At 38.5% G+C, this 144,179-nt stretch overlaps 1 protein-coding gene across 1 annotated transcript; it reads right to left on the bottom strand.

The window, feature by feature from the left end:
- Window positions 1-28,733: 28,733 nt before the first annotated feature.
- TXLNB (taxilin beta) lies at window positions 28,734-93,807 on the bottom strand. The gene is made up of 10 exons (XM_044236641.1): window positions 93,741-93,807; window positions 91,058-91,501; window positions 82,843-82,934; window positions 76,504-76,674; window positions 60,161-60,355; window positions 58,235-58,354; window positions 54,213-54,287; window positions 47,611-47,703; window positions 30,899-30,994; window positions 28,734-29,592 (listed from the first exon to the last, which is right to left on the bottom strand). Exons 2-10 carry the CDS (start codon window positions 91,485-91,487, stop codon window positions 28,756-28,758), a joined length of 2,109 nt encoding a protein of 702 aa, XP_044092576.1. The 5' UTR covers window positions 91,488-91,501; window positions 93,741-93,807; the 3' UTR covers window positions 28,734-28,755.
- Between the last annotated feature and the right edge of the window lie 50,372 nt (window positions 93,808-144,179).

The raw sequence follows: 144,179 nt of genomic DNA, 5'->3' as shown, positions 1-144,179 counted from the left end.
ATCTAAGCCTCTTGAGGGAACAGGGGTTTTTTTTCCTTTTTTTTTTTAAAAAAAATTTTTTTTTTTTAAAGGAGGGAGAAATGGGGAGGAGGGCAAGTGTCTGTTTCACTGGTATATATGAGATATCTAGAACAATGCTTATCACATAGTAGATGCTCAAGAAATAGTTACTGAAAAATGAATATAAGCCCAAGGAGTGATGTTTCCATTTGATCCTTCCATTACAACTATCGAGAAGTTCACACTGACTTCCATCTGTTAAAACCAGTGGTCCTCTCTCAATTCTCATCATACTTAAATTGTGAATAGCATTTAATATAGTGATCACTCCCTCTTCCAGGACACTGCATTACTGCCCATTTTAGTTTTTCCTCCTACCTTACTGGCTAGCTTCTTCTCAATCCCTCCTTAGCAGGTTCTTCTTTATCTCCCTGGTCTCTTAACAACCAGTGCCTCAGTGTGCAGGCTTCTTTGTTCCATCTATGCTCATTGCCTTGGTGATCTCATCCTGTCTCATGGCTTTATAGATATATTAGCTAAGACTTCTCCCCTAAACTCTAGACTGCATTAGTTTAAAAGAGCATAACCCCCAAATTTCAGTGGCTTATACTGACAAACATTTATTTCTTGTTCATGGATTCGCAGTTCAGCTGCATCTCAGCTCCATGCTATGGGTTGGGTTCAGATTTTCTTTGTTCCATAGATGGCTCATCACTCCTTGTCTTCTCATTCTCAGATCCCTCAGACCAGCTTAAGGTATCACCTCTATCTGGTCTGAACTAGTCTCATAGCAGAGAGGGAGCAAGAGGGCAGGTGGAAATTTTTGATGCCTCTAAATGTGGTATATATCACATCTCCTCACATTCTATTGACCAAAGTCATGTGGCCAAGACTGAAGTCAGTGTGACAAGGAAGTGTATTCCATCAACTGGAGAAGTGAATTATTTTGAACAATAACATAACCCAGCAGAATGTGTATTATACATTTTAAGTTTAACATGTCCAGTACAGGGGTGCCTGGGTGCAGTGGCTTAAAGCCTCTGCCTTCAGCTCGGGTCATGATCCCAGGGTCCTGGGATCGAGCCCAGCAACAGGCTCTCTGATCCACAGGGAGCCTGCCTCCTCCTCTCTCTCTCTCTGCTGCTGCTCGGCCTACTTGTGATCTCTGTCTGTCAAGTAAATAAATAAAATCTTAAAAAAAAAAAAAAAGAAAGAAAAAACGTGTCCAATAGAGTTCCTGATCTTCCCTCCACAACATTCCCTTCTTGCATTCCTGCCCATTTCAATTACTGGCAACTCCAGTTGCTTAGACCAGAATGCTTGGAATGATGCCAGACTCTTTCCTTCCCCCCCATATTCAATATTCAGTGTTTTTGAAAATCTTGTCAACTCAGCCATCAAAATATGTCTAGAATCTAATCACTTCACACAGCCCAGTGCTACCGTGTGGTACAAGTCCTTCCTCACAGTTGTCTTGCTCAGCTTACTGGGATAGCTTTCTAGCCCATCTTACTGTGCCTGTCTTGCTTTCTCAGTGTATTTTCAACATGACAGCTCTGCTGGAAACTGTGTAATGTTTCCTTTTTCGTCCTCAGAGTAAAAGTCAACATCTTTAAAATGGCCAATGAGAAATGACATGATCTGGCTCCCAATTATTTCTCTAAAGGCCAAGTATTCCACTCCTTCCCTTATCCACTCTGTTTCAGTGATGTCTCTCCTTGCTATTCTTCTAACATACTGATGTGTTCCCATGTATATTAGTTTCTTGCTATTCCTTTAACATACTGATGTGTTTCCATGTATATTAGTTTTCTCTGCTATAACACATAACTACGAACAGTGGCTTTAAACAACGCAAATTTAGTATCTTAGAATTCTGTAGGTCTGAAGTCTGACACAGGTCTTGTTGAGCTAAACTCAAGGTGCTGGCTGAGCTGCATCCCTTTCTGGGGGTTCTGGAGGAGACTCTGTTCCCTTGCCCTTCCAGCTTCTGGAGGCTGTCTATTTTCCTCAACTCGTGGCCCTCTTCCTCCATTTTCAAAGTCAGCAATGGTGGGCTGAGTCTTCCTCACATTGTATCCCTCTGATATCATTTTATACCTCCCTCTTCTATTTTAAGGACCTTTGTGAGTACATTAGGCTCTCCCAAGAATCCAGACCACTCTCCCTATTTTAAAGTCAGCTAAGTAGCAAATTTGCCATATAACATTATCACAGGTTCTGGGGATTAGGACTTGGATATCTTTGGGGGAACTATTATTTTAGCCACAATACCCCTTCACCCCCTCATGGAGCTGCTGCTGCTGCTTCTCCTTTTTAAATGATTTAATTATTTATTTGAGAGAGCAGGGGTCGTGGGGAGAGAAAGAGAGAGAGAGAGAAAACAGCAGGAGGGAGAGGCAGAGGGAGAGGGAGATGCAGACTCCACACTGAGCAGGGAGCCCAATGCGGGACCTGATCCCAGGACTGTGTGACCACAGCCTCAACCTGAAGGCAGAAGCTTAACTGACTGAGCCACTCAGGCACCCCGGGAACTACTTGTACCTGTTGCTATTCTCTGCCTGAGCTACTCTCCTTTCATGTACTTGCAAATCATGCCCTCTCCTATGGTTGTCTTCATGTACTCCTCTGTTGTCTTCTCAGGTCTTTTCTGATCGCAGAAAATTGCAACTCCTATCTAACATTCCTTTCCCTTTCCAGCTTTATTTTCCTTCAGGGCACTTAGAACTAACTAACATGCATTTATGTATCATACTGAATGTCTGTTTTCCCCACTAACATGTAAGCTCCATGAAGACAGAGATTTTTTTTCTCTTTTGTTCTCTGCTGTATGTCAGCATCTGGAATGGTACCTGGCACATAGTAAGCAGACAATAGATGTTTATTGAGAGAATGAATGAAGAGTTTTCATTTTCATCAGCTGGAAGTATGATTCATTACAATCAACTAAAGAAATCAGTCAAACACTAACTGACAAATATTCCTTGAGAATTATGTCAGTAAGAAGATGTAAAGCAAATGGTCTCTGTGGTTTAGGAAGATTATGAATCACAGGAAACTGTGGAAACCTAAATAGATATTAGGTGGTAAAGTTATATGAGGCAAAAAAGTTTTTCTTCTGGAAATTCATACTGTCTCTCAGTAAGTCCATCTCTGGCAGTTTCTTCAATCATTGTTCCAAGAAGGGCCTACTTAATATTCAGCCTACCCTTTCTTTACTAAAAGCCCATGATTTTCTTGAGGGAGCCAGAGTATTGGTTACCTTTTTTTCAGGCTCCCTTGCATCTGTGGGTAGCTAATGAGTCATCTGTGGCAGTCTCGGGTTGGCTACTAGCGAACTCCTTCAGGGAGGCCCTGCTCAACTGGAAGGTCCCTTTGGGCCTTCTCCCTTTTCTCCTTCTTCCTTCCTGGAATAAGAATGTTTATCAGAAGCACCAGAAACCATCTTTACCATGATGTGAATGTAAGGAAAGAAGCCAACTGTTAAAGACGATGAATCAGAAAGTTAGAAGGAGCCTGGGTGCCTGAAGACCATGGAGCTGGCATCTGAGTCCTGGGGTACCTACATCATGATCTGCTCTAATGTGAGATTAATAAGCTGCTCTGCTGGTTATTTTTCCTTTGCAGCCCTCTCCCCCACATCCATTCTCCACTCTGTCTTCCATGATCTGTACTCTAGGAGGCTCCCTTGCCCTTTGACTTCTGGTTGGGTTTGGCCCACTGAGGCCCTTGGCAGATCAATGGGGAAAAGAGAATGATCATTTTTTTTCTGTTCCCACCCTGCTTACATTGTTTCTGTTCTAGTGGAGGCTCTGTTCCTCTGTGGCCTGAGGTCCTGCCCAGTGCTCTCTTTCCCTGGCTTCAGCTTTGATGGGCTCCAGTAACACAATTTCTCCATTGTCCCTTTGGTCTAGAGATGGCAATGGCCTTCTGCTCTCGCTAACCCCATGGAACTTCCCCACCCATTCACCTAATCCTTATTGATTTCCTTAATCCGGCCATACCTCTGTAATGATGTCTTCCTTAAATTTTGTTCTGGTTAAACCCCTTTGAATGTGCCATCTGTTTTATGCTAGGATCCCTGATGTGTAGAACTTCATGTTTCATGCCTCCTGCTATCCACAGCTGACTGAGCCTTCAGTGCCATGTTGTTTGATAAATATCTATTGTTAGCCTAGATTCACACTCAATTCATCAAAAATGGTCACATTGTTGGTCTGATCTTTGCCTTAACTTTTCTTTACAAAATATACCATTTTACTTAACTTTCTATTCTAATCCTCCTGCTTTATGTTGCTCACTAAATTTTTTTCCTAAACCTCAACCTTAGCTGGCACTCTAGGACTGTGATTACCCTGATGTCTTGCGGGCAGCCATCTTCTACCTGATTTCCTTTTACTGGGCAGGAAGTCAAGATGGTTTGTTGCATCTCTTGAGCACTGGCCATGTGTTGGGCCCCGGGGTCTAGTGGTGAATGAGACAGATGGTTCCACCTGTCATGCAGCTACTTCAACTGGCCACAAAGCCAAATTCTAGACAGATGCTTACTTATCTGACCTAGTCTATATAGGAGAATTGACCGTCACGGGAGCACATCATGGGGCACGTAATCCAGTCTGAGGGATATGGGCAGGGGAGTTGAGGAGATGATGTTTAAGGGAAGACAAGAGTAAAGGCTGAGTAAGTAAGATAGCTAAGCCAAGGTGGGGGTGGGATCAGGATGAGCTTTCTCCGTAGCAGATGCAGAACATACAGAGGCTTGATAAAGAGTAGCATGGTATGTTCTGGACTTGAGAGAAGTCTGATATAGTTGGAGCAATGTTGGGTAAGGGTGGTGGTGTGGGTGAAGGTCAGAATTTATAACACCTGTGATACTTTATTAAGGATTTGAGACTAGCTCAAGGTGGTCCTAAGAATGTGCTTCACAGACCTCCAGTGACCAGGAGAGAAACCAAGAGTCCAGCTACCACGAGTTGAAATTCCTCACCGTGTTGGCTCTGAGCCATGCTTGCACTGGTGGCTCCCAGGCAGTGGCTGAGCACAGCGCGGTGATCAAGGCGGGGCCTTTCCTGGGAGACTCAGCGTGACTGAAAGGCCATCTTTAGCTCCCAGACTCCCGTGGAGCCTGCCCTACCTTCCTGAGACTGCATGGAAGGCCAGGTGCCCCCCATACCGGGCTCCCCTCTGTCATTCCCTGGGAGTCTGACTGCATTCTGCCCCACCGCCTCCAGCTCCAACAGCCTCCTCTGCCTCCGTAATTTTCTCTCACAGGCATTTCTGCTTATAACATCCTTGCACGTTCAATCCCATCTCATCTAGGATCTGGGCAGCCCCTCTGAGAGGGACATTTACTAACTGGGCCATGTCAGATGAGAGGGTATATAGGAGAAATAGAAAACCATCTCGTTTGCTGTGTGGCTGAAGTACCTTGATCTTCAGCTAGGATCCTTCTCACAACACCATGGAGGGACTCTGAGCAGGAAAAAGCAAGGTAAGTGTAGGGTTTTGTTTCTGTTTTAGTTTGAACAGTTCAGAGTTTTGTTCATTTTGTTTTGAACACGCATTATGCCCTGAATTTATAGTGAATGGGTTCCTTTCTATTGGTTCTCGTAAAGTGTGGTTTTCTGGGTGGAGTAGGCTGCCAATGAACCCAAGTAGCTTTCCTTTTGGCTTCTTTCTTTTTCTGATCATTTCTCATCATACATGTCTTGAAGCTACCTTGGCTCTTAGAGTGCTCTGTGTGCCCGCCATGTACATTAACTCTCTTGGCCAGAGTTTTACCCTTAACTTGCTGTTTACAACGATGCCAACAACATGCTGGGTAACACTGTAGACTTTCGTTTTGCCATGCTAACAGCTGTGGGGCCTTGCGTTTTGAACAGTACCCATTCCCTTGATGTCCGCCATATCCCCTTTCTTGTAGATTCACATGTATGTGGCCAAAGGAACAACTTCATGTTTTCTATAAGGGCCAGAGAAAAATCAGTGGGGCCTCTGCTCTTCCCCTTTGAGTTGGTCATTTGGTCTTTTCCTGGAAGATAGTGGGTTGAGAAGGCACGTTTAAGTGTTTAAGAAAAGTTCTCATTGCTGTGAGTAATGATGGATGTGGGAAATGCGGGGATGCTGGTGACCCCATGATGAGATCCTAGAAGTGGAGAGAGTGGAGAAGAGTATTTACAACATAAAGTCAGTAGGGTGTGGTGATTATTATGTTTGGTGGGAGGAAGGATAACTATTGGGTTTCCAGTTTTCTCCTTTCTCTGTTAACAAGTATTTACTGAGTGACAGGTCCTCCAGTCCAACCTGGACCTCATGGCCCAGTGCTTCACTTCCTGTCTTGCTAACATTATCCTGCTTACTCCTTGTATCCTGGCTGGCATTTGTATCCTGGAGCACCTCCTTGGGGCCTCACACAGCCTGGGAAGCTACCGGAGGGGCCCCCAAACCCATGGATTTGGGGGATACTTCATCTTCCTGGTCTTTGTCCAGGTCTCAAAGGCTCTACCATTTTGTTCTTTTTTCTTTCTTTTTTTTTTTTTTAAAGATTTTATTTATTTATTTGAGAGAGAGAGACAGTGAGAGAGAGCATGAGCGAGGAGAAGGTCAGAGAGAGAAGCAGAATCCCCATGGAGCTGGGAGCCTGATGTGGGACTCGATCCCGGGACTCCAGGATCACGCCCTGAGCCGAAGGCAGTCGTCCAACCAACTGAGCCACCCAGGCGTCCCGTTGTTCTTTTTTCATTAGTCTCCAAGGCATGTACTTCGTGGCAGGTTTTATTTATTTATTTAAAAGCCCTTTATTCCTGGGGCGCCTGCGTGGCTCAGTGGGTTAAGCCGCTGTCTTCGGCTCAGGTCATGATCTCAGGGTCCTGGGATCGAGTCCCGCATCGGGCTCTCTGCTCAGCAGGGGGCCTGCTTCCCTTCCTCTCTCTCTGCCTGCCTCTCTGCCTGCCTCTCTGCCTACTTGTGATCTCTCTCTGTCAAATAAATAAATAAAATCTTTAAAAAACAAACAAACAAACAAACAAAACCTCTTTATTCTCTTTAACCACCTCCCATCACTGCTTTTGCTTCCTGTTCACAGGGACGACCTTGCCTTTGACTCCACATTGAAATTCAAGGCAACAAATGAAAAATCCTTCAACTTCTTGCTGCCAAGTTCCCAAACTACACAGCATCTGTAACTTTATTCCTTCTTTCTTATCTTTAAATGATTGGCTCTTTTCCTTTCTAATGTTAGTATCTGTTCCCCGTTTTCTTCCTCTGCCTCAGAGATTCTCCACCCTGATTCTTCCACATCTCCCTGTCTGTTGACTCCTCAAGATTTGGTTGAGTTATTTGTTTGGCCCTGTGAAAGAAGGACTCACACCCGGAAAGCATGACCCTCTTCTCAAACTGGCTGAATGAAACGTTTTAGGACAAACACTGGACAGCCAGCCTGGAGAGGGGCCAGAGACCAGCCTCAAAGCTTAAAGCACCAGAGAAAATCAAATGCTTCCTACTTAGTGAGAATTAACCTTTCATGTGTGCTCTGGCCCCTCACCTCCCACAGGAACCACACCATAACACACTGCTTCCTCTCCCAACAGTGATATGTATTCCTTTATTTTTTTTTTCTGTTTTATTTTTAAGTCATCTCTACATCTAATGTGGGGCTTGAACTCACAACCCCGAGATCAAGAGATGCACACTCACAGACAGAGCCAGCTAGGTGCCCCCCAGTGATATGTATTTTTAATTTTGTCGTTTTCTTTGGATTGAAATGACAGTATAGAAGATTTCCATCTGAAAGTTTCTCAGTCCTATCTAGTTATACAGGTCAGTTGAGAAACCTGAAACTGACTTTATGAATAACCTAATTGGCAATGATCATATCCACGTGTATGTGGTCGCACATTTTATCTTTTTTTTTTTAAAGATTTTATTTATTCATTTAATCGGACAGAGATCACAAGTAGGCAGAGAGGTGGGTAGAAGGAGAGGAAGGGAAGCAGGCTCCCTGCTGAGCAGAGATTCCGATGTGGGGCTCCATCCCAGGACCCTGGGATCATGACCTGAGCCGAAGGCAGAGGCTTTAACCCACTGAGCCACCCAGCGCCCCTGCACATTTTATCTTATTGGGCTCACCTGGGGCTGTTTCACAGGTGCAAACTGTGCCTCTGGTTTAGCTGAAACCATCCCCAGCTTCTCAGAAACCTTGATAAAGTCTTCCACAGTTGCATAAATTGGACATTTCAGGAATTTCAAACTTTGTATGATCCTCTGATTCTTCTACTTTTTTGTTTTTATTTTCATTAATGCAACAGGACTTAAATGAACTTTGATCTTTCTTTTAAAGATTATTAAATTTTTCAGGTGGCTCAGTCAGTTAAGCAGCTGCTTTCAGCTCAGGCTATGATCCCAAGGTCCTGAGATGGAGTTCTGCATTGGGCTTCCTGCTCAGTGGGGGTGGGCCTGCTTCTCCCTCTCCCTCTGCCTTCGCCCCCTGTTCATGCTTGCTTTCTCTCTCTCTCTCAAATACATAAATAAAGTCTTAAAAGAAAAAAGCCATTTAGGTGTGTATACATACAGATCTCTTCAAGGCTCATCCCCTTCCCTACACCACAGGATGGGATCTCCTGGAATGCATGTGAAATTGCAGGTTGACTTATCTGGAAGACTTTATACTGATCATTGAAAATCTTAAACATTCTTCCCTGGAATTTACATTTACCTTCACTGACCAGTCTTTCTCTCCCCTTTCACAGCCTAATTTAAAGAATTGTCTGGATTTTCTGTCGTTAGCACTTGACTTACTACGATCTCACTTCCACTCTTACTGCTTGGAGGAAATTGCTCTGATCAAGGAAGCCAGTGTGCCATTGTAGTTAAATACAAGCTATGCCTTTGCTCCTTAGCCTAACCTCTCAGTGCCTCTCAGTAGCTGCTGCACTCCCTTTCTCCTTGAAACAGGTCCTTCCCTTGGTTTCCATAACAACGCACTCTCCAGATTTTCTTTCTACTTCTTTGGCCTCACAGACATTCTCTACCCACCTCTACCGTCTTCTAATACCATCTGTGGTAGAGAGAAGAAAGAGATGGCAGAGCAGTCTGATAACTCTGCCAAGACATCATCACCCACCAACTGTCCTTTCTTTATCATTCTAATTTTCTCATCTAAGGACTGCAGATAGCTGACCGCTGAAGGGGGTTTGAGGCCACCTCTTAAGAATGTTCTGCAAAGATGGTCCAGATTCAAGACTGGGGGATGCTTTGTCATTTGTACTCCTATCTTGGGGTTTTAGTTGAAATTGGGGCAACAGGCAAAAAAAAAATCTTGGGGCACCTGGGTGACTCAGTGGGTTAAAGTCTCTGCCTTCAGCTCAGGTCATGATCCCAGGGTCCTGGGATCAAGCCCCGCACTGGGCTCTCTCCTGACGGACAGCCTGCTTCCCTTCCTCTCTCTCTGCCTGCCTCTCTGCCTACTTGTGATCTCTGTCTGTCAAATAAATAAATAAATAAATAAATCTTAAAAGAAAATCTCATTTAATGTCCTATTAGACATGTGATTATTTAAAAAATGTTCTCTTTGGGGGCACCTGAGTGGCTCAGTCCGCTGAGTGTCCTACTCTTGATTTTGGCTCAGGTCATGATCTCAAGATCCTGAGTTTGAGCCCCATGTCGGGTTCGGTGCTCAGTGGGAAGTCTGCTTGAGGATTCTCTTTCTCCCTCTCCCCCACCTCAAAAAAATGAATAAATCTTACAAAAAAAATGCTCTCCTTTAAGTCTTGCTTTTCAATCCAAACTGTTCTTTTCTATAAACTTTAAATGCATCTCTACTGCTGTTTGACAAGCTAGACAGTTTGCTGAAGCAAAATTTTCATTAGTCTCTCAGTTTTTGAATTATTCTTGATGGACAGGGGAATGTGTCCTTGAATGAGTGAATCACTAAGTGAGAAATGAGCATTAGTTAGTTCTTAGAGTCAGGATGAGTTCAAGAAAAAAATAGGGTAGGTTGATCTCATATTTCTTAATAGGTTGTTAGGTAGTTCGGGGCAGCATTTACAAATATTGTGAATACATGCTTCTACAAGAGATTTGACAAGAATTCTCACAGAATTCTTGTGAACGTGATAAAAACATAGTCTTGGAAGCAAGGACAATTGTGATTGAGTGACAGTGTGTAGCATGTAGATTCATAACTGACATCTCTGTGGAAGAGGTTTTCTAGTGTTGTTCTGTGTGTGTGTGCGTGCGTGCCCACGTATATGAATGTGTTTCCTTGTTACGGAAGGCAGTCTAGTCAGGTGAGTGTGGGCGGTGGATCAAGTCATTCCTGGGTATGGATGAGGATCTGTAGATAGACTGCTGGAGGGCACAGCACAGCTCTTGGCATGAGAAAGCCCTCAGTAAACGTTAGCTACATGTGTTACTCACACGTCATTAGCTGTGTTTTGTAAAGATGTAGCCAGTATGTTTAGCCAACTTGCAGGTGACATGGAGCACGAGAGATGCTAAATACTCTGAATGACAAAATCAGATTGGGAATGATTTTAAAAACTGGAATGATCATGAAGTGACATCTGTCAAAGATAAATATAAAATATACTTGGAGGCCTCAAAAGCCAACTGAGATAGGATGGGGATAGCATACCCCCGCCCCATTTTAAAAAAATACTTATTTACTTGAGAGACAGAGTGAGAGAAAGAGAGAGAGCATAGGGGGCGGGAGAGAATCTTAAACAGACCCCATGCTGAGATGGAGCCTGACACTGGGCTTGATCCCACAACCCTGTGATCATGACCTGAGTCAAAACCAAGAGTCCAATGCTTAACCAACTGAGTCACCTGGGTGCCCCAGGGATGGCAAATTTATTGAGAACCTTCAGGTCAGCATGGGTCAGGATGTGATTTAGAAATACAGAATCTCAAACTACATTCTCTACTATGTACCCACTAGAAATAATATTAGTTAAATGAAATAAAATAAAAATTTAGTTCCTCAGTTTTAATAACCGCAATCCAAACACTAAACAGCCAAGAGAGGCTAGTGGCTCCTGAGTAGGACAGGGCAACTATACAACATTTCTGTCATCACAGAGAGTTGTGTTGGACAGCGCTGGTCTAGAATGCTGGCTGTGGTCATGCTTTCAACATGGCACTGGTCAAACCACATCAAGGATATGGTAATGTTAGGATGTGGGGAACACATTCAGAGGGGCATAGACCAAATGGGGCATGTCAAAATAGAGGGCCCGGGGAAGGAGAGGGATAAGAACCATGTTGTATGAGATGTGTTGAAAGGCCTGGCTGATTAGCTGGGAGAAGAGCCAGCACCTCCTTTAGGCTAAGCACCAAAGCCGTCACGTGGAAGAGAAATCAGATGCTCCTGTGGCCTAAGGGGGTGGACCGAGGACCATGAGCAGAAGTTAGAGGAGGTGGGAATCATTGCCCTATGCAGAACCCGTAATTCAGAGAGCTTCTGTTGTCAGACCACCTGTGTTCAAATCGTGAGTCATCTCCTGCTTGTTGGATGACCCCGGGCAGCCTCTGAACTTCCCTAAGCCTCGGTTCCTCATGTGCAGAGCAGGGTAATATCTGTATCTTCCTTAGCAGCGTGATTGAGGAGAATAAGCTATTATATATACGAAACAGTGTCTAACAAATGTAGGCTGTTACTACATCATATTCTGGCTGATATAGGGAAGAATCATCCAAATAACAAGCGAGCTGCTTTGAAGGAAGTTCCCATCACTAAAGTGTTTTAAAGTGTTGATGACCTTTTGGCAGGGAGTCTAGAGGGCCCTGGAGCTCAGAGTGAGGTCAGAGATTGAACAGACGTTTTGAGATTCCTGCCCATATTGGCATCTGTGATTATTTTATTTTATTAATCCCAGAGTCTCTCAGTGGGGGAGGGCCCCCTCGGGGTGTTCAGTTTGGCTGCCCAGCTGTGCATGTGTGAACGAGTCACCAGATTGGGTTCTGGACTTCCTAGAGTGTTTACTTACTAACTTACGTAAATATGTACGCATGTATTTCAAGTAAGATTTTTCTGATGTCATTAGACGTTAAAAATATCGACAAACGTATTTCATCGGTCAGAAATGTGCTATTAACACATGGAGAAGAGTTTGGGAATCCAGGGCAAGGATTTAGCCTCTGAGAGTTGTCATGGCAAGATTTTATGAGAGCCGACCCAGAGGATGCTTACAGCGCCGGCAACGCAGCTATTTTGAGAACAACATTCCAAATATATCATGTGTTAATTGGTGACTCAAAAAGCCCAATAATAAAGAAGTCATCATGACTTCTTCCTCTAAGCTTTGTGACTGTGTCCCTCAAATTGCAAACTTAGAATCAGTCCTGGCTGGGTTTCTTGAGTGCGTGCTGTCAGTCGTGGAATTCAAACATGGGTTCCTCATCCTTCCATTGTTTGTCGACGCGAGGCCATTCATCCTTCTGTCCTGTGCCTCCCTGGGGTCCAGCACCCGGTTAAGGACCTAATGACTGTTTTGTGTTAAACTCTGCATTTGCTGGCTCGCCCACTTCTCACTTAAGTGGAATGCAGCCTGGATCCCAACTGCAGTTTGGTTTCGTTTGTTCAGAGCAGAATAAACTTCCTTGAGACTTTTTCAGCCTAGCTGTGGTCAGCAGTCACTGAAGTTGGCAGAAGATGAGGCCTACTTAATCGCTGTACAAAGGTGGTTTTCAGCGCCGTTGCTGGGTGACAAGCAGGCCTGGGCTGGCCGCGTGGCTGGCTATACCCCCAGTGCTCCAGTAGGTGGCGCTCCCGTCCTCTCTGTGCCGAAGCTGGTGGGAACGGAGGCTGCGGATTTGGGCGGGCGGGAATGCAAATCATCAACTCAAAGCAGCTCTGGTGGGCAGGCAGCTGTTCGAGCCCATATCAGTGCGCGGAGAGTTGCTGCCGTCTGTCCCTGTTCCCAGGGACAGTTTCAGAGTAAAGGCCTTTGGAAGCTGACTGGGAGACTGGAGACCAGGGGCAAAGCCGCTGGCTAAAATAAGCGGGTTAGGATTCAGTTATCTGCTTCCCGGCAGATAGTTGGTTCAGGGAGCAGCTTGGAAGCTGAGGCCACCCGCTCCAACCCCCCTCTCCCTCCACCCCGGCTCTTCCCTCCCGGCAGGGCTCTGGAAAATCTCATCAAAATGGGCAACTCTCTAAAGCCTCATCTTGGAACTCAGATAGTGAAAATTAAGAATATCTTGAACCACTGACAGAATTGTACATTTCATCCCTTTGTGCTGGCTTCTCCCAGTCAGTCTTGATTTCCAACGTTCTGTCTTATTGCCGGTAGAGAAGAATATTGGCCTTTGTCATAAAGTGCTTCTACTTGGGTTTAGAAAATATTGCCACCATAATTAACCTCTGTTTTCTGACAGCTGAGTTTCAACCAAGTTATGGACTGCCTTCCTGGAAAATTCATGTGTGTGAGTCTAACCCTCAGTGAGCTGGCATTAGGAGGTGGGGCCTTTGGGAGGTGATTAGGTCATGGGGTGGAGCCCACATGACTAAATTCTTGCTGTTATAAAAGATGCTCAGGAGAGCTTTCTTGCCCCTTCTGCCACATGAAGACACAGTGAGAAGATGGCCACCTATGCACCAGGAAGCAGGCTTTCACCAGACACAATCCGTCAGCACCTGGATCGTAGACTTCCCACCCTCCTTTTATATGATTAATAAATTTCTGTTGTTTACAAGCCACTTAGTCTATGACAATTTTTATAGCAGCCTGAATGGACTAAGATTACCAACAATGCGCTCCCCACCCCCTTCTCTCTAATTCAAACCTGTTAAATTCTTATACAAATTGATGGGAACCCACCAGTCAGTAGGGTTTGGTTGTGTCTAGTCTTTTAGTTTATGGGAGGAGTATCTTTCCCGTTAGCAAATCCTTACCCACTGTAAGAGAGAGGCACTAGCTGAATCGCTTGAAAATTTAAGTGGATACAAAGCAACTTCTCAGAGGATGGATGCACAGGTTGGGATTATCTGACAATTGCCTAGCACATACACTGCTACCACCAATGGGGGAGGGGGGTATCTTTAGTTTCTTCAGGCACACTTTCCTGCTGCATCAGCTGTGGCCTCCGACTCTTTGGCACATGGACTAAAACTTATTTCTCTCCCTTCAAACCTTGGTTGATATTTAATATTTTTATTATATAATAATAAAGGTCAAAATATTAGCTAAAACAACAATAAAGACCCCTCATGGTTGCTTCTTATAAGAAACAGAAACTCGAAGGAGACAAAGTCATTGGAATCATTTAATTTTAGAGCTCACAGGAAATACAATGAATCTCCAGAATCTCAAGAAAATAAAATTGTTGTTCATAAGACAAGCTGGGTGGGAATTCTACTTTTGGTAAAGGTGGAATCACTTGTTGCAGGGCAAACTTCCCTCCAAGAACAACTAGAAACGCTGGAGAAAATACATACAACATCTGTTTGAAGGCATTGGAAAACTACCCGGGGAGCAAAATTTTGAGGTGACAGGTTCTCAAGAAAAGGAAAACAAGAAGAAGAACTACAATAACCACCGAACAAAACCAGTGATGATGAGACTTGTTTTCCCCTCAGGCACGTGCAAATATCCAAACTGTGGCTGAGAGGCTCAGAAGCTAAGTAAAGCTTCCTGCAGTTTTATGAAGTATCAGAAACAAAAATTAGAGTTTAGCGTGAGCCAATGATTTAGGGTCCTGGCAAACACTCCAGGCTTTTGGTTGGGACCCTTAAATGACTATACCATAAGCCATAAGAAACGGATGACTCTTTAAAAAGGCAGAAGTCCAACTTCAAATCACTTCAATTTATGGCTGGATGAGGTAATCTGCTCCACCGTAACTGCCTCTTAGAAGCAAAAATAAGCTCCCTTCAGGAAGATGACCCTATCCAGAACTTTAGTTTTTAAAAAATTTTTAATAAAGAATGTCCTGTATCCAAATAGAAATCATCCAGTATAAACCAAAGGGAGGAAACCCTGAAGTGATCCAGATATTGCAATGATCAGGCAAGGACATTAAAATAATTATGATTAGTATGTTCAAGAACTTAAATGATGAGATAGAGAATTGCACAGGAAACTATAAAAAAATCCAATGCAATTTCTGAATTTGAACATTCGTATCTTTTATCTGTGATTAAGAATAGCTTAACATGGCTTAGATATAGTTGAAAAGAGAGATCATAAACTGGAAGGTCAATCAAAGGACATAGAAAGGGACTGGATGGAGTTAAATGTACTAAGGTTTTGCTTTGGGCAGGAAATGGTGAATGTAATACTATTTATTAGACTTGACTAAGTTAAAGGTAAATGTTGAAATCTCCATGGTAACCACTAAAAGCATAATGAAAGATTGTATAATTAAAAACAATTAATCAAGGGGGGAAATGGGGTAATAAAAATAATAAACATTCATAGTCCAAAAGAAGATATGAAAAGAAAGTGTGTGTGTGTGGGAGAAACACAAAGCAGATGGAATAAATTTAAAACAAATAGCAAGACAGTGAGTTTACATTTATATATAACAGTTAAAACATTATATGTAAAGGTATAAAAAATTCTCTTTAAAAGGCAAATCATCAGATTGGACAAAATACAATAAATAAACTAAAAACCAAAACAAAACAAAACTCAAATCAGTGTTGTATACACGTGCATGGTGCAAATTATAAGATTTTAGGAAAGTTGAAAATAAAAGGATGGAAAAAGATATAGCATGTATATATTAACCAAGTGAAAGCTCAGTTACTTATATATCAGACAAAGTACTCTTAAAAGTAGCAAACATTTTAAAGATAAAAACAAATTTTATAATAAGGAAATGTTCATTCCAATGTAAGGGTATCATAATCATACACCTAGTAAGATACAAGGCAATACTTGAAGAACAAACTGGAGAAATATAAAAATACATAGTTATATTAAATAAAAACTTAAAAAATAACATGCAATTATAGTAGGATATTTTAACACACTTCTCTCAGTAACTAATAGAACTAGTGACCTAAAAATCAATAAGTTAATCAATCAAACAGGATGAAGATTTGAACATGACCTATAAAACTGACCTATTTGGTCTAGATAGAACATTGCCCTCAACAACTGCACATAGAACCCTTACCAAAATTGACCATCTGCTGGGCTATGAAGTTCCAACATATTTTCAAATAAATCACATAGAATATGGATTATGATCATAGCAGAATTAAGCTGCTAATTCAAAAATAAAGATACATAGAAAATTTTCTGTTTAGAAAGGAATAAATACACTTTTAAACATATGTCAGAGAGTGGGTACCTGGGTGGCTCAGCTGGTTAAGTGACTGCCTTCGGCTCAAGTCATGATCCAGGAGTCCTAGGATCAAGTCCCTCATTGGGCTCCCAGCTCCACAGGCTGTCTGCTTCTCCCTCTGACCTTCTCCCCTCTCATTCTCTCTCTCTCTCTCAAGTAAATAAATAAAATCTTAAAGAAAATATGTCAGAGAAAAAATAACATTAGAAAATATGTTGAATGGTAACAAATAAAGTAGATCAAAACTTGTGGGATGTAGGGAAAAGCCATTTGTAGGTAGTTTTAAATACATATGTTAGAAAACAGGAAAGGAAGGAAATTGGTGATCTAAACATCTATCACAAGGGGTTAGAGAAAGAACAGCAAATTAAACATCTAGAAATTGACACAAATTAATAAAACAGAAAACAAAATGTACAACAGAGAAAATAAAATAGATAAAACCAAAAGCCAATAGTTGGTTTTGTGAACACTATACTATAATTAAGAACACTTGGGTAAGACTAATAAAAGACACAGAGAGAAGGCATAAATTCTCACTATCAGGAGTAATAAATATTATAGATACTGAAGAATTTTTAAAAAATTTAAAAAGATATCATGAACAATTTGTGCCAATAAAATTGATAACTTAGATGCAAAGGATTAATATCTTGAAAAATATAGTCCCCAATAACTGATTTTAAAAAAATGGGCAATCTATGAAAGAAAATTAAATCTCTAACTTAAATCCCAGATAGCTTAACTGAAGAATTCTTTTAAATGTTTAAGGAAAGAACATTTACCATATTCAGTAAGAATATTTCCTCAAAGAAGAGGAAAGCAAGGAAACTTCCCAACTCAAAATGACAAGGATATTATAAGAGAATTAAGATTAATTAAAATTAATCTCTTTCATGAACATAGATGCAAAAATCCTAAACAAAATATAAGCAAACCAAATTAATAATGTGAAAAGGATGTTACTTCACGACCACATTGAGTTTATTCCAAAGTTAATGCAACACTTTAAATAAATGTATTTTAAATGTCCTCACAAAACACCAAATTAAATTTAATGAAAAATGAGCAAACACACCAGAAAATGATAAAATATTGAAAAATAATCAAAGAGACATAAATAAGTGGAGATCTTTACCACGTTAATGGATTGGAAAACTCAATATCATAAAAATATAAATTCTTCCCAAATGGATTTATCAATTTAATCCAATCCTCATGAAAATCCCAGCATGTGTAGGTGTATATGTATGTAGATTGATAAATTGGTTCTAATTTACACATGGAAATAAAATTTAAGAATAGCCAACACTATCTTGAAGAACAACAAAGTAGAAGACCTGGATTATTGCCTATAAAGACTTATTATAAAGTTACAGTACTTACCTCTGAAACTAATAATACACTATATGTTAATTAACTGAACTTAAATTAAAAAAGAGCTACAGTCATTATAACAATGTATTGGTGCAAGGAGAAATAAATCAGGGGAACAGAAGGGGAAGTCTAGAAAAAGACCTACCCACTAATGGATGTTCAGTTTACAACTAAGATCATTAAAAATGCAGTGGAGGAAAATGTTTTGCTTAAGTAAGTGATGCTTGATGAATGGAGTATTCATGCAGAAAAAAATTAATCTGAGTCTCTACATCACTTTCTCTTAAAAATTCATTTTGGGTAGGTTGTGGATCTAAATGTAAAAGGTAAAAGAATAAAGCTTCTAGAGGATAACATGAAAGAACAGCTTCTTAATTTTGAGGTTGACAAAGATTTCTTAAACAGCAAACACATGTATTTGTCAAAGAGATAAAGATTGATAAATTAGACATCATTAAATTGACAAATTCTGCTTATCAAAATGTATCATTATGAGAATTAAAGCCACAGAGCCACAGAGGAGAAGAATTTATTATTACATTAATTAGTAAAGTCTTTCTAGAAGTACAAAGAACTCTATGAATGAACAAGAAAAAAACCCAGATGACTTAATATGAAAAAAAGTGGGGGGAAATCACAAATGTGCTTTTCACAAAAGAGGATCTCCCCACTTGGCCAATGACTATAAGAAAAGATGGTTCAACCTCAGTTATCCAGGAGAGGCAAATTAAAGCTACAGTGAGATACACCCAACTAGCCAAGGTTAAAATGGCTGATGATCCCAGGAGGAGGACAAGGAGGAACTGGAACTCTCATGCCCTGGTAGTTGAAACAATTGGTACAATCTCTTTGGAAAACTATTTGGTATATGTCATACAGCCTCACAATTTCTGGAAGTATACACCTAGGAAATCACACAGCAACATTATTTGTAGTAGCCAATCATTGGGAACAATCTGAATGTCAGTCAACATTAGAATGGATAGATAAGTTGTGGTGGAGTCCTACAATTGATTACTATAGGACAATGAAAATAAATGAATTGCTCTTACAAGTGTAACAACGCTTGGACACATGGACACAGTTGCAGCAAAAAACAAGGCAGACACAAAATAACACTTAACAAAGTAAAAAACAAGACAAAACAAGACATACACGCATACACACACAGAGGCAGAAACAAATCCATGTTGTTATTCATCAGGGCAATGGTTTCCTCTGGAGAACAGGGTGGGGGGTAGTGATTGAGAAGGGAAGGGGGATCTTCTAAAATGCTGGGTGGTGTTTTATTTCTTGACCTGGGTGGTGGGTTACATGGAAAAATTTATGTTGTACTAGTTCATCATTTTTGTGATAAGAGGTTTCTAAAGAGAAGCTGAAAAATTAAAGTGAGAAATGAGATTTTTAAAACATTTTGATATACATTCAGTTATTACAATTTTAACCTCTTTTCTTGGTGTGCCACACTTCACCTAGTTGAACTTCTCCTCGTCTTTGTGACTCAGAGCTCTTTGATTGTGAATGACAGCAACCTGACTCACATCCTCTTCACAAAAAGGGAAACTATTTGATCTGAAAAGACCAAACTGGATCCAGGGCCCAAATAGGGTTACCAGGTTTCTGTTTCTCCTCATTTTTCAACTCCACTCATTCCCCCTGGACTTTATCCTGCCCCCACAGGCCATCTCCATGTGGGCAGCAGAAAGAATCAACCGCTCAGTTAGACTGGACCCGTCGTGGTGAATTTAGGCACATTGGGTTGGTGGGGTTTCTGTGCCTACAAACCCCGAGATAACATAGGAGCCAAAACAGTGTGGCTGCCATGCAGCCACTCCAGCTTCAGGACAAGTCAAATAACCTCCTGCCCCTCTTTAAAGCGGATTGTTTATTGTTCCCGAAGCTCCTCTGTGGAAATCCTGGAGCTACCACTGGCTGAACCAAATCCTGCAGCAAGTGCTCTCTAGCTCTAGGCCCAGCCCTGAGGCCAGACCTGGCCTGGAGGACTAGGACTCTGTGATTGTTGGCCCCATCCTGGAGGACTAGGACTCTGTGATTGTTGGCCCCATCCAGATTATATGTATCTGGAACAAAGTGCTTCCTCCAGGGAAAAGATGCAGGTAGGCAAGAGCCATATGTCTGTTCTTGGCCAAATAATGTTTGTTTTTGCACATTAGAAAAACTGAGTATGAGCTGCCAAATTGCCCTTCCAAAGAACTCCTACAAATGGACAAGAAAAAGATGGTCCCATATTGTACCAACAATTCTTTTTAAAGAATTTATTTATATTTGAGAGATAGAGAGAGAGAGCATGAGCAGGGAGACGGGGGAGGGAGAAAGAGATTCCCCACTGAGAGGGGAGCCCAACTTGGGGCTCAGTCGCAGGACCCTGGGTCATGACATGAGCCAAAGTCAGATGCTTAACCGAATGAGCCAACCAGGCGTCCCTGTACCAACAGTTTTTGAGTGTATCCATTTGCTCTTATCCTTGCTAAAATAGAATATTATGAATATTTACATTTTTGTCAGTCTAATGGGCAAAAGTGATAGAATATCTCCCTTCTCTTACTGGCCTCTTGTGTTTTGGTCATTTACATTTCTTCTTCTATGAACTGCCCATCATATTTCATGCCAGTGGTATGCAAATGTGGGCTATATAGTGGGAGTGATCGTCCCTGGAAGTGAGGACAACTTTCCACTGGTGTTATTCAGGATTGCATGGTGGTGGGAAAAAGAAGACTGACTAGTGGTTGGTTTCATTACTGTTTTTACGTTCTCCATAGACACTAACCCTGTCTCCCATCACCTGTATCTGGCAGGCTGCTCCCTCAACCTCTTCCACCTCCTTCCGGGTTGTTTTGTCTTTTCCTATTGCTTTCTGTGATTTCTACTTGTATCCTGAATATTAATGCTTTGTTCTATTTGTTGTGACTATTTTTCCCCATTCTGTTCTTGTCTCAAATTTTGTTTATGTTTAGTTGTTTTGTTTCCTTTAACTCTTGAAGATCATCAGTTAACTCGTATGGCAGGCAATTAATTTGTTATAAAAAAGCTCTCACTCTCATTCCTTTGAGTATTGCTTTAAATTTCTCCCAGACTGATTTGGAGGATTTCTGAATCTGTTTTCTAATAACAGGCAAGGGAGAAGCCAGATGGTCCAGCTATGACAACACCACTAGTCAATACTAGATATTTTGGGAGGTGAATTGTATCATAGCAAAAAATCTCTCTGCACAAAGGATGAGTCATGGGCATGACTGGCTGATTGGCTGGTAGCATCTGCAATCATGTCTGGTTTGCTACCTTCATTTATGATTAAAACATAAATGGATTGTTGAGGGTTTTGAAGGGGCGAGGTGTGGGAGGTTGGGGTACCAGGTGGTGGGTATTATAGAGGGCACGGATTGCATGGAGCACTGGGTGTGGTGCAAAAATAATGAATACTCTTATGCTGAAAATAAATTAAAAAAAATTAAAATAAAATAAAATATAAAAAAAAAAACCATAAATGGATTGGATATTTTCCCTTTGGTTTTTAATTCAGAGAAGCAGTCTTAATATTCAGCAGCTTAGTTTCAGCTGGCTGATAGTTTAGTGAAGACATATATATATAATATATGTCTGCCATATATATATATATATATATATGTTTTCTACTGCCTCCTGTGTTCCCTGCTCAAGCTGTGGCTAGTCTATGAGAATATCTCCAGACATACCCAGAGCCTTGGCTGAGGCTGAGAGTTGTACATCAATGGGGGTATCACCCAGGGCTGATAGTGTGTGCAATTATTTCAAAAGCACCTGCCCCCACACCTGAAGCTTCACCCACCTGCCTGTTTGCTTAGAAGGCAGACTGTCAGCCAAAAAAGAACAAGCCCTTTGCCACTGTAAACAAAAGTGGACTGGTCATGTGAAGAAATGCCTGCAACAAGCCATGATCCTGTGAAAACCAAGCTAGCCCCATGCCTCAAATCACATCTGTGGCTTTGAGATTCTAGTTCTCAGTCTTCTCATGCACACATCATAAACTTGCACACAACAACACACACGTATATTGGCTCATGTTGATTTTTTTAATGGGTAAATACTGTCACAAGTACTTGTGAACCTTCACATAGAACTATGTGCACATGGCACACACAAAAAACTATACACATATTCCGGCACATATTACATACATTGGCTTATACGTACCCTCACCTACAAGTATGCACTCAAATACATTCACATAAATAACTATACACACCTTCCATAAAACCCTCCTTCTCGACCAGGAACATAACTTTTCCACTTGGAGGTCTGGGTACCATTTGTGGTAAAAATGCTGCTGAAGGTCACTGTCCTGCTTTTTGGTTGCAGAAGGTTTAGTGGGGTGTGGGGCCTCTCAGCATCTCTTGAAGACTCTTCCCTTGGTACTGAGTGCCCAGGAATCCTCAGACTCAACCAGGCCTTCTGGTCCTGAGCCAATAGAGTCAAGTTATACGGGTATAGACCCTTATACATAGACGGTCTTTAGGATTTGTTGAAGAACTCCAAGAATTTGTGATTTCTTCCTTAATACTTCTTCTAATTTTTAAAATTAAAAGAATTTCTTTTATTTGGGTAATATCTTGTCTCTTTCCCCTTGCCTGATTTCGAATAGAAGTGCCCAAGGTGATGTGCAGATCTCTTAGAATACAGCTCTCCCTGGGCTGTGGAAAGCCCTATAGAAGTTCTTAAGTCTCTTGAGGATTTAATCAGAGATGCCAAAACCCTCAGGCATCATCCAGTCTAAGGCTCTCATTTTATAAGGTGAATGAACTGAAGCCCAGAGATGTTATTTTTTCAAAGTCACCCAGTCATCTAGGGACTCTATGGCCTGATTCCTGGACTTGTGTTATCCCTTTCCACCTTGCTTACACTTAAGCTTAGACTTAACTTTTTGATAAGGATTTAAGAAAACAAGTGATTGAACATGAATTCCTTTACACTAAGTATTAAAATAGTCTGTGAGGGATTATACTGGGTTGGGCAGAATTTGGCTATCTTCTAATAAATCTGGCCTATGATATCACATCTGACATATGTTTAGCCTCATGACTTTGGGTGCGATGAAAGGCATCCTTGTTGTGCTATTCCTATAAATTTGAACCCTGACTTTCAAGTCTTCTTAGTATATGGGTTCTCTGATTACTCCATGGCTGCTTGCATCTGCCTGGTCGATGTCAGATCAATCTCAAGTTCACATTGGTTTTTAGCCTGGCTCTATTTTATGGATATGCTATAGCTAATGCTGGTGACCATCATTTCATTAGAGCAACAAAAGCACTAACTGTCTTGTTAATGTCAAAGAGTGTAAATTTATTTTAGAACATTGACCTTTATTTAGCCAAGTCTATGATTTGTGGTGTTATATGCTTCTTGTCACTTCATAAACCTGAGTTTGACCCTTTCTCTTATTTTCTCAGTTACCGCATTTGTTTGTCTCTAGAGTTGGTTATTTCTTTCTTTTTTGAGCTGTGTCAAATTCACTCTAGCTATGTCCAGATTTACTTGGAAATGTTTATACATGTGGTGGAACATCCAAGTGCAAGGCATAGCACGACTTTTCCAAACAACGTTTGAGAATGCTGTGTATTTGTATTTGCATAGTCTTGTTTATTCTATAAATAGCATAATATACTTCCGTGTGTATATATGGTAAAGTGTGTAAGAGTTGAGTACATAGTGTAAACACTCAAATCTGGCAGCCGTTAATAGCTGTTACTCTCAATTGAACTACTGTCCCCTTCCCCAAAGACAAACTAAATCATGTTAAATAAAAAAGAGAGAGGATATAAAATATACGATGATAGAGAGAATGCTGACCCTGGTTAAGTTAGGGTGATGGAATTAGAGATAATTGTCTCTTCTCTCTGTTTTCTACACATCCCATGATATAATTTTATTATTATTATTATTATTTTTTTACAGAAAAAGAATGCATTTATTATTTTAGAAGAAAGGCAAATAAGAAGAAAAACACTAAAGCAACCACACTGAGAAACATGTCTGTAAGAATCCCCTGGGAGGAAGCTGTGTTAATGCTGTCATGGCTCTTGCTCCCGGGGGGGTCTTGCTTTCACAAAAGGGCCCATCCACCCATGTGTCTCTTCCTTTTATTGCTCTTAAAGTTTTATCCTTTTTATTTTTCATTTTTGTATGAGCTCTCAGATTGAAAGTCTCTTTTTCTCGCTTCTTTCCCTCTCTTACCCTAATGTCTTCTTACTTGGCTTCTGTGATGGTTTTGTGTTATTTGACATAAAATGTCATACTGACTGTCAGCCCCGAAATAACGAGTTTTATACCTCGGTATGTTTTAATTTTGACATGAGGTAATTGAACGTTAGGATATATCACTTTGTAAAACATTGATCTTGTTTCTTATCTCCTGGTAGAGTGAATCAGCTTCTGTGGATAATTTTTGTGCCATGAATCAATGAACTTGTGGGTTTATTTTGCTAATTAAGTGTTTCTATCAAATATCCTTATCTATACAGGAAATGATTTCTTCTCATAGTTTGTCCTTGTCAGGAAAGGAATAGTAATATCTTTTGAAAAAACGGGTATAAATTCACCAACAGGAACAGCATCAGATCTAGGACAAATTTTATACTCATGTGTTTATGTGTGCATGTGCATCCACGTGTGTTTGTGGGAACACTCACACACAGTAGCAACTGGTATTTTTTTTTTAAAGATTTTATTTATTTATTTGACAGACAGAGATCACAAGTAGGCAGAGAGGCAGGCAGAGAGAGAGGAAGGGACGCGGGCTTCCTGCTGAGCAGAGAGCCCGATGCAGGGCTCCCTCCCAGGATCCTGAGATCATGAGCTGAGCTGGAGTTGAAGGCAGAGGCTTTAACCCACTGAGTCACCCAGGTGCCCCAACAACTGGTATTTGTAGAACTTCTCTTGGGCTACTATCAAGGAGACTTCCCTTCAAGTATGGAAGATACAGTTTCACAGGACTGAGAAAAATCTTTAGTAACATCATTTATGAATGCTTCTATTCAAGTGGAATGCCCTTATGGTTGATCTAATGATAACTTTAACTTTTAGGTTGTTAAGTTCAGAAATATAAACGGTTTAAACCTTGTGAAAATTTACCCATATACCCTACTTGCCTAGTCTAAATCTTTCTTGCCAGTTTATGAAGGCAACACATTTTAGAGACCAGAGTCATCATTTTTATTTCCTATCTTCTCTTAGGGAATTCTTTCCATATTACATAAGCTCTGTAAGCAAGGTGGGGCTTGAACTCATGATCCCGAGGTCATGAGTCTCATGCTCTTCTGACTTAGCCAGTGAGGCACCCTAATTCTTTATATTTTAAGTTACTTTTATTTTTCCAAATTGCTGGATAAAACTGCCAATTAGAGGAGAAGGAGCTGAGAACATTTTCCTGAAATGATTTCTCCCCTAATGATATCTTAGTCTTATTGAAAAGCAGCTTCTGTTTTAGAGCAAATACATAATACTTCATTATCTCAAAAAGAGAGAGAGGGAGAGAGAGAGAGAGAGAGAGAATGAAAGAGCTATTTTAAAAGTAGCTCTAGATATATCTAGATAGTTACACATTTTAAAAATTTATATCTATCCCAGGCAAAAAAAGGAGCTTTAATCTTTTTTTTTTTTTTCATTTTAGCTAAATATTTCTCTTCTCTGAGCGTACTAGGAAATGTTTTGTTCAAGAAACCCCTCCTGGATCAGTATAGATTGGGAAGAGAGAAAAGCAAAAGGCAGAATAATCAGGCCTCTTGGGTCTTACTAGGGAAACTCTTGGAGCAGTTAGAAAGACTGGGTAGAGGGTGCCTGGGTGGTTCAGTTGGTTAAGCCGCTGCCTTAGGCTCAGGTCATGATCCTGCAGTCCCGGGATCAAGTCTCACATTGGGCTCCCGGCTTTGCAGGGAATCTTCTCCCGCAGACCTCTCTCTTCTCATGCTCTCTCTCTCTCTCTCAAATAATAAATAAAACCTTAAAAAAAAAAAAAGACCAGGTAGAAGTAAAATGAGCTGACACTTTCCACACCTGTTCCCTTACTCCTCAGAGTGTTTCTGAGAGCTCACATGGCAGGGAAACCCCTGGAAACAGTCTCACTGGAGACGGGCACTGAAGAGGAACACAGGCCACGTGATCACTGCTGGCAGCTGAGGGCCAGGCAGAGGAGTTGGGGTTTTGCTCTCTCATTAGTTCTGGGCAGTCATGTTCTCTCTCTCTCTTCTTTCCCTCCTTCTCTTTCTTTCACTGTGCATGCATGTGCGCGCGCGCACACACACACACACACACACACACTCCACAAGATGATCAAAGTGTTCATTATATGTATGTTCTACTCAGAGGCCAAAAATGTCATCACCAACAAAATAAAGCCAGACTCTTTCTTAGGTATTATTGACCCATGGAAGTAACAAAAGTAGGCATTTGGGAAGAGAAGTAACTTTAATAGGTACATAAATTACATTTTTTTAATTTAGAAAACACAAACAATACTGGTGTTTCTGGAAAGTAGACTTGGCATCTCTAGAAGTAGTTACATGAACTTGATAAAGAATAGAAGTTCCTTATTCTTTCAGATCTTATGAGTTATTGTTATAATTCATAAGGCCGAATTTTAATACAAAGGACTATAATAAAACAGTCTTTGAATATTAAAATAATCCTTCCAGAGCCTATATTAAGCTTTGCAAATTTTAGGCAAGGTATTGCATTGAAACTCAACCCAAGATATACACAGTATTAAGTAATGTGTTGCTGTAAAAGATTTTTGGATGGAAAAAAAAAAGAACTTCAGGTATTAGAATATTTGATTTACTGGATTTTGGCTCCTGTTTCTTGTGCAAAGCATTCAGACTGAGACTTTACTATGATTATCTAATCTGACTCTGTTCTTGGAAGTTTAGCTTCTGTAAATAGTGGGAAAGGAGACCCTCCTGGATTGTTATGGTGAGCATTTGGCTGTGAAAGAAATGAATGTTTAAATCTCTAAGATTTCCAGTAATGTTGAATTTGGCTGGATCATCTGTGGTTATAGTATTTCAAGCCTTTAAAAGTCCATGGAAAAAAAATAAATAAAAATATGTGGTTTCTCAAACAGTGATATACTTTTTTTTTCTTGATTAGCATTTTGTTTTACCCTCAATGTCTCCTTCAAACAAGTATATGCAGTTTACAATATTTGGAGCATCTGGTTGCTGCCTACAAGTGCTTTGTGTCCCCTGGCAGAAAGCCCCCTGTGACACTGAAGAATGGATTTCCAGAGGAAGAGTAGAGAATCTTGCCTTCATCCATTTTTCTATTTGAATTCAACTTTTAAGGTAGGGCTGGGTTAGACTTTTTTTTTTTTTTTTCATTTTCTCCCTCCTCTTCCCCTTTTTCTCTTCTTTGCCCTCCTGTTCTCCCTTGCTTCCAGTTTCACTGTTCCAGTCTCCCTCTACCCTAGGTTGAGTAACTTATGCCATCAGTGGTATTAGAGGTTCTTGTCCAGCAAGGGTAATGTAATACTCATGTAGACAACCCCAGGGTCTCTAGCTTTTGCCTTCTTCTGAGTCCTTACATATTTTTCAAACCATTTTGAGTAGGGACCCATTTGTTCTTTGTAGAGAATTCCAAAAAGCAGATAATGTGTTGGTTTGTATGCCTCATCACTCATATTGAGATCCTGTGTGGACTTCTGTTTTGGAAAAATAATAGCTTTTAGTTAGCAATAATTGAGATGAAGGCTGGGTAAAATTTCCTGTCAAGTCTGGGGTGGGAAGAAGTTGGAAAAAATGTGCAGGTGCTTTGAGAATATACATGAAAGCCATGATGGCAAGAAGTGGTGGGAAACCCTCTGGAAAGAGAGCAGTAGATGACAGTGAGGGAGCTAGGGACCTGGTAGGGGCAGGTGAACATTCTTTCTCAAGACTCCTATAGCACAGGAGGCAGGAGTAAAAGCATAGCCTTCTGTCAGTCTGAGGACCCTCAGTCCCGCCATGCCCTGGCTCACAACCCACTTCCAGTCCTTTCCATGCAGGTAGCCATGAGTCCCTGCCTCACTATATGGGATGGCAAGGCAATATGCTGAGTTGTGTCTGAGAGGCATCTGGAAGAGGTGAGTAGTCTATAGCTGTGACTGTTCCCCTTTTCTGCTTACAACCTCTTGTGACAACTTTGTGTCTATGTGTTCTGCACACTCACAATGTGTGCAGAGTGCTGTTTGGACATTTGATCAATTGGCCAATTGGTTGGATTTATTGATCTACCATTCGGTTACTTGCTTTTGCCCAACATTATGTGGCCTAAATACTTGCATTCTCAACCTACTTCTGATTCACAGAGCACTAGTCTACTCTCACCCCAAGCAAATAGATGGTTTTTTTGATTACCATCTAAATATTTTACCTGACAGAACTCCAAAAAGGGATGAAATGTATGTGTAATACATATATATGTGTGTATGTGTATATATGTATATGTGTATATATTTGTATGTATATATATAAAAATATATGTGTATATATAAAATACACACATGTATATATAGGCACATAAACTCATATATGTATATATTCACACACATATGTATACACTCTGAAACATACATATATATGTATATACATTCAGACACAGCCATATGTATGCATATATTAGGTAGATACTTAAATGGAACCTGGACATCCATTACTTGCTATGCAGCCTATCAATAAAATGAAACATCACATTTTTCTATATTTACATATTGTAGTGGAAGTGTTGAAACACCAAATCTAATTGTTGATTAAGAAACTGAAATAAATACCATCTCAGTGAAGAACTAATATGAATTTTCTATTTGTATGTTTTGTTGCCATTTGGGCAAATTATACTATCAACCCGTGTTAAACGGAAAAGCTGCAAATGGGTTATAAATTGAGAACAAATAGCCCAGGCTAAGAGTGCTCTGCACAACCTTTGAAAATGTCTTGATTCTAATTAAGTCTCTTCCCTTAGACAATCCTAGCCCTTAATGCCTTTTCAGAAGACAATCTATTATGACGAAGATGTACCGGCAGGAAGAAGAGCTTCGGAAGCACAGCGACACAGCGAAGCTTAGTCTACTCCTTCCAGGTTGGTGTCGGCCCCTTCGGGCAGCCCCTTTGCCGCTGCTTCCGGTGGGGGTAGGGGCAGCCCCTCTGCCGCCCCCGCTTCCGGTGGGGGTGGGGGCAGCCCCTCTGCCGCTGCTTCCGGTGGGGGTGGGGGCGGCGGCCTTCTGGGCCCACATGCGGGCACCCCAGCTGGAGTTTGCTCAGCTGGCCTGGCTGGTGGAGCCCGACCCTTTGTCTCCATTGCTGGGAGGGGAGCCTCGGCGGGGGACTGCCGGGCCTGACTGGAAGCTTCTGCCTCCGGCTTCTGGGGCGGCTGGTCAGCCTGGGCTGCTGCAGGGAGACCCGGGTTTTGGGCCTGTGCTCCCGACCCCGCGGGGGGATTCCCGGGCCTGGAGGGCAGTTCTGCCTCAGGGCTTCCTTCGGCTTCCGCAGGAGGAGTTGGGGGAGGCCGGGAAGGGCATAAAGGGCTCCAAGGGGACTGTTCCGGCTCCTGCAGGGCCGAGTCAGCACCCCCTTGAGGACTGCCGAATTCCGGTTGGCTTTCTCTGGCCAGGTCAGGGGTTGACTCTGGGTGATGAATGACCAGGAAGGCTGTGGCCAGGTTTTTCACAGCGTTGTGAACGCTCTCGGCTTCCTTTGTATCAACCCCCACGACCCCAGACACGGTGGACTCGGGCTCTTCGTCGGAGGTGTGCTGACCTCGGTCATCCGTTTCAGGCATTTTTGCGTCTCTAATTTTCTTGTACAGTTCATTTCTCTCTTCTTGTAAAGCTCGACAGAGGTTCTCCAGCCTCCCGATTTTCATGACGAAGCACTCATATTCTTTAGCTCTCAGTGCTTTCTGTGATTTGAAAATAGTAGAAAGCGCGGGGGGAGGGAGGGGGGCGAGGGGAGGGAGGGTGGGGGGGGGGAGAAGCATAAAACAACAAAGCAAAATTGTCAGGATGCTCTCTGGAGACGAGCAAAACCATTTGCCCAGGAATCTGTCTACCAGACTCTGGGGCCTGACCGCTAGAGGTGGCTGGACAGACACCTGGTTGGGGCATCACAGCTGTTTCTCCATTGTGTGTGAGACTCTGGTAGAGTTTGAATCACCATATCCTTTCCTTTGGGAGAGGAAGAGGGCAAAGCTTCTCTTTGCTCCAGTCCAGGGCCTCCAAAATCTCAAAGTACATGCATTTTTCTGCCTGCAAGACTGAGACGTCTTCCAGTGGCACAATGAGATGGAGGGGGACGTGGCTGTCAGCACTACCTCATCTAGTCTAGAGATAAACTGCTGTATGCGATTCCAGCAACTGTTTGATTTATGTTGGTGAATAATAAGCTCATCTCTTTGGAATTGGTTGCAATTTCGGACGAATTGTTAGAAGAGTAATTATAACGACAGAAACTCCCCACACACTAATTCATGATGCTGCCTGCTCAAACTGTTCAGTTCTTCTCTTTTTCTGTACAAAATGTTGGTGTGTTTGTGCATGAAATCATTCCTAATCCTCTTACTCTTCGCCCCCACCTTTGTGCTACTTGGTACCCTTTAAGACTTTTTTTTCTTTTTTCTTTCTTTCTTTCTTTCTTTTTTTTTTTTTGCTTCTTGATACGGAGAGACCTTTCCCTGTAAGCTCTGCTTCTTAGATCCAGGACCATGTATCTTTGCCTCAACATCTACAGAGCTTGACATACTATCTGTAATTAAGTGGCTATTGGAAGAATTAAACAATACATCCCCACATGTGTCTATAAAGTAGTACATACCCTGAGTACTCAGGCTGCTGTCTTCCCTCATAGGTTCAAATCAACTCACTAATATATTCTGCACCTGCTATGTGCCAGGCACTGGGGAAATTCAAAGACAAGTAAGATGCTTGTCCTGTCTTTAAGGAATGCAGCTGGGCAGGCATGGAGCTGATTTGAGGACAGCTTTGGACTCGGCAAGTAGGCAGGTGACTTAGGGTCACAAAGCTCTTTGTGAATCTGGACCCGATTCAATTTTGCTCTAAATATTTTTATTATAATTTCATAGGTCACATCTCAGAAAAAAATCAGCTCTTTTTCAAAGATTATAATTTGTACTATTCAATCATAATAATCTTCTTAGTATGAGTATTTGGACTGAACAGAGGAAAAAAAGTTGGGGGAAGTCTTCTTACCTCTTCAATCATGTCCAGCAGAGCTTTGTTGCAGTTCTCAAACCGGGCTTTCCACATGGCTGTGTCCTTCTCTAACTTCTTCATTTTCTTAGTTGTCTACAGAAATTGGAATATTTTAATGTTAATCCAAAAGACTTAATATATCAAAAAAGACTATTAGTTCCATATGTGATGCTAAGAAAAGTCCTTTTGTTTCTAGCTGCTGAAGCAAACAGGTCTGATGTTGCAGAATGAAGATTGAGTGGGGAGAGTCATATATATTTATGAATCATCTAGGTCAGTGTTGAACGAACTCATTTGGACCAGAGCCCATTCAGGAAGAAGGAAGCTCCTTAAGTCTGCCCTTCTTTTGTCACTGTATTTTCCTTAGTTTAAAGTAAAAGTAGTTTTATTTAGTCACAGGAATAAGCTTGCAATTTAGATTTCTTTCTTTTTTCTTTTTCTTTCTTTCTTTTTTTTTTTTTTTTACATTATTGAGTAAGAAACTACCAGTGGGAAAGCTAAACAGGCTCTTTACCATTAAAATGTTGATACTATCTGGGCACATCTGAAAAGTTGCTATGCAAAGACAGTTCTTTATTTTCTCAGTCTTTACATTTAAAAAAATTTCTTAGTTGAATACTAGTAAGTTATCATACAGTGTAATGTTAGTTTTAGGTGTACAGTATAGTATAGTGGTTCCACACTTCCATCCATTACCCCGTGCTCCTGACAACAAGTGCCCTCCTGCATTCCCATCACATATTTCACCCATCGCCCGATGCATCTCCCTTCTGGTAACTATCAGTTTGTTCTCTTTAGTTAAGAGTCTGTTTTGCCTCCCCCCCACCCCGGCCTTTTCCCCCTTTGCTCCTTTGTTTTATTTCTTAAATTCCATGTGTGAGTGAAATCACATGGTGTTTGTCTGTGACTGACTTACCTCACTTAGCATAATACTCTTTAGCTCCATCCATGTTGTTGCAAATGTCATGAGTTCATTCTTTTTCCTATCTGAGTAATATTCCATTGCATGTATAAATATACCTCATCTTCTTTATCCATTCATCAGTCAATAGACACTTGGGCTGTTTCCATAATTTGGCTATTGTAGATAATGCTGCCATAAACATTAAGGTGTTTGTTTTCCTTTGAATTAGATTTTTCTGTTCTTTGGGTAAATACCTGGTACTGCAATTGCTGGATTATAAGGCAGTTCTATTTTTAACTCTCCGAGGAATCTTCATACTGTTTCCCACAGTGTCTGCACCAGTTTGCATTCCCACCCACTGTGCAGAGGGTTCTCCTTTCTCCACATCCTTGCCAACACCTGTTGTTTCCTGAGTTGTTAATTTTAGCCATGCTGACTGGTGTGAGATGATATTTCTTTGTAGTTTTGATTTGCATTACCTTGATGAGTGATGTTGCGCATGTTTTCATGTGTCTGTTGGCCATCTGGATGTCTTCTTTGTGAAAATGTCTGTTCACATCATCTGCCCATTTTTAATCAGGTTATTCATTTTTGGGCTGTTGAGTTTTAAAAGTTCTTAATCTATTTTGGAAACAAACCCTTAATCAGGTATGTCATTTGCAAATATCTTCTCCCATTCCATGGTTATCTTTTAGTTTTGTTGACCATTTCCTTCACTGTGCAGAAGCTTTTTATTTTGATGTATTGATGTATTCCCTATAGTTTATTTTTGCTTTTATTGCCCTTGCCTTAGGAAATGTATCTAAGAAGCTGCTCCAGCCAATGTCAAAAAAGTTACTGCCTGTGTTCTCTTCTAGGATTGTTATGGTTTCAGGTCTCCTATTTAGGTCTTTAATTCATTTTGAGTTTATTTTTGTGTATGGTATAAGAAAATGGTCCAGTTTCATTCTTTTGCATGTTGCTGTCCAGTTTTACCAAAATCATTTGTTGAAGAGACATTCTTTCCCCCATTAGATTTTCTTTCCTGCTTTGTCAAAGATTAATTGACCAAAAATTGTGTGTGTATTTCTGGATTTTCTATTCTATTCTATTGATCTATGTGTCTGTTTTTGTGCCAGTACCATATCCTTTTGATTACTACAGCTTTGTAATATAACTTAAAATCTGGAATTGTTATGCCTCCAGCTTTGTTTTTCTTTTTCAAGATTGCTTTGACTATCTCAGGTCTTTTGTTGTTCCATATAAATTTTAGGATTGTTCTAGCTCTGTGAAAAATGCTGTAGGTGTTTTGATGCATTAAATGTGTAGATTTGCTTTGGGTATATAGAAATTTTAACAATATTTGTTCTTCTGATCCATGAGCATGGTAGGTCTTTCAATTTCTTTGTGTCATCTTCAGATTCTTTTTTTTTTTAAAGAATTTATTTATTTATTTGTGAGAGAGAGAGGGAGAGAGCACAAGAGAACACAAACAGGGAGAGCAGCAGAGGGAGAGGGAGAAGCAGACTCCCCATTGAGCAGGGAGCTGGCTGTGGGGCTTGATCTTAGGACCCTGGAATCATGCCCCTGTCATCTTCTGTTTCTTCCATCAGTGTTTTATAGTTTCGGAGTACAGGTCTTTTACCTCTTCAGTTAGATTTATTCCTAGGTATTGCATAGTTTTTGGTGCTTGTAAGTGGAATTGTTTCCTCCCTCCCTCCCTCCCTTCCTTCCTTCCTTTCATTAACATATAATGTATTATTTGCTTCAGGGGGACAGGTCTGTGAATCATCAGTCTTATACATTTCACAGCACTTACCATAGCACATACCCTCCCCAATGCCCATAACCCAGCCACCCCATCCCTACCCTCCCACCCTCAGCAACCCTCAGTTTGTTTTGTGAGATTAAGAGTCTCTTATGGTTTGTCTCCCTCCCAGTCCCATCTTGTTCATTTTTTCCCTCCCTACCCCCCATGACCCCCCACCCTGCCTCTCAAATTCCTCATATCAGAGAGATCATATGATAATTGTCTTTCTCTGATTGACTTATTTTGCTTAGCATACTACCCTCTAGTTACATCCACGTCATTGCAAACAGCAAAATTTTTTGATGGCTGCATAGTATTCCATTATATACATACCACATCTTCTTTATCCATTCATCTGTTGAATGGACATCTAGGTTCTTTCCATAGTTTGGCTATTTGGACATTGCTGCTATAAGCATTCAGGTGCATGTGCCCCTTCAGATCACTACATTTGTATCTTTAGGGTAAATACCCAGCAGTGTGATTGCTGGGTCATAAGGTAGCCCTATTTTCAACTTTTTGAGGAACTTCTATACTGTTTTCCAGACTGGCAGCATCAGCTTGCATTCCCACCAACAGTGTAGGAGGGTTCCCCTTTCTTCACATCCTTGCCAACATCTGTCCTTTCCTGGCTTGTTGATTTTAGCCATTCTGACTAGTGTGAGGTGGTATCTCGCTCTGGTTTTGATTTGTATTTCCCTGATGCTGAGTGATATTGAACACTTTTTCATGTCTATTGGCCATTTGGATATCTTCTTTGCAGAAATGTCTGTTCATGTATTTTGCCCATTTCTTGATTGGATTATTTGTTCTTTGGATGTTGAGTTTGATAAGTTCTTTATAGATTTGGGGTACTAGTCCTTTATCTGGTATGTCATTTGCAAATATCTTCTCCCATTCTGTCAGTCATCTTTTGGTTTTGTTGACTGTTCCCTTTGCTGTGCAAAAGCTTTTGATCTTGATGAAGTCCCAATAGTTCATTTTTGCCCTAGCTTCCTTTGCCTGTGGTGATGTTTTTAGGAAGAAGTTGCTGTGGCTGAGGTTGAAGAAGTTATTGCTTGTGTTCTCCTGAAGGATTTTGATGGATTCCTGTCTCATTTATTTGAGTCTATTTTTGTGTGTGGTGTAAGGAAATGGTCCAGTTTTATTTTTCTGCATATGTCTGTCCAATTTTCCCAATATCATTTGTTAAAGAGACTATCTTTTCTCCATTGGACATTCTTTCCTGCTTGTCTAAGATTAGGTGACCATAGAGTTCAGAGTCCATTTCTGGGCTTTCTATTCTGTTCCATTGATTTATGTGTCTGTTTTTGTGCCAGTACCATACTGTCTTGATGATAACAGCTTTGTAATAGAGCTTGAAGTCTGGATTTGTGATGCTACCAACTTTGGTTTTCTTTTTCAACATTTGTCTGGCTCTTTGGGGTCTTTTTTGGTTTCATGCAAATTTTAGGGTTATTTGTTCCATTTCTTTGAAAAAAAATGATGGTATTTTGCTGGGGATTGCATTAAATGTGTAGATTGCTTTAGGTAGCATAGACATTTTCACAGTATTTTTTCTTCTAATCCATGAGCATGGAACATTTTTCCTTTTCTTTGTGCCTTCCTCAATTTGTCATGAGTACTTTATAGTTTTCTGAGTCCAAATTCTTTGTCTCTTTGGTTAGGTTTATTCCTAGGTATCTGTGGTTTTGGATGCAATTGTAAATGGAATTGACTCCTTAATTTCTCTTTCTTCTGTCTTGCTGTTGGTGTATAGAAATGCAAATGATTTCTGTGCATTAATTTTATATCCTGACACTTTACTGAATTCCTGTATGAGTTGTATGAGTTTGGAGTGGAGTCTTTTGGGTTTTCCACATAAAGTATCATATCATCTGCAAAGAGCGAGAGTTTGACTTCTTTGCCGATTTGGATAACTTTTGTTTCTTTTTTGTTGTCTGATAACTGTGGCTAGGACTTCTAGTACTATGTTAAATAGCATTGGTGATAGTGGACAGCCCTGCCATGTTCCTGACCTTAGGTGAAAAGCTCTTAGTTTTTTCCCTATCGGGAATGATATTTGCTGTGGGTTTTCCTCATCGAGAATGATATTCTCCGTGGTTTTTCATAGATGGCTTTTATGATATTTTCATAGATGGTTTTTATGATATGATATTGAGGTATGTATCCTCTATGCCTACACTGTGAAGAGTTTTGATCAAGAAAGAATGCTATACTTTGTCAAATGTTCTTTTAGCATCTATTGAGAGTATCATATAGTTCTTGTTCTTTCTTTCATTAATGTATTGTATCACATTGATTTGCAGATGTTGAACCAACCTTGTAGCTCAGGAATAAATCCCGCTTGGTCATGGTGAATAATCCTTTTAATGTAATTTTGGATCCTATTGGCTACTATTTTGGTGAGAATTTTTGTATCCATTTTCATCAAAGATATTGTTCTGTAATTCTCCTTTTGGATGGGGTCTTTGGTTTTGGGATAAAGGTAATGCTTCCTCATAAAATGAGTTTGGGAGTTTTCTTTCCATTTCTATTTTTTGGAATAATTTCAGGAAAATAGGTATTAATTCTTCTTTAAGTGTTTGGTAGAATTCGCCTGGGAAGCTCTCTGGTACTGGGCTCTTGCTTGTTGAAAATTTTTGATTACTGCTTCAGTCTCTTTACTGGTTATCAGTCTATTCAGGTTTTCTATTTTTCCTGGTTCAGTTTTGGTAGTTTACATGTTTCTAGGAATGCATCCATTTCTTCCAGATTGTCAAATTTCCTTGTGTATAGTTGCTCATTATATGTTCTTATAATTATATTTCTTTGTTGCAGGTTGTGATCTCTCCTCTTTCATTCATGATTTTATTAATTTTGGTCCTTTTTCTTTTCTTTTTGATAAGTCTGGCCAGGTGTTTATCAATCTGATTAATTCATATAAAGAACCAACAAAAGTTTTGTTGATTTGTTCTACTGTTCTGTTTGTTTCATTGATTTCTACTATGATCTTTATTATTTGTCTTCTCCTGCTGGGTTTAGGCTTTTCTTGCTGTTCTTTCTCTAGCTCCTTTTGGTGTAGGGTTAGGTTGTATACTTGAGACCTTTTCATTTCTTGAGAAAGACTTGTATCACTATATACTTTCCTCTCAGGACTGCTTTTGCTGTGTTCCAAAGATTTTGAACAGTTGTGCTTTCATTTTCATTTGTTTCCACGAATTTTTTCAATTCTTCTTTAATTTTCTGCTTCACCCATTCATTCTTTAGTAGGATGCTCTTCAGCCTCCATGTATTTGAGTTCTTTCCAACTTTACTCTTGTGGTTGAGTTCTAGTTTCAAAGCATTGTAGCTCAAAAATATACAGGGAATGATCCTAGTCTTTTGGTACCGGTTGAGACCTGATTTGTGATCTAGGATGTGATCTATTCTGGAGAATGTTCTGTATGCACTAGAGAAGAATATGTATTCTCTTGCTTTGGGATTGAATATTCTGAATATATCTCTAATATCCATTGGGTCCAGTGTATCATTTAAAGCCTTGATTTCCTTGTTGATCTTTTGCTTAGATGATCTATTTCAGTGAAGGGGGTGTTAAAGTCACCTACTATTATTGTATTATTGTCTCTGTGTTTCTTTGATTTTGTTATTAATTGGTTTATATAATTGGTTGCTCTCTTGTTAGGGGCATAGATATTTAAAATTGTTAGATCTTCTTGTTAGACCGTTTAAGTATGATATAGTGTACTTCTCATCTCTTATTATCGTCTTTGGCTTAAAATCTAACTTATCTGATATAAGGATTGCCACCCCAGCTTTTTTTTGACATCCATTAGCATGGTAAATCATTTTCCACCCCCTCACTTTAAATCTGGAAGTGTCTTTGCATCTAAAAAGTTTCTTGAATTTCTTTGAGTCTAAAATGAGTTTCTTGCAGACAACATATCGATAGGTTTTGTTTTGTTTTATCACCCATTCTGATACCTGTGTCTTTTGATTGGGGCATTTAGCCCATTTACATTCAGGATAACAATTGAGAGATATGAATTTAGTGCCATTGTATTTCCTGTAAGGTGATAGTTATTGTATATTATCTCTGTTCCTTTCTGGTCTGTTACTTTTATGCTCTCTCTTTCTTATTGAAATATTGAAAGGACTTTTTTCAATATTTCCTGTAGGGCTGATTTGGTGTTTGCAAATTCTTTTAGTTGTTGTTTGTCCTGGAAGCTTTTAATCTCTCATTCTATTTTCAATGACAGCCAACCTGGATATAGTATTCTTGGCTGTATATTTTTCTCGTTTAGTGCTCTGAATATATCATGCCAGTCCTTTCTGGCCTGCCAGGTCTCTGTGGATAGGTCTGCTGCCAATCTAATAGTTCTACCATTGTATATTACAGTCCTCTTGTCCCGAGCTTCTTTCAGGACTTTTCTTTTTGTGACTGAGACTTGTTAGTTTTACTATTAGGTAATGTGGTGTTGACCTATTTTTTGTTTATTTTGGGAGGTTCTCTGTGCCTCCTGGAGTTTGATGCTTGTTCCCTTCACCAAATTAGGGAAATTCTCTATTATAATTTGCTCCAATATTTCTTCTGCCCCTGCCCCCCTTTTTCTTCTTCTTCTGGGATCCCAATTATTCTAATATTGTTTCGTTTTATGGTATCACTTATCTCTCAGATTCTCCCCTCGTGGTCCAATAGTTGTTTATCTTTCTTTTTCTCAGCTTCTTTATTTTCCATCACTTGTTCTTTTATATCACTAATTATTTCTTCTGCTTCATTTATCCTAGCAGTAAGAGCCTTCATTTTTTATTGTCTGTCATTAAGAGTTTTTTATTTCAACTTGGTTAGATTTTAGTTCTTATATTTCTCCAGAAAGGGATTTTTTAGTATCTTCCAAGCTTATTTCGAGACCAGCTATCACCTTGATATTCATCATCTGACATCTTACTAATGTCATTGATTAGGTCATTAGCTGTTGGTACTGCCTCTTGTTCTTTTTTCTAAGGTGAATTTTTCTGCCTTGTCATTTTATCCAGGTAAGAATAGATGAGTGAGAGAACAAAATACTAAAAGGGTAGGAATGACTCCAGAAAAATATACATTAAACAAATTGAAAGAGACCTAAAACCGAGGGGTGAAGAAAGGAGGAGAAAAATTATATATATATATATATATATATACACACACACACACACACATATATATTATATATACTATATATATTTATATATAGTATATATACATTATATATGTATATATTATATAATATAGTATACATATAGTATATTATATATATTATATGTATGAGTATATATATACACATACATACATACATACATATTAGAATGGTGAATAGAACAGGGCCATACACTTGATTTTGGGTGTATTTTGCTCTGTTAGAAGAAACTGTATCCCAAAATTTTAAAGAAAGAAAAACTTATATACAAAAATAAGTTTAAATACAATGAAAGGATAGAATATGACTATAAGAATGAAAATTTAAGAAGATTATTGAAAAGGTAATGATAAGATAAAATGGTTTAAAAACGTTAAAATAGGGGTCCCTGGATGGCTCAGTGGATTAAAACCTCTGCCTTCGGCTCAGGTCATGATCCCAGGATTCTGGGATCGAGCCCTGCATCGGGTTCTCTGCCCAGCAGGGAACCTGCTTCCTCCTGTCTCTCTGCCTGCTTCTCTGCCTACTTGTGATCTCTGTCTGTCAAATAAATAAATAAAATCTTAAAAAAAATTAAAAACGTTAAAATATGGAAGAGGAAAAATAAAAAAATATAGAATAAGAAAAAAATAAAAAATTGTAACTTTGAAAGACTAAAGAATCATGGGAAAGAAGCCACGAATTCTATGTGCTGTATTCCCGTAGCTCTGAAGTTTTGCAGGTCTTATTGATTGGAGAACTTGGTCTTAGCTGGATGTTCTTGCTGATCTTCTGGGGGAGGGGCCTGTTGCCATGATTCTCAAATGTCTTTGCCCAAGGCAGAATTGCTGCCCTTGCCAGGGGCCAGGCTAAGCAATCTGTTTGGTTTTGCTCTTGGGAGTTTTTGTTCCCTGAATGCTTTCTGTACTGCTTTGGAGGACAAGAATGAAAATGGTGCCCTCCCAATCTCCAGCCCCTTATGAACTTAGAGCTCTGGGCCCCACTCCTTAATGCACCCTCAGAGAAAAGCAGTCAATCCCTCCCACCTCCCTCGTCTCCAGCCACACTCTGAGCTCACCTGGCCTGTGACTGAGTGTTTCTTTATTTCTTTTTTATTTTTTTTAAAGATTTTATGTATTTATTTATTTGACAGAGAGAGAGAGAGAGAGATCACAAGTAGGCAAAGAGGCAGGCAGAGTGAGAGAGGGGTCAGCAGGCTCTCCACTGAGCAGAGAGCCCGATGTGGGGCTCTATCCCAGGACCCTGAGATCATGACCTGAGCCAAAGTCAGAGGCCTAACCCCTGAGCCACCCAGGCACCCTGACCAAGTGTTTCTATCTCTGGTGCACAGCCCCATTCAGAGTTTCTAAAACCAGCAGATTCCTGCCACTTGTTCCCGTGCCACTCCTCCCAGAGGACAAAGGAAAGGATCTCTCCAGATTTGCCACTTTTGGGGTCACTGCTTAAAGAGCAGTAGCTTGACTGTGCCTCAGATCACAGTTTAAGGTAACCCCAAGCTGAAAGCATCTCCGCCCCCGGCTCCTTCTCTGTAGCCAGCTTCCCCGCTCTGATTCCTGGGTGCTCTGCTGCTCTCAGACAGCACTGGTCTTTTTGTGATCCCGTGGGTCCTGAGGCCACACTGTCCCTAGGAGGGCTCCACCCCTGCTTAGCCTCTGGAATGACATTTCTCAGTGGAGTAGATTCCTAAAAGTTCCAATTTTGTGTACTGCTTCTCTACTGCTTGCTGGGAGCTGGCTCCCCGCCCCCCCGCAGTTTCTCTTCCCTATGTTGTCTCGGATTCACTTCTCTACACATCCTACCTTCCAGAAAGTGGTCAATTTTCTGTTCCTAGCATTGCTGCTCTTCTTTTCAATCTCTTGTTGAATTTGTAGCTGTTCAGGATGGTTTGGTAACCATCTAGCTGAACTCCTGGGACCTGATGATATATATGTCTCCTCCTCTGCCATCTTGCTCCAATACTGATTGGGATTGTTTTCTTAATATCTCTTTCTGTTGATTCATTATTGGTGTAGAGAAATGCAACATATTCTGTGTGTTGATTTTATATTCTCTGACTTTACTGAATTCATTGATCATTTCTAGCGGTTTTTTGGTGGAGTCTTTTGGGTTTTCTATACGTAGTGTCATGTCATCTGCAAATAGTGGAAGTCTGACTTCTCCCTTTCTGATTTGGATGCATTTTATACCCTTTTGCTGTCTGATGCCTGTGGCTAGAACTTCCAGTACTATGTTGAATGAAAGTGGTGAGAGTGGACATCTTTGTCTTGTTGCTGACTGTAGAGCAAAAGCTTTCAGTTATTCCTCACTTAGGGTAATATTAGCTGTGGGTTTTCATATATGGCCTTTATTATGTTGAGGTATGTTCCTTCTGAACCTGCTTTGTTGAGGATTTTTAGCATGAGTGGATGTTATACTTTGTCAAGTGCTTTTTCTGCATCTATTGAAATGATCATACATGTTTCTTGTCCTTTCTTTTGTTAATGTGATGTATCACATTGATTGCTTTGGAAGTATTGAACCACCCTTACAACACAAGAATAAATCCCACTTGATCATGGTGAATGATTTTTTAAATGTATTGTTGGGTTTGGTATGCTAATATTTTATTGAGAATTTTTTATCTGTGTTCATTTGAAAGTTGGCCTGTCGGTTTTTTTTTTTTTTTTTTTTTAGTGATGTCTTTATCTGATATTGGTATTGGGATAATGCTGGCTTTGTTGAATGAGTTTGGAAGTTTTTCTTCCTCTTCTATTTTTTGGAATAGTTTGAGAAGAATAGGTATTAACTTTTCTCTAAATGTTTGTTAGAATTTGGCTGTGAAACCATCTGGTTCAGACTTTTGTTTATTGGGAGTATTTTAGTTACTAATTCAATTTCTTTGGTGGTTATGTCTGCTTCTTCCTGTTTCAGTTTTGATAATTTATATGTTTCGAGGAATTTCTCCATTTCTTAGTTGTCCAATTTGTTGGCATATAGTTTTTCAGTGTTTTCTTATAATTGTTTATATTTCTGTGGTGTTGGTTGTTATTTCTCCTCTTTCATCCTTGATTTTACTTATTTGGGTCCTTTCCTCTTGTTTTTGGTAAGTCTCGTTAGAGGTATATCAATTTTATTAATTTTTTCAAAGAACCAACTCCTGCTTTCATTGGTCTATTCTATTGTTTTTTTTAAGTTTCTATATCATTTATTTGTGCTCTAATCTTTATTCTTCTTATTAATTATGTTAATTATTATTTTAAAAGAAAAGCAGACTACCACATACAGCACCTCATTTGGATGTGTCTGGAGTCTTGGAAGCTTGACTACCCCACCTTTGCCTACAAATGGACCTTGAGAGCTTATCTGGGTTCTAGCAGGGGAGTGCAACTGCTGGTATGTCCCTGACTAAAGAATGTCCCTCTTCTATTGCGACACCCACCTACCCGCCACATCCACTGAATCAACCCTCGTGATCAATGGGGTGATAGATGTTGCAGCCAGATCACCCTCACATCCTCTGCTCTAATCTTTATTATTTTCTTCCTTCTGCAGGTGTTAGGCCTTTTTGTTCTTTTTATAGCTCCTTTAGGTGTAAGATGAGGTTGATTATCTGCTATTTTCCTCGCTTCTTGAGATAGGCTTGTACTGTTGTATACTTCCCTGTTAGGACCACTTTTACCACATCCCAAAGGTTTTGGTTTCATTTTCATTTGTTTCCATGTATTTTGAAATTTCTTCTTTGATTTCCGGTTGACCCTTTCATTGTTTAGTAGACTGCTGTTTAATGTCTATGTACTTATGGTCTTTCCAAAATTTTTCTTGTCTTTGATTTCATAACATTGTGGTCAGAAAAGGTACATGGAATGACTTCAATATTTTTGTATTTATTGAGGCCTATTTTATGATCTAATATGTGCTCTATTCTGGAGAATGTTCCATGTGCACTTGGAAAGAGTATATATTCTGCTGTTTTAGGATGGAATATTCTGAATATATCTATTAAGTCCATCTGGTGTAGTGTTTCATTCATAGCCACTGTTTCCTTGTATGTTTTCTGTTTAGATGATCTGTGCCTTGATGTAACTTAAAGTCCCCTACTTTTTTTGTATTATTATTGATTAGTTCCTTTTTTTTTTGTTATGCGTTGTTTTATATATTTGTGTGATTCTATGTTGGGTGTATAAATATTTACCATTATTATATCTTCTTGTTGGATTGTCCCACTTATTATTTATATAGAGCCCCCCCTTTTTTTTCTTTCTTGTTACAGTCTTTGTTTTAAAGTCTAGTTGGTCTAATACAACTTTTGTTACTCCAGCTTTCTTCTGACATCCATTTGCATGATAAATATTTCTCCACCCCCTCACTTTCAATATGCAGGTGTTTTAGGTCTAAAAATGAGTCTCTTGTAGGCAGAAGATAGATGGGTCTTGTTTTTTTAATTCATTCTGACTCCTGTGTCTTTTGGTTGGAGCATTTAGTTAATTTACATTCAAATAAATTATTTATAATAGATATGTATTTTTGCCACTTCGTTACTTGCTTTGTGGTTGTTTCTGGAGATTTTCTCTGATCCTTTGTTGTCTCTCTCTTTCATGTTTTGCTGATTTTCTTTAGTGATGTATTTGGATTTCTCTTTGTTCTTTGCATGTTTATTAGTGATTTTTGATATATGATGATTAGGTTCATATATAACCTCTTCTGCAAATAGCAGTCTATATTAAGATGATGGTCATTCAGGATTGAACTCATTCTTTTCTCCTGTCCTTCCTACGTTTTAGATATATGTTATTATATTTTATACCTTTTTAGTGAGAGTTCCTCAGTTGATTTTTATGGAAATACTCATTTTCACTGCTTTTGTGTTTCCTGCCTTTATACTCTCACTTTAGGTCTCACCTTTGGACTCAAAGAGTTACCTTTAATATTTCTTGCAGAGTTGGTTTAGGGGTCATGAACTTCTTTAGTTTCTGTTTGTCTTGGAAACTCTTTCTCTCTTTCCATTCTGAATGATAGCCTTCCTGGATTGTGTATTCTTAGGAGCAGATTTTTCCCATTTAGCACTTTGAATGTATCATGCCACTGCCTTCTGGCTTGCCAAGTTTCTGTTGAGAAAGCTCCAGCTAGCCTTATGGCTTTTCCTTTGTAAGTTAAGGACTTTGTCTTGCTGCTTTTTAAGATTTTTTTTCTTTATCACTATATTTTGCAAATATAATTACAGTGTGTTTTGGTGTTGGCCTGGCCTACTTTTGTTTTTTTTGTTTTTTGTTTTTTGTTTTTTTTTTTTTCAATTTATTTATTTTCAGAAAAACATTATTCATTATTTTTTCACCACACCCAGTGCTCCATGCAAGCCGTACCCTCTATAATACCCACCACCTGGTACCCCAACCTCCCACCCCCCCGCCACTTCAAACCCCTCAGATTGTTTTTCAGAGTCCATAGTCTCTCATGGTTCACCTCCCCTTCCAATTTACCCAAATTCCCTACTTCTCTCTAACGCCCCTTGTCCTCCATGCTATTTGTTATGCTCCACAAATAAGTGAAACCATATGATAATTGACTCTCTCTGCTTGACTTATTTCACTCAGCATAATCTCTTCCAGTCCCGTCCATGTTGCTACAAAAGTTGGGTGTTCATCCTTTCTGATGCATACTTTTGTTTATTTTAATGAGAGTTCTCTGTGTCTCTTGGATCTGGGTATCTGCTTCCTTCCCCAGATTTGGGAGGTTTTCAGCTATTATTTCCTCAGATAAATTTTCTGTCCCCTTTTCTCTCTCTTCTTCTTCTGGGACTCCTATAATACGAATGTTATTACATTTGATGGAGTCACAGATTAAGTTGATTCTCATGTTGCATGAGTCTTCTTTCTCTCTTGTTCAGCTTCTTTACTTTCTATTACTTTGTCTTCCAGGTCACTAATTTGTCCTTCTGCTTCTTCCAGCTTGATGTTCATTGCAACAAGCCTATTTCTAATCTCATTCATTGCATTCTTCATCTCTGATTCTTTTCAAACTCTTTCATCTCTGTGATTTGATGAAAAGATATCACTGGTGTCTTCTCTTCTTTTCTCAAGCCAGTGAGTATTCTTATGATTGTTGCTTTAAGTTCTCCATCAGGCATGTTACTTATATCTGTTTTGCTTGGGTCTCTGACTGTGGTCTCATCTTATTCTTTCATTTTGGATCAATTTCTCCATCTTCACATTTTGTCTAAGTCTTCTTCTCAGTGTTATAAAGGCCAGTTATGTCTTCTGCTCCTGAAAATAAGGGCCTTATAAAGCAAAGGTCATTTAGTGCCCAGAGCCTGGTGCTTCAGGGAAGGTCTCCAGTGTGTGCTGTGGTGGCTGGTGTCTGTGCTGTGCTGCTTCCTGCAGGTAGCTCTGCATTTATGCTGAGGGGCAGAGGAGGAAAATGGTGCTGGCCAGCTCCTTTGTTCCTGGAGAGGTGTTTCAGTGAACGCTGCCCCTCAGGGACACACTCTGAGAAGAGTGAATAATCTCCTCACTGTGTGCCCCAGGTGCTCTTCACATTGCTGTTTCCACATTGTCTACCCTGGTTTTTTTGTGTGCTTCTCTCCAGCCAAGACTGCTGGCCTTAAAAGTCCAAGCTTTAAGACCCACTGGTTGCAAGAACTCACAAAATTTAGCCCCTCTCATTTTCCAAGCCAATGGCTTGGGGAAATGCTCTCCTTATGCATTCCCCTGTGTGCTCCTCTCTGTCACTCTCTCACCTTTCTCTATGACCACAGCTCCCTCTGTACTTCCTACATTCTTTGATTTGGCCCTCATTTCCTTTTAGTTGTAGAGTTCATTCTGTCAGTCTTCATATCAATTTCTAGGGTATTTAGGATGGTTTGATAGCTATCTAGTTGTGTTTGTAGGATGACATGAACCTGGGATCCTCTTACTCCACTACCGTCTTCCTGCTCCCTGTCTTTGCATTTGTAGAGTGTGGTGGGATTCATATAATGCGATTACGTGCACTATTAACTTCATCCTTGAAACAGTCTCATAAGGAAGGTTCTGTTTGCACCTCCACTGATCAGTGGGGAAACTGAGGCTCAAAGAGGTGAAAGAATATTCAGGTGAGTTAGCAGAAGAGTGGGACTAGAGTTATTTCATTCCATTTAATACAAAATATGTGGAGTATCTGCTGGTCACCCGTAAGGAGCTGGGTATAGAAGATACAGAAGTTAATAAAATGCAGCCCCTCTTTTTTGAGCCTGAAACTTTTTGTTGGATCTCTGCTCTGCTTGGACGAAGTGAAGGTCAGGCATGTAATCAGGTGCAGTTTCTCTGGATGAACCATACCTGGACACTTGCTGCTCTGTGCCATGCTGTCTGAGGCTGTGTATGCCTGGAGGCCAGAGACTGGGCTCAGGCTGTTAGCCCCTGGGCTCTATAGAGAAGCTAGGAGAGACTTGAATGGCTTTTAATTTTGAGCATCTTAACAACTTAGTAGTTTAGATACTTTTTAAAGTCAGCAACCTCTTTAAAAATTTGATGAAATCTATGGAACCACACTCAAAGAAATACAATATGCAAATCAGTTTGTGTGTGTGTGTGTGTGTGCGCGCGCTAATTCTCAAGTTGACTTTAAAAGTCTATAAATAAATTCCAGATTAAAAGTTCCTGTTTTAATATTTATTCCAATTTCAAAAATAATTTTGAAATAAGCAAAAAGACTTTTCTACTCTAATATTTATTCTAGTCTTAACACTCCATAGTGAAAAAAAGATTTTTGAAAAACAGAGCCATCTTGGAGTGAATAAGTTATAATTTTAACAAGTATTCACCTATTTATGTTGGTTAACTGAATTGTGAAATTTATCATATAATTTAAAGAAAAAAAATTTTAAATTTTATTTATTTATTAAAGAGAGTGAGCGAGTGAGAGAGCATGAGCAGAGGGAGAGGGAGAAGCAGACTACCTGCTAAACAGAGAGCCTGATGTGGGCCTTGATCCCAGGATTCTGGGATTATGATCTGAGCTGAAGGCAGATGCTTAATTGTGCCACCCAGATGCCCCAAGAAAATGTCTTTAAAAGGATGCTTTGTGCACTTGAAAAAAGTTAATGCCAGTGCCTGTTAAGAAACACAGTTCTGATACTGATTTTATTTTGGGAAAATATTGTATTGAATAAAATTTAAACATTATGTCTAATAATAATATTTAGCACCTTATATTTGTAAAAGATTATAAGAAAGTTTAAAACCCTTGAAAGGCACATTAATTTATATTTGAACTTCACAATCTTGTAAAATAGGGAACGGAAATGGTATCTTAATGTGTAGATAAGAAAAATAAAATTGGAAAGAAGTTAAGTGGATTGTCTAGTGCTACTTGAGGAGTGACAACACACCTAGAATTTGAATTCAGGCTTCCTTCTCAATCAAGGTACTGCTAATTATAACGTACTACATATATTCTCTTCTAAGAAGGATTGCATGAAATGGTTTTTCTATTCTAAAATTCTCCTGTTGCATATTTTTATGAAAGTTGTTTTTTCAATCTCTAAAAATAAGATTAAAAAAATTAGTATAAACAATATAGTGCTAAATTGCCAGCTGTTGTCTTCCCCCCACCCCACCCCTTAGCTCTCTATGGCCTAAAAAAAGGAAAATATTCTTTCTCAGAGTGAAAATGTATCCTAGTGTTTTTGGACTCTTTCTGAGATTAATTCACCAGAAAAATACTTACCAATAAAAAATACAGTCTAAATCTTATTTGCATGTGTAAATGTTTCATTATTTTATAAAATGCACTGAAGTATCTTAATGAGAGAAAAATACCCCCCAAAATACCCAAAAAACCCAAAGGAGAATTGCCTGTCAAAGTAGAAAACATTAGGATTTTGTGGGGGATAAGTAATACTCACTTTATCCATTTCCTGTTTGAAAGTGGCAAACACTTCATTGCTTTTTGTTAGTGTGTTCTGGAACTCTTCAAATCTTCCAGAGTAGAGGGTAAGCTGTAAATATGAAAAAAAAGTGGATCCATTTTAGGGTTGCTTTCAGAATGCTTCCAGAACAAAACAACATGTCGTTGTTCATTATTTGAGAAGAAAAATGACTTAAGGGAATTCTCAATACAATATTAGTAGTATGTTCAGTTTTTTAATTTACTATGAGAATAACCTAAGTCAGTATGACTGAAGTACATTTTTAAGGAAAAATGAAAAAATAGCATGTGTCATTGCCATTTCATTATATCATAACTTTTACCAACAAACTTTTATTGAGCACTGAACTACGTATTGACTCTATGTACAAACACATTTAACACTTGACTACTGTTTTTGAGAGTCTTGTGCTCCTGATAGGAAGATAGTCTCAAAGACAGCTTGACTGTGGGACAGTGAATACAAAGTGCCAGCTCCATTAAGGATAGTGCCAGTCAGAGAAGGAAGTGAACATGGCAGGTGATCACGTGAGCCTTGTTTTTGTGGAGAAGGCGAGCCTTACACTTACCTGGAGTGCGAATGTATACGAATGAAAAGAAGTGGTAGAGAAGGTGGACCAGACATGGATGGCTGCCATTATACAGCTTGGTCCACACTGAGCAGCCGCCCTTTACATTTTAGTCAAGTTGGTTTTGTATGTTTATGAATACAGTGTTCTAGCCAATAGCAGTTAAATGTCCCTTTTCATCAAAATCAGTTTATTATGCCAGTTTTCTACAGATGGAAAGAACGAGTCTTGAGGAAGGAATGCCTTTTCTAATATGCATACAATGCTAGACATCATATGGGTTAGGGTTGGCAAGTGTGTGGCTCACCATGGGAGTGGTACCTAGTACCTCTATCCACATCCTTATTCCAAGGCTTGTGTTTGGGGTAGGAATAAAGCAGGGCAGGGAAAAAGAGTGTGTTGCTAGAGATAGTAATGCAATAATAAAATGTTGTTTTCAAAAATGATTTTAGAATAGCATGCTTTGAGTGAGTGGAGATTTAATATAGATGGTACATGTTAGTAAAGCCTGAATTTTCAAATGAGTATTTGGTACTGTTGGATGCCTGGAGCAGCTCCAACTCCTCAAATGGGCACCAGATGACTAGCTGGTGGTACTTGTGACACTGTCATTTCAAAAGCAGAAAAAAATGAATGACTGGAAGCCAATAGATTGGAGAGTTCTCAGTCTTGGGGGTGAGAGGTAGAGAGAGTATGGGACTGAACTCCTAGAACCCAGAAAATCTGCTTATCTAGAATGGCTTATTCTCAAATGTTTTAGAATAGCAGAGCTTTTACCATAGTAAACAAGAACAATGAAATGATAATATAAAACCTCTCCACAGGATAAATTTTCCCAAAGTCAAACAATGGCTGACCATCACCTTAAAATCACACCTTAGCTCTGTGAATATGTGACAGGGCAACTCTAGTGGTCTAAAATTTGTTTCTCGTGATTCCTTGGCACACAGGTTAAAGAAGCCTGAGTAAAGGAGCATCAGGGAAGTCATGGCCAGGAAGGTACACCAGGGTTTTACACACACACACACACACACACACACAGCACATAAGACAATCCTTACGTGTTAACTCATTATGTGCAACACACTATTTACCTATTCAATTCTGTTTTGTTTTTGTTTTTGTTTTTCAAAGTACTGGCTGGGATCCACTGAGTTGATTTCAGGGCCCTGAGTAGGTCAAGCCCCGTAATCTGAGAATAAGCTTGTATGGGACTGGCTACCTACTCTGCACATGATCTAGTGGTCTAGGGTGGGAACAGCTACTCCAGGATGATCTTCACCTTCTATTGCAAAATCCGTTCCTTTGCATTCTTGGTCCTATCTCCTGTTAAGCTTCTTTTTTTGACTTTCTCTCCTTTCTTTTCCACACTGCTCAGTAATTCCTGAAGAGTTACAGGAGGGTGGCAGATATTCCAGTCTCTTGGGCAGGTCCTTCCAAACCCACTCTTGCAGTCCTGGAGTCTCAGACTGCCCACAGGAGGAGCGGGAGTGGGCGCATGCGCCGCCCACCTCCTGGGCACAACCTTGTCAGTATCAGCAGGGACAGCCGCACCCAGCTTGGTCAGCTTGTGCCCTTCCTTTGGGCAGAACGTTCTTTCGGGTGTATACGTTGGGCAGATTTTGTTTCTCTTCCTCTTGTTTTCTTGTGGGATGGAGAAGGCAGACACACCCCGAGTGCCAGGAAGTGGTATCGCATTTCATTACCCCTTCTCCTGGCTTTTTCCTAGGGACCGTTTCTTTCTTTTCTTTTTTTTTTTTTTTCCCTCAACTTTCTTTCTTAATTATATGTAATATAAGATTTACCATCTCAGTCATTTTAAGTGCACAGTTCAGTATTGTTACTTCTATTCACATTGTTATGTAACCGATTTCCAGAACTATTTCATCTTGCAAAACTGAAACTCAACACCCATGAAACCGTTAAAGTACTCGTTTCCCTTCTTAGAACTATTTTTCATACTCAGCTTTTCTTCCTATTTGACCTCTTTGTTGTAGGTGGCAAAAGCTGTGTGGATTATACTTTTCTCAGGTAACCAACCCTAAGGCTCTTAACTTACATTAACTAAAAAGGGGCACTTCCTGTTTACTTTATGCCAGTTTGCTTGGTAGTACCTCCCCTCTCACTACTATGCTGACATGGTGCATGTTTGGTTTCATGTGTCATATGCCTGCTCTTATTTTGGTATTTCAGAGAGGCATGGAAGGGACATCCAGAGGTCATCCACAGTACTTCTGCCAGAGGCAGAAATAGGACCAAACCATTTTAGGGTCAGTGAAAACAACAATTTGCTCCAACATTTTCACTTTTAAGTGAGTGAGCAACACATACCCTCTTTTAATGGAGCACCGAATTTTAATGACAAACTTTCATAGCATATAGGGAATAGAAGCATGTCTAGGAATCGTCTTAGCAAACCTGTGAGATTTGTTTGGGGAACAAGTCCAGTTATTACAGTAGTTGCAGAGTAATCTCCTCTTATCCTCTCTATGGAAGGTGAGGACTTCAGGGTTTAAAGGCTATGATTACTGTCTTTAACAATTTACTCGGTGATCTTCCCCCTTGGGCCATATTTTTGTGGCTGCGTCATTAGTACTGCTGACTTTCCACATCCACCATCTTCATCCGTATCGATCCAGTGAACACTCTATTTGTAGTGACAATTGCATCCCATTGATCATTTCTGACATTTACTCTGTTGCCTTGGTTTGTATAATTGAGAGCCAGACATCACTTCCCTAAGTGAAAACCATGCCCCAAACCGGCAAGCTGTTGTTTTACGGCTGAAAGTGACTTTGTCTAGTAAAACACAATCTGTCTTTGTTATTTCCCTTGCTCAGCCCATAGTAGTGGTCTCAATGGACTTAAGACCTTTGTCTCTGACCACCCCGCTCCTTCAAAGAAACTGTAAAACCAAAGGAAGTGTTCAAAGGCTAAGTACACTGACCTGTAGTAGATTTTGTTTCTCAAGGTTTAAAGGTTTTAAAAATATAATGTTGCTACTTTTCAAGAAGAACTTTAAACATGATTTGACATAGGGCTTGGGGACCTCTATATTCTTCTTGAAGATTAAATTATTACTGGAGTTTTGAAAAGTGCCTTGAAGACAAGAGACATACAAGGGAGGGTCCTTGCAGAGAACCCTCATGATGGAAAGTAGAGGATAAGTCAAGGTTAACCCAGCTTGGGGTCACTTGCTTCAATCCTGGAAGTTCTCTGCCTTCAAGAACTAGAGCTGGACAGGGTCTGGAGATCACCTTTTCTAGCTGTTCTGCAATTTTTTTTGCCCCTACAGACTCCTTTTGTCTACATCCCTATGTAGATCCTTACATATGAAATAATAGTTGTATTAGCTCATACACTAATTGTTAGCATTTTAATTAAAATTATCATTATCACTAGATTGCAAATTTAATTAGGCAGGGACTTTTGATTCTCTTATTGACTAGTATATCTCCAACACCTAGAATCTGGCCGAGCACTGAGTGGGTACTCAATCAATACTGGTTGAATTAATTATACTTCTTATGGGCCAGGCATGGAGCTAAGTGCTTTGCATGCATAACTTGAAAACAAACTGCGTATATTACATATTCATTTACTCATTTTCCTTTTATAAACTTAACCAAACACGTGAATAATTGCCATCCATAGCTGCTGAGGGAGTGCTGATAGAATGTCGAAAACAACTCTATGTTAGACAGTAGCTGATGCCTTGTATGCTGTTATGTTTTGGAAATACTGAAAATTGATGAGGCTCCCAGAGGTCGGAGAACTCCAGCTTGGGATCACTGAGGTATTACAGTATTCTTGTTTTATGGACAAAGAAATTTAGGTGTAGAGAGGTTCAGATGAATTGCACAAGGTCAGACAAGTTCTGAGCAGAAGAGCCAGGACTCTGATCTTGGTCCCTGGACTCAGTCACTCAGTCCAGTACTGAGGGACAAGTGAGGAACATGGGCACATCTAAAACCCCTGGTAGAAGCTTTTTCAAATTTGAGGGGGTATTGGTGGGATATTGGATCACACCTTTATGTTTTATTCTACAGGTCTTTAAATGTGTAGATGCCAGCTGAAGACATGACTCTAGCCCAGAGTCTAGTGGTATTAACCTACCCTTCTCAGGCTCATTATCACCATTTAGTATAGAGGAGTAGAGATTGCTTGTTACGAGCAATGAAGAGCTTCAGATATCATCTATTGTACCCTCCAAGGCTCTGTGTTGTGAATGGGGCAGAGAAAGGGCCAGGAGTCCCGCCCTGATTCTCTGGACTGTCTCCAAGACTGTGAGGTCACACCTCCTCTCCTCCTGCCCACCTCTGGTTAGAGTGACCACTGCCTACCACTCACCCCACAACCATGATGTGGTGGCTCTGTACTAACCTAAAGGATGAGCTTGAGTTGTAACTCTAGAGTTGAGTCTTTTAACTCTGGATCCTTTGATTTTATTGAGAGTAGGAAACATGCTTCAAATTCCTATGTATTCAGTATTTAAAAACAATTTTGATGGGTTATTTTTGAGGGAAAACAATTATCATTGCATTCTGTTCACACATTGGAAAAGTCTGCTTTAGGAAGTTTAGATATGAAAATGCTATCTGTGTTTTTATCTGCAGTGATAAGATTTGTGATTTTGTCTCTTACTTTTCTTATTTGCCTCTTTTTTTTTTTAAGATTTTATTTATTTATTTGGCAGACAGAGACAACAAGTAGGCAGAGAGGCAGGCAAAGAGAGAGAGAGGGGAGGAAGCAGGCTCTCCACTAAGCAGAGAGCCTGATGTGGGGCTTGATCCTAGGATCCTGGGATCATGACCTGAGCCAAAGACAGAGGCTTTAACGCACTGAGCCACCCAAGTCCCCTCTTATTTGCCTCTTTAAAAATGAACAAGTATCCATTGAACTTGTTCATTCAGGCAATGAACAAGTTTTTGGTTTTTTGTTTTTTTTTTAAAGATTTTATTTATTTTTTTGACAGAGAGAAATCACAAGTAGACAGAGAAGCAGGCAGAGAGAGAGAGAGGGAAGCAGGCTCCCCGCTGAGCAGAGAGCCCCATGCAGGACTCGATCCCAGGACTCCGAGATCATGACCCGAGCCAAAGGCAGCGGCTCAACCCACCGAGCCACCCAGGCGCCCCCCGGTTTTGTTTTTTATAGTGAATAAGGATATAGCAGTCTGCACATAAATATTTACAAGTGAATTAAGCAAATCTGAAATTAATGCTGCCCAGCTTGGAAGGCTTGTGATTTCCTCACGTATTTTGAGTTTATTTGCTCTCTGGGACTTATAGTCCTTGTAGCTCTGGGACTCCCAGTGGGGGAACTAGCACCACTCTATAGCTCAGCCCTGGGATGCTGGAACACGACATCTGGAACACGACAGGGAATGTTTGCTGGAAGGGCAGAGCCCCAGGGGCATGGAAAAGATGGACAGAATCATCTGTTACCTGAGGCTTTATTCTTGAGTCTGAAATAGGAATTCTTACAGTCTCCTCAGAACACACACATGACATCACAAATCCAAATCAAAATTGTTCCCTGCTTGTCTGTTGTTTCTAGTCATTAACCACTGTCAAGTCCAACTTCTGATAGCACAAAATTTTGGTGCTGACTTTATTTTTCTAATTTCCTTTTGTTATAAATCATATCTAGCAAGCAAGGATATTATAGAGGGTACATTTGATCAGTTTACATTTATTCTTGCTTTAGTAAGGTAACAGGGAGGAGAGAGAGAGGATGTTTTATGAACAGATAGGCAGGAACCTGGACACCAGCTCATTCCAACTGGCCATCTCAGGGCCCTCGCTTGTGTGTCAGCAAACCATCTGACTGGATGTTATGTGGAGCATTTATTTTTCTTAGAGATAATATTGTGCTTTTCTTTTTATTTTAAAATAATAAATATGAAGTTAGGGTTCATTTCTAAGTCCTGTACCCCCTGGCCCTGCCACACATGAGGCCTGGTACACACTAGCTTTGCTTCACACCCCATGCATTGTTGTCCCCCCTTCACCTGAGCCTGTAGGACTGTCTCTTGTTCCTTCAGCACTTTGGCCTGAAGTTTCCACTCTGCTGCCTGGTTCAGCAACTGTGAGGAGAGAGAATGCATGGAAAGATTGTCAAATTGCCCTTTACATCACCATGTGGTGATAATTTGTGTCTAAAACTTAATGACTTGCTAACTAACCCTCTTAAGTAATTTTTTGGCAACTTTGCAAAGTATCTAGGAAAGCTAAGAAAGCAGCTAAACAGTTGGATTCTCCACTGAAAATCTGGTTCTAATGGATAAAAAAGAGAAAAACAACCCACAACTCAAGCATGAATTACACAAAACTTAACCTCCCACCAAATTCTGGAACCTCCTCTAGCAATCCTGTTCAACCGTCATTCAGCCTTTGCTCGAACATTTCCAGAACACCTCCACCTGAATCATTGGGGTGAGCAGCTGTTTCTTTAGAGTAAACTCAAAGTTGTCCTCCTAGACCATGGTTCTCCACCGCTGCATGCATCAGAATCTGCTAAGGAGCATGATAAAAAGCAGATTCCCCTCAAACAATGTCAACTGGGAAGTACACGGTGTGATTACAGTCCATAGTGAGAGCAAATCCCCAAGACAGTTTGGTTGTTGGTGTTTCATGGATTACATTTTCAGAAACACTGGGTTAGAATTTTGACCTGTTATGCCAAATCTTATAGAAGATTTACTCAGTAAGTCTTATCCCTCTTCCAGGAGACAGCCTTTCATACAACCAAGGCCCTCATATCAAAGATGGTAAAAATTGGGAGCTGATGGGTTGAATTGAAAATGTTGTTCTAGGTATAAAAATCACACACACATATGTAAGACATGTTATTTTTGGGGTGCCTAGGTGGCTCAGTCAGTTAAGTACCTGACTTTTGATTTTGGCTCAGGTCAGGATTTCAGGGTTGTGAGATGGAGCCCTGCATTGGGCTCTGCACTCAGTGGAAGTATGGTTCTTCCTTCTCCCTCTGGCCCTCCCCCTGCTTGTGCTCTCTCACTTCAAGGAAATAAATAAATAAATAAATAAATAAATAAAAGAAACCTATCTTTATAAAAATAAAAACCATGTTATTTCAACTTAAGATGCCTATTTATTGGTTTTGATAGAGGGCTGTGGCCTTTGTTTGGGGTATGGGTCTTCTGATTAGAATTCAGAGAAGCTATTTGTTGTTTGTTTTGTTTTTATAAAGATTATGTCCATAATGTGCCACATACAATTTATATATATATGTATATATACATATATATATATATATATATATATATTTTACTTTTTAAAACAATAGTACTAGAACCTACAGACCTAAAGGTATTACGAAGAAGCTTGATTGGGTAATTTTCTGGAGTTGTAGAGCTTTCTCCCAGTCTTTTATAGCTACTCCGACTCCAAAAATAACACGTTTTGTGCTATTTGTCTATATTTCATCTTTCAAAGCCTTAAGCATAGTTTTCATAGAAACAACTTTCTTTTCACACTTACATTTCATCAGTTTCTTTGTCGTTCTGTTGGTTTTCATAATACAAAAGCAAGAATAACTGAAAGAAAAGTTTTGGGAGCAAAGAGCTGATTCTTGGTCACTGCCATCTTACTGAACTTGGGAACCCATGTATAGACACTCAAATGGCTGTCTAGGCACAGATGCGGTGGGCATCTTTAGTGTGTTTACAGAGAGAATGATGGACATCATGGATTAATCTGGCTAGTCAATTAGGTGGCCATCAGCTTACGAAGTTTCTGGTATATATGAAGACAGGCTGATTTATTTTTTCCTTTTTCTTTGCTCCTATTTTTAAAAATGTCCACTTTTTGCAATCAGAACAAAAAACAATAAAGTCATCATTTTAAAAAACTTGGAAGCATCTTTTTTAGTATTCAAGTTTATCTTTTTCTCTTGGCTCAACCTCTCCATTTGTAAAATGGATTCTATCTGTTCCTCTATGCCTCTCAGCAAGCTACGAAAGTTAATTGTTGTAGGAGTGAAATCAACTCATCCCATGGAGGACTGGGGTGGATGTGGAGTCCAAGACCTGTAGGCTCCTCTCTGGCCATCTGATCCCCTGCTTCAATGAGCAGGCTGAGGAGCCCAGTGGTGACTGGTGGTTCCCTGACCAAGAGGGAAGAAGGTGGCTGCCTGTTCCGCTTGGGATGAAAGAACCCTCCAGCTTTGACTTGATATTTCACTGCTTTCAGTAAGAAGCATCACAGCTGGAACCTGAAGAACTGAGGGGGCTACTTTTTTTGGCCTCAAATCTGCTGCTTTGCTACATGAGGATAGGAAAAAAGGGTAGCACGCTAGTTTCTTGCTAAGGCTGGGTCACCTCAAAACTGCCCCTAGTCTCTTTCAAACGAAGCTCTGCCTAGTTAGTCTTCTGTCAGGTCTTATGTTATATATCAAAGATACTGCTATCCTGAAGGGAGCATAGTTTTCCTAAGAGGATAATTATGCCAATGGTGACATATCAGTTTTCTTGGATTCTGACTAATAATTAGATGCTTTATTTCTTATTTTGAGAGCCAGTTGGAGGTGGATTTAACAACATACTTTTTAAAAAGGTTTTATTTATTTGAGAGAGAGTGAGAGCAAGAGGGATCACGGAGAGAGAGAAGCAGACTCGCTGCTGAGCAGGGAGTGTGATGTGGGACCTGATCCCACCACCCTGGGATCATGACCCGAACTGAAGGCAGACACTTGCTGACTGAACCACCCAGGTGCCCCAACTTAACCTTTTTTATTAAGAGCCCATGGACTTCTGATTTGAGATTATCCAGTGTCTATCAGGTTATGTTCTCCAAAATTCGTCCTTTGTTGCTATGTTTGGAAACTGAAGTTATGATTAAATTACTCTTCTAACAAACTGAAGTGATTTTAGTCTGGTTTTAGGTAATCGCAGAATTTATGGTCAGTTGTTAAATGGCCAAATTTGAATGTTTGGTCCACTGATTGCATTTTAACTCTCTCTCCCCAGCGACAGACACACACTTTGATGCATGCCTCTGAAACACACCTCTGAGTGTGATGTACAATCACAGAGCTTAGGTTTTGGAGACAGACACACTGGAGATGTGATGTGTTGGAAGTGTGACCAACACATCTTGATCACTTAGCAGTGTGTGACCTTAAACAAGTCACATATCTTCTATAAGTCTCAGTTCTTGCATCAGCAGAACGGCCCTACAGCTGTTTTCAGAATGTTTGGAATTAGTGAGATGTCATTAAAAGCCACCACTTAGTTTCTTATACCCCAACCTCAGAAGCCATCCCTGACTGTTCCCTTTCCTCACTATCACCATCTTTAGTTCAGAGCAATGACTGTTGGTTTTGCACTGAAAACTTCTATCCATGTCCAGCTCCCCAACTGGACATTGCCATGTCCCCAACCCAAGCCGCCATCAGGTTTCTTCCGTATTGCTGGAGTAGACTCCTTGTCCCTCTTCAATTCATTTTTCGCCCAGAAGCAAGGTCATCTGTTAACAGATGTAAGGCAGATCATGTCATTTCCTTAGCTAAAACTACCTAGACTTTCTCAGTATGTTTAGGGTAAAATCCAAACTACTTTTCAAGCTTAAAAAGCTATACAACTTGGCCACTGGTCACCCTATCTAGAGTAGCTCTCTCCTTCTGCCCCTTTTCAGTTCCCCATTTCCCTAATAGCACCAATTATTATCTGAAATTTTCCTTCATTTTTGCTTGCTTATTGCCTGTCCTGTCTTAGTTAGATTCTAGTCTCCGTGCTGGGATATGGCCTTCTTGGTCTTGCTCACTGTTATCCCCCAGCACCTAGATGATGCTTAGTATAAGATAGGTGCTTGAAAAAGGCTTGTTGAATGGATGCATGATGATTTTATGTCAAAAACCATGTAGGTACCATGCCTTCTGTGGGCTGGCCAATGTAGTTCTCTAGGGAAACTCAGCTCCCTCCATCAGTCTAGTGCTCTGTGACTGTGGTCAAAAACAACTTTCTCAGAGGTTCTCTGACCCCCAAGTACACCAGACAAGCACACTGATAAGTACATATTCCTTCTCGCGTTTGTGTCGCTCCTCGGCTTCCTTCATCATTTCTTGGGCCTGTTCCAGTTTCGCATCCACCAGCTTCTGCTGCAGTTCTCTGTGTTTAAATATTTTGTCCAGATGCTAAGAGAAAAGAAATGGCACATATCAAGCTTTACCTATTACTGGTGCTGAGAAATGTAAGATAAAAAAGTAATATCAGCACACATGTTTTATAGGTTTTGAGATTTAAAGAAAAGGAAGGTAGGGTGAATAAATGCACTGGCATCACTTATGGCTTTGTATAAAATCGTAAATTAGTAAAACCCCCTGCATTTAGCTCTATGCAAAGTAGTAGCTACAAAAGGTTGAGGTGCAGAGTTCAGTAATGTTAGCTCCAGAAGCTCCCAACTTTGTCTAAATGTAGCAACTACTAAGTATGATGCTGCGTATTATGCTAGAGGGCAGACTGATGTATACTGCAAGAGCACAGCACCATCTCTCAGTATTTTGGCAATTTCTGAAACTGGTTTTAATCATATTCATATAATTTATCATAGTGAATTCTCTTCCACATTCTTGTCTCAAGGGTTGTAAGGCAGCTTTGGGGGACCAGTCTGTGGCCCAGGGTCTGGGACTGAGAGGAAGCCCCTCCCCACTTCAACTCTGTTGCTCTGGTGAGCAAGATGAAGGCCAAGGGTCATGGATGAATTGATATGCAAATGTGCTCCTACCTCCTCTACATCTTTTGACCTCTCGCCTAGCTTAGTGAAGAGAAGCTTCAAATTCTACTTCAGTGTAAATGTCCTGGTCATTAGGAGGTCCCACTGACAAGAGGACCTATGGAATTCTAGCCTTGGGGCTTATCTAGAACAAATTCCAAGAATGTACAACTGGTCTACCAGGCCATTCTTATCTGGGAATCTCTCTGAAGAGTACGGAAAAAATTTTTTCTTTTTTCTTTTTAAGCTTCTTCCCTTTTGCTTTTGCCTGAACCTCCACTATGGAGTAGGATTGATCTTGGTGACAAGGTGAAATGTAGCATGGCATTTTGACTTACTGTGAGGGACTTCTTGGTTTACCTATTGTTTCTGTGTGCTATTGGCTCAGTTTTTCTCTTGATAAAATCTTAGCATGTTGTCAGCAGAGCCACTCTGATTATGTTCTGTGACATTTAAGGCAGACTTTTAAAATTTGGGTGGGATGGGGTAAATAATATGATATATAAAAACCCTGAGAAGGCTTCTGGAAAAATTATATTAAGATATAATTTTGGAATAATAAAGTATCCTCATAGTCTCCCTAATGTAAAATACTGAAAACAAAACTCTTTTGGTTTTTGTGACTATAGGTAAGTGATTTAATCTCAACCTCTGCTTCCCACCCATATAATGTGGATATGGTATTATCTAATGCATAAGATTGTTGAAACAATGAAATGACATATTATATGTAAAGTATAGTACTCAGCAGCTTTCCTAGCACAAACTCAGTGCTGAATAAGTAATACCATTAATATTATAATTATTATATTATTAATACTACTATTGGTTTGTGGGACATATAGAACACAGACTGTGTAGATGACATTTAGATGACATGATGATTGTTAAGAAGAAGTCTGTGAGATATTTCCTGGCTCTGTACAAAGTGTTTTTAAAAAGCTGAGACATACTATTTTCAAAGGTAACTGTGCTCATGACCTACTATTTCCTATTTATTGCCTTTGCTTTGCAGTGATTCCAGTTTTAGAGAAATCCCATATGGCTTTCAGCCAGGTATTTTGCAATACCACCTGTTTTTATTTTGGCTAGTAAAAGAAATCCAATCCTAAACATTAACCAATTAAGAGGGCTGGCCATAACTTTCTTATTAACCAAGTCCCCCACCTTTACAGCCCAGATCTGGATCTATATATAGTGCCCCTAAGTTGTTTGATGTGGTTCTCACCTCCTCTCTGAGCTCATACTGATCAATGATGCTTTTCAGTTTCTCTGCAAGCTCTGTGTTCTCCTGACACAGCTTCATATTTCTCTCACTCTGCTGTTCAATCTGGGCCTGGATATCTGTCAGAGTGGTCTGGAAATGACTTGTGATCTCCTTCCTTTTCTCTTCTTCCTCTCGTGCCCGCTGAAGGGTTTCCTCCTGTGGATAAAAAGCAAAGTTTCTTGTTATGCTGGTTTATGTGCATCCAGATTTATAGAACTCAGTGTTAGGTAAGTGAAAGGAGATCAGTGTGGAGCATTAAGAAGGACATTTTTTTCTGTTCTCTGGAGCTAAACTTATTCAGGACCAAAATAAATATATGAGGATAAGTTTCAGTTGTAAATACACAGTTGCCCAGAGAAGGTGCAATGAGGGTCTTGAACTTGATAGTTAGTGATGAATAGGCTCGTTTTAAAGATGACGGGTCTCCCATTGAGTGCTGAGTGCCTATACTGTACCAATTTCTATCAAACATGCAGTAGGTAGGTTTTGATCTCTTGGCTGTGGCCTGGAAAAAAGGCCACTCAGCTTTACTGATTGTTGAGACAGATCCTATGTTATCTTAGGTTTGGTATAGAAAGAAGAATAATAGATCTTATATTCCTTTATTAAAAAAACAAAACAAAGCAAAAACTATGGCATGTTAAACACATAATTGTATTATCCAAGTTTTGTAAATACAAGTGATCACAATATTAAACTTTTTCTTAGTAAGAAAAACCTTCATCAGCAAGCTTGAAAAGAAAACAAGTTTAGCTAAATAGCTATAGATCAATTTTAGCAATTCAGAAATGTAAAAAGAAATCTTAGAAAATTTGCTGGATATTTTATTTCTGAAAGAACAATCAGGCCATGTGTCACATAGGGTAATTGAAATGTTCAATATAGATTTTGAATTTGAAAGCAATTTTAAGTTCCAAATTTTCTTTAACTCTCAAATGAAACATCTAATTTCCCCCTCTTCAAGAATTGGAAATTAACTTTTATATCATTTCTGTTCTCTTTTCTCCTAAATCAAAACCCTCCCTTCATTGCTAACTACCAACAATGTGCCCAAATTTCCCCCATATCTATATTGAGAATTATTTGCTTTGTGATGATTCCTCTCATTCTTTTAGAATCAAAGGGTTTAATCTTGCTATATCATACCAAAGATAGAGACACTGCTGAAAAATGATATAGGCATTTTAGGATGCCTTTCAGTTCTGACTAATTGTTATTATGAAAGCTTGCTTCATGGTTGGCAAGTAAAATTATACTGCATTTAGTTGCCTTCTGTGATCAAATTATGTAACAGGATTTTTAAAAAGAAATAAATGATTTAAATAGAAGTAATTGTGCAAATCCTTATTATGATAGTAGAATAATGTGATCAAAATAAAAACTGATGCTAAGAATTATGCTCTGAAAATACATTAACTTACCATTAGGTATCCTCTTTCCTCTACAGTATTAACATATTCTCTACTCCAATAAATCTCCTGATATCTGAATCATAATTAAGTCACAAAAACATTTCTTAGGGGTATTATAGGAAATACCTGCATATTCTAATCTGAAGATATTAACTGAGATGTTATTTCCATGATCTTTGTATGCCAATACTCACTATATATATTTCACTGAGCATGATTATAGCCATTTGGTAAGAGTCATTGAATATATACATATATATATGTATATATTCAATTTTTTATTGTCTCCTTACTGCTTTAGCTTAGCTTAGAAGTCAACAGGTTTCTGTACATTGACTTTGTATCCTGCCATGTTACTGAATTGCTGTATGGGTTCTAGTAGTTTGGGGGTGGAGTCTTTTGGATTTTCCATATAAAGAATCATGTCCTCTGTGAAGAGAGAGAGTTTGAATTCTTCATTACCAATTTGGATACCTTTTATTTCTCTTTGTTGTCTGATTGATGTTGCTAGGACTTCTAATACTATGTTGAACAAGAGAGGTGAGAGTGGGCATCCTTGTCATGTCCCTGAGCTCAACAGGAAGGCTGCGAGCTTTTTCCCATTGATGATGATATTTGCTGTGGGTCTTTCAAAGATAGATTTTATGAAGTTCAGGAATGTTCCCTCTATCCCTATACTTTGAAGCGTTTTAATCAGGAACGGATGCTGGATTTTGTCAAATGCTTTTTCTGCATCAATTGAGAGGACCATGTGTTTCTTCTCTCTTCTCTTATTGATTTGTTCTATCACACTGATTGATTTGTGAATGTTGAACCATCCTTGCAGCCCAAGGATGAATCCCACCTGGTCATGGTAGATAATCTTTTTAATGTGCTGTTGGATTCTGTTTGCTAGGATCTTGTTGAGAATCTTAGCATCCATATTCATCAGTGATATTGGTCTGAAATTCTCCTTTTTGGTGTGGTCTTTGCCTGCTTTGGGGCTCAGGGTAATGCTGGCTTCATAAAAAGAGTCTGGAAGTTTTCCTTCTGTTTCAATTTTTTTGAAACAGCTTCAGAAGAATAGGTGTTATTTCTTCTTTGAAAGTTTGGTAGAATTCTCCAGGGAATCTGTCAGGTCCTGGGCTCTTGTTTTTTGGGAGGTTTTTGATCACTGCTTCAATCTCATTACTAGATATCAGTCTATTCAGGTTGTCAATTTCTTCCTGGTTCAATTTTGGGAGTTTATAGTTTTCCAAAGTCAATGTACAGAAATCAGTGTCTTTTTTATACACTAACAATGAAAATACAGAAAGGTAAATTAGAGAATTGATTCCATTTACTATAGCACCAAGAACCATAAGATACCTGGGAATAAACCCAACCAAAGAGGTAAAGGATCTGTACTCAAGGAACTACAGAAGAGTCATGAAAGAAATTGAAGAAGACACAAAAAGATGGAAGACCATTCCATGTTCTTGGATCAGAAGAATAAACATTGTTAAAATGTCTATACTGCCTAGAGCAATCTATACTTTTAATGCCATTCCGATCAAAATTCCACTGGTATTTTTCAAAGAGTTGGAGCAAATAATCCTAAAACTTGTTTGGAATCAGAAGAGACCCCTAATTGCTAAGGAAATGTTGAAAAACAAAAATAAAACTGGCGGCATCACGTTACCAGATTTCAAGCTTTACTACAAAGCTGTGATCACCAAGACAGCATGGTACTGGCATAAAAACAGACACATAGACCAGTGGAACAGAGGAGAGAGCCCATAGGTGAGAACCTATGGACCTTCAACTCTATAGTCAAATAATCTTTGACAAAGCAGGGAAAAAATACACAGTGGAAAAAGGCAGTCTCTTCAATAAATGGTGCTGGGAAAATTGGACAGTTACATGTAGAATGAAACTCGACCATTCTCTTACACCGTACACAAAGATAAACTTGAAATGGATAAAAGACCTCAACATGAGACAGGAATCCATCAGAATCTTAGAGGAGAACATAGGCAGTAACCTCTTTGATATCAGCCACAGCAACTTCTTTCAAGATATGTCTCCAAAGGCAAAGAAAACAAAAGGGAAAATGAACTTTTGGGACTTCATCAAGATCAAAAGCTTCTGCACAGCAAAGGAAACAGTCAACAAAACAAAGAGACAACCCACGGAATGGGAGAAGATATTTGCAAATGACAGTACAGACAAAAGGTTGATATCCAGGATCTATAAAGAACTTTTCGGGGGAGGAGTCAAGATGGCGGGGAAGTAGCAGGCTAAGACTACTTCAGATAGCAGGAGATCAGCTAGATAGCTTATCTAAAGAGTGCAAACACCTACAAATCCATCGGCAGATCGAAGAGAAGAAGAGCAATTCTAGAAACAGAAAATCAACCACTTTCTGAAAGGTAGGACTGGTGGAGAAGTGAATCCAAAGTGACAGGAAGATAGACCCCAGGGGGAGGGGCCAGCTCCTGGCAAGTGGCGGAGCAATGGAGCACAAAATCAGGACTTTTAAAAGTCTGTTCCACTGAGGGACATTGCTCCAGAGGCTAAACCGGGCTGAAGCCCAAGCGGGGTCAGCGTGGCCTCAGGTCCTGCAGGGTCACAGAAGGATCGGGGGTGGCTGAGTGTAGCAGAGTTTACAGGTATTAGAACGGGGAAGCCGGCTACAGAGACAGAGCCAACAGTGAGCTCACAGCTTGGGGTTACCTTGAACTGGTTGCAGGCCCAGTGAGCTCGGAGCACGGCCAGAGGTCAGGCAGACGGGAGTTACTGGGCACTGTTCTCTGATGGTGCACTGAGGAGTGGAGCCCCGGGCTCTCGGCTCCTCCGAGCCAGAGACCAGGAGGCCACCATTTGTATTCCTGTCCTCCAGAACTCTATGAAAAGCGCTCAGGGAACAAAAGCTCCCGAAAGCAAACCCGAGTGGATCACTCAGCCCGGCTCCATGTAGGGCGGTGCAGTTCCACCTGGGGCAAAGACACTTGAGAATCACTACAACAGGCCCCTCCCCCAGAAGATTAACAAGAAATCCAGCCAAGACCAAGTTCACCTACCAAGGAGTGCAGTTTCAATACCAAGGAGAGCAGCAGAATTCCAGAGGAGGAGAAAGCAAAGCACAGAACTCATGGCTTTCTCCCTATGATTCTTTAGTCTTGCAGTTAATTTAACTTTTTTTTTTATTCACTTTTTTTCTCTTCTTCTGCTAAAATATTTTTAACTTTTACCCTTTTCTTTTTTAAAGTTTTTTTAACTAGTTATCTAATATATATATATATTTCTTTTTTATACTTTTCTTTTTTTTTTAAAGATTTATTTATTTATTTATTTGACAGAGAGAAATCACAAGTAGACAGAGAGGCAGGCAGAGAGAGAGAGAGGGAAGCAGGCCCCCTGCTGAGCTGAGAGCCCGATGTGGGACTCGATCCCAGGACCCTAAGATCATGACCCGAGCTGAAGGCAGCGGCTCAACCCACTGAGCCACCCAGGTGCCCCTCTTTTTTATACTTTTCTATATTTGTTTTCTTTTCTTAATTCTTTTCTTTTCTTTTCTTTTTTTCCTTTCTTCTTTCTTTCATTCTGAACCTCTTTTTATCCCTTTTCTCCCTCCTCACGTTTTTGGATCTCTTCTGATTTGGTTAAAGCATATTTTCCTGGGATTGTTGCCACCCTTTTAGTATTTTACTTGCTCCTTCATATACTCTTAGCTGGACAAAATGACAAGGCGGAAAAATTCACCACAAAAAAAAAAAGAACAAGAGGCAGTACCGAAGGCTAGGGACCTAATCAACACAGACATTGGTAATATGTCTGATCTAGAGTTCAGAATGACAATTCTCAAGGTTCTAGTCGGGCTCGAAAAAGGCATGGAAGATATTAGAGAAACCCTCTCGGGAGATATAAAAGCCCTTTCTGGAGAAATAAAAGAACTAAAATCTAACCAAGTTGAAATAAAAAAAAAGCTATTAATGAGGTGCAATCAAAAATGGAGGCTTCTCACTGCTAGGACAAATGAGGCAGAAGAAAGAATTAGCGATATAGAAGACCAAATGACAGAGAATAAAGAAGATGAGCAAAAGAGGGACAAACAGCTACTGGACCACGAGGGGAGGATTCGAGAGATAAGTGACACCATAAGACAAAACAACACTAGAATAATTGGGATTCCAGAAGAAGAAGAAAGAGAGAGGGGAGCAGAAGGTATACTGGAGAGAATTATTGGAGAGAATTTCCCCAATATGGCAAAGGGAACAAGCATCAAAATTCAGGAGGTTCATAGAACGCCCCTCAAAATCAATAAGAATAGGCCCACACCCCATCACCTAATAGTAAAATTTACAAGTCTTAGTGACAAAGAGAAAATCCTGAAAGCAGCCCAGGTAAAGAAGTCTGTAACATACAATGGTAAAAATATTAGATTGGCAGCAGACTTATCCACAGAGACCTGGCAGGCCAGAAAGAGCTGGCATGATATTTTCAGAGCACTAAACGAGAAAAACATGCAGCCAAGAATACTATATCCAGCTAGGCTATCATTGAAAATAGAAGGAGAGATTAAAAGCTTCCAGGACAAACAAAAACTGAAAGAATTTGCAAACACCAAACCAGCTCTACATGAAATATTGAAAAGGGTCCTCTAAGCAAAGAGAGAGCCTACAAGTGGTAGATCAGAAAGGAACAGAGACAATATACAGTAACAGTCACCTTACAGGCAATACAATGGCACTAAATTCATATCTCTCAATAGTTACCCTGAATGTTAATGGCCTAAATGCCCCAATCAAAAGACACAGGGTATCAGAATGGATAAAAAAACAAACCCATCTATATGTTGCCTCCAAGAAACTCATTTTAAGCCCAAAGACACCTCCAGATTTAAAGTGAGGGGGTGGAAAAGAATTTACCATGCTAATGGACATCAGAAGAAAGCTGGGGTGGCAGTCCTTCTATCAGATCAATTAGATTTTAAGCCAAAGACTATAATAAGAGATGAGGAAGGACACTATATCATACTCAAAGGGTCTGTCCAACAAGAAGACCTAACAATTTTAAATATCTATGCCCCCAACGTGGGAGCAGCCAACTATATAAACCAATTAATAACAAAATCAAAGAAACACATTGACAATAATACAATAATAGTAGGGGAATTTAACACTCTCCTCATTGAAATGGACAGATTATCCAAGCAAAAGATCAACAAGGAAATAAAGGCCTTAAATGACACACTGGACCAGATGGACATCACAGATCTATTCAGAACATTTCATCCCAAAGCAACAGAATACACATTCTTCTCTAGTGCACATGGAACATTCTCCAGAATAGATCACATCCTCGGTCCCAAATCAGGACTCAACTGGAATCAAAAGATTGGGATCATACCCTGCATATTTTCAGACCACAACGCTCTGAAGCTAGAACTCAGCCACAAGAGGAAGTTTGGAAAGTACCCAAATACATGGAGACTAAACAGCATCCTTCTAAAGAATGAATGGGTCAACCAGGAAATTACAGAAGAATTGAAAAAACTCATGGAAACAAATGATAATGAAAACACAACTGTTCAAAATCTGTGAGACACAACAAAGGCAGTCCTGAGAGGATAATATAAAGCAATACAAGCCTTTCTCAAGAAACAAGAAAGGTCTCAAGTACACAACCTAACCCTACACCTAAAGGAACTGGAGAAAGAACAAGAAAGAAACCCTAAGCCTAGCAGGAGAAGAGAAATCATAAAGATCAGAGCAGAAATCAATGAAATAGAAACTAAAAAAACAATAGAAAAAAATCAATGAAACTAGGAGCTGGTTCTTTGAAAGAATTAATAAAATTGATAAACCCCTGGCCAGACTTATCCAAAAGAAAAGAGAAAGGACCCAAATAAATAAAATCATGAATGAAAGAGGAGAGATCACAACTAACACCAAAGAAATACAAACAATTATAAGAACATACTATGAGCAACTCTACGCCAACAAATTTGACAATCTGGAAGAAATGGATGCATTCCTAGAAACATATAAAGTACCACAACTGAACCAGGAAGAAATAGAAAGCCTGAACAGACCCATAACCAGTAAGGAGATTGAAACAGTCATTAAAAATCTCCAAACAAACAAAAGCCCAGGACCAGATGGCTTCCCGGGGGAATTCTACCAAACATTTAAAGAAGAACTAATTCCTATTCTCCTGAAACTGTTCCAAAAAATAGAAATGGAAGGAAAACTTCCAAACACATTTTATGAGGCCAGCATCACCTTGATCCCACAACCAGACAAGGATCCCATCAAAAAAGAGAGCTATCGACCAATATCCTTGATGAACACAGATGCAAAAATTCTCACCAAAATACTAGCCAATAGGATCCAACAGTACATTAAAAGGATTATTCACCACGACCAAGTGGGATTTATCCCAGGGCTGCAAGGTTGGTTCAACATCCGCAAATCAGCCAATGTGATACAACACATCAATAAAAGAAAGAACAAGAACCATATGATACTCTCAATAGATGCTGAAAAAGCATTCGACAAAGTACAGCATCCCTTCCTGATCAAAACTCTTCAAAGTGTAGGGATAGAGGGCACATACCTGAATATTATCAAAGCCTTCTATGAAAAACCCACCGCAAATATCATTCTCAATGGAGAAAAACTGAAAGCTTTTCCACTAAGGTCAGGAACACGGCAGGGATGTCCATTATCACCACTGCTATTCAACATAGTACTAGAAGTCCTAGCCTCAGCAATCAGACAACAAAAAGAAATTAAAGGCATCCAAATCGGCAAAGAAGAAGTCAAACTACCACTCTTCGCAGATGATATGATACTCTATGTGGAAAACCCAAAAGACTCCACTCCAAAACTGCTAGAACTTGTACAGGAATTCAGTAAAGTGTCAGGATATAAAATCAATCCACAGAAATCAGTTGCATTTCTCTACACCAACAACAGGACAGAAGAAAGAGGAATTAATGAGTCAATCCCATTTACAATTGCACCTATAACCATAAGATACCTAGGAATAAACCTAACCAAAGAGGCACAGGATCTATACTCAGAAAACTATAAAGTACTCATGAAAGAAATTTACGAAGACACAAAGAAATGTAAAAACGTTCCATGCTCCTGGATTGGAAGAATAAATATCATGAAAATGTCTATGCTACCTAAAGCAATCCATGCATTTAATGAAATTCCTATCAAAGTACTATCCATATTTTTCAAAGAAATGAACAAATAATTGTAAAATTTTTATGGAACCAGAAAAGACCTCGAATAACCAAAGGAATAGTGAAAAAGAAAGCCAAAGTTGATGGCATCACAATTCTGGACTTCAAGCTCTATTACAAAGCTGTCATCATCAAGACAGCATGGTACTGGCACAAAAACAGACACATAGATCAATGGAACAGAATAGAAAGCCCAGAAATAGACCCTCAACTCTATGGTCAACTAATCTTCGACAAAGCAGGAAAGAATGTCCAATGGAAAAAAGACAGCCTCTTCAATAAATGATGTTGGGAAAATCGGACAGCCACATGCAGAAAAATGAAATTGGACCATTTCCTTACACCACACACGAAAATAGACTCAAAATGGATGAAGGACCTCAGTGTGAGAAAGGAATCCATCCAAATCCTTGAGGAGAACACAGGCAGCAACCTCTTCGACCTCAGCCACAGCAACATCTTCCTAGGAATATCGCCAAAGGCAAGGGAAGCAAGGGAAAAAATGAACTATTGGGATTTCATCAAGATCAAAAGCTTTTGCACAGCAAAGGAAACAGTGAACAAAACCAAAAGACATCTGACAGAATGGGAGAAGATATTTGCAAACGACATATCAGATAAAGGACTAGTGTCCAAAATCTATAAAGAACTTAGCAAACTCAACACCCAAAGAACAAATAATCCAATCAAGAAATGGGCAGAGGACATGAACAGACATTTCTGCAATGAAGACATCCAGATGGCCAACAGACACATGAAAAAGTGCTCCATATCACTCGGCATCAGGGAAATACAAATCAAAACCACAATGAGATATCACCTCTCACCAGTCAGAATGGCTAAAATCAACAAGTCAGGAATGACAGATGCTGGCGAGGATGTGGAGAAAGGGGAGCCCTCCTACACTGTTGGTGGGAATGCAAGCTGGTGCAACCACTCTGGAAAACAGCATGGATGTTCCTCAAAATGTTGAAAATAGAACTGCCCTATGACCCAGCAATTGCACTACTGGGTATTTACCCTAAAGATACAAACGTAGTGATCCGAAGGGGCACGTGCACCTGAACGTTTATGGCAGCAATGTCCACAATAGCCAAACTATGGAAAGAACCTAGATGTCCATCAACAGATGAATGGATAAAGAAGAAGTGGTATAAATACACAATGGAATACTATGCAGCCATCAAAAGAAATGAAATCTTGCCATTTGTGACAATGTGGATGGAACTAGAGCGTATCATGCTTAGTGAAATAAGACAAGCGGAGAAAGACAACTATCATATGATCTCTCTGATATGAGGAAGTGGTGATGCAACATGGGGGCTTAAGCGGGTAGGAGAAGATTAAATGAAACAAGAGGGGATTGGGAGGGAGACAAACCATAAGTGACTTTTAATCTCACAAAACAAACTGAGGTCTGCTGGGGGTAGGGGGGTTGGGAGAAGGGGGTGGGGTTATGGACATTGGGGAGGGTATGTGCTTTGGTGAGTGCTGTGAAGTATGTAAACCTGGCGATTCAAGACCTGTACCCCTGGGGATAAAAATATATGTTTATAAAAAATAAAAAATTAAAAAAAATACCAATATCGAAGAAAAAAAAAGAACTTCTCAAACTCAACACACACAAAACAGATAATCATATAAAAAATGGGCAGAAGATATGAACAGACACTTCTCCAATGAAGACATACAAATGGCTATCAGACACATGAAAAAATGTTTATCATCACTAGCCATTAGGGAGATTCAAATTAAAACCACATTGAGATACCACCTTACACCAGTTAGAATGGCCAAAATTAGCAAGACAGGAAACAACGTGTGTTGGAGAGGATGTGGAGAAAGGGGAGCCCTCTTAACTATTGGTGGGAATACAAGTTGGTGCAGCCACTTTGGAAAACAGTGTGGAGATTCCTCAGGAAATTAAAAAGAGAGCTTCCTTATGACCCTGCTTTTGCACTACTGGGTATTTACCCCAAAGATACAGGTGTAGTGAAAAGAAGGGCCATCTGTACCCCAATGTTTATAGCAGCATTGGCCACGGTTGCCAAATTTTGCCAAACTGAAAGAACCAAGATGCCCTTCAACGGACGAATGGATAAGGAAGATGTGGTCCATATACATTATGGAATATTATGCCTCCATCAGAAAGGAAGAATACCCAACTTTTGTAGCAACATGGACAGGACTGGAAGAGATGATGCTGAGTGAAATAAGTCAAGCAGAGAGAGTCAATTATCATATGGTTTCACTTATTTGTGGAGCATAAGAAATAACATGGAGGACATGGGGAGATGGAGAGAAGAAGGAAGTTGAGGGAAATTGGAAGGGGACGTGAACCATGAGAGACTATGGACTCTGAAAAACAACCTGAGGGTTTTGAAGGGGCAGGAGGTGGGAGGTTGGGGGAACCAGGTGGTGAGTATTAAGGAGGGCACGTATTGCATGGAGCACTGGGTATGGTACAAAAACAATGAATACTGTTACGGTGAAAAGAAATTTAAAAAAAAATGCAGGAAAAAAAAAAGAAGAAGAAGAAGTCAATAGGTTCCTAGCTGTAGAACTATAGACCATGATCTGAATGCCATTTGCATTTATAACTATTGCATCCATGAATGAATGAGTAAATGAAAGAAACACCTCAGGATAATCCGCAAGTTTGAGCTTGTCACTGGCAACTGGCTACAGAAAGAAGGTGTGGGTGTTAAGATGGTTTAAACACAGGCCAAACCATTATAGTGCTGAATCCTGGCTCACAAAGTAGCATTTTGCATTTCACAGTACACCGTTTCTCATTGAAAGAAAAAAATCTAGTGAAATCTTATAAAATTTGACTCTTTTGGGAAAGAATTTGTAATCATTTGGATGATGTCAGAGAAAAAAATTTCCTTATCAAGTACATTATTCAAAATGGAAATTAATAACGCAAATAAGATTGAAGGGAAAAATCTGAAATTACTAAGGAAACAGACTGTGCAAGTAGCACTGTGCATCTTAGAACTGGTGCTGTGCCTGGCACACCATTCGTAGATATCCAGTGATGCTCATTCAGTGAATCAGTAAGTTATTAATTTACAGACAGGCATGAGTCACATGGACTAGGTGAGTCTTATAGTCCTTTCCATGTTAAAATTCTATGATACTCTGATAACAAATCCTACTTATTTACTAAAATCATATTCCCCAAAACACTTACCCATCTCTAACTAGCCAGTTCTTTTTCAGTAGTTCGAAGATCACATTTATTGCTTCAAATATATGAGTATTTTATTGAAATAAACCCATGTCTCAGACTTCCATTTGTCTCTTTTTACATGATCCTAAATTGTGAGCTTTTGTGTTTTTTTTTTAATTTACTGAAGAATCAGTTTTAATAAAGAATAGTAATAGTTGCTATTTGTCTGTGTGTGTGTGTGTGTGTGTGTGTGTGTGTGTGTGTAAAAGTCTGGCATGCATTCTTTTTCTATATCTTCCCAAGTTCCTAACACATGGATTTTAGATGCAGATATACTTAGGTTTACTAGTATGGCCAAGGAAGCTCATACTGCTTTGACACTTCTATGCATAATAAGTATAAGGCATGGACAAAATGCAAGAAATAACTATTTAAAAACACTGGAAAACTGGGGTGCCTGGGTAGCTCAGTGGGTTAAAGCCTCTGCCTTCGGCTCAGGTCATGATCTCAGGGTCCTGGGATCGAGCCCCGCATTGGGCTCTCTCTCCTCAGTGGGGAGCCTGCTTCCTCCTCTCTCTCTGCCTGCCTCTCTGCCTACCTGTGATCTCTCTCTGTCAAATAAATAAATAAAATCTTTAAAAAAAAAAACACTGGAGAACTGGAGATAGAGTCAGGCAAAATCTAGAGGGAAGCTAACACCTATAAATAGGGAATGGTATACTCTAAGGTTCTCTCTCTCTTTTTCTAGCTTGTATCTTGAATGCAGACTGAAATTAGCATCTGCATGGGATGGGTAAAACTCTCACAGAAAACCTACCTACCATTTTTCCTATGTGAAGAATGAAGCACTCTGGGCAGCTATAGCTCCTGGAAGATGACGGGAGAGTCCCAAAAAAGAGAGTGAGAGAAAGAGAGAAAAAGAAAAAGAACCCTAAATTCTGTGAATAAATTCTGCTCAAATTTTTGGCTGACCCTGAAACACACATGTGCAGGTTAGACTCAAAGCAGCCTAATGAGAAAAAAAGAAATGAACTGAGTTTGAGCTGCTGCCCAAGAGAGGGAATTTGTAATTTGACTCTAATCAAGTTAAATGCCTGCTTAAAAAGAATGACAACAACATTCTCAGGGAGTGTAATGGTATAGTTGTAGTACAGTTGCTCCACAACACAACAGCTGCAACATCCAGGATACAGTCTAGAATGACTAGATGTATGAAGAGTTAAGAAAATGTGGCCCATTCTTATAAGGAAAGATAATAAGAGGAAGCCTATTTCATAGTGACCCAGATGTGGAATTAGCAAATGAGAATTTAAAAACAGGTATTATAAGTATGCTTAATAACTATAAAGGAAAATACTATCTTAATGAATGAAAAGATTGGAAATCTCAAGAGAGGAAAAAAAAATCTGTAAGAAAGAACCAAATGGAAATTCTGGAGTTAAAGCAGCAAAATATGAAATTTTCAGATCACTGGGTAGACTTAGAGGAGAATGGAGATGACAGAGAAAAGAATCAGTGAGTGTCATTCTAGACCAATATAAATGATCTAATCTGAAGATAGAAGAAAGAAGATTGGTGAAAAACATACAAGAGACTGAAGGACTTGTGGGACAATAGGAAAAGGTCTAACGGGGTGCCTGGGTGGCTCAGGTCATGATCCCTTTATAAATGTAATGCATATGACAATAATAGTTTGAAGGGGGGGCAGTAAATGGACCTATTTAGGTCGCAGTGTTTCTCTGCATTATATAAAGTGAGACACTATTAGCTCTAGCTAGACTGGAAAGTTACAAATGTTTAAGTAATCACAGACCAACTACTGAAAATACAAAGAAGTATAACTTGAAATCCAAGAGATAAATTAGTATGGAAATTTTTTTTTAAAGATTTATTTATTTATTTATTTGACAGAGAGAAATCACAAGTAGATGGAGAGGCAGGCAGAGAGAGAGAGAGGGAAGCAGGCTCCCTGCTGAGCAGAGAGCCCAATGTGGGACTCGATCCCAGGACCCTGAGATCATGACCTGAGCCGAAGGCAGCGGCTTAACCCACTGAGCCACCTAGGCGCCCCAGTATGGAATCTTTAAAATATTCAAATAATCCAAAAGAAGTTGGGAAAAAAAAATAGAGGACCAGAAAACAGAGAGGGCAAATAGTGAATAAATAATAAAATAGTAGAAGCCTATCTAACCACACTAATAATTACACTGTATGTTAATGGAGTAGTACTCTAACAGATATCATAAGAATGAAAATAAACAAGATCTAACTATATTCTGTCTATAAGAGGTTCACTTTATATATAAAGGCGAGGTTTGGAAATAAGGATGGAAGGAGATACACCATGCAAACAGCATGGGTGGTTCAGTGGTAGAATTCTCGCCTGCCACCATGCAAACAGTAAGAGTAAGAAAACTGGAGGGGCTTTACTGATATCAGTTAATGTAGACATCAAGAAAAAGATCATTACTGAAGGACATTTCACAGCGATTAAACAATTTATCAAGGAGACAGAACAATCACAAATGTCAAATTAATACTTCAAAATACATGAAGCAAACAGTTACATAATTAAAAGGAGAAGTAGACAGTTTCCCAATTATACTAGGAGATTTTAATTATATTAGGAGATTTTCTTAGTAATTGATAGAACAACTGGACAAAAATTCAGTAAAAACCTAAATGATCTAAGGCTAATTGTTGCTTTTGCAAAATTATACCTGACATTTGAAGAACATACCTTCTTTCCAAGTGTGTATAGTATGTTCATTGAGAGATCATATATCATGGGCCATAAAAATTAAGCAACACTTCTAAATAATCCATGGGTCAAAGAAAAACTGAGGAGGGAACTCGGAAAATATTTTGAATCTGAAGCCTGATTTTGATACTTAATATATGCATGACCTTGGGACAACTGATTTAGATTGCCAAGTCTCAGTTTATTCAGCAACAAGATGGAGCTATTAATATTAACCCTTGCAAGGTTGTTGTGAAGATCAAATAAAACAACATAGGTAAGGCACTTAGCACATGTTCTAGTGTAATAATGATACTTAATTTCATTGCCAGTAACTGGAGGCCATTAGTGAGGGTGTGTGGCTATATGTATCGGGTCTCCTTAACTTCCATCATTCTGTCTTTGAATGCTACTCAAAGAGCCCAAGCCACATGATCCCATCTTTTAATTAAGTAATTATTTAATTACTTTTAGAAGGGGGAGGGGCAGCAGGAGAGAGAAAATCTTAAGTAGGCTCCCCGCCCAGCCTGTAGCCCAACATCGGGCTGGATCTCATGACCCTGAACTCACCACCTGAGTCAAAGTCAAGAGTTAACCAATGGATCCACCTAGGCATCCTATCCCATTCTTCAAATATCCTTGTTGATAACCTTTCTACTCTTATCTGATTTAATTTTTATCTCCTTACAATATAACACTACTTATGTAAACACACAGTGCTATTTACTTGAATATGTATCTCAAGTACAGAATAATGCTCTCATCCCCAGGCCCCCATTTAACCTGCATTTCTGACTGCCCCCAGAGCAATGACTGAATAGACGCCAGATGCCCTTCTCCTACAACTTATGATCTAAGGGTTATAGTTTACCAGGCTGGCCTTCCATTTCCCAGATATCAGAAACCGATCTGGAATATGAAGAGCCATGATTCTCTTCTAGTTTTTTTCCCAACCCTGTTGTGCAGACTCAGCAGTGATCTTAATCTCTTGCTTCTTAAAGGATCGCCTTCTAAATGCATGTAATAATAACTATCTCATGGAAATGTTGGTGTCTAATTAATTATTGTTTGTCAAAACATTTAAGATCTTCAACTGGAAAGGGGATTGTGGATGCCTGTAGTATTATCTTGGAGAGCCCTGATTCTTGCTTCATTGAATGGAGCTAGTGTCTATATGTAATCAAATTAGGCACACTGCTACAGTCTTATGCTGTAATTAATGAAATCCATGCAGACTGAATGAAGTGATCAGTCCATTATCTTTAGATTGAATAATTAAGTCTGAAGAGCTTCAGTGGTTTTCCAAGTAGCTTCTTTTTCAGCTGACTTTTGACTTTTTGGCTCTCAATCTTGCTGTTTAATGTCAGTTAGCTTTATGTCAATTTTTCTCGTGTCCTGCAGATTTCATTATAATACAAAAACTGTTGTATTTTTATAAATTTGTATTTTAAACAGTAGAGCTGAGTCTTACCTTAAATAATAAAACAAACTTGAAGTAATAAAAAAGTAAGGGGGATGGCACACATTTTATTGGGAGCCTGCTCTGGGTCAGCACCCTATGTATATGACCTCATTTAATTTTTCCCTGACCACACAGTAATATAATATAATCCCCATTTTAAGGATGAGAAAATAGCCTTGGGGAGTTAAAATAACTTATTATAAGTCAGAAACTCATGCTCTTTCCATGAGTGGGAGAAGCCTGTGTCTATGCAGCATGCCAAAAAGTGTGTTTTTCAGAGCGGTGGTGATACATACCTTCAGTGTCTTGTTGTGTCTCTGCAACTCCCGGCATAGACTCTCCAGTTTGCTCCTTGCGAGGACAGCTCTGCTATGCTCGCTTTGTAACTGGTCCTTTTCCTTTTGGATTTGTACCTGTTTCTTTTGTAAGAGCTTTAACTTCTTTTGCTCAGTGCGGTGTTCGTCCAGCTAGACACAAGGGGTGCAAACATGAAAGAAAATGGCAGGAATCGCTTTTGAGTTGACAGAAAAGCAGCAAAAGAGGAAATACCTAAAGACCACTCTGTGGTCGTTGGAAACATTTTTTTTGTTGTTGTTATCATGGCCAACCCTCTGCAGTCAAATAAATCTCATAAATGGGACTTTGCGATACTTGTAGATACAGCTTTTAGAACATATCTTTTATAGCTTTTCCCTTATCATTATAACAATCCCTTCTTACTCTGATCTTCTTTTTGCTCTTCAGAAATCATTTCCTTTCTCTTGAGTCTCTCCAGTGCCACTGGTCAATAGGGAAGGGCACATCTTGGAATCTGTAGGCTCTCAGAATTCATGATAATGTCTTGTCTTGGTGCAGTGGTCCACAGTGTGTCTGCTTGGTGTATATTTGGTCTCACAATTCTTTCTCAAAACAAACTTAGAGCAATTTTTTTTTTTAATAAGAAAGCACAAAACAGCTTCCTGGTAAAATGGAAGATGAAGTCTGTGGTTTGTGAAACAGGGGGAGAAGAGAAAAGACCTCTCAACTACCCAGCATCGGCAATTTCCCCTCAACTTCAGAAGTAGAAGCTGCACAGTTCAACAGCATGAATGGCAAGTATCCTTAACATGCCCTGCCCTCCGACCACCCTACCTCCACCCTCCATGCTTATGGCCAACACATCATGACATGCGTGCTTTTGTCAACCTTAGCTGGGGTCTCTTCTCACACTCCTCCAGCAGCTACCACAAAGTATTAGGATTGACATGGAAAATGAAGCCCGCGTGCCATGGGATGTTCCATCTTGGGGTGCTGTACTTCTGGGATAGAGTTGCAAGATAAAATGTGCGACATCCAGTTACATTTGAATTTCAAATAATTAAGAAATTAAATTTTAGTAAAAGCATATAAAAAATATCGCATTGGACACTTTTAGTGAAAAAAAAAATTATTTATCTGAAACGCAAATGTAACTGGGTGTCCTGTATTTTCGTTTGCTGAATTTGGCAATGTTGAATGGAATTCTAGTTCCAGTAAGGGGAGTTTGGGGATCAATCAATCAATCCACCCGAGACAGCACACTCCAGGCATGTTGATCTCAGGTGGACAGTCAGTGAGGCTGTCTGCAAAGATGGCTCTTCGTCCAGAGCCTTTGCTTTGCTGGACTCAGTTCCCTGAGTGCCCGAATGATGCTTAATCCAGGAGGGTGTTTGTCCTGATTATGACCTTATTGGCTCAAGGGGAGGAAAAGCCTTGAGAGACTGTTGGGGCTTTTGGACCCCAGGTGTTCCTTGTGCCCTCAAGAGCCTGATGCAAGCGATGACACACATGATATGAACACTCATGTATGCCTCGTTTCCATGTCTTCAAAAAGTATTTGTTCTTTTTGAACTAGCCAAACAAGACTGTCACATTCTCTTCAATTCACATCTTATATCTTTCTCCCTTCCTCCTGCCACACAGTGATCATTGCTGGAGTAAGCTGGGGATATTCATACATGGTATTCTAGCATCACATTTATGGGCAATTTTTATTTATTAGTGAGAATAGCATCAGGAAAAATTGAACCCATATTGCTATAAACATTGATTGAAATTGATTTCCTTCTTGAGATTCAATTGGACAATCATTGGTATTTTATTATATGCTTCTTGTGCTAACCTCCTGTTAATAGGACGGATGAGTTTTTTCATTTTGGACCATAGTTATATTTGTGCTTATATTTGGATTTTTTTCCTTTTCTTTTCTTTCTCTTTCTTTCTTTCTTTTTTTTTTTTTTTTTAGAGAGAAAATTTGGGGGAACAGGCAGAGGAAGAGGGAGAGAGAGAATTTCAGGCAGACTCCCTACTGGGCACAGAGCTCCAGGCACAGTTCCATCTCATGACCCTGAGATCATGACCTGAGCAAAAATCAAGAGTTGGATGCTTGACCCACTGAGTCACCCAGGTGCCTCCCCTCTTTTGTATTTCAATATTTTTAATTAAATTTTTTTTATTTTTAAATTTTTTTTATTTTTTATTTTATTTTATTTTTTTAAAGATTTGATTTATTTATTTGACAGACAGAGATCACAAGTAGGCAGAAAGGCAGGCAGAGAGTGAGAGGAGGAAGCAAGCTCCCTGTGGAATATAAAGCCCGATGCGGGGCTTGATCCCAAGACCCCGGGATCAAGACCTGAGCCGAAGGCAGAGGCTTTAACCCACTGAGCCACCCAGGTACCCCTAAAAAATTTTTTTAGAGAGAGAGTATATCTGGATTTTGAATGACCTATTATCTCTTTCTGAAATTTACATATTGTTACATATTCTGAAATTTACATATTGATTTAGACTTTGGGCCACGTAATTTCTTGTTGTGGGGGGCTATCTTGGGCATTGCAGGCTCTTTAGCCACATCCTTGTCCCCAGCCTACTGGATGCCAGTATCACCCCCTACAATCGTAGCATTCATAACATCTCCAGACAGACATCGACTACTGCACCTGGTGGGGGAGCACTGCCCCATATGGATTTACCTGAGCACCAGGAGGAGGATACCCTACGTGGGTTTCGTAAGTTGGAAGAGATGACTGCACTTGCTTATCAACCAGGTAATGTTCTAGTTTTATTGCAAAATTATATACCTTTGACATTTAGCTAGGTCTCTCTTGAATGCTCTAAATAAAAACCCTTAACTTTCTGACAATTTTTTAAAGCCTGTGGCTAATTTTATTCAAATACTTCAGACTTGTGAATACATATATGGTTTTTTTTTAAGATTTTATTTATTTATATGACAGTTGGAGATCACAAGTAGGCAGAGAGGCAGAGAGAGAGAGAGGTGGAAGCAGGCTCCCCACTGAGCAGAGAGCCCCATGTAGGACTTGATCCCAGGACCCTGGAATCCCGACCCGAGCCAAAGGCAGAGGCTTTAATCCATTGAGCCACCCAGGTGCCCCCATATATGGTTTCTTAATGAATGAAAATGAACATATGGCAACCAAATCAACTTCAGTCAGATTTCTTCCTGGCTTAGTGATTTAATGATGCAATTAGACATCACAGTGCTTCTATACTATTGTGACAGGCATATTAGATTTTTATCTGCTATTTTTCTTGCTCTCCCTTTTTTATTAAGTTAAAAATAAATTAATGCCAATTATTAAATCAGAATAGTATTAGTGATTTGTTGTAACTACATTAAAACTGAGGACACTTAGAAAAAGTACTTCTTCCAGATACCATGTGGTATCTTTTTAAATAAATGTATCCTTATTTGTTAATGAAAACAATAGTAGGTGATATTATAGGATTCAGAATCTGGAAAGGTGAGTGAGCTAGAGTGGTAGTTTGATTCACAGCTTTGAATTTGATGATTTATTCTATGTTAACACTTACATGTCAGACACATTTTATATTAATATCCAAATCAGTGAGCAATGAAATGGGTTTTTGTCTCCAAGTAAAAGATTGAAATTATTCACAATTTTTCCTTTCTGAAAAGGAAATTTAATGGGTTTTTGGCCAATTTTCTCCTATTCATTTTTTCTAGAATGACCTTTTGGATTTTAAAGTTTATTATAGGACATGATATAAATGCCATTGTACAGTAAGTGAGACTTGAGTTGAGCAGGCTCTCTGGAAAGATCACCTTCATCGGGTGACTCCTGACTGGGAAGGTGAGTAGGTAGAGGAAGTTCCTAGGGTGAACAGCTGTGGCTCAGGAAGAGAATCTCAGGCAGACAGGACAAGTGATGCTTCTCTGATGTGCTGCTGAGGGCTGCAGCCCCTCCCACAGCTTCCCATATGGCTGGAACGCTGCCCAGTCTAGTCAAGTATGGAGCATGGCACTAGAAATATGAATGGCTTTGGTAAAAGGAGGTAAATCAGAGGAGCAAAGGGAAAACGATATGGGAAAGTACCAAAGAGATCAAGGATGGACCCAGAAAGGGGGCCTTATTTTGGGGAAAAATATTTTTGAAACCAAACTTATTGTATGGCATTGAAACTGCTCATGGATGGTTAATAGCTAATGTTAAACAAGCTGTGATAAAAACAAATTGAAACACTTGATACTCATTTTATAAATTTTTGCCATTCTTTTGGAAACTACTATGACCATTTAAAAAACACCTGAAAAACCAAAAGGCATTCATGTAGTTTGATTCAGTAATCCCAATTCTGGATTGGGATCATGGATCATAAAACGAAGGAGAAGGAACAGATCTAATGCATGACGATGTGTAGTGCAGCAGTATTTGGTAAAGTAAACAGTAGAAGGAATCCAGTGTCCCCAAATCAGAGAACCAGGAGATAATGGCCACTCCATGGAGAATGACACAACTATTACAAAATATAATTATAAAGACTCTAAACTGCATGGGAGATTGTCCATTGTATAAGTCATCAAAACTGGATACCAAATCATGTATCAACCTTATAATAGTAATTGTTATAAAAATTATATCTTCTTCTATAGCAGAACTGGGAATGAAGACAGATAAAGTTTGTGTTTTAGGTTATGGGATTAGTGATATATTTGCTTGTGTCTGCAGCTTTTCTCATATCATCATGATATGGGGTTTACATGATTAAAAAATAATTAAAAATTGTTGGCATAGTTAAACAACCAGCCACTGACTCAGGGTTTCGGAGTCCCTATGGGCTTATTGCAGGACTGTTCAGCCCAAGAAGATGAGGCAAGGTGACAGAAGAAAGGGAGGAACATAACCGCAGGACGGGAGTTAGAAAAAGAAAGAAAACAAGTCACTTGTTAAACTCCAGTCCATCAATAGGGTTAAGATGAGGGGGTTGTGTGCCTGAAGTTCATTCAGTTTTGGAGGCTTTCTTTTAAAAACAAAGCACACAGAAACAACCCTCAAAATTAAGAAAAGAGAATTGCATCCAGAGCCTCAGAGGGGCCCATGCTCGTGAGAGGCTCTGAACCAAACTTCATTAGCTGCAAGGTAGATCTGCCTTCAGCCTGCCGCTTGGAGGAAGTGTTTTGCTCTGTGGACGTAGTGTCATTCTCCTGTCACTGCTTGTCCAAAAGACATAAGTGAGTGAAAATATTTTTTTAAAGAAAGAAAATACCTTTTTTATTAAATAAAGAAAATATTTTTTTAAAGGCAACCAGAGGGATGCCTGGGTGGCTCAGTCTGTTAAGTGTCTGCCTTTGACTCAGATCATGATCCCAGCATGCTGGCATCGAGCCCTGCCTTGGGTTCCCTGCTCTTTGGGTAGCCTGCTTCTCCCTCTGCCCCTTCCCCTGCTTGTGCTCTCTCTCTCTCTCTCTGACAAATAAATAAATAAAATCTTAAAACAAAAAAAGGAAGCCAATGGGAAGGAGGAGCACACTGGATAGCGTCATGTGAGAGGATGTCACATCCCTGTGGAGGGTCGCACACCTTGGGGAGTAGTGCCCAGACCTCAAATGGCACTCCTCTCACAGAGAGGTTGGTTTCACTGAACCCTCCTCTTTTTCCAAACTGACCCATTGGAAGAGTACTGGTGGGGAGGCAGTGCCCTTCACGGATTCTCTGATGTCTCTGAGCGGCTTCCCTGCCTCCCAATGGCCTTATTCAGAGGGACCCTGCCTGGGGAGGACCTAGAACTAGGCATAAAGCAACCCACATCAAACACTGCTACAGTGGGGTGGGGAGAAGAATGTAGATCAAAGAGGAAATATGAATGGTTGAATGACTGACTGACTGAATGAATAGAGTTTTCAAGCTCAAATGAAAAGGGGTCACAAGCTGAGGGTAGGAAAAACTCATCCCTCTGCCTTCCTGAGGGGGCTCCTCAAAATACCTAGGCACAAGAACTGAATGAAAGTTTGCCTTTAGGTAGAGTATATTTCTGTGTTCTTACAAACCCTAAAAGAACTTTAAAATATCTGCAATTTTCAATGATCTCTAATTCTCTCTTCTGTTCCCCAAATTATACATATAATTGAAGGCTAGACTCCAATAGACTCCAGCGCTATCCTCTTTCTTGGTTGTGCTGTTTTTCCTCAGTTTTTCTCTCTCTCTTTTTTTTAAATTCTGCTTTTATGGATTCTCGCTTTGGCTTGTGTGAGGTAACCAGCTATGTCTCTAATGAGGTCCCCGAAAAATGAATGGCCTTTTCTCAGCTCCAACCAGGGCCTGAACCTCTTTGACACAAAGAGCTCATCTTACCAATTCAGCATACTTCTTGAATAAAAAATCCAATTTTTCTTCAGGTGTTTGCAGCTTGTTCAGATTTTGCATCAACACATTGGCTTCTTTGCCTTTAAAGAAAACAAAACCCATCAAGACATTTAGAAAAACGTTTTGAAAATATTCAAAAGAATAAAAAATGCTGACTTTGTATAAGTCACCTGTTTTCCCTCATTGGTTAATTTAAAAAAAAAGAGGCAGAGCAGCCAATCAAAACTTCTGATGCCCACCGAACTGCCCGCATTGATGCGTGCGGTTCTAGACTTCCAGTCCAAAGCACAGAGTCTGGACAGTTTCGTCTGCCATTTTTGGGTTTTGTTTTTTGCTTTCAGTACTTTTTTTCTCTCTTTTGGGGGGTAACCAGTTGTCTTGTTTTTCTGTGTGAATGCATTCTGTGAGGTTTGGATGAGAATGTTCCACTCATATTTCCTACGTAGCAGAGAATTAAATCAACATAGAAGGAAAACCAAGTTAAAACTTGGAGGGCCTTATCCACAGGCCTTTTTGGGTCTCTTGTGATAATGGGTTCAGCCTTCCTGGCCCTTCCTTCCTCCCACCCAGGCTTAATCTTTGTTGACAGTCTCCTTTTCTGATCCCACTTGGAGTTTATGCTACATTTTAAGACTCATCTGTTCGTGATTATTTGATGGTGAATCTCAGATTCTTCTCTTTCCTCATTGTTCTTCCCTTTGTCTTCTTCAGCTCAGCCTCCCCATTTGCCTTTCTGTGGGTCTGGAAATCTTGTTTTAAAGTAGCCATTGGGCTGAGTGTTGGAAGGGAGGAGAGGGACCCTGGGGCCTGCATGTACCCCTGATGCTGTCTTTTCCAAATTGTCTGATCAAGGTGGAACAGAGTGACAGCCAGTCTGTCTACTTAGAATAGGAAGGTCAATCCACACAGTAGAGGCCATGTTTCCTGATGTAAATCTATGTGAGAATATTAACAACTTTGACAACCTTTCCCTAAGAACAGGCATTTCCCTTTTGCTAGAGTATTTGCTTTTATCCTGGAGAGGCATGAAACTAAGCTTGCCAGATGAAATACAGGACATGAGACATGATTATACTAAAAAATTTTTGCATTGTTTACTGAAGTTCAAATTCTTCTTGGCATACTGTATTTTTATTTGCTATATCTGCTAACTCTAATGGCATCAAAGAATTTTAGGTCTAGAAGGACTTTAAAGAAGATTCAGACAAATGGTTAATTTTATAGATTAAACATCCAAGGCCCAGCGAAGTCCAAAGTTACATAATTAACACTGGCAGAGTCAAGGCTGGAATCCTAGGTTTGTCTACTTGCTCTAAATCACTTCATTCCCATGTGGAATTCGGATGCCAGGAAACTCAGAGAAATAAAAGGAAACTTTTTCTTAAAAAACATGACCTCATTGCTAACAGCTGGTTTTGTCCATCTCTGCCCAGTGAGTCAGTTCAGATTAGAGACATGGCCTAAGACGGGGAGAAGGTGGGTGTGAGAGGCATCCCACCAGCTTTCCAATTACAGGCCTGTGACATATCGAGCCAAGTTTAAACTGGTCATCACTGCTGCCCCATCTCCCCTGTGCCTGTGCTCAGAGTTAGTTCTTAAGCAACCAGGAGAGATGTGCATTGGTCGGGACATCCCTTCCCCATTGTCTTCAGTCTGGGAAAAGGGCCCCATGAAGACTGTTGTCCTGAGTGAGTGCCATCTATTAGAGGAAAGAGATTGCTGTGGATCAGATTTGGCCCAGAACCAAGATCACGTTTGGTCCATGGCAAGTTCTCAGTAAATGTTGGTAATAGTGGAACAAAGCAAAGCCAATATGTGCACATTAGTAGCAGGTGAATTAAATAAACACTGTCCTGAAGACAACTCTGTGATTGACTTTGTGAATGACAGATCTTACTCTCACCTCTGCCATTGAATATATGCTTAGGAAACCTCTCAGTGTGGTTATGGTCACATAAAACCATTATGTGTCTCATTTGAGGGAGATAGAAACATTTGAGTGAGTACAATAAGTCTCTTTTTCTCTCTACACCAAGTATCTTAACTTTTTATTTTCTTTAACCATGAGAAGAGGGTTTTGTTTTGGGCACCCTCATGGAGATCTTTCTGCTCTCACATCCTGTTATTTTGCCTAAAAGGTCAACATTCAGAAGCATCAATTTATCCTTCAAAAATGATTTTGCCCTTCAACAAAAACTACACAAATATCCAGGAACTTGGAGATAGGCATGCACAGAATGAATAAATTTGTGACTTCAGGGAGCTTAATTTTTAGGCTTTCATTGGTTTGCCAGACTAGAATGCTGTGTGGTATTATCATGGAGAAGAGAACTAGGAAAGGGATTGCTCATCTTCTATTAGAGGCTGTAATTACATTTCCACAGAAATGAGGTCATTTGGTGATAGTGTCAGACACGAGAGACAAACTGACTTTTTGTCAGAGACATTTTATTAGGAACGAGTGACTTGTCTTTCCCCCAGTGTGTCCTTCCAAAGCAGTGTGATTGTGAGATTAGTCATAAAAAACGTGAGGGACAGACCTGAAGTCCCCATTGAAAATGGTGAAGGCACACGAAGGGCATACGGCCCTCCCTCCACAAAACACTCAGTTGAGTAGTAAGTCTACAAGGGGGTAGGGCCACATGTGCAACAAGAACGGCTGTGTCACACATGGCTATGACCAAAGGCACAGTTGTAGGCCGAGGGAGTATTATACTACAAAGGAAAGATTTTTATATCAAAGAAATTAAAACACTTAAATTGAGATAATGAAGTCAGCTATATAAATGAGGATGGGAATGTTTCTTAAACTTTTGGCGTAGTGATAAGTTTATGCAGATTTGATAAGTGTTTAAACCCTGACTTTTCTCTACCAAAATTATCTTCTAGAAATTTGGGGCTAAAATTTGGTCTTGGACACACAAGTGTGTCTCTCTTCTCCCTCCCTGCTTTCTATGTGTTATGGCAGAATCTTAAAGCTAGAAAAGATCGTGAATATTCTGTTTCAAATGTTAGACCCAGATTCAAATTTCAATGTTAATTATGTTTTCTAACACAATTTAAAAATAGTGACTCTGTTACAAATAATTTATGAGTATCTATAGATATCTTTTGAGAGAAATAAGATTTGTGTATGTTGATTATAAGGACAGTGTATTTAAATTCACACTGGACTAAGGATAAGGACTAGACCCTGGGTTCTAGAACAGACTGTGTCACTGACTAGTTGACACAGTAACCCTTTTTATAGACTCTTCAACTCTCTAGGCCTAAATTTTCCTCTCTATAAAATTATTAAGTTGACTAAATGGGTTCTGAGTTTAGCATTTAAGATTTGTTGATTCCATGACTGGAATAAATTTAACCATTTTTAGCTTGATTTAGACGACAATAAAATTAACAATGTTTGGATGGTATATTTGTCTTTCCAAAATATTTTGGGGAAAAAAACAACAGACTTCTAAAACTTATCAGGATTCTCTTATCCCTCATTTTTACTTCTCATAGTCTGGTTTTTGTTTGTTTTGCTTGGTTTTAATGGCTTATCAGTTTTGAAAATACTGCCTACTCTGTATTTTCTAGTTACACTGTTTTTATTTGGCCAACATTTTATATCTTTTGTGTTTTAGTCACCTTGTTTTTTGTTTTTTTTTTTATGTACTTGGAACTTTTCCCTCTCACCCAGTTGGGGAGTGGACCTGGACTTCTTATTAGGTCAGTTGATATGTTTGAATTATTATTTCTTGACTCTAACTATAAAGAAAACTTTCTTAAAAGGAAAAAAAACCTTTAAGAGTCTAAAAATGAAGAGATTATTCCAGGGAAAACAAAATAAAACAAAACTTTATAATGAAAAAGAAAAATACCAGGAAGAACAGTAAGAAATGAATACATCTATTCCTAATTCTGATCAGAAGAAAGTGCTAATTACTTTGCTCAAGTTATATTCTTCTGTCCCAACTGACCTATTTCTTTAAATCTCTCTCTCTGTTTAGGACCTGGTCTAAAATCTAACTTCCCTGTGAATCTACTCATGAACCTTGCCATCTCTGTTGATTCCTCTTTTCCCTGAATTCTTCTGGTCTCCTACTATCTCTTCCAAAAGTTTAGCAGCTGTATTAAGGCAAGAGTTTATTCCCCTTTCGCAGTGAAACTAGAAATCAAGCTAAAAATGGAAGAAACAAATCATCTGGGAAAGTACCCCTTCTAAGGAAGAGTAAGCAAATGGCTTTCTAAAGACATTTTGGAATCCACCATCTTAGTCAAGCTCCTCAGTAGGTACAACTGAAAGTCATCTGTAACTGAAGGCAAAACCATTAACTGAGCTATGGTAAATGCTCCTTAACCAACATACCAATTAGTTTGTATGTATCTTCAGTCCTGCAATATTAGTGACTTCAGTTATGCCCCCTTGCTTCCTTTATGACTCATCTCACAATCACATCAACTAGTTGAGTAACCTTTTTTTTGTAGACTCTTAAACTCTCTAAGCTTCAATTTCCCTGTCTATAAAATTAGTGGGTTGACTAGATGTATTCTGAACTCAGACTGGACCTGTGGATCAGCTTTGTTTTCTTCCCAGGCTTATGCTTCAAACCTCTGATTTCCTATTCAATCGGTTATCAACCGGAATATCAGAAAGTATTTTATATTTTATCCTTGTTCTGTGCTTATTACTATGTGGTGCTTGTGCGGCTCACGTACTGTTGGCAGAGAAGTGATTAATAAGAATCTGTGAGTCTGGAGGTTGGGGTGGGAGAGGTGAGGGAGATACTTAAGACGTGTCAGTTACTTAAGATGTGTCTCTGTTTTTGTCTCTTTCAGTTCAGATGCCAAGGGGAAAGTGGCTCTATCCACTATAGAGATTTAAAAACATTCCTCTAACTGCTTTGGTGTACAGTGTGTTGATTGTGGGGAGCATATGAAATCTCTCAGGGAAAAACAAGTCCTGGGTACTTGGGTTGTAGAGACATTTCCCAAATAATCAAAGGTGTTCTGTGAAAGAAGGGTCTCTTTGGTCCAATTAGTCCAGAAAATATTGTAAACTATGCCCATCTATAGTGGAGATTTTCATTGTATATAGAAAAAGTCAAAGAATTGTAGCAGTAAGTAATCTTTAACTTTTTCTGAAATCTTAAATATGCCAAAGTATGTACTATGGAGAATTTTGGGTTAGAGAGCCAGAATATTTCATCATCTCAAAAATACCAATAAAGCAGATATTATCAGATAAACATGAAATAATGGAAGACTCATCTTTGATCAAGTAGCTAAGCAAAATCTAAGGATATATTTTCAGGTGCTGGTAAAATGATTTACTAAAATTCTATAAAAGGTACAAATAGATTCTAAAGAAGACCACCGTCAGCACTTCACATTTTCTTCAAAAGGGTGGAAGAAGAACTTTCTGAAACAGAAGAATCATTGTTTCTGCAGTCTATATCAAAATTGCCCCTGGTGCTTTGGTTCCACTCAAATCCTCCCAATTCTGAATTTCTGTGCTCAGGAACAGCATTATTCATAAATTCTGTATTTGGTTCTAACGCACAGTTAAGTTTGAAAACTACTGGTATGGAAGTCCGTTAAAGCTACTTACTTATAGGTAGCTGAAATCATGTTTAAAATGGTGGTTATATATTTCGATCAGCCTAAAAATGTTTAAGCCATAATGTAGCTGAAATGTTACAGTGCCTAGAAGAATATTCCAATGGTGTTCAGAGACACATGTAGTTAGGGTGGACACAAGTGGGCACTGGCTTCACAAACATTGGTTCTGATCAAACATTCAGTTGAAATCTGGTAACTTGGAGAGAGTGGTGGAATTAGAGTTGTGGAATGTTTTCTTTCTCTACAGTTCTTTTGATAATTGGGTAATTGGATCATCACTATAGATTTTGAAATAACTCATGGAAGACAGAGAAGAAACCGCAGTTGGTCATCTTTAATTTTACCCCTACTTTTTTTCATATCCCCTCAATACAACACATACATATTCCTCTGTAGAAATAATTATAAAGTGATAAAGCAAAAAGAATTTTCCATTAAGAACACTTGAAATCATAACTCTCCATGATGTGATTTTGTACTGTCCTTTTTAAAATTTTTTTTTAAAATTTATTTAATTGACAGACAGAGATCACAAATAGGCAGAGAGAGAGAGGAGGAAGCAGGCTTACCGCTGAGCAGAGAGCCTGATGTGGGGCTCGATCCCAGGACTCTGGGATCATGACCTGAGCCGAAGGCAGAGGCCCCAACCCACTGAGCCACCCAGGCGCCCGGATTTTGTACTGTCTTATGGGAAGTTTAATGATGGCTAATACAAAGGGACGTTTCTGAAATGCCTTGCGAGATAAGGAAAAACAGCTTTTGAACATAGAGCAACTTTATTCTCTTTCCCAAATATCCAGAACCCTTGAGTGATTCCAGTTTTGCACTTTGCAACTTGGTAGTTATTTTTAAAGTATTATTTGGGTTATTTTATTCTTTATGTTGGGTGAGTCAAATGTCCTATTTAAATGTGTCTTTTAGCCCTTCTTGAAAACTATGCCCACAATGGGTTTTAAGTAAGGTAGTGATATCCCACGCCAGCAGACATATTTTGGGGATTTATAGATACCTGGTTATTAGAATCTAAACCCAGTTCTGACTCCAGTGCCCATGACATTTCACTTTGCCACACTATCTTCAAGAAATGAGTAAGACATTATAGCTGCCCCTGATAGATTTTCTACCTCCCTTGGGAGGCAGGTATATAAACAAATGATTGATGCAGAAAATTTAATGGAGAAGTAAGAAAGGTGATGCTAATTCTTACTGAGCATGTCTGGGAATGTACCATATAGAAAGTGGTATTTGTACAGAGTGTCACAGTGAAATTCACCAAGGAAGACAGGCAGAGGGGTTCTCCTATGTACAGTAACATGCTTTCAACCTAGCAAATAAATTAACTCAATCTTTCTTTCACAGCCATTTTTGGTGTAAAATTCCACATGGTCACCTAAAATTTTCCCATGCCTGTTCTTAGCAGTATCCTATAAAACATACTAGATTACAATTACAATTAGAAAAACAAGGTTTTTCTCTCCATGCTTAGAGCTCCTTAACCAAAGGGTCTTGATGACTTATTCATCTTTGTTTACTTAGTACAGTACCTCATAAAGATGAGGTATTAATACATATTTGCTGAATCAATAAACTAATGAGAATAAAAATATTTTGTGCAATTTTTGACATTCTATAATTGATACCTTTTGAAGAGTTTTGTGAAATAAAAATATTTTATATAGTAATAGAACATACAACTCAGCAATCTAATAATCATTTTACATATAAACAATCTCTGTATTTATATTTTGTTTAAATCCAGATTCCACTAGCTTTGTTTTAAGCAATTTCCCTTTCATTTACTTGTTCGTTCATCCTTATAACAAATATTTATTGATCACCTGGCATGTGTCATCCACTATCTTAAACACTAGGCATCCAGTGATGTCTGAATACACACACAGTCCCTGTTCTTGAGCTAAAACCAGCTAGGGAAAGGGAAGACATGCATTAAGCAAATATCACAAAAAGTAACATTCTCATATACTGCTAAATTCTCAGAAGGAAAGATACAAGATACAACAGAAATGGAAAACAAGAAGACCTTATCTAGAGTTGGGCTAAGAAAATGCCACTTGAATTGTGAACTAAATGCTAAGTTAAGTGCCCAAAGGGCTGAACATGTAGGGATTTCTAAGTAGAGAAAATAGGATATATGTGGATATATATGTTCAAACCACTGATAGAGAAGATCAGAATGATTAGCCATTAGTCAGTAGTAGTGGTGGTGGTGATAGGGGCAGAGAGTCCAGGAAGCAGATGCTGTGTAGAGTGATGGGAGGTAAAGCTAGGGAAACTAATTTGGGTTAGACCATTAGGGCCCGAGAGACCATGTTAAGAATTTTAGTCTTTGTCCTAAGAACAGTGAGAAACCACTGGGGAAACAGGGTAGGTGAGTAATATGTTCAAAAGTTCACTTCTCTCTGAGAGGATGCGGCTAAGCACCAAGTATAGCAAAGGAAGTGTAGGGAGACCCTACAGGAAGCTGTTACAGTAATCCAAAAATGAGATGCAGCTTTTAGTAAAGGTTGGAGGAAGTGCCCCTTCTTGATGAAGGAATCATCAAAGGAAAGTCATGCATTAGAACATAACTACTTGCCTAGTCCTTTAAGGATTTTCTTTTCCAATTTTTGCTCTTTATTGCTGACAGGCTCTTTGGTTGTGGTTGGTTCTCCAGAAGACAAGTGTTCTCTCTCCGTCTCTTCAGTGACCTCATCACCATCCAAATCCTCATTGTCCAGTGGTTCTATGTTCTCAGGTGGCTCCTTTGTCTTGGCGGGACCCTCTTTTTCAGTAGCAGACCCATAGGTGTTAATGATGTCTTCCAGTTGTCGATTTAGTTCCTCAGAGATATCTTGAACTCCCTGTTCAGACTGCACACCTGCCTTATCCTCCGTTGTTTGGAGTGTGGTTGAGGAATCCTTATCATCTTGCTTCTCCAGGCCATTTTGACTCAGTAATGATGAACTGTCCCCTGGAGGTGTTGACTGGGGTTCTCCTGAGAGCTGTACAGAGTGATTCACCTCCATACTGGGAGTAGTATCTAGTGGTAAGCATAGTCAAGTTTTATATAGTTAACCCAGTTATATGTAAAAGGTATGGATATTCCCAAAAGGCCACCTACTAATTACAATTTCTAACATAAAATGAATGTACTTTCACAAACCCTTGATGTTGCAATTAGTTAGGTAGAAACAGTGGGAGACATTTTTCCAAAGCAATTCACACTATTAGCATATTTTTGGTTTTGGTCTTTAATTCCAGTAGACATTCCTTTCACTGACATTAATGGAATAATTCAAGATATTGTTTTTCATTTTATATTTATCATATTGCTTAAGCCAACTTGTGTTACCCCTCTCTTACATTATTCTATGTAGACTTATGGTCATTGTAAGTATAGAGATGTCTATACTTAAAATGTTTAAAGTGGTGTTATTTTTTTTCAAAGTTAAAACATTTAATACAAGAGCCACAGAGCTTACTAAAAGCACTCATAACAACAGCAGTCCTAAACTCTATTCTAGTTCATAAGTGAAGATTTGATAAATATGAGTACATTGATATAAATGAATTATTATACTATATACAGGAAATACTTTCTTGTTTTTCAAGTATTTTCCTTTTCTCAAATGAGCAACACATAATTATCCATCAATAAAATATGTTTTCTGAGGTTCAAACTAGCTTCATTTTTGAAATAAAATGGAGAATGGAGGAAGGTAATAATTAACCAACAAACTAGTTTGGAACCATGGTGATGGTCAAGATAATAATTTATTGAATTTCTATAATACTTTTTTGTTCCAATATAAAAACTGAATTTCTTTTAGGAAAAGAAAAAGATTATAACTCTTTTTTTTTCTCAGTCAAGAAGCTCTAGGATAACTGTAATTTTAAGAAATAGCAATGTTTAATGAATAGGGAGGGAATGAACTTGAGAAATAATCCATATAATATGGCCTCTTTGGAAATACGGGCTGAAGTCCAAGCTGAGTCAAAGAATTCCAGGATTTCTGGCTATCTCCATTTCTCGGGTTGCAATAAAGTTGACCTAGGCCTTTAAGTGATGGTGCATTTTATTTATAAATGGTGCGTAATGGTCATGCTGCTAATTAACAGCATAAAAATATGATGGGGTTCTCATAATGCATAGGTTTTGCTGTTGCAGTGGCCTGAGAGGAAAAACAAAACATACTGTTCCCCATACTGCACAGCTTCCTCTTTTGTTCTCAGGGCAGGGGCTGTCAAGTGCTTGGACTCCAACAAGAACGGAAAATTCAACCTACAGTCCTAGGCCGCCCACTTAAGTACTCATTCACTTTGAAGGAAGTACTTTTTTCTCTTGCCCACTTGAATGCACCAACTTTATGATTAAACGATGCAGTAAACAGCCTTATTGTTTCCGTCACTGGCATTTCTTTATCCTGACCCCTACTTGCTGGGTACACTCATCTATATATAACTTACCCTCCCCTAAATCGGAGAGAGATACATGGCACCTGCTGTCCAGCCAGAAGTTATTTTAAGCTCTTCTAAAAGGAGCCATGGCATTTAGCCCTTCTTCTTTGCAAATCAAGGGAAGAGAATCCTTTTAAAATCAAAACTAAAAGCAGTAAACATGTACTGGCTTAAATACATATGTGGGTTTTAAAGTGTTAGGGAGGCTTCTGAGGATGGAATAAAATCTAAAGTCAACCCCAACTTCAAAGCAATGAATTTAAAACTGACTTTCCACAGAAGTTTAAGTATGGCTAGTTTAACTGCAAAAGTTGGGTTGTATTTGATTTATTCTTCATTCCTCAGAGGCCACAGCCAATGGTGTTTTTAATATTAATTCCATGGATATCCTTTAAACTCATAGCCCACATTTACTTTAAAACAGAATAACTGAATCTTTGTAAACCACAAGACAATTCAATTCCTAAAAGTAGCCTCAAGATAAATCAACAAAAAGGAAAAAAAAAAGTCAAAGAATTCCGCTACTTTTAAATTGTTCCTTACCATATTAATTAATTAACAGCAAGAAATTATTTCTAAATTTTATCTTCTTAATACACTTTATTGCTTTTTTTTTTCCTTCTTGAGAATTTTTCACTTGTATGGGGAATCCAGCAGATTATCACCCACATACCTTCCTGAGTAACACATTTCAATTATAAATAAAACAATGGAAAGTTCTTCCACAGTTCACGGGCAATCTCAAAGTTGCAAGTTTCGAACACCACAAACCGCACCCTGCAACTTCTTATAGGGCTTGGAGGAGTGTTTGTCGCACTTACCAGAAGACAAGGAGCTAAGCGAAAAGAGGAGAGTCAGGAGGCTGCGAAAAGCTAGTCAGAGAAGCTGCAACAGCCAGCCGGAGAACGGCAGGCAGCTGTGTTCTTACACAGGAGAGAGAAACGACACACACTCACAGGCACCAAAGCAACAGGAGAGCAGGGAGGGGGTGGGGAAGGAAAGGAACAGTGTATGACACAGCAAGAGAGAAATACACCAACTTTCAGTAGCTGCCTCCTGGGCAAGTATCTGAGGAAAGAGAAGCAGCTGGTAGATCATATCAGACTCTCCATGTTTTGTCCTTTAAAAAATTAAAACTCTCACTATAGGCTCCTCTGTAAGTATAATTTTTCACTGTTCTTTTGGGCAAAGATCATATTTTCTTATTTCTTAGTTTATTTCCAGTGTGGTCCATGATTCATCTTCTTTTTTTCCCCTTCTTATGCAAGTCTAATTAGCATCAGATTTCTCATAGGAATCTTGGCAGGGGGAATCCAATGGCATAACAAAAAGGAGGTGGGAGAACTACTTGAATTCTGATGTCTTCAGTTTGTTTGTAAAGTTTGAAATACTAGTGGAGGTGGCTCTCTTGGGGCTGGGTTTGGTGGCATCTTCAGAAACATGGTAATTGATGTAATTGGCCTCACATCCCACACCTTAAGCATGTTACCGCCTTCATCGCAGATAAGCCCTTGGGGAGGTAGTCACTTTCTTCCTGAGTTGGAGCCTTTTCCACCAGCTGCTCTTCCAAGTTTTTCCATCCCTCCTATGTCTTCAATTTGCTCCTTAATCCTTCTCAGGAAAAGAACCTTCTCTTCATTCACCCTAAAATGCCCCTTTCTCTTACCTTACATCTATGCCCTTTTCCTTCTGTTTCTAGAGAACATGGGTCCTCCATCAGACTTCCTGCTCTTGGGACTGGCTTGGCATAATGACACCCATTGTGGTATGCAGAATAATGCCACCAGAGAAATGTCCATATCCTAATCCCAGGAACTGGTAATATGCTCCTTTACAAGATGAAAGAGACATTGAGACTATGCATATGTGATTAAACCAAGGATCTTGAGATGAGGGATTATCCATAATTATCTGGGTGGGCCCTGTTTTAATCACAAGGGTCCTTAAAGATAAAAGAGGGAAGTTGGAGGGTCAGAGTCAGAAAAAAACTCCAAAAGAGGTCAGAGTGATGTGGGGCCAGAAACAGGGATTTGGGAAATTTCTAGAAGCTAGGAGAAGGAAGAAAGTGGATTATTCTCTAGATCCTCCAGAAGGAATGCAATTCTGCTGACACCTGATTCTAGTTCAGTGAAACCCATTGTGGAGTTCTTACCTCCAAAACTGTAAAACAATAAGTTTGTGTTGTTTTAAAGCTGCTAGATTCATGGTAAATTGTTACAGTAGTAAAGAAGAACTAAAATATTCCATCCCCAAACAATTTCTCACACCTTTCTCTGAGTTCAGGGGAGGTATAAGTTATATATAGATAACTGTTCCCAACAATAAGTATCATTTGATGATAGGGTTGGTAAACTAAAATGGGTGAGAGAAAAAAGTACTTCTTTCTAAATTAATGTGTCCTTGGTGAGGGCCACAAATGGGTGGCATACTGGAGTGCATTAAACAGATATAGTTAGATATCTCAGTGAATACAAAAAGTAAGTCCGTTCTCAAATTTAAGTAATGTATGAATTAGCAGAATAATTTAATGTTAAAATTAATAAAGGAAAAAAGAGAACTTACCATGATTGAAATAAGTTATTTTATTATCCATATGTACTATATGTATCAGTATGTACTAATGTAAAAATAGATATAAACTTCTGCTTATAGTTATTAGATGATACAAATTTTAAATATATATTATTTTAAAAGCCCAACAAAACAAATATGGACCATTCAAATGAATCTTACTTTTATGTGACAGATAATATTTGCTGAACCCAAATTGCTACTTGCAACATGAATATGGTACTGCCTGCTGGTCCTCTTCTAGAGTGTGCCTTATGAAATGACTTGATTTCTTCAACACTTGGTCCATCCACATGGTTACATAGTTTTCATACACATTACCTGTTATCATTTCAACTGGACTTCCTTTGATACAAATATATCATTTATAGCTCTTTCTTACTTTCTTGCTATTATTAAAGTAATGCTACTTGAATACTCTCACCCTGGCCATAACCCTAACCCTAATCCTAATCCTAGATCTGAGAAAAAAAAATATAAAAAAGAATGGAATATTACTCAGCCACAAAAAAGAAATGAAATCTTACTATTTGCAATGACATGAATGGAGCTAGGAAGTATGATGTTCAGTGAAATAAGTCAGTCAGTGAAAGACAAATACCATATGATTTCACTCATATGTGGAATTTAGAAAACAAAACACATAAACAGAGCAGGGGGTGGGGGGAGAGAAAGAAAGAGAGAGGCAAACCAAGAAACAGACTCTTAATTGTAGAAACCAAACTGCTGGTTACCAGAGGGGAGGTGGGGGTATGAGTTAAATAAGTGATGGGAATTAAGGAGTGTGCTTGTGGTAAGCAAGGGTGTTGTATGGAAGTGCTGAGTGACAATATTATACACCTGAAACTAATATTACACTATATGTTAACTAACTGGAATTGAAATAAAAACTTAAAAAAAAGTTGCACTACTTCGAGCTAAGTTGATAGATACACACGTGATAGTGATGGCACCAAATGCCAGTTATCTAGGTGATCCAGGACAGACTTATACATTTTCAATTATTATTGAAATGAATACAAACACACAAACTTGTAGCTCTCTAGAACCCATCTGTAGCATGGTAGAGGCCCAAAGAACTGGGCCTTAATTAGTTAATAATAATAGTATTATTATTATGGGTCTTACTTAATAAATTAATAATAGTATTTTACCTTTTTTTAAAAAAAAGATTTATTTATTTATTTTTGTGAGTGAAGTGGGTGAGGCAGAAGGAGAGGGGAGTGGGAGGGAGAATCTCAAGCCGCCTCCCTACTGAGCACAGAGCTTGACACAGGGCTTGATCATAACCTGAGCTAAAAAATCAAGAGTCTGACACTTCACTGACTGAGCCACCCAGATACCCCAGAACTCAGTGATTTTCCTTTGAGCTATTGTAAGGATTTTTTTTGGAAAATAACATTTTAATTTTTATGCAAATGGTATAAGAAAATAGAAAGTCTAATTTCTAATACCAATACAAAAAGTTTATCACAAGAAACAATAATCCCTTGTCCCTCTCTCCACCCTGTTCCTGCAACCTTGTCATGTTCCCCAGGGATAGTAATATTAAACCAATACAGGTATTTCTTTTGTTGTTTACTTTTTCCTTTATAAATAAGACACCTAGATTGTTGCCTGTCAGCTCGTCAGTTTTTGACATTACCTACTGTCTTCCCATAATAATAAAGATTTTAACTATACCCCATTTCCCTCGTTTTCTTCATAAAATATAACTCATTTTAAATTAATATTCTATATTTTCATTGTTGAAATATGTTCACTGCTAAATTGGGTAAAGCACTGTGATTATATATAATTCCATTCTTTTGTAACTTTTAGTTTTTCCTGGAGTTAATGATTACCTTTTCTTTTCATTTATTTAGTATTGAGAGTACTCTGTATTCCCCAAACTGCACAAAAGTTCTGTAAAATGCCTTGTTAAGCAATTTTCTCCAAGGTAAAATCTCTCAGAAAATTTATACATTCTAGTATCTTCTTGGAGATATCACCACCACATACAAACATCCCCAGAGACTTGACTTCTTGCTAACACAAGAAGGACTTTAAGGACTTCTTGGTGCACAGTCTTGGCTTGCTGCACAGCTGTGGTCCTAGCACTTCCCCTGATGTCATCCTGGGAATTCGCTTTATTTCTCTCTTGTTTCCTGATTCCCATTCTTCCTCTTTTGTGTTACACTTCCTCATCTAGTGAAACATATTGTATGCTGGCTTTCTGAGAAAGCATTTATGGGGGACTTTGTATGTCTCAAATACCTTTTTTGCTACCATTATACTTACTTGATTGCTTGGCTGGATGTAAACTTTTTTACAAAATGTAAAAAACAAACAAACAAAAAAAAACCCCTTTTTTTAATAAAGCTTTTTTTTTTACTTATTTATTGAATTTTTAAAGGCTCAATCCCTTGTTTTTTTAGGTTTCTAGTTTTTTTTTCCTTGAAAGTAGAGTCATTTTTATTCTTGATCTCTTGTATGATCCTTTTTTCTTTTTTTCTCTTTGTGGAACCTTTAGAATCTTCTCTTTATCCCTTATATCTGAAGTTTCACAATGATAAAATTTGCTGTGCATCTTTTTCATTTATTGTATTGGATGCTTAATGGGTTTTTAAATCTAGAGACTAATAACTTTAACTTCTTTCTCCCTTTATCATTGTTGCTCACCTTCTTCCTCCTCTGGGCCTCATATCCCTGAACATAGAGTCTTTCTGGTTAAGATTCCCCAGAGAACAATCCTTATGTATCCCGAAAAGGTGGAGAGAAGTTACTTTACTTTGTGAGGTGGGATTGTGGACCCTTGGGTTTGACTCTTCATTCCCTTAGTTAAAAACCAAAGAGTAAAACCCAACAAAACAAAACAAAACAAAACAACCCAGCCCTACTACTACTTTTGATAGTACCTCTATTTGTTGAGTATTAACCTCAAATTCTTTAGTCTTTTCAAAGTCTATCAGGAAAATTATTTGTTTCTAACTCTGCTGCTACCTTTCCCTCAGCTCACTAACCCATTTCTGTTAAGCATCCTTTTTCTGTTCGATTATTTACCATTCTGTTTTTTGTTCTAATCCTCATTCATTATGGTTTGGGGTTTACGGATTCAATTTTTCTGGTTTCATTGGTGTTATAAGTTTTTATGTCTTGTTCTTATTTTCTATAGAGTTTTGGAGGAAAAAAAAGATCAGAAAGATTTTTATAAAGCCATCTTGGAGTCAGGAAGATCTATTTAACCATCACAGTTGTTCAATGATGAAATGAACTAGCAGCCAAAATCAAAAGCTTCAGTACCAGAAATATCTCATAAAGCCTTGATTTTTTCTTTCTTTTAGATATACTGAAGAAGAAACTTCTGCATGGGGTGCAGGAAAATTAGATGAAATGACTCGTTTAAGACCTTTACCAAATATGTATTTATTAATTCTATAGTTCTTTACTGTGAATTTAAGAGAGGTAGAAATCATTTAATAATTAAGATTATAAGTGTGAAACTCAGGCAGTTGCATATGGATTCCAGATCTGTCTTTTACTTAGACTATATTTTATTTATTTATTTATTTTAAGTAGGCTCCTTGTCCAGTATAGGGCTTGAATTTATAACACTGAGATAAAAAGTTTCATGCTCTTCAGACTAAGCCAGCCAGGTGCCCCCTTAGACTATATTTTAACTTCTTCAACTTCAATTTTCTTCTCTGTAAAATGGGACTACCTATTTTATATGGCTGTTTTGAGACCAACATAGAAAATATGGTCTATATAATCAACACGTAATCTGTGTAAACTGATTCAAATAATGACATGTTGAAGTGAAACCCGTGAAATGGAAATTAATATTTTCTACACGAATAGCATTTTGAAATTGTTGCTATCTAGAAGCAAAGTTAAATGTGAGAATCTATTATATTATATCTTGGTCATGGTATATACTTGGCCTGGATTAGACTGGCTTGGGGTGAGAAGCAAATCTTTGTACATTCTGTTCCTACTCACCAGACAACACCTCTGTGTTTCTGGAAAAGGAGAAAATGCAGGATTGTGGTCAACAGAAATAATTTCCACTCAGTCTAAATACAAAAACCTATGTAGCAAATTACAATGTTCGATTCTTGTGGTGATGCCTCTTTAATTTGTACTTCTTGTGTTCAGTTGGTCTCCAGAAGCAAAATTTATGATTTACATCCTATGAAAAGCCTTTGGTTTTATTACTTCTAAACAAGAATTAACTAAACAGGATTATCTCTAGAAAGGGCAATGTGAACTAGCTTTCATGAATAAAATAAATCATTTGAAATTTGCATAAATATTGGGTGCTACACTTGTGCTTGGAAAGAGCTCCACTTCTTCAATAGCCTTATTTGATTACACTTAAATTTTTTTCATGATAATAATTTAATCATGAATTTCTTCTTATAAATAATGCAGATACATTTTAGAGTAAGCTTCTTTACACTGATTCTCTGTTTAATCTGAATTAACAAGATTTTGCTTCATGCACTGTACAAGGGAGATTTGGCTTGTGTCAATATTTTGTTCAAGGAAGGTCAGAATGAAGTCTGTCACATGTATAATTTTGGCTCTCTCATCTTTGAAAATCCCCCTCTTTACCAAATTGCTGAATATAGTAGAGATCTGGGAGCATAGGGCTTTGTGTTGTCTTGTTCATTTAGAATGTGTCCACTGAGGGTAAAACTGAATTTTAATAGCTGTCAAGGGCTGCAGCAACGACATTGTCCTGAAATGGGCTTTACCATTCCAGCCTCTGAGTGCCTGCTTGAAGGACACATGGTTGAAGCATGGAGACATTTTTCTCCTTAGTCCTGTCTAAAACATGTGTCATCAGCGATTTGCCCAGCAGAGTTCCAGGATGTTCCTCAGGTAAGTGTCTGTTTATTGCTGCAGACCAATAGGAAAATACTGCTGACGTTTGATACTCATAACATAACTATGGGGTCAGATGCTCCTGAACTCCAGGGGCTTCATAACTTTTGGTGTCTCACTTCCTCTGGCTCATGGTCCCTACAGAAAACTCGGGCTATACATCCCATTTGAAAGAACTGTGGTCACTAAATTAATGGCAACAAGAAGGCAATGATACAGATTGAAAATACCAATTGCTGATGATCCCATCTTTAAGGTTGCCAAGCCACCAGTGGTTTTGGGCTGTGACTCCCTGTCAGGTATATCCCCCCTCCCAACATTTCCCCTCTTCTCATTCCTTCTTGTTCTGGGATTTGATGACTTCTGTGGCATCTGTAGAATCTTGGCAAGGAAAGGGACCTCACAGATCATCTTGCCATCTCCCTTGGATTCAGGGGTTTTGTCCAGAGCCACCTGACCTGCTGCTAGGTAGATGACATTTTGGTGAAAAAACAAAACAAAACAAAACAGCCCTTCCTAATAAGACAGCACTACTTGTCAAGTATTAAAGAAAGGAATAAAGTCTTCCAAAATGATAGATCTGTGGTGTTTTACCCCAAGCAATTGTGCCTCCTTTCAAAGGTTTGACAAAGGCTTGTCTTTCAAAAACTCTTTTTTGAGGTTCAGTAACTAATGACTACAAGGTTCATTTTTCTTTTCTCTGTTTAGTATCAAAGGTTCTTTTGATTCTCCTCTGTGAGGGTCATGGGTTCTTCTCTCCCCTACCTGAGTGTCATAAGGCACCCTTTCCCCTGCTGATTACAGAGAATTCCCAGAAAGGGTTTAAGGTTGAACTTGTGTTTAAGAAAAGCCTGTCATTTTGATGTGTTAAAAAATAGGGGTGTGGTGGTCACCTAGTTATAAGCTGGTGAGTTCTCTTCTCCTTCCTTCTTGCAATGTAGTTCTTCTTAGAAAGTCTGGACCTATTTTTAAATTCTAAGTATGTAGCCTTTTCCTCCACAATAATTTGATGTGGTTTTGATAGGATCTAGAACAACATAGACCCTGAGAATGGCAGAGGTGATCAGCGGGATAGGACTGAGTGAGCAAATGCTTAGACCACTGTCACTTTTCTATCCTCCTTATTATGTCTCCTCCCTACGTCCCTTTTGTGGTATGGGATGCCTAGGCTTTATTGTTTTGGAGTCAGACCATTAACTGAGTTTGTCTATCTGCCTATCTAATCTTTAAGAGCCTTTTCAGCTCTTAATAATCTTTTATGTGACTCGTTTTCCTAGTCTAGAGTCTAGATTCATTTACCGTTTGTGCTCCTTAGTTCAGTTTCAAGGACTGGGAAGGAAGCACCTCACCTCTTCTATTCATTTTTAAACCATTTAGTGGAACCCATTCAATATCCATTCAGCATTTAATTAATCAGTAATGGTGCCAAACTGTAGTTGGATCCTGTCAGAGCTGGCTTGTTGTTTAGCCCCAGGGGTCATCAATGTAACTAAAGGGTCTCCCCAGCTTTGTATGTCGTGGTGGTCCTACGTTCAACCTGGACTGTGGCCAGATGGAATCATGGTATCTGGAAAGGACAAATTCCTATTTGCCTTTCTCATAGGTATCTAAGAGAGTTTTGCTAAAGCATTAAAAACATGATGGGGTGTGCCTGATTGGCTCAGGCAGTTGAGTGTCTGACTCTTGATCTTGGGTCTTGATCTCAGGGTTGTGAATTCAAGCTCACAATGGGTGTGGAGCCTACTAAAAAAATAAAGATAAAAATAGATAAAGTAACAAAAAAATAAAAACACGAAGGGTAATTCAAGGGAATCATCTTGGGGATCTGTATAGCATCCCTGAGGGCAAAAGGTCATATCTTTTAGCACTTTAAAGGGGAAAATGTCAACTATTATTAAAAAGTAGTGATACCTGATTGTTGGGGTTGTCAGTGCCCAGGTCAACTTCTGCAATCTCTGCTGTTGTTCTTTGCGCTGTATCTACTTTCCTATGACATCCCACAAGCCATCCCTCCTCTAGGGATGCCAGGAAGACTTCTATCATTTGTCTAGAAATAAGAAGCTCCTGTGGCATGATCACTATTTCCCTGTAGATTAGGAGAGGACAGTGTAACACTAACGGGTTTGGGTCCTCACCAAAAGAAGTAATGTCCTGCAGTGTCCCACACTGAATGGGACAGAGAGCCCTCACCAGAAGAAACCTGTTCATGGAAATTGGTGCTTGAACATGGGCCAAACACTGCCTGAACACAAAACAAAACAAGCTACTGATATAACTTTTCAAAATTCAAATTTTGAAATCCAGAGATCTTAGAATCTGAAGAACGAAAAATTTTGCAGGGTGGGGGGAGGCAACAACAAGCCAAAAATTTTTTTTTAAGGATTTTTTTCATTTATTGGAGAGAGAGAGAAAAAAAGAGAGAGAGAGTGTTTGCAAGAGAGAGTGGTGAGCATGAGTCAGGGGGAAGGGCAGAGGGAGAGGGAGAAGCAGACTTCTTGCTGAGTTGGGAGCCCTAGGACAAAGGGCTCAATCCCAGGACCCTGAGATCATGACCCGAGCCGAAGGCAGACACTTAACCGCTTAACCAACTGAGTCACCCAGGTGCCCCAACAAGCCAACAATTAAAAAAACAAAAAACAAAAAACATACACTTAATTGAAATAATGAAGTTTATTGGTCAAAGCATGTATAAAGAATTTGTATTTGAATATTTTGTTTGAATGAAGTTATATGTCTTTAGCTAAAAAATAGGATGGCAACATAAATGTATGTAGATGAAGTTAAATGTTATATGAATTAAGCTGCTTCAAATAAATTTTTTTTATATATCATAAACGTAAGGTCAAAAAGAGACATTTGACTTTGTGCTAATAAGAAAACTTAAGGCTGAGGAAGATATAGGAAGCTTGGGCCTGAGTCAAATTTTGAGAGGAGAAAAAAGTGGCAGTTTAAAATCTGTCCTCATAGCAAAAACCCCAGCTCTAGAAAGATAAGGGTTGAATAACAGCAACAACAAAAATGTAATCTGGTGGGTTTCCTATACTACTTATTCCTAAATTGGGTAATTCTGTATTGAAAATCTGTTAAATTTTGAAGTGTAATCATACCTACAGGGTATAATGAGACTGGAAAATTTAATGTGATTTTGTGTTTTTTTCTGTAAGGTTAAATGACACAAGATTAGACTTCTGCATAAAAACAAGTGAAAGTATACAATTATGTTAGGTAAATGTACATAGTATTTCTATTGAACTCCTTATTTTTGTTATATTCTGCTTATCTTCTGATATCTCAAAGTCATTTTTGGAAGCTTGTGTTCCTAACATATTAAGTAATGGGTACTTTTATTTATTCAAAGGCCCCTGAGAAACTCGAGTTCTATTCCAGTGTCACCTGTAATTAAAGACATGTGTTCTTGATAAATGAAAATTTATCAAGAGATATATTCAAAACACATGAATTTTTGATCATAGGTTAAAGGAGAGACTTTGTGTCTAAACCTCAAAAGCCCAAATTTACACATCATGGTATTTGCACACAAAGTCTTTCCTTGATCTCCCTACAGAAAATTAAACACTTTCAGCTGACCTGGCCCTGGATGGAAGTGGAACTGGGAGGATCAGTTGGGCTCAAAAAATGCAAATAAAACACTCCATGATATGTTAATTTGCTATGGAAATGAAGAAATAGTGTATAGTATATATAAGGATGTGCTTGTGGCTCAGGAAAAAGGGAAAGATACATTTAAAAAGTATCAGGGGAAAGGCAAAATTTAGGAGAGCTAAAATTTAATTAAATGTGTGAAATAGAAATTACTAGAAATTAAAGAGGAGTAAGAAGGATCAATTTGTCCAGCACGCACTTAGATAATGAATTTATACTTCTAATTGCTCATAAAGTCATAGTGGATCAGAGGTCAAAACTCTTCCCATCCTCTCAGAGTGGACTGGGCTAGTTTTGGGGCTCTCTTCCAAAGCTGAATATTGGCACCAAGAAAGAAGTAGTTACCCAAAGCCTCCTCTTCCTCCGACACAGAATTGGCAGCTGTGAGGATGCCAAGACCTCAGACTCAAAACCAGTTGAGACAAGTGAAACTTAAACCATTTGTCAAACAAGCATCTCACAGCTATGAAGAATGAAGCCTTCAGAATGAACTTAGAACCAAGTACCTGGAATGCACATCTTTTCTGGGATCATGCTCTCAAAATAAAAGTGACTACATACAGAATGGTGAGCTTCATTCAAGACTTTATTGTTCATATTGATATTGGGATGTATCTTTTGGAAGTCTTAGTCAAATAAAGAAAAGAAGTTATTCTTATGTAAGAGAAAATGTGCTACGATTATAGAATTCATCAAATTACAGAGGAACATTGTAATTTTAGAACAGGATTAGAAATATCAGTATAAACTTTAAAAGAAAACTTTTGAGGCACCTGGGTGGCTCAGTTGGTTACATGTCTAACTCTTGATTTCAGCTCAGGTCATGATCTCAGGGTCCTGGGATCGAGCCCCACATCAGGCTCCTCTCTCTCTCTCTCTCTCCAAAATAAATAAATAAATCTTCAAAAGAAGATTAAAAAAAAAAAAAAGAAAGAAAACTTTTGTAGCTTTGATATTGAAATAACCTAGGAACAATGTTACCCCATGTTGTACCCTATTACTCAGTTCTTGGTGTCTCTATTTTTTCATTAAAAGAAACTAAAGATCTTTGGAGAAACATCTGTCTATGCATGGTCTAGACATATAGCTTGGACAGTTTGGATCCTCTTCTGCCAGAAAGCAAGAAATCTTTCAAAATAAATGAAGTCATATCAGAAAGACAGGAACCTGCTTAAATGAAGCTACCACTAGTCAAAGTTGTGACATTAAAAAAGCCAAAGTTGTAACAAATCATCTAGTCAACTTACATACATTTAATCTATTAAAAAACCATGATTCCCTAATGATGAACAAAAAGGAAAAAAATCACATGAAGTATTTGAAAGAAGATGAAGGGAGTAGAATTTATTACTGCTAAGCCTTGTTTTTTACTCAGCATTATTGACTTGTTTATTGTACCTGTAAAGATTACAGAAATTAGCTGATCCTCAATGTATCAGTTCGATGGCATCTTCTGACACAAGGTAAGAATGTCAGTAGAAAGACTCCATAACTTGTGGCTATAAGTCAGTTAATCGCCAAATTCCAAAATTCATTTGCATCACTTTTTAAACGATGCAAATGGGAATGAATGTGTCCTGTGCAAATGTCTTTGAAGGAAAATGGAAAAGGCAAATGCCACCACAGGGAGCAAAAGAAGGTCATTTCAAAAGATGGAGCAGGACAAGAAGATTTGAAGGGGCAACAGCAAGGCTGTCGGCTGAGCTTGCTCGTGCACATTGAAACAAAACCCAGGAAGACAACAGGATAGGACAAATCTTCAGACAAAAATAAAGGCAAGCAAAAGTGAAAAGTTTGAGATGGCTCACTAAGAAACAATAGAAGACTGCCTGCAGAAACCAGAGAAGCTAAAAGTGAAGAGCAGTTAGTATCATATACCAGCTCTCACCTATGGTCCTTGGATGTCTCTTCTTGCTAATCCAGAGGTATTTGTACCAATTCTTTATAAATGCAAATTATTGGTAGCTCTAGAAAGACTTTTTTAAATTAATTTAAAAATTTTTTTATAAACATATAATGTATTATTAGCCCCAGGGGTACAGGTCTGTAAATCGCCAGGTTTACACACTTCACAGTACTCACCATAGCACATACCCTCCCCAATGTCCATAACCCCACAACCCTATCCCTCCCCCACCCCCCCCGTCACATTAAGATTCTTTTATGGTTTGCCTCCCTCCCAATCCCATCTTGTTTCATTTATTCTTTTTCTACCCCCCAAACCCCCCACGTTGCATCTCCATTTCCTCATATCAGGGAGATCATATGATAGTTGTCTTTCTCCGATTGACTTATTTCGCTAAGCATAATACCCTCTAGTTCCATCCAAGTTGTTGCAAATGGCAAGATTTCATTTCTTTTGACGGCTGCATGGTATTCCATTATATATATATATAAAAAATATATTCTCTTCTATTTATTTATATTTATTATATATTCTATATATTCGATATATATTCTATATTTCTATATTCTATATATTCTATATTATATATTCTATTTATTTATTTATAGACAGAGATCACAAGTAGGCAGAGAGGCAGGCAGTGGGGGCGGGGGAAGCAGGCTCCCCACTGAACAGAGAGCCCAATATGGGGCTTGATCCCAGGACCCTGGGATCATGACCTGAGCCAAAGGCAGAGGCTTTAACTCACTGAGCCACCCAGGTGCCCCAAGGAAGACATTTTAAAGGAGAAAAAAATTCCACCCCTTATTTTACTTGCCCCCCCTTTTTAACATATTTAAGTAGGTGCCTTTTTTCCCCCCTTTCACTGAAAATATTCTTTAAAAAGTGAATGATTATCTTTTGTGTTAAGTTAATACTCCATAGACTGCAGAAGGGCAGTTTGAATAGCCTACAATAGGTGGTGTAACTAAAGAAAAATTTGAAGTCATAATCATGTATTCGGCATGACAAGTATTTCAAATGATTTACTTTTTTAAAATCCATTTTTAAAGTAGAATCATTTCCCTCAATGCCTGCTCCCTGTTCTTAGTTTTTTCATTCGAACTGTGACATCTTTGTTGCTGGTACTCTAGTTTTCCTTATTACTTTTTTCATGTGCTGTCAAAAGAGTAGAAATTTTTGTGTATATGCATTAAAATACAAGTTGGAGGGATATTAGATCTAACAGCTCATCAATATTTTAAAATACCAGTATTTGAGATCCTCTATTTAAGAACAATTTGCCTACAAATTTTAAGATAGAAAGCTGCTGAAAAAATTGCTATGGATTATAACTCATGAATTTTTAAACATTCAGTGTTTATATTAAGAATTATTTACAAGTAGCTTCATAACATCTATGGACTGATCAAGGAACACAAATTTCAATTATGTAAAAAATTAAATGGAAAAAGCATCTACATATTTTATATTTTCAATTTGTAAGTCTTTAGAGGCAAAGAGTTATTTACATAGCTTAAGAATCCCAAGCACATCAAACAGATCATCCTGGACAAGATCTGTAGATTTCTAAAGGTAGATGGAAGAATTAGAAATTGTTTATAATATAAATCTAGGAAAGTGAGCTGGGTGATCACTTCTCTCAGAGTCGTGAAATTATGAACATGGTTACTATAAATAGAGTTTTGCATTAATCCTCTGGTCTTGAGAAGGATCCAGATCCTTCATTTGTCTCTAACAGTAAATGATTTCTATTGATTAGAAAGGGAATCATCTTTCTCAATATGTATACACCTTTCAATCCCCCGTAGACTTAGAATTAAGCAGAGAAAAACTTAAAAGGGTCAAAACAATATATTAATATGAGCATCAAGTAGGCACTGTTAGATCTATCTAGGAGAATAGCCATGATTGCAGCCTTTCATCCAATTTCATTACAGTGATCTATTTTGCCTAGAACCCCACTGGACTGTGTTTCTTGGGAACAAAGATGGTGTCTTTTATCTCAGCATCAGATGGCAGAAAAAATTCAGTATGTTTATTCTTATCTAACAAATAATATGGGAATTTCTTCTTGAAATTCTGCTTAAAATTTAGAGCTTAGAGCTATAAATTTCTTAGAATGACTGATAAACAATGATACTTCTACATACAAAGGAGGGGAAAAATAAACTGGTAATTTTGTTTTCTTTAGTGATGCATTTAAAAGTTATTTCCTTTCCTTCCTTGGAGATCCTGACAATAAGAAACCATCTTAGAGGCTGCTGTGCACAGGGTGATTTGAGAAGTCCTCCTTGGTGAAGTGATATTTGAGATGAAATTCAAATGATCAGAAAGAATTAGCCATTCCAAGACCAGCGCAGAGAGTCCAGGCAAAGGGAGAGCAGGTACCCACTTAGCATTCTTATCCTTGACTTGGGCCTTCCCCTTTGCCTTCCTTACTCAGGCCCTGTGTTCCCTCAACCTTTTTTTCTTTTTAGACCATGGAAACTGACAATCAATTTGGAGTAAAAAAAAAAAAAATCAATCATTACAGACGGGATACGGGACAGTCTTTAGCATTATTAAACAGAATACTTTGTGTCTTAGCATGAGGCATTTGTAGCTGGGTTCCTCCAGCCATGCCCAGAGATATCCCAAGGGAAATGGTTAGATTCTTCACTTTGAAATGCCCATTAAAGTGACACATCCCCAAAAAGAAGGTATCTATCCCAAAAACAAATTTCCAGTCCTACCATTCAGTCTATCAGATAAAAATTTCTGGCAGTTAAAGTATTACTATTCTATTCCTCTTTCCAATTATGAAGCTTTCAGGGCCATATTCCCAATTAGTAGCCAGCTACCCAATGAAGAAGTATTTTAATTATTAAAAAAAATATTTTTTTGCACTGGCAAATAAACTGCCATTCTGTTTCACTGCCAGACACTGTCAGGTCTAACTGTATTTTTTAGTAAATGCTAATATATCACAACCAATGAAATAATTATTTAAATAACAGTTAATTTAGAGCTAAGGTAAGAACACAAGTTTCCCAGGCTCTAGATGAGCTAGCCAATCCTATACCTTTCTGCCCACCACAATGTCTTGTGTCATTGAGGACACTGGTTGACAATGTGGCCCTAATGTTTTTTTGAAATCTTGATCAGTAGAAGCTGGAGAAACTTTTTAAAAAGTAGCAAACTTTCAGGACCCCTACGTGGCATAGTCAGTTGAGGGCCCAACTCTTGGTTTTGGCCCAGGTCATCATCTCAGGCTGTGAGGTGGAGCCCTGTGGGGAGACCCTGTCTGGAGCCCCCACCTGGAGCCCCTCCTCTGGCTCCATGCTCAGCTGGTCATCTGCTTGAGATTCTCTCTCCCTCTGCCTCTCCACCACCCCTCCCTCAAATAAATAAATCTTAAAAAAAAAAAAAAAAAAGAATCCAGGATGACTAATACAGTACTATTCTGTTTGGTGTCATTGTTCTGATGGGGTCTTTATGCAAGGCCCTTCCTATCGTCAAGGACAGGACCTTCCTGTGAAGATGTTTCTTCTTCAGTCATCTTTGAGCAAAAGGAACAGATCTTAGGACCTTACACTTAAAGAAGGGTAAAAAAAAAAAAATCATTCCTTCTCAACTTGTCTTGAGTGATCTGGACTCTTAGGTACAGTTATATTCAGAGCATTTCTGGGGTTAGAATAACCTGACCCTTACTATGTTCACTCTGTCTGGGAGCACCCATATGGACCCTGAAAGTAAGTTGAGACTAAACTGTGAGGGTAGCTTCCTCTAGTAGCATTTGTAGCATTTGTAAGATGCGTTTCTGAGAGTGCTACATATCAAAGAAACTACAGTATCCTTTCATCATTTTGTTGCAGTTTGAACTTAGCTGCATCCCTTAGTTAAGGGAAAAGTCTGTCCCCTAGGCTGGTTAGGTGTTACCAATGGCCATTTTCCACAGTGGTGCTGCTCCTACAGAATGGAGATCTTAGGACTCCTATCAGGAGAATGGAAAGGGAAAGAGTGCCTTGGCTGGGAGTTTGGGCCAGAAAGACCACAGGCAGGATCTGTTGTGGAGCATATATGACAAAGCTCAGTGGTGCTTTCAGAAACAACTGGGGGCAGTTGATATGGGAAAGTTCAAGCTGTTAAGGTAAATTCTGGGTACTAACATAGCTGAGAACTTATTTTTTAAGACTCCTGTGTTGCAGGTAGCCCTAGTATTCATTTATAAGACTTTTCTTCTCTACAAAATGGGATTTCAAACCTTACAATAATTTTATCTGGAACAATACTACGTATTTTTAAAAATTTTTAATTTTTTTTAAAGAACTTGTTACAAGCATGAAAGAGAGTAAATTATGAGTAAAACTCATGATCTTCGAATTCTTTGGATAAGTCAGCATCCATGTAATTATTTGTTTGTCATCTCTTATTACTTATATGAATGACATAATAAAGAAACAACTTCTGAATACAAATTTTATACAAGTAGAATATTTATGGCATCCCAGAGAAGTTTGAGTTTCAGATTCCGTTTAAGTTGAATGTATTACAAAAACTGTGAAACACAAGGATGGATATCTAGGCAAGGGGGTTTGAAATTCTTCTGAGAATAAAACAAATGATAAAAGGAAAATAATTTATTCTGGCATGAACAAAAGGTATGCCGGCCAGTTTTTTAAAAAAAAAAAACACACAGTTCCTTTTTTATAACTTTAGAAATAAGCCATTTAATCGAGAGAACTATAGTGAATACTATTTTAGACAAAGAATTTACAGAGAAAACTTGGATTATGAGATTAAAGTTACAGACTGAAAAGAAACAGAATGGGCAGGTTTTTATCAATGGAAAGAAATTAAAAAACCAAGTTTTATACAGAAATAATAGTAAAATCTCTTTCACTGAAATAATAAGTTAAAATGACAGGGTGAAAATACATTTGGTAAGAATATATAGAGAATAATGCAAAAATGTTGTAGGGAAGTTTCTACCTATGGCAGAGTAGTTTATATCAGATTAACTCCCTTCCCCTAAAAAGAACAATGAAAAAAAAAGTATTAAAATTTAAACTCATCCCTCCCAGCTTTTGGAGACATCAGAGAATAACTGAGGTTATTAGGATTAGTGGGATCAAATCCTGGAAACAAGAGCAATGCATTGATGCAAACATGACCTTCTTTACTGGTGGTCCTCTCAAGCCTTTTTCTGATAGGTAAGTGGCACAGGTGAGAGGATAAATGGAAAGAGAAGTCTTAGAACTTTTATTATGCTCACAAAATTGAGTAGGCAGGAGTTGGGGTTCCATATGGCCAAGGTAGCTAAGATTTGAGAAGTTAAGACCTTGGAATAAAGGGAATTGCAAGGAAGTGAGTCCATTATTCTGCAATTATTTTTCTTTGGGGTATTTGGTAAGTTGCACAGGGTGAGAATGTGAGCAACAAAGCAGAAAATGTAAACTAACTTAGGATAGTTTCACAGTGTTTCAGAGACACAAACACTCTGTGTTTCAGAGACACAAACACTCTATTTAGATATTTCCAAAGATGTCTTGGATTTTAATAATTTCAGTCCCCTATTGGATCAAAGTGATTAACAACATCTTTGTCTCCTAGGAAACAAACAAACAAACAAACAAAATACCCAACTTCTTCTTCTTTTTTTTTTTTAATGTATTATTGGCCCCAGGGGTACAGATCTGTGAGTTGCCAGGTTTACACACTTCACAGCACTCACCACAGCACATACCCTCCCCAATGTCTATATCCCCACCACCCTCTCCCAACCTCCCTTCCCCCAGCAACCCTCAGTTTGTTTTGTGAGATTAATAGTCTCTTATGGTTTGTCTCCCTCCCGATACCATCTTGTTTCATTTATTCTTTTCCTACCACCCAAACCCCCTACGTTGCATCTCCACTTCCTCATATCAGGGAGACCATATGATAGTTGTCTTTCTCCGATTGACTTATTTCACTAAGCATAATACCCTCTAGTTCCATCCATATCGTCGCAAATGGCAAGATTTCATTTCTTTTGATGGCTGCAGAGTGTTCCCTTGTATATATACCACATCTTCTTTATCCAGTCATCTGTTGATGGACATCTAGGTTCTTTCCATAGTTTGGCTATTTGGACATTGCTGCCATAAACATTCGGGTGCACTTGCCCCTTCGGATCACTATGTTTGTATCTTTAGGGTAAATACCCAGTAGTGCAATTGCTGGGTCATAGGGTAGTCTATTTTCAACTTTTTTTTTTCAAGATTTTATTTATTCATTTGATAGACAGAGATCACAAGTAGGCAGAGGCAGGCAGAAAGAGAAGGGGGGAAGCAGGCTCTCTGCTGAGTGAAGAGCCCGATGCATGACTCGATCCCAGGACCCTGAGACCATGACCTGAGTTGCAGGCAGAGGCTTAACCCACTGAGCCACCCTGGTGTCCCTATTTTCAACTTTTTGAGGAACCTCTATGCTGCTTTCCAGAGTGGTTGCACCAGCTTGCATTCCCACCAACAGTGTAGGAGGGTTCCCCTTTCTCCGCATCCTCACCAGCATCTGTCATTTCCTGACTTGTTAATTTTAGCCATTCTAACTGGTGTGAGGTGGTATCTCATTGTGGTTTTGATTTGTATTTCCCTGATGCTGAGTGATGTGGAGGATTTTTTCATGTGTCTGTTGGCAACCTGGATGTATTCTTTGCAGAAATAACTGTTCATGTCCTCTGTGCATTTCCTGATTGGATTATTTGTTCTTTGGGTGTTGGGTTTGCTAAGCTCTTTATAGATTTTGGATACTAGCCCTTTATCTGATATGTCATTTGCAAATATCTTCTCCCATTATGTCAGTTGTCTTTTGGTTTTCTTTACTGTTCCCTTTGCTGTGCAAAAGCTTTTGATCTTGAAATTCCAATAGTTCATTTTGGCCTTTGCTTCCCTTCGCTTTGGCGATGTTCCTAGGCAGAAGTTGCTGCGGTTGAGGTCGAAGAGGTTGCTGCCTGTGTTCTCCTCAAGGATTTGAATGGATTCCTTTCTCACATTCATCCATTTTGAGTCTATTTTCATGTGTGGTATAACGAAATTGTCCAGTTTCATTTTTCTGCATGTGGCTGTTCAGTTTTCCCAATAACATTTGTTGAAGAGGCTGTCTTTTTTCCATTGGACAGTCTTTCCTGCTTTGTTGAAGATAAGTTGACCATAGAGTTGAGGGTCTATTTCTGGGCTCTCTATTCTGTTCCATTGATCTATATGTCTGTTTTTATGCCAGTACCATACTGTCTTGATGATGACAGCTTTGTAATAGAGCTTAAAGTCCGGAATTGTGATGCCACTAATTTTGGCTTTCTTTTTCAATATCCCTTTGGCTATTCAAGGTCTTTTCTGGTTCCATATAAATTTTAGGATTATTTGTTCCATTTCTTTGAAAAAAATGGATGAGATTTTGATGGGGATTGCATTAAATGTGTAGATTGCTTTAGGTGGCATAGACATTTTCACAATATTTGTTCTTCCAATCCAGGAGCATGGAGCATTTTTCCATTTCTTTGTGTCTTCCTCAATTTCTTTCATGAGTACTTTATAGTTTTCTGAGTATAGATTCTTTGCCTCTTTGGTTGGGTTTATTCCTAGGTATCTTATGGTTTTGAGTGCAATTGTAAATGGGATTGACTTCTTAATTTCTCTTTCTTCTGTCTTGTTGTTGGTGTAAAGAAATGCAACTGATTTCTGTGCATTGATTTTATATCCTGACACTTTACTGAATTCCTGTACAAGTTCTAGCAGTTTTGGAGTGGAGTCTTTTGGGATTTCAACATATAGTATCATATCATCTGCAAAGAGTGATAGTTTGGCTTCTTTGCTGATTTGTATGCCTTTAATTTCTTTTTGTTGTCTGATTGCTGAGGCTAGGACTTCTAGTACTATATTGAATAGCAGTGGTGATAATGGACATCCCTGCCGTGTTCCTGACCTTAGCGGAAAAGCTTTCAGTTTTTCTCCAGTGAGAATGATATTTGCAGTGGGTTTTTCATAGATGGCTTTGATAATATTGAGGTATGTGCCCTCTATCCCTACACTTTGACGAGTTTTGATCAGGAAGGGATGCTATACTTTGTCAAATGCTTTTTCAGCATCTATTGAGAGTATCATCTGGTACTTGTTCTTTCTTTTATTAATGTGTTGTATCACATTGATTGATTTGCGGATGTTGAACCAACCTTGCAGCCCTGGAATAAATCCCACTTGGTCGTGGTGAATAATCCTTTTAATGTACTGTTGGATCCTATTGGCTAGTGTTTTGGTGAGAATTTTTTTTACATCTGTGTTCATCAAGGATATTGGTCTGTAATTCTCTTTTTTGATAAGATCCTTGTCTGGTTTTGGGATCAAGGTGATGTTGGCCTTATACAATGGGTTTGGAAGTTTCCCTTCCATTTCTATTTTTTGGAACAGTTTCAGGAGAATAGGAATTAATTCTTCTTTAAATGTTTGGTAGAATTCCCCTGGGAAGCTATCTTGCCCTGGGATTTTGTTTATTTGGAGATTTTTGATGACTGTTTCAATCTCCTTATTGGTTGTGGGTCTGTTCAGGTTTTCTATTTCCTCCTGGTTCAGTTGTGGTAGTTTATATGTCTCTAGGAATGCATCTATTTCTTCCAGATTGTCAAATTTGTTGGCATAGAGTTGCTCATAGTATGTTCTTATAATTGTTTGTATTTCTTTGGTGTTAGTTGTGATCTCTCCTCTTTCATTCATGATTTTATTTATTTGCTTCCTTTCTCTTCTTTTTGATAAGTCTGGCCAGTGGTTTATCAATCTCATTAATTCTTTCAAAGAACCAGCTCCTAATTTCATTGATTTGTTCTATTGTTTTGTTTCGTTTTGTTTCTCTTTCATTGATTTCTGCTCTGATCTTTATTATTTCTCTTCTCCTGCTGGGTTTAGGCTTTCTTTGTTGTTCTTTCTCCAGCTCTTTTAGGTGTAGGGTTAGGTTGTGTATTTGAGACCTTTCTTATTTCTTGAGAAAGGCTTGTATTGCTATATATTTTCCTCTTAGGACTGCCTTTGTTGTGTCCCACAGATTTTGAACAGTTGTGTTTTCATTATCATTTGTTTCCATGAGTTTTTTCAATTCTTCTGTAATTTCCTGGTTGACCCATTCATTCTTTAGAAGGATGCTGTTTAGTCTCCATGTATTTGGGTACTTTCCAAACTTCCTCTTGTGGCTGAGTTCTAGCTTCAGAGCGTTGTGGTCTGAAAATATGCAGGGTATGATCCCAATCTTTTGATATTGGTTGAGTCCTGATTTAGGACCGAGGATGTGATCTATTCTGGAGAATGTTCCATGTGCACTAGAGAAGAATGTGTATTCTGTTGCTTTGGGATGAAATGTTCTGAATAGATCTGTGATGTCCATCTGGTCCAGTGTGTCATTTAAGGCCTTTATTTTCTTGTTGATCTTTTGCTTGGATGATCTGTCCATTTCAGTGAGGAGAGTGTTAAAGTCCCCTACTATTATTGTATTATTGTCGATGTGTTTCTTTGATTTTGTTATTAATTGGTTTATATTGTTGGCTGCTCCCATGTTAGGGGCATAGATATTTAAAATTGTTAGGTCTTCTTGTTGGACAGACCCTTTGAGTATGATATAGTGTCCTTCCTCATCTCTTATTATAGTCTTTGGCTTAAAATCTAATTGATCTGATAGAAGATTGCCACCCCAGCTTTATTCTGATGTCCATTAGCATGGTACATTGTTTTCCACCCCCTCACTTTAAATCTGGAGGTGTCTTCGGTCTTGTAGGCAACATATTGATGGGTTTTGTTTTTTTATCCATTCTGATACCCTGTGTCTTTTGATTGGGGCAGTTAGGCCATTTACATTCAGGGTAACTATTGAGAGATACCAGTTTAGTGCCATTGTATTGCCTGTAAGGCGACTGTTACTATATATTGTCTCTGTTCTTTCTGATCTACTACTTTTAGGCTCTCTCTTTACTTAGAGGACCCCTTTCAATATTTCCTGTAGAGCTGGTTTGGTGTTTGCAAAGTCTTTCAGTTTTTGTTTGTCCTGGAAGCTTTTGATCTCTCCTACCATTTTCAATGATAGCCTAGCTGGATATAGTATTCTTGGCTTCATGATTTTCTAGTTTCATGGTCTGAATATATCATGCCAGTTCTTTCTGGCCTGCCAGGTCTCTGTGGATAAGTCCACTACCAATCTACTATTTTCACCATTGTATGCTACAGACTTCTTTTTCGGGCTGCTTTCACGATTTTCTCTTTGTTGCTAAGACTTGTAAATTTTACTATTAGGTGACGGGGTGTGGACCTATTCTTACTGATTTTGAGGGGGGTTCTCTGCACCTCCTGGAGTTTGATGCTTATTCCCTCTGCCATATTAGGGAAATTCTCTACAATAATTCTCTCCAATATGTCTTCTGCTCCCCTCTCTCTTTCTTCTTCTTCTGGAATCCCAATTATTCTAATGTTGTGTCATCTTATGGTGTCACTTATCTCTCGAATTCTCCCCTCGTGGTCCAGTATTTATTTGTCTCTTTTTTGCTCAGCTTCTTTGTTCTCTGTCATTTGGTCTTCTGTATCACTAATTCTCTCTTCTGCCTTATTTATCCTAGCAGGAAGAGCCTCCATTTTTGATTGCACCTCCTTAATAGCTTTTTTGATTTTAACTTTGTTAGATTTTAGTTCTTTTATTTCTCCAGAAAGTGTTTTTATCTATCTGGAGAGGGTTTCCCTAATATCTTCCATGCCTTTTTTGAGCCCAGCTAGAATGTTGAGAATCGTCATTCTGAACTCTAGATCTGACATTATTACCAATGTCCATATTGATTAGGTCCCTAGCCTTCAGTACTGCCTCTTGTTCTTTTTTTTTTTTTTTTTTTTTTGTGGTGAGTTTTCTGCCTTGTCATTTTGTCCAGATAAGAATATATGAAGGAGCAAATAAAATACTAAAAGGGTGGCAAAGACCCCAGGGAAATGTGCTTTAACCAAATCAGAAGAGACCCCCAAATGATGGAGAGGATAAAGGGGATAAAAAGAAGTTCAGAAAAAAAATTAAAAGAAAAAAAGCAAACAAATAAAGAAAAAATATAAAAAAGGACAAAAATATATATATATTAGACTGGTGACTAGAACAGGGTCACCCTCTTAATTTTGGGAGTATTTTGGTCTCTTAGAAGAAACTGCCTCCCAAAATTTTAAAGAATGAAAAACATATATAAGGGTGAACACAATGAAGGGATGGAATATGCCTATAAAGATGAAAATAAAAAAAATTTTTTTTTTAATTTCTAAAAAAGTAGTTGATAAAGTAAGTTGGTTGGGAGAATAAAGAAAAAGAAGGTGGAGGGAATTTGCTCAGGCTGGAGACTAGAATAAGCCCTGAGCTAGATTTAGGGTATATTTTGATCTATTAGAAGAAGTTGTACCCCAAATTTTTTAGAAGAAAACACCCTATGTGTATACAAAAAATAAAGTTAGATACAATGAAGGATAAAATATGAATATAATAATGAAGGTTCAAAAAATATTATTATTATTTTTTTAATGAAAGGTATTGTTAAGATAAACTACTTAAAAAACATTAAAAGAAGAAAAGCTAAAAGTTTAAAAAAATTAAGCAGAAGAAAAAAATAAAATTAAAAAGAAATTTAATTAACTGCAAGACTAAAGAATCATAAGGAGAAAGCAATGAATTTCATGCTTTGCTTTCTCCTCCTCTGGAATTCCGCTGTTCTCCTTGGTAACTTGGTCTTTGCTAGATTTCTTGTTGATCTTCTGGGGGAGGGGCGTGTTGTAGTGATTCTCAAGTGTCTTTGCCTGAGGCAGAATTGCACCACCCTTACCAGGGGCCAGGCTAAGTAATCTGCTCAGGTTTCCTTTCGGGAGCTTTTGTTCCCTGAATGTTTTCTGTAGATTTCTGGAGGACAGGAATGAAAACGGCAGCCTCCCAATCTCTGGCCCAGAGGAGCTGATAGCTCAGGGCCCCACTCCTCAGTGTGCCCTCAGAGAAGAGTGCTCAATCACTCCCATCTCCCTGGCCTCCGGCAGCTCTCCGAGCTCACCTAGCCTGTGACCAAGCGTCTCTGGCACACAGCTCTACCTGGAGTCTCCGAACCCCGCAGATACCTGAGGTCTTCCGGGGGGGTGTCTCCCCAGATCTTGTGGGGACCCCACTCACAGAGCAGTGGCCTTTGCCACTGATTACGGTTCAAGATAACTCCGAGTTGAGAGATCACTCCTTGGTTCTGTCTCTGTAGCCAGCTTCCCCGCTCTAATACCTGCGAGTTCTGCAACACTCATCCACCCCCAATCCTTCTGTGACCCCACGTGGGCTTCACCCCGGTTTAGTTTCTGGAGCAATGTCCCTCAGTGGAGCAGACTTTTAAAAGTCCTGATTTTGTGCTCCGTTGTTCCGCCACTTGCCAGGAGCCAGCCCCTCCCCCCCCACGGTCTGTCTTCCCGTCGCTTTGGATTCACTTCTCTGCCGGTCCTACCTTTCAGAAAGTGGTTGATTTTCTGTTTCTAGAATTGTTACTCTTCTTCTCTTCAGTCTCCTGTTGGATTTGTATGTGTTTGCAATGGTTTGATAAGCTATCTAGCTGATCTCCTGCTACCTGATATCATCCCAGCCTGCTACTTCTCTGCCATCTTGACTTCTCTCCACACCCAACTTCTTTTAAGGAGGATGTTATCCAGAGCCTATATAGTTCACTGTTCACAATGACTGGCATTCAATAAAAATTATTAGACATTCCGGGAAACAGGATAAAATGGCCAGAACAAAAGTAAATCAAAGCAAACAGACTTTTGGTTGATCTATGTATTAGAGTTATCACACAGAAACTTTTAAATAATTGTGATTAATATTTAAGAAAATTGATAAAAAGAGAATTCCACAGGAAGGCTGGAACCTATAAACACAATCCAATCAAGATTTGGAAAACACAAATATCAAAATTAGATCTCATCAGACAAATTTAATTTAAATTAGAGCAGAGAAGATTACTGAGCTGCCAAGTGAAAGTGTTAAATGAAGGGATGCCTGGGTGGCTTGGTTAAGCATCTGCCTTCTGCTCAGGTCTGATCTCAGGATCCTCTGTAATTCAGTTCCACATTGGGATCCCTGCTCAGTGGGGAGTCTGCTTCTGCCTCTCCCTTTGCTGCTGCCCCCCCCAACCCTGCTCATGTACTCTCTCTCTCTCTCAAACAAATAAAATCTTTTTTAAAAAAAGTGTAAAGTGAAAAAGACAAAAAATACAAAAGAGAACAAGATATATCTAACAAATGGTGAGAAATTCTTTCGTATGTGTATTTAGAGCCCCAGAAGGAGAAGAAGGAGAGAATGGGGAATAAGTAGTTAATGAGCATCGTCCAAAACTGATGCAAGATATCAAGCAAAGATTCAAGAATCTTTATAAAACCCAAGCATACCTAGGTAACTTATAGTAAAACTGCCTAAAATTAAAGACAAAAAGGAAATATTAAAAGTATTCAGAGGACAAAACACATCTTTTCCAAGGAGTGATGAAAGCCAGAGGATAATGGAATGCTATTTTTAACATGCTGTAAGAAAACACTGCCAACTTAGAATTCTGCAGGCAGCAAAACTATCTTTCGAAAGTGAAGATACGATAAAGACATGTTTTTCAGACAAAAATCTGAGAATATTTATTGCCAGTAAATCCACATTAACATTGATTAAGGTAGAGAGACTCTCAAATATTAAGTTATAAATGGATAGACTAAAATGATGAATTCACTAAAAGTAGTTAATTTTTTAGGGGGATCTGAGAAAATGCAGCTTGTTCAGGATTTATTATGTTTTGATGAGTACTGCACATTAATAAATCACAATCTGGGCCACTTTTTAAAAATCTGAAGAATTTGACAAAGAATTATAACAGGAAACAATAGGCAAATTTAGAAAGTCTTAGCAATAAACAGCACACTAAAATGGCCATTAGGTGGGTAAAAAGTCAAAAGATTATCAGTTTAAAAAACACATTTCTACTACCTTATAAATATTTTGCTTATGTCAATAATACAGAACTAAAATATTTCATAATTTGTAGCGGATTCAGTGCTTCATGTCTTTTTTTAAATAAATTTTCTTAAAGTGATTAAAATCTAATGTTTTAAATTATTCAGTCTTTTAAGTAAATATGAATGCCCTGTACCAACTTTCCTCCCCTCCTCTTAAATAAGAGTTACCTAAGAAACAGCTTTTAATTGGTAATTAAGTCTATGCGTTTTCCAAAATATTACATAAGACATAGGTCCTATTTTACCAACGTGGGAGTATAAATTTGATCTCATATCTATTAAAATTTAATTTGAAAATTAAAATTATAATAATTTTGAGCATTTATTCATTCTTTCTTTAGGTTTTCTGCTTCCAAGTAACTTCTAAAAACCACAAAGAATATTTACAGTGAAAGAGACAATCTCCTTTATTGCTAACTGGTTATGACTTGCCAGTTTCAGTCCTGGAGAAACACAGTTGTTGCCAGTGAACTGTTCCTTTCCTACATGTTATTCTCACCAAAAATCCAATTCTTGGACATGGGTTAGAGAAGAGGCACTGGAAATCTGAGGGAAATTTTTCTCATATTTCAGTTTTACTAAGAATGCAGAAGAATCTTAGCTGTAAATGTTTTTCCATTTTTTTCTTCCAGAAATCATACAGAGCAATGAGGAAGGTGGGAAAACATTTCACATTTGACCTTAATGAAATTAAACTATAACAGAGAATATAGCTACAGAGCCAGCAGACATTAAAAAGATAATGAGAGAACACCACCCAAAAAAATCCATGTGCATAAATTTGATAATGTACGTGAAATGGACCAAATTTTAAAAATCCCAGAACTACCCAAACTCACCTGAGAAGAAATAGATAACTTGAACAGTCCTATAACTATGAAAGATATTAAATTTGCTGGATGAAATCTGAAAAAGGAATGTCTAGTTTCATGTTGTTTCACTTGCAAATTACATTGAAATTTAAAGAAATAACACCAATTCTGCATAATCTCAGAAAATCAAAGAGGAGAGAATGCCTCCCAATGCAGTTTATGAGATCAATGTTATTCTGATGCTAACACCAGACAAAGATGGTACCCAAAAAAGAAAAACAAGAGGAAATGATGTAAAAATAATCTACACAATATTAGCAAACTGAATTCATTAATATGTAAAAAGAATAATACAGTACAACCAAGTGAGGTTTATCCCAGGAAGGCAAGACTGGCTCAATATTTGGAAACCAATCAGTGCAATCTGCCATATAAATAGTCTGAAGAGTTGATAGAGAAAAAAGCATTTGACAAAATTCAACACCTATTTATGATAAAAACCTATACATGAATTTTGTAGAATTCTTCACAGTGACAAAATACTGAAAATAAAATGTCTTTCAGTGGATAAATGGATAAATACACACTGGTATATCTAGATTATGGAATACTACTAAGCAGTAAAAAAGGACCAACTATGAATACATATAACAACTTGGATCTAAGGCATTATTCTGAGTGAAAGAATCCAGTCTCAAAAGCTTGTATACAGGATTCCAATGATATGACATTTTCTAAATGACAAAACTGTAATGGCAGAGAACAGATTAGTGGTTGCCAGGGGTTAAGGGTAGGGAAGGTAGGATTGTAAAGAGATAGCACAGGGGAGATTTTAGGGATGATGGAATGGTTCTGTATATAGATTATGGTGGTGTTTATACAAATACGTGTTAAGTCTTGTGGAAATGGACTTTTATATATTGGGATTTTATATAATCCCACAAGTTCAATATTATTCTTTTAAAAATAATTTAAAAACACATTACAGCCACATGGTCATCAAGAAACAAATCCTACAAACTCTGTATTATATGGAAATATGGCCAAAAGTAATTGAGATCAGTGAATCTTCATGGAAATCTTTTTTTTCCAATTTATTTATTTTCAGATAAACAGTATTCATTATTTTTTCACCACACCCAGTGCTCCAAGCAAGCCGTGCCCTCTATAATACCCACCACCTGGTACCCCAACCTCCCACCCCCCCGCCACTCTTCATGGAAATCTTTGATAAAGTATTGTGTTATAGAGGAGAATGGACAGTGTGAAAATGGGCAGTGAGGAAGATATTGGAAATTACCATCAATATTCACTTTCAAAAGAAAAGGGCACTCCTCTGAGTGAGCAGGACTGAGAACAAATAGGAATAATTACTGAAGGAGATAGAGACTATGCCATGGCACATGCAGAGATGGGGGACAAATGTGGCAGACCTCAGAAAGTACCACTTTCTGAAAGGGAACACATGGGTTTATTTCCCTGGATAACAGTAGCCAGTGAAGAGATCATCACTCCCATCCACACTTCACTGGCCAACACCAGTCATTTGGCTTCAACTTTCAGGGGAAGTACATATCTACCTTGGGAAAAATGACCACCACAATCCACCTTTCTGGTAATTAAATTCAGGCTACTTTGCTTCCTGCATGCAAAATATACTCAGCTCTTCTCTGGGGGTAATATCTTTAAAGTCCCACTCAGTCACAGTATGAAATTCAAATTCCAGTGTCTTCAGTGTGGGGTTGTTTCTTCATTAGGGGATGGTTCATAGGGGTCTCTAAATCAAATCCAAGTGTGGCTCCTCTTGATCAGGAAACCTAAAAGAACTAGATGACAATATTATCTGTTTCCTACTCCAGATTGCAGTAATGGACAAATGGCGAGGGGCAGAGGAAAAGGGAGAGAGAGAATCTTAACCAGGCTCCATGCCCAGAACAGAGCCTGATTTGGGGCTTTATCTTACAACCCTGAGATCATCACCTGAACGGAAATCAAGAGTTGACTGCTTAACTGACTCAGCCACCCAAGTACTCCTTGATAACACATTCGTAATGCACTGATGTAAAATTGACCAAGATTTCTGGAGGTCAATATGGCAAAATGTAATAAAAGCTTTAAAAATATTCATTACCAGGATTTAGTTATTTTTATTCTAATAATTTATCTTGAATAAATAATCAGAGGATGCTGAAATATTTCTAGTCATAAGAATGTTCATTACAGGCTTATTTATAATAACAAAAATTAGAAGCAACTGAAATACCCACAGGATAAAAATAGAATTATTACACATTTATGAATAGGAAAGTTTTGTAGCTCTTAAGGACCATTTAATGACATGGGTTCATGCTCATGATATAAGATCAAGGGGTAAGGTGAGTTTAAAACTGTCGTTTTTCACCTTGAGATCATGCTAAATGAAGTCAGACAGAAAAAGACAAATACTGTATGATCTCACTTATATGTAGAATAAAAAAAAAACCCTACAAAAAACAAGCTCAAAGATAAAGAGAACAGATTAGTGGTTGTCAGAGGAAGAGTTTGGGGTGGGGAGTGACATGTGTGAAGGGGATCAAAGGTACAAATTTCTAAACTAAAACAAATAAGTCATGGGGATATAATGTGCAGGATGGTGACTTTTATTAACAATATTATATTGCATAATAGAAAGTAGCTAAGAGAGTAAATTATAAAAGTTCTCAACAGAAGAAAAGAAATTGTAACTATGCATGGTAACAGATGTTAACTAGACTTATTGGTGTCATCATTTCTTAATATGAGCAAATATTAAATCATTATGTTGTATACCTGAAACTAATATAAAATGTCAATTATTCATCAGTTAAAAAATTGTTATTGTAGAATGAAATGTACCTTTGTAGATATACACAAATGTTTATGTATACAGACACAGGGTAAAAAAATGTGAGGAAGCATGCTACATGGGTGGAATTATGGATAATTTTAATTTTTCTACACATACTTCTGTGGTTTTCATTTTTTTCCAAGAAAAGTCTGTTACTTTCATGAAAACTTTACTAAATATAAAATGTAAATTGTAACATCAGTGGAAGAAAGCATATGTAGGGTTAGAATGGGAAGGAATTTTATGACAATTAAGAAAATACTCTACTTCATGTATAGTTCATTTGATCCTCCAATATCCTAGAGAAGAAATCTGGGCGGGTTTTTTAATTTCCTCTTAACAGGTGCCTAAAGCTATCTTCAGATAGTTGAATTATCTAAAACACTGCACTGAATGGGTAGCAGCGCCAGAGATAGGACTTCTAGTCTAGAAGTTTTTACACCATTTTATGCCATTCTCTTCTATAGCAGACACTACTAGTGGTCTACATAGAATTTATAAAAATCTGTATTCTGGCCTCCCTTACCCCTTGGCTTATTAAATGAAACATAATCACATCAGCCCACTCAGGAGCATTTACTTTGGGCAGGGAATTTTCCAAACATATTATCTCATTTATTCATCACACCAATGTCTATGTAAGAGCTATTATTGTTTTCATTTTCGGAGGGCAAATTTATGGCAGAGATTAATCAACTTGCCCAAGTTAATTGACTTCCCAAGACCTCGCATCTATGAATGGTGGAGACAGGAATCTCATCCAGGAGTTTGCTTTCAGAGCCAGTATCTCTTTTCCTCTCCATTTGTGTAGGCAGGAGTCACTGGGTGGCACTGCCTGTAGAGCTCTTCTGCCCTTTTCTGCTTTCACCTTCTTCCTGCCTGAAATGGGTATACTGCCAGGAGCTATGGCAGCCATATTGCACCTCTGAGGCAAATGTGGAGATGGAAGCCATGTGTTCGGGATGGTGAAACAGAGAGGAAAAGGAACAGGGTCTCTGTTGATATCATAGATTGCCTACTAGCTCTGGAAGACTTACTTCCAGTTGTTTACGTTCTTTAAGATACTGTTATTTGGGCTTTCTACTGTATCCAGTGGATTGTATTCTAACTGACACACAGCCTTTCAACGTGGGAGCCTTGCAGAGCTCAGTGGTCGGACCTCTTTTCTGTCTATACTGACTCCACCTAAATGCTTCCACCCCATCACCCTTTTGAACTCCAGATTTATATATCCAACTGTCTACTGACATCTCCACCTGGGCATATTTGTTGGACATAAACAATTTAACATGTCCAACATGTATCATCGTTTAAAATTCCTTTCCAGAGAAGTTCCTCCTCCAGTCCTCTACATTATGGAAAATGGAAACTCCATTCTTCTAGTGACTCAGACCAAACGACTCCCCTCTTTCTTTCCCTTCTCACATCTGATCCAGCACCAAGTCCTCTCAGTTCTTTTTTCAGAATTCAACCACTTCTCATCTCTTCATTGCTATCACCCTGCCATAATCATCATTATCCCCTGAATTATTAAGATAGTGTCTTGTTACCTGCATCTGCCCTTACTTGTTACCTTCTTCTGCCCTTGCCTCCTTCCATCTACTTTCAATCCAGCCGTCAGTGTGATCTTGTTAAAATGTAGATTATGTTGCATTACTGTTACGCTTAAATCCTCCAGTGGTTTCCTATCCCTTCAAAGTAAAAGTCAAAGGCCATAAACTCTGTAAAGACTGGTCCCCTGTGACCTCATGACCTCACTCACCTCTCTCATTTATTCCACTGCAGCCATGCTCCCTACCTCGTTTTTCTACCAACAAACACTCCAACACCCTGCATTGAGCTTCTGCATTTGTTGTTTACTCTGTCTTAAAACCTGTTTTCACAGATGTCTATAAGGAGAGATCCTTTCCTTTCTCCATTTCTTCCTATGAAACTTACCTTACTAGCAAATGCTTCCTTGTCACCTCTTTAAAATATCAATATTCCCCACCCCCAGCTTTGTATCTTCATGGTTCATTTTGCTTTACTCTTTAGAACTCATCTAACACACTGTATATCATACTTACTTACTTTGCTTGTTCTTTATCTTCTCTTCTAATCTGCGTGTTGCGTGGAGCAGGAATTTTTGTCAGTTTTTTCCCCCATGCTGAATCCTATGTAAACATTCGCTCACCGAACAGCGAGTGTCCCAGGACAGAGAATCTTGCGGTAATTACTTTTTGGATGTCCGTTCCCCTAAATCCCTTATGCCCTCTAGATCTTTCCTCATTTTCAAATATTAAGCCAGGATTTCTGTGAGAGATCAGGAGGAATGTCAGTTGTCTTTTCAGTAAGAAGCTTCCTTTTGGGTAAGTGACTATGTTTTTTCTTCACTTAAAGACATAGGAAGTAATTTTCTCAGTGTTGATGTTTGGGTCCGCACAAGATGAAGTAGAGACTTGGATTGATTAGTGTATGGTTAGGACCTCTTTTTTTGCAAGGAACTTCTAGAGATTGATTATAGTAACCCAAGAAAAAACATTTGTTTACTGTTCAACTTACTTATATAACAATGGGCACATACGTGGACTTGAGTTGGGGATGAATGGGAAAGTCACCAAGAATCATGAGATGAGGCACATAGTTTGTGTCTCATTGTCTTCCCTCTGCACATCTGCTCCACTTTTCTCTCTAGACTTACTTACTAACTTCCGTTGCTTACTCATAATTTCTGTTTCCTCTTCAGTTTGCAAAGGCTTTATAGTCTACTACAGAACTTCCTTTCACATCTGCTCCCATCCTTCACTTCTGACTGATTCAGCCCCTATTTCTCAAAATTGGTCCATTCTAGTTTCCAGTAGGGGATACTCCATGGATTGCCTTTGTCAGGGCCCATCCCATGTCCAGTCTGTGCCTGCAGGGTTATACACCAAAATATATCCTCAGAAGCTTTGAGCAGAGAAGGTGAATAGGAGTCCCCCACCCCCGCCACCCCATCCTGTTTATTGTCATCTCCATACAGATGGAGATGACATAACCCTACTTTTTACTTTAAAAAGCACTCTGGGAGCACCTGGCTGGCTCAGTTGGTTAATTGTCTGCCTTTGGCTTGGGTCTTGGGATTGAGTCCTGCATGGGGCTCCTTGCTCAGCAGGGTGTCTGCTTCTCCCTCTGTGATCACTCTCTCTCTCTCTCTCTGTCAAATAGATAAAACCTTTGAAAAACAAAACAAAAACAAAGAAAAGCACTCTGGGACATGGACATTAAATTATGATTTCTACTTTGTTCACCATATCCTAGCACAAAATGTTAAACATGCAGCCTGAGCTTAAATTTGGTTTGGGAAACCCCAGGCCAAAGTTTGTCCAACTTCCTCTCAAGCTCAAGGGACAGAGAGTCTTTGTTTGACTAGTGTACTTAATTTATACTTATTTTTGTCTCTGTTTGACTGGTGTACTTAGTGTCTATTTATTTTTGTACTGTAACTAGTTTAGGACCACAGTTTATGAAATGCCTTGCTCCTTATGTTATTGTTTCTGGAAAGGAAAGTTCTATTAAATTGTTTTAATTTGAATATAGAATGATTTTTTAATGATTAAGGTCTATTTTGAAAAAAAAAAAATCCTGAGTTGAATTCAAAGGTATGTCAATACTTCCCAGAGTCAAGAATATTAGACTGTTGTTCTTGATCAGATAGCATAGAGAAAATTCTGGTATATTCATATTCTTATCTCACAGATGAACCAGTGCTGGAGTCTTGTCTTCTGCTGCCATAAAGAAACAGATATGGTGGGATTGGGAAGGAGACAGACCATAAGTGATTCTTAATCTCACAGAACAAACTGAGGGTTGCTGGGGGGAGGGGGGTTGGGAGATGGGGGGGTGGGGTTATGGACATTGGGGAGGGTAGGTGCTTTGGTGAATGCTGTGAAGTGTGTAAACCTGGCGATTCACAGACCTGTACCCCTGGAGATAAAAATATAAGTTTATAAAAAATAAAAAAAAATTATTAAAAAAATTTTATTTATTAAAAAAAAACAGATATGGAATAATATGTGGGTAAGAGCAGAGCCCCACAAATTAGTCACATGTTGTGACTTAGTGACATTAGTCACACAGAGCATCATCTGTGACTAGAAGATAAAATAAGTTCCTTTTATGATACTATGTTTGATCGCTAATGTTCTGAAAAAAGCTAATCTGTGTTTTTCACAGTGAAAACTAAAATATATATCCTTTAAAGAAATAAAAGGCTGAACCCAACTGTAGAAATTATATTTACTTTGTAAATCAAATTTGATGCTAGCCTCTGCGTCTGTGGTCAGAGACCGAAACAATTTACTAACTGCAAGAGTCACTTCCTCATTCTTCAAGGGGTGTTAATTTTTATGCCCACTTATAACCACCATTTCCTTCAAATGCAAACACACAGAGTCAAACAATCTGACATTTAATTGTCAAATATTTTACATTGCAGTAAAACGATTGTTTATTTAAAAATCCTTGATCTAAGCTGAATCATTCCCCAAGTCAGTAGTACCTCCTATTTATGAGGAAAAGAAAATGAAATGTTCTTAGGTTAATCAAGAACTAGGAGATATTTACTCCAGGCAAGACCGATGTGGTGGCATCAGAACAGCCCCCGTCCCATACTTCTCAGTCCCAGTGTCTCAGATGGGGAATATTTCCTTCTCCCACCAGAGCCTTGGGATCCTGTCTAAACTTCACACCGGCTTCAACCACACTGCTTTCTCCCTTCCCTCCTCCATGGAATGGCCACCTTTACCACTGCTCATCTATGAGAAAGTCCCCAGTGCTTGTCTGCCTGCTTGGCTTTATCTTCCCTAAGCTGATGGCTGCATGAGGGCAGGAGAGGTATTTCCTCTATTCACTTTTGTATACCCAGCCTTAGTACAATAAATATTTGTTGACTAAGGAGAGAACAACTCAGCCTCTGATAGCACCAAGCAGCCATGGACTTATTATCTCTCTTTTGAAAAACTCACTTTACTAAAAGTTATGACCAAAAACACATACATAAATTTCTATTTCAGTCAAGTAACAATGAGAGACTAAGAGCAATTAGTCCGTCATATCTATTGCTCTCTGCCTTATTATTGGCTTTATTTGACTGATCTGGTGGTTTAAACAGGTGTTCATTTCTGTACCATGTTTCTGCACTCCTCTCTCACTCTTTAAGCTGAGCCTTACTGGTCTTTCAGTTCCTTAAAAGTGCCAGGATCTTTCTTGCCTCTGGCCCTTCTGCCAGCTTTTTCTCTGCTAAGAATATTCTCCCTCTTGCCCTCCTTGACTTTGCTAACTCATACAGCTCTTCCAGAGTCCAGCACAAATGTCATTTTCTCTGAGTTGTTTTGCCTGATCCCCTGATATATATTGCCTTCCCTGTGTTCTTCCTCTTCACATCTTGTTTTTGAATTCTGCATAGCACTTCTCATTTTAACATATTTATGTTTATATATATAGATATTTATCTGGCCTGAATATTTATTTGTACATTTATCTGACATTTTTGTTCTGTGTGTTTAATATCTGTCTCCATTTGGTAGGAAGTTCCATAAGAATAAGGTTGCAAATGCAATGCCTAATACATAGCGAGTACTTAATAAATATTTGTTGGAAGAATGAACACACTGCTAGATGAATAGAGTGTCCCCTTCCTCCCTCAGAGTTGCATGTATGTTAAAAGGGTTGAACTTCCCTTGGAGAGAGGGAAACCATTTTTTTTCCCCTGATAACAGTATATATACAATATAAATCAAGCAATGAATAAAGGCAAAATTTAGAGTAGCAATATCAGAAGACATGGGACATTTCATTTCAGGTTACTTCATTTACTATTAATCACCATTTAGATGTGTTTCCTTATCTGTTTTTAGGGAAAAGCTTCAGCCTTTTCTTTACGGTTTATAAACCTCCACGCTACTCTCCAGTTTCACAATGGTTTTGGCTTTAGTACCAGAAAGTTCGTATACATGATTTTTTTTCAACTTTAATTTAACTGTATGTAAATTAAGAAGGTAACATATATTTAAAATATGTTACTTTACCCTTACTTCCAAATAAAACTTGGAAATTTCATACTATTTGGATATTTCCCAGATATTAGACAAAGCAATTAATATGAAAAATGAAAGAACGACCAGAATTTTAATAGAAATAAATTTACTGCCACAGAAGTCTAACATTGTATCATTAATGCAATACAGTATGTAAATATAATTTAACCTAAATTTGGTAATATATACTTTTAGTTTCCTAGTAGACAAGACCAAAAGGAAGTCTAGTGGATTCTAGAGGTCTCTTTCGATATTATGGAAGAAATATCTATATACTGTAAGAAAACAAACAAGCAAATGGTATTCTTGACATCGTAAAGCAGGCAGAAATTGTGTTCCAGGGGGAATTCCTGACATGGATCCATACAGAGGAGCAATGATAACACAGTGGACATTACCTTTAAATATTATTTTATATAAGACACAAAAAGTTCTATGAATCAGACCATTTTTATATATTGGCTATTGACAGATACTGAAAGGATAGTGTTAAACTTTTGCAAAGACTTTTCAGGGAGGAGTTAAGATACTATGTGGATGTTGCTTTTTAAGAGATGAACTAATTTGAGAGAAAAGCAAAGTTTATTAAGAAAAGAGATTAAGTAGAAATCAATACTTTTCCAAATATTACTTATGATAATGGACCCTAAAATGAACAGAAAAAAATCATTCTTTTCTATGTCTTCTACTCAAGTTTCCACCCTGAATTTCTGGGTTCAGTAGGGCATTATTCTAAATCTGATTTTGGTTAGAATTATATTTTAAGAATGATTTGCCAAACATACCATTATCTGCAGGATCAACTGACTTGATATGCAGATTTTTCTTCCTATTGTCCGTATGGCCATCTTCCTATTCAGAAGGCTGGATAGATGCTATTTAGCTAAGATCTAAATAATATCCTTTACACACACACCTGCATACATATATACACAAAAACTGAAAGGGTTAAAATGTACTAAATTTTGAAAACATTAAAAATTAAAACTCTGTCTTTCAGAATATTACTCTTATCTCTTCTCATTCTGCCAGCATGTTAAGAATTTAAAGGCTGGTTTCTTTGATACCAAGATCATACAAGTGGGAAGAACACCATTTAAAGTGATTAACAAATACCAATATGATTCTGACTTTAATTTGAATACTTCATGCGAATGAAGGAAAAATAAAGTAGTATTTTGTGGTTAGATGGTCATCTTTTTTTCCCCCTTACAACACAGTGAGAAACCCAGACCTGGCATCTGAAATCTGTCCTATACTTTCAAAAGAATAAAATTCTCTAAAGAATTTGTAACTTGGAGTGACAGCAGAATTATCTTTTATATATAAGATTGATTTCATAAAATCCATTCTGAGGAAACTATACTTGAGATATTAATGACAGTGAAGAATTGGCCAGGATTGAGACATGTCACTCAAGACAGTTTCTTTCTTTTTTTTTTTTTCTTTTTTAAGGATTGATTGATTGATTGATTGATTTTAAAGAGAGAGCAAGAACAAGCACAAGTAGGAGGGGCAGAGGGAGAGCAAGAGAGAATCTCAAGCAGACTGTGCACTGAACGTGGAAACCAATGTGGGGCTTGATCTCACAACCCTGAGATCAGGATCTGGGCTGAAACCAAGAGTCAGATGTTTTGGACACCTGGGTAGCTCAGTCATTAAGGGTCTGCCTTTGGCTCAGGTCATGATCCCGGCACTTGGGATTGACTCTGGTGTTGAGACCCATGTTAGGCTCCCTGCTCTGCTGGAAGCCTTCTTCTCCCTCCCCCACTCCCCCCACTTGTGTTCCCTCCCTTGCTGTCAAATAAATAAGTAAAATCTTGAAAAAAAAAAGGCAGACACTTAACTGACTATGCCACCCAGACACCCTACTCTCAAGACAGTTTCTAAAGGATTCTGTAAGCAGAAGGGTGTCTTTGAGTCAACATTCCTCTTGAGGTGACTGAGTAACTATCATCATCCAGCTATAAATGTTTGTTCAAATAAACTATTAAATGGGAAAAATGCCTTGGAATTATAGAATGAGGAGACATGATTATGACCTGTAAAGCTGTGTAAAATAACAGTAAAATCATTGGTCAAAACTGGAATTTGCGGGGGCACTTGGGTGGCTTAGTCGGTTAAGCCTCTGCCTTCAGCTCAGGTCATGATCCCAGGGTCCTGGGATGGAGCCCTGCATCAGGCTCTCTGCTCAGCGGGAAGCCTGCTTCCCCCCTCTCTCTCTGCCTGTCTCTCTGCCTACTTGTGATCTCTGTCTCTCTCTCTGTCAAATAAAATCTTTAAAAAAACAAAAAACAAAAAACTGGAATTTGTGGTTTTATTTTTATGATGCTCTTGTGAAAGCCATAACATGGAAACTATGTTCCTAATCTACCCTTATTATTGATCCTATTGTCTCTATTCAAGATCCTTCATTATAGTTCTTTTTAAAAAAAGTATTTGAATTTAATACATTGCAACTTTGCTATAAAACGGATAGTTGTATACACAACTTATAAACTACACATAGCTATTTATGCTTGTGTTTGTTTTCTCTAAGGTTAATGAAAGTTCCCTTCCAAAACTTGTTTATAACAATCTTATCAAGATATAAAATGCGTATGTTTTTTGTTGAGCAGTGGAGAAGCTCAAATGCCAATTAGGATTTTTTTTTTCATTGCAAATATTTGAAGGTTGAACTGACACCATTTAATGTTTCTTTTGATGAAATGGAGCAAATTTTAGGTATTGCTTAATTCTGTGCTCAAACAGTACCACTAGGGTCCCTTCCTAGCATCTACTCTGGGCCCTCAATGGACTAAGATCCATAGTATTCTTCTCTTAAGTTCTGCAGAAAGAGAATCACTTTCTGTAGTTTCCTCATACTTCTGGAGATGCTCACACACTCTTTCTGGACCTCACTTTGGGTTACTGGGCCCGTCCCATGCTTCAACCAATCACTAGGGTTATGTGGAGTACATGGCAAAATGAGCAACTTGGCTGAGTCCCCACATCTGAAGTAAAGTGACTATTCCCACACACATGCTATAGGGATGAGTTTGTTCCCTCAAAGGAAAATTGGAGTACTCTTACTTACCACCATAAGGGAGATGGGATGCTCTGGGCAAAAAGAACAAAAATATTTACTCTAAGATGGAATGTGGTTGTTCCAAGCATAAGGCTAGCCAGTATTTGAAGGCAATGACCTTATAGGCGTTTTCATGAACCCTTTCCTCTCATCTAGGTCTTCAGAAATAAAGGACATTCATATCAGCTGAGATTTTAAATTTTGGTGTATCATGTTCAAGAAATACTGATTCAAAGAACTTTTCTTTTTTCTTTTTTTTTTTTTTTTTTAATTTATTTGTCAGAGAGAGAGGGAGAGAGAGCGAGCACAGGCAGACAGAGAGGCAGGCAGAGGCAGAGGGAGAAGCAGGCTCCCTGCCGAGCAAGGAGCCCGATGTGGGACTCGATCCCAGGACGCTGGGATCATGACCTGAGCCAAAGGCAGCTGCTTAACCAACTGAGCCACCCAGGCGTCCCAGAACTTTTCTTAATAGTCCAGATATTCTTGTGGAACACAGTTATCCTAGAAAAGGTAACCAAGTGTTTATATGGTAAGGACTTCCATATATGTATAAAGTTTCCTTCAACTGTTGAACAGGTTTCTCATGTATCAACTAACAATGATATTGTGTGATCCAGTCTGTGTCTTGGGACAACTGTAAAGTATCTTGATTTGGAAATATATACACCCCACAATCACATTGACAACATGGTCTAATCACTTAGAAGTGTATCTTTTGGGGAAACTAAAGGTCTCACATTTCAGTCATTTGGTCAACAAAGTCCCTATCTGAAATTCACTAATGGGGAGATAGATTTATTTTTCAATGTCAAGTTTATAATATGAAGAATTTCTTTTCACAGCCAATAGTTACCTGTTTTTTTTTTAAATATTTTTAATTCTTGGCTCCCAGATTCTAAGGACGAAGTGAATAGCCTAACTAAATTAGCTGATTCTGCATAAGCCCAAAGAGAAGAGTTCTATTTTAGAAAAATAATTTAATTCTAAATCTGTGTCTCAAGAAATGTCATGTATAGGTTTTAGCTGTGAAACTGTTCTAAGAATCTAGTGGTATTCCCTATGGTCTTGATTGTGTTCTTCCCGAAAAGTTTCAATTTAATCGAAGAAAGGTTTGGGTCTTTTGAAAACAGCAAGAAAATCAATTATCAGGGTTTCAATTTTCTCCGGGCAATTTTCACCATTTCAGCATGCCCAAGAGAGAAACGGCCTATAATTTTGTTATGCTGAAGAATTTGGCAAGCTAGCTAATGGTCTTACTAAAAGTAAAGAAATCCCTTTGGTGGCGTATATGCAGGAAGTTATGTCTGAATCATTTGAAGCCATTGTAGAGAAGCTTTTGTTCTTGAAGAGATCCATGGGGATTTTCTTGAGAAGAAAGATGTCTGAATATTCTTAAACCTTGGACAGATTTATCAAATTCGCAGTTTCATTTAAACCTTTGCCAAATGTGACTCATCTTCCAACAAACAGACCATTCCCTAGGCGTCCTCATCTTCAAAAATCAACACTAAAAATCATCTTATGTTTCTTTCATGGCTGCGATGATGAAATCTGTCTCAAAAGAAAAATATTTGTATTGATTTTATAATCTTAGAGGCTATAACATACGGGTAAGGCTGGTACTTAGAAACATACAGAAAGGTTTTTGGGACGGTTGTTTTTTTGTTCTTGAGGCAGGTCAGGGGAAGCTGGATGGTGAATGGAGTAGCCTGAAAACATGAGTCGAGGTAAAACACAAGAACAAATGAAACTGAAATCATTGAACACTGGCGAATACGTAAGGAGATCAGATCAGGCGACAGCAGCAAATGAGTAAATTTCAAATCCAGAAATATCTTTAATAAGAAGTTCTATTAGTTGTCTCCAAACAGAGGTAGGTGAAATAATAATGTCCAAAAGGCGGGGCCATTAGCTCTGCAGGCACTTAGAACTCGTCTCAACAAAGCCCCTGCAAGATTTATGCAGTGAGTAATACTGTAGACAGAAGCTGAAAAAGCAAGTATAAATATTCTCCTGACTCCCTCTGACCGCCATCTAATCATGTGCAGCCCATTCAAAACTCCTGCGGCCTCTTTCCTGCCAATTTGACTACACTTCTCCTTGACCAGAAAACTGATCATTAGGTATGAAAGCCTCCTTTTTTGGAGGGTACACATCACCTGACATTCTACTAGATGCTTATTATTTTAAATAAAAGGTGTTAAACACTTGCTAAGGGCAGGTGTTCACAGATGCTCTCTCATATTTGAAGATCATTGTAATCTCTCCTTTTACGTAAGAGGCCATATTGCCCAGACTCCAGAAGGCTGAACTGGACTTCAAACCCTGGGCTACCTCTTTAGAAAGAGAGTGAACATGGGTTTGGATTCAAATAAATTTGGATGTAAATCTGGGTTAGGTTCCTATTTCTGTTCCAGAGCCTTCAATCAGCTTGTTCCATAACCTCCTTTATCCTTGCAGTAGAATTATTTTAAATTCTAGCCTGAGACCCTTATCTAGGAACTTATAGAATTCACTCCATTCCTGTCTGAATGAAACCATCCAGGAACCTGGTTCCTCCTAGCAGGAAAGGAAGCTGTTTTAATGGATGCAAATGTATCAGTCTGGACCCTAATTGTGCATGAAATACAACTTTAAGAATTCTTTTATTATCTTTATGAATTTAAGAAATTAATATCTGTCATAAATGTTAATTTCCACCAGCTAGTGAAAAATTTAATTTGGCCAATTCAGAATAAACTTAATCAAATCAGGATTTTAAAAAAATATTATTTCAGGATTAATTCATTCAACTTAGGCTTCTTCCCCTAAATACCAATCTTGCCCAGGGGATATCTAATTTTAAGGAGGTGTCATAGATGATGTTACCCCTATTTGTGTGCATTTCTCCTTATCCTGAGAAGGGAAGCAGCAAGGTAGAAAGTGTTAAAACAGTGGCTACTAATTTATAAAGGAGTGTTGGGAGAGGTTATTGGGAGAGGTCATTGAGAAGATGTGACTACCAGTTGACCCCTGAGTGGGACCTGGGCAATCAGGTCCCCCACCCCTGGAATGTGGGTTCCACTTTCCTTTCTTGCTCCCAGAGGCTGTTCTAAGGACACAACCTTGGGACAGTGATTTCTTGAGAACATCTGCAAGGCTTACATGACTGAACCTAGTTAGGTGTTCTTCATAAAGTTTTAAGTTTGGCTAACAGATATAGGGATCCGCTCATCTTGCTGTCCAAGACAAGCTTTGTATGTAAGTTCCCTTTGCTTTTTAAATCTGCCTCTTACCAACCTGGAGTGGTCACCTCTTTGTTCAGTCTCTCTGTGCCCTCTGAGTACAGAGGCGGGTTTCAGATTTCACCCACGAAACTCCAGAGAGCATTTCAAAGCAACAAGGAGTGAGCAAGACTATCTTGTAGGATATAAGCCTGGAAATGTTTATTTTCATTTAAGTGCCAAATTGTATAACACCAGTTCTAAGGGAGACCTTGAAACTGTGCCAGCAGAAGCCACCATAAATTTGGCAGTGGCTGCTATAACCTTGAGGCAAAGTAGGTCTTTGCCACTGGATCAAAAGAGAGTCTCTGTGAAGCTATGGGCTTTTGGAGCTTCCTTTGTAATTAAAGATTATTAGAGGATCAGAATTTTGCTTAGAAGCTTCTCTATAGCAATAAAAAAAAAACACACACACACACACACAGTACATTTAACATTAGGGATTTGACTGCCCATTTGCTTTAAGATTATTCTAAGATGGACAGTTTTGGGAAATAGCTAGAGTTCACCCAAAGCGATCACTGTGATTCTAAATGATCGCTGATAAAATAGTGCCATTTTGTGGGATGTGTGCAAGAATTTGAGTAACAATGATACTGCATATAAGAAGCAGTAGTAGCTTGGCACATGTGCTAACTTGAACTGGGGGTAATTCTAGAAAATTATCACGGTCAGCTTAATGTGTTGATTCCATAGCTCATATATCAAGCCCCAAGCCAGCGGTTGTCCATCTTTGACAACAGATTTGATAATTTGTGGTCTTTGGCAGATAGAATTTGTGGACATTTGTCTCCCAGATTAACTCCCAGGGTTGTAAAAACAGAGAAGAGGAAAAATAAACTTTATAAAGTTTTTGGATGGTGACTCAAAGTAAATTTTATGCAATTGGGGAACATTAGCTTGCAAGATTTTTATTAACAGCTTTATTGAGGTATAATTGACATAAAAGAAAATGCACATAATTAAAGTATAAAATTTGTAAGTTTTGACATTTATATAAATTGGTGAGCCAATCCACAGTCAAGGTAATGAAAATACCCATTTTATTTCCAGAAGATTCTCCATGCCTCTTGGTAATAATTAGACTATTATAAATTATATAGACTATTATAGATTATTCACTGTTTTCTAAACATTTACGTAAATGGAGCACAGTATGTATTCTTTCCTCTCTGCCTTTTTTCACTGAACATAATTGTTTTGAGATCCATCCATGTTATTGTGTCTCTCAATAGTTCATTTGTTTTTATATTTGATGCGTGTCCCATTATATGGGTATACTGCAAATTATTTACCCAATTCACCTGTCCATGGACACAGGTGTGTTTTCCAGGTTTTTGCTACGACAAACTGCTATGCACATTCATATACAAGACTTCGTGTGCACATATGCTTTGTTTGCCTTGAGTAAATATTTAGGTGTAGAAAAACTGCATTGTATGGTTGGGATATAGTTAGTTTTTAAGAAATGGCCAAGCTATTTTTCAAAATGGTTGTACAATTTTACATCATTTCACGTTTTCGTCAGCAATGTTTGGGAGTCCTAATTCCTCCACAACCTCACCAACACTCATATGGTCACTGTTTTTAATTTTAGCCATTTTATTAACTATGTGGGAGGGTCTCATTGTGTCTTTAATTTGTATTTCCCTAATGACTAGTGATATTGAACATCTTTTGGCTCTATTTACCATCTGTGTATTTTCTTTGGTGAAGAATTTTTTCAATCAAGTCTTTTCCCATTTTTTAATTGGGTTGTTTGAAAGTTCTTTATGTAATCTAAACACATGTGTTTTTTCATATATATGATTTATAAATATTTTGGTCAGTGGCTTCTTACTCTCTTCGTGTCTTTCAAAGAGAGTAATTTCTGAGCGATTTAAAAAAAATTACTTTTGGGCTTCTATCTAAGAAATCTTGTTAAACTTAAGATTACAAAGATATAGCTCTGTTTTCTTCTGGAAGTCACATAGTTGTAAGATTTCTTTTAGATTTGTGATCTCATTTGAGTTAATTAGTATTTATAGTGAGATGTATGGATTAAAGTCCATATTTTTGCATACTAATACTCAATTATTCCAGCATATTTGTTGAAAAGATTATCTTGTCTCCTTTGCATCTGTGTTGAAAATTAGTTTTCCATGTATCTGTTGGTCCATTTCTGGACTCTATTCTGTTCCAGTAATGCTTTGTCTGTCTTTATGTTAAACACATACCATTTAATTACCGTAGATTTGTACTAGGTCTTGAAATATGGTTGTGAGAGTTCTCCAACTTTGTGCCTTTTTTTTCAAAAATTTTGGCTATTTTTTGGCAATTTTTTCAAATTTGTTTTGGCTATTCCAGTTTCTATATATTTCCTTTAAATTTGGTATTGAAATAAACTTGACAATTTCCACAAGAAGGTCTGCTGGGGTTTTGATAAGGATTGCATTGAATCTATAGATCAGTTTGAGGGGAATTGGTATCATAGCAATATTGAGTTTTCCAACCCAGGAACATGGTCTTACCACTTCATATACGTAAGAATTCTACTACATCCCCCAGGAATGTTTTATTGTTTTCATTGTACAAGTTTCCCACATCTTTTGTTAGACTTATCCCTATTTCACATTTTGATGTTATCATTAGCGGTATTGCTTTTTAAAATTTCTGATTGTTTATTACTAGTATAAAGAACTTCACCTGATTTTCGTATATTGATCTTGCATGCTGAGTCTACTTGCTAGTTCTAGTAGCTTTTTATCAATTCCATAAAATTTTCTACAGACAATCTTGTCATCTACGAATAGATTTTACTTCTGCCTCTTCAATTTGGATGTCTTTCATTTATTTATTTTTTCTTTTTACCTTCTGTGCTGGAAAGAACCTCTAATAAAATGATGGCTAAAATTGGGGAGGGTGGACATTTTTGTCTCATTTTTGGTCATAGAAGAAAGACATTTGTTTTTCATTATTAAGAATGAAGTTAGCTTAAGAATTATTAAGAATGAAGTTAAGTTTTTCATAGATGTCCTTTTCCCCTTTATTAGGTTGAAAAAGTTCCCTTGCTGTGAATTTTTACCAGGAATGGAAATTGGATTTTATTAAATGCTTTTTCTGCATTTATTTAAATTATCATGTGTTTTTTTTCTTTTTATTTTGTTGATATAGTGAATTATATTAATTGATTTTTAAATGATAAACCATTGTTGGATTTGTGGGATAACGTCCTCCCCCTTGGTCCTTGTAGCCTATTAACATATTTTTGAATTCAATTTGCTAAAATCCCTGTTGAGGGGCGCCTGGGTGGCTCAGTGGGTTAAGCCACTGCCTTCGGCTCAGATGATCTCAGGGTCCTGGGATGGAGCTCCGCTTCCTCCTCTCTCTGCGCCTGCCTCTCTGCCTGCTTGTGATCTCTCTCTGTCAAATAAATAAATAAAATATTAAAAAAAAAATCCCTGTTGAGTAATTTTACATGCATGTCATGAGAGGTATTACTCTGTAGTGTTCTTATCTTGAAGTCTTCGTCTTGTGTTAGTATAAGGTAATGCTTGCTTCACTGAGTTAGGAAGTATTCCTTCTTCATTGACCTTCTGCAATATTTTGTGATTGGTATTGTTTCTTTCTTAATAGTCTGGCAAATTTTACCTGTAAAAATATCTGTGCCTGAAGTTTCTCTGTGGGAAAGTTTTTAGCTCCAAACTCAATTTCTTTGAAAGACATAGGACTGTTCAGGTTACCTGTTTTTTCTGAAGTTTGTGTATTTCAAGGAATTTTTCTATTTCTTCTAAGCTGTCAAATGTATTGGCATGAAGTTTTTCATAATATTACTTTATTGTTCTTTTAATAATGGTAGAATCTAGACTGTTATTACATCTATTTATGGAATTTGGTGATTTGTGACTACTTTCTTTATTTTCCTGATTAGCCTGGCTAGAGATTTTCTAATTTCATTGTTTTTTAATTTTATTTTTTTAATAATTTTATTTAATTTTTTAATTTTATTGCTTTTTGTTTCATTTACTTTCTCTGCTGGGTTTGTGTTTCTATTTCATTGCTTTCTGATCTGATTCATTTTTTCTCCCTCTGTTACTTGAGTTTCACTTTCTAATACTATAAATTTCCCCTAAGTACCTTTTAAAACACATCTCACAAATTTGGAAATAGTTTATTTTTATTTTTACTTAGTTTAAAATACTTTCTAATTCCTTGTTGACTTATTATTTGTTTCATGGGTTATTTAGAATTGTGTTATTTAGTGTTTAAATATTTGAAATTTTCTAAAGATCTTCTAGTCATTGATTTCTAATAACTATATTATGGTCAGAGATCATCCTTTGTATAACTTGAATCTTTTAAATTTATTGAGACACTTTTTTTTTTTAAGATTTTATTTATTTATCAGAGAGAAAGAGGAGGAGAGAGCAAGCACAGGCAGACAGAATGGCAGGCAGAGTCAGAGGGAGAAGCAGGTTCCCTGCGGAGCAAGGAGCCCAATGCGGGACTCGATCCCAGGACGCCGGGATCATGACCTGAGCCGAAGGCAGCTGCTTAACCAACTGAGCCACCCAGGCGTCCCAGTTGAGACACTTTTTTATAGCCCAAAATATGGTCTATCTTGTTCAGTGTTTCATGAGCACTTAAAAAAAAGATATATTCTGCTTTTGTACATTGGAGTGTTCTAAAATATCAGTTAAATAGAATTGATGGATTATGTTGTTAACTCTTCTTTGACTTTGCAGATTTTCTGTCTATTTTTCTGTCAACTATTGAGAGAAGAATATTGAAATCTCCAACTATTGTGGATTAGTCCACTTTGTAGTTCTCTCAGTTTCTGCTTCAAGTATTTTGTTATCAATTATATAAATATTTATATTTTAATACCTTCTTTAGGTATTACCTCTTTTATCCTTATGAAAAAAACCTTTGAAAAAGCTGATAATACTCTGCTTTGACATCTATTCTGCCTGATACTCATACAGCTTTCTCTTACTTCGGGGTAGCAGGGTACATCTTTTTCTATCATTTTCTATGCAGTGCTTATATGCAGCATATAGGTGGGTCTTACATTGAAAAATTTTTTTGATTTGACAGTCTCTACCTTTTTTTTAAAAAAAAGATTTTATTTATTTACACGACAGAGATCACAAGTAGGCAGAAAGGCAGGCAGAGAGAGCGAGGAGGAAGCAGGCTCCCCGCCAAGGAGAGAGCCCGATGAGGGGCTTGATCCCAGGACGCTGGGATCATGACTTGAGCCAAAAGCAGAGGCTTTAACCCTCTGAACCACCCAGGCACCCCAGTCTCTACCTTTTAACTGGGATGTTTTGACAATTAAGTTACTGGGGCGCTTTGGTGTTAGTTAAGCTGAAGCCTATCATTTTGCCATTTGTTTTCTATTTGTTCTAATTCTTCTGTTTTCCTTTTTGTCTTCTTATCTTTGCCTGAAATTTTTCTTTTAACATTTCTTATGTAGCAAGTCTGTGGATGATGAATTTTTTTCATCTTTTGTACATCTGAAAGTCTTTATTTCACCTTATTTCTTAAAAAATATTTTGCTTAGTGTAGAATTCTAGGTGGACAGGTTTTCTCTTTTGTTTTTTTCTGTCAATACATTAAAGATGTTGCTTCAGTGTCTTCTCATGTGCAGTGTTTCCTACACGAAATCTGCTATCATCTCTCTATCTTTATTTCTCTGTACTTAACAAGTCTTTTTTGTTTTTTGTTTTTTGGGGTTTTTTTTTTTTTTGCTTTATTCTTGCTTTTACAATTTTCTTTCTATCACTGGTTCAGTAAATTCAATTATGATGTATTTTGGTGTATTCTCTTTTCCTAAATCTTGTTTCTTGGATTCATTGAGCTTGGGTATGCAGATATATAGTTTTCACCTAATTTGGAAAATTATCGGTCATTGTTTCTTCAAATTTCTTTCTGTCACCCATTCTTACAGAGACTTCTACTACATACATAAATATGGTACCTTCAAGTTGTCCACAGCTCACTGACACTCTTATTATTTTTTCTCTTTCTCTGCTTTATTTTGGATAGTTTCCATTGCTATGTCTTCAAACCACTGAGTTTTTCTTCTGCAATTTCTGCAGCTTTCTTCTGCAACTCTTTAAAATAATTTTTTACTGTGGTAAAAAACACATCACATAAAATTTACCATCTTACCTATTTTTAAGTACATAGTTCAATAGTGTTAAGAATATCCACATTGTTGCGAAGCATCTTACCTATTTTTCTAACCTACTCTTAATTCCATTTGATTTGTTTTTCATCTCATTGCTAAAATTTTTATCACCAGAAATTTGATTTAGGTCTTTTCTATATCATCTGTGTCGGTCCTTTTGATCATATGGAAACGCAACTCTTTTAATGTCCTTCTCTGCTAATTTTAATACTTGGTTGTTTTCAGTTGATTGACTTTCCTCCTCATTAAGGGTTGTATGTTGTTTCTTTGCATGCCTCATAATCTTTTATGGAATGCTGGACATTGTAGATTTTTTTCTCATTCTGTGATGGATATTCTTATATTAGTGAAAATATTTTCAAACATTGTTCTGGGATGCAGTTAGGTTACTTGAAAATATTTGATTCTTTCATGAATTGCTTTTAAGATGTGGTCAGCAGTCCTAGTGTAAGGTTTTGTCAAGGTTAATCATCCCACACTACTGAAGCAAGATGCTTTACCAAATAGTTTGTGAATTATGAAGTATTTCAGTCTAGTTAGTGGGAACAGGCACTCTTCCCAGTCCTGGGTGAACACTAAGCATGGTGAGTTCTAATCCTTCTGGGTGGTTCTTTCCCAGCCGCAGTCTCTAGTACTTTGCCTGTCAACTCTAGCTACCTTTTTTTCCTGAGACTCTAAATTCCATCTCCTTGATGCAAGAGGTCTGCTTTGAGTTCCTGGGTTCTTTTTCTGTGCCGTGGCCTGGAAATTCCTTAATTTCCACGCGAAGGCAATCACAAGATTTACCTGATTTCTTCCTCATTTCTCAGTCATTGATGTTTTTTTCCTGATGCCCAGGGTTAGGCAAGAGAGTAAATCTAGTATGTTACTCTATCTAAGCAGAAGACCATGGTGCCAATTTTTGTCACAGGCTTAGACTTACTGGGATTCTATCTGTTTATCATTCTATCTGTTAGTCATTCTATATTGCTTTTCCTGTAATCAGCAAATAATGTTTATGAGAAGATATGACAAGATAAAGTTTTGTAAGAGAACACAATATCACCAAGAATTTTTTGTAGCACAGATCTGATCAGAAAGTTCAAGACATGAATGAATAAAATACTATTTTCTCAGGAAAAATAGTTTTCTTTATTTTTGGAATATGCAATGAAATAATATTTTAGTCCCAACATATGATTCATCTTTCTAGCAGAGCCAAGAACCTCAAACATAAGAGATAAGCAAGGCCCTGAGGAATGATATTTTGGATAGTTTCTATTGCTATGCTTTCAAACACACTAAGTTTTTCTTCTGCAATTTCTAATCAACTCTTTAAAATAATTTTAAAATTATTTTAATTTAATTTAATTTACATTTTTAAGTTATTATTGAGCCAAACAGAAGTTGCCTGGCTCAGCAGTCCTGGTGTGTGGCAGGAAGGTCAGAGCTGAAACTGGCTAAGTCCTCCACACTGTGGCAATCTCCTCTTTAAATAAAGAAACCATTTATAATATACATGAACAAACTATAGAAACAAGACCGAAAATTTCAATTCAGAAATGGCATCTCATTAGAGGAAACGACTATACAGTTTTTATTGTTCATTGGTTTTAGGATATTGTAAGTGGGAACAGTCTTTGATTAATTTCTTGAAGTAAGAGTTGATGCAAGTGCCAAATGTTCTTCTGTTCCAATGTACTAACACATGGTAAGCCCTGTGTAATGTCAACTATTATTATATATTTAAACAATGAAAAGTAATTCAGCAGACTGTAATCTGCATCCATGGCAATGCACATTTCTGTAGCATGCCCCAAATGTTCTCCATTGTACTATTCTTTTTTTTTTTAAGATTTTATTTTATTTTTTTAAATAATCTCTACACCCAATGGTGGGCTTGAATTTACAACCCTGAGATCAAGAGTTGGATGCCTAATGACTGAGCCAGCCAGGCACCTCTCCATTGCACCAGTACTCTGAGTTGAGTTTACTGT

This window comes from Neovison vison, chromosome 1, assembly GCF_020171115.1.
Source record: "Neovison vison isolate M4711 chromosome 1, ASM_NN_V1, whole genome shotgun sequence".
NCBI classification, from domain to species: domain Eukaryota; kingdom Metazoa; phylum Chordata; class Mammalia; order Carnivora; family Mustelidae; genus Neogale; species Neogale vison.
The sequence above is the reverse complement of the archived record's forward strand: the minus strand, read 5'-3'. Positions and strand labels throughout refer to the sequence as shown.

Excerpts from the sequence above, each read along its gene's own strand:
- TXLNB (XM_044236641.1), bottom strand. The coding sequence starts at position 91,487 with ATGGAGGTGAATCACTCTGTACAGCTCTCAGGAGAACCCCAGTCAACA. Across the intron at positions 82,935-91,057 it reads GAAAATCCTTAAAGGACTAG|GCAAAGAAGCCAATGTGTTG; the intron begins GCAAGTAGTTAT and ends TTTTCTTTAAAG. Across the intron at positions 47,704-54,212 it reads AGACAGTCCTACAGGCTCAG|CTTACCCTCTACTCTGGAAG; the intron begins GTGAAGGGGGGA and ends TCATATTTACAG.